At 39.8% G+C, this 143758-nt stretch overlaps 12 protein-coding genes across 12 annotated transcripts; 7 read left to right on the top strand and 5 right to left on the bottom strand.

Moving 5' to 3' along the window:
- Positions 1-5307: 5307 nt before the first annotated feature.
- Positions 5308-23014, top strand: LOC135710718 (protein rotatin homolog). Its single transcript, XM_065233365.1, has 9 exons — positions 5308-5362; positions 5426-5616; positions 5681-7029; positions 7090-7185; positions 7243-7429; positions 18342-21025; positions 21090-21439; positions 21494-22592; positions 22651-23014. Exons 1-9 carry the CDS (start codon positions 5323-5325, stop codon positions 23012-23014), a joined length of 6360 nt encoding a protein of 2119 aa, XP_065089437.1. The 5' UTR covers positions 5308-5322.
- A 10-nt stretch (positions 23015-23024) lies between these two features.
- On the bottom strand, positions 23025-43099 carry LOC135710726 (transferrin-like). The gene is made up of 6 exons (XM_065233386.1): positions 42915-43099; positions 42249-42339; positions 41764-42185; positions 24333-25011; positions 24123-24271; positions 23025-24061 (listed from the first exon to the last, which is right to left on the bottom strand). The coding sequence occupies exons 1-6, from the start codon at positions 42988-42990 to the stop codon at positions 23157-23159; spliced, it is 2322 nt and encodes a 773-aa protein (XP_065089458.1). The 5' UTR covers positions 42991-43099; the 3' UTR covers positions 23025-23156.
- Positions 43100-50121: 7022 nt separating this feature from the next.
- On the bottom strand, positions 50122-52487 carry LOC135710702 (THO complex subunit 5 homolog). The gene is made up of 4 exons (XM_065233348.1): positions 52321-52487; positions 51516-52263; positions 50492-51453; positions 50122-50426 (listed from the first exon to the last, which is right to left on the bottom strand). The coding sequence occupies exons 1-4, from the start codon at positions 52429-52431 to the stop codon at positions 50187-50189; spliced, it is 2061 nt and encodes a 686-aa protein (XP_065089420.1). The 5' UTR covers positions 52432-52487; the 3' UTR covers positions 50122-50186.
- Positions 52488-54411: 1924 nt separating this feature from the next.
- On the top strand, positions 54412-55449 carry LOC135710703 (ribose-5-phosphate isomerase-like). The gene is made up of 2 exons (XM_065233349.1): positions 54412-54903; positions 54965-55449. The coding sequence occupies exons 1-2, from the start codon at positions 54481-54483 to the stop codon at positions 55349-55351; spliced, it is 810 nt and encodes a 269-aa protein (XP_065089421.1). The 5' UTR covers positions 54412-54480; the 3' UTR covers positions 55352-55449.
- Positions 55365-56539, bottom strand: LOC135710704 (protein TEX261-like). The gene is made up of 3 exons (XM_065233350.1): positions 56318-56539; positions 55845-56146; positions 55365-55774 (listed from the first exon to the last, which is right to left on the bottom strand). The coding sequence occupies exons 1-3, from the start codon at positions 56385-56387 to the stop codon at positions 55547-55549; spliced, it is 600 nt and encodes a 199-aa protein (XP_065089422.1). The 5' UTR covers positions 56388-56539; the 3' UTR covers positions 55365-55546.
- An 18116-nt stretch (positions 56540-74655) lies between these two features.
- LOC135710705 (UPF0598 protein CG30010-like) lies at positions 74656-75756 on the top strand. The gene is made up of 3 exons (XM_065233351.1): positions 74656-74855; positions 75184-75391; positions 75458-75756. The coding sequence occupies exons 1-3, from the start codon at positions 74727-74729 to the stop codon at positions 75754-75756; spliced, it is 636 nt and encodes a 211-aa protein (XP_065089423.1). The 5' UTR covers positions 74656-74726.
- Positions 75757-75819: 63 nt separating this feature from the next.
- On the bottom strand, positions 75820-78040 carry LOC135710706 (uncharacterized). The gene is made up of 2 exons (XM_065233352.1): positions 78001-78040; positions 75820-77936 (listed from the first exon to the last, which is right to left on the bottom strand). The coding sequence occupies exons 1-2, from the start codon at positions 78024-78026 to the stop codon at positions 75830-75832; spliced, it is 2133 nt and encodes a 710-aa protein (XP_065089424.1). The 5' UTR covers positions 78027-78040; the 3' UTR covers positions 75820-75829.
- A 224-nt stretch (positions 78041-78264) lies between these two features.
- LOC135710707 (inactive peptidyl-prolyl cis-trans isomerase shutdown-like) lies at positions 78265-79782 on the top strand. The gene is made up of 2 exons (XM_065233353.1): positions 78265-78345; positions 78404-79782. The coding sequence occupies exons 1-2, from the start codon at positions 78308-78310 to the stop codon at positions 79692-79694; spliced, it is 1329 nt and encodes a 442-aa protein (XP_065089425.1). The 5' UTR covers positions 78265-78307; the 3' UTR covers positions 79695-79782.
- Positions 79783-80363: 581 nt separating this feature from the next.
- On the top strand, positions 80364-82754 carry LOC135710708 (probable tyrosyl-DNA phosphodiesterase). The gene is made up of 5 exons (XM_065233354.1): positions 80364-80542; positions 80618-80698; positions 80765-81872; positions 81938-82523; positions 82585-82754. Exons 1-5 carry the CDS (start codon positions 80509-80511, stop codon positions 82717-82719), a joined length of 1944 nt encoding a protein of 647 aa, XP_065089426.1. The 5' UTR covers positions 80364-80508; the 3' UTR covers positions 82720-82754.
- Positions 82755-83069: 315 nt separating this feature from the next.
- On the top strand, positions 83070-109844 carry LOC135710721 (cyclic nucleotide-gated cation channel beta-3-like). Its single transcript, XM_065233380.1, has 7 exons — positions 83070-83144; positions 94568-95400; positions 95464-95636; positions 95701-96083; positions 96142-96291; positions 96439-96523; positions 108566-109844. The coding sequence occupies exons 2-7, from the start codon at positions 94616-94618 to the stop codon at positions 109813-109815; spliced, it is 2826 nt and encodes a 941-aa protein (XP_065089452.1). The 5' UTR covers positions 83070-83144; positions 94568-94615; the 3' UTR covers positions 109816-109844.
- A 6904-nt stretch (positions 109845-116748) lies between these two features.
- Positions 116749-117366, top strand: Cpr51A (Cuticular protein 51A). The gene has a single exon (XM_065233405.1). The coding sequence runs from the start codon at positions 116782-116784 to the stop codon at positions 117325-117327; it is 546 nt and encodes a 181-aa protein (XP_065089477.1). The 5' UTR covers positions 116749-116781; the 3' UTR covers positions 117328-117366.
- Positions 117367-125638: 8272 nt separating this feature from the next.
- On the bottom strand, positions 125639-126386 carry LOC135710710 (waprin-like protein). Its single transcript, XM_065233356.1, has 4 exons — positions 126286-126386; positions 126141-126200; positions 125906-126073; positions 125639-125808 (listed from the first exon to the last, which is right to left on the bottom strand). The coding sequence occupies exons 1-4, from the start codon at positions 126287-126289 to the stop codon at positions 125702-125704; spliced, it is 339 nt and encodes a 112-aa protein (XP_065089428.1). The 5' UTR covers positions 126290-126386; the 3' UTR covers positions 125639-125701.
- Positions 126387-143758: the final 17372 nt, after the last annotated feature.

The following is a 143758-nucleotide window of genomic DNA, read 5'->3' on the forward strand; positions in this document are numbered from 1 at the left end:
CCTGCTAGATTGCTTTTTCTCAGTGGTAAAAATATCAAGCATAACTTTTCAAAGGGACGTATGTAACATTGGATAGGAAATTAGAAACATTGGATAGCATTGTCTATATGAGATTATTAAATGCTATTTAAAAGTTAATGCTATTTTTTAAAATCTGTTTGTGCTATTAGTTGGATAAAGGGATAGCGTTTAAGAGAATTGTGAAAAATGTCGAGTTTTGCAAACACGGACAAGACTTTTGATAAAACAAAATCATACACCTTTTTCTTGTGTACTACTCGCATACACCCTGATTGATTCGTCGGTATCACACCTTGATTGTTACATACACCCTGCATGATTCGTCTATTTGACAGAAGGGTTTTCACATACGTCAAATCAGATACACCGGGTTTTGTTTTGCAGTGAAGATACGTCGGCAGCTCGAAAAACATTGAGGAAATGTCGGTTGGTTGGTTTATTTACATAACTACCCAGAGTTGTGAAATAATCGATGTTAAAAGCGGAGATGAGAGGGTCACCGCATTATCTGCTGTCAGATGTTATACGTTTTGTGTGTTTTTTTTTTGTATTAGAAAGCGCTTGTCAGATTGGTATGTAAAGTTCAATATTAAAGTCAAGATTAAAGTGCAATTTTATTAGAATACTTTTGAGATAATAAACATGTTGCTCCAGTAAATACAAAAACAAACATACAAACTTGACGCATTTGCTGATTGATAGTGGTTGCTTTGTTTTTTCACATACGACGCTTCACTGTGAGCGTATCTGCAGTTTTTGTGCTATCATCAAATTTTAACAGTTAAGTCATGTTGACAATAAAAGGGTGTATCAACACCATTTTAAAAACAATGAAAGAAGGTCACATAGGGCGTTCATTAAATATATTTTCCATAATGCATTACAATTTCAAACCTTGTTTTTCATTAACTCGTAGGAAAAGCATGTATTTTATATTCGGTTAGATGCAAAATATCGATTTGTTTATTTTTGCGACTTACGTCCTTTTGAAAAGTTATGCTTGATATAGTCAAATTGATGCTGAAAGCATAAAGAATCGTTTGCATGCATTCAGCGAAGTGTTTTCGTAAGAAAATCCAGTGAAAATAGTGTTTCAATGTGTGTTGCCGAAAATAGTCTGTCATGCCGAAGCCGTCATTTCCCCTATGAATTTCCATCAAAGTAACACTTATTTTTTAATGACCGGTTGCTAGTGCATGTGTTTGTTGTTAACTTGTTGTTGCCGGTCGTCTTGTATTTATAAAAATAGGAGTGTTAAGTATTTTTATTATGAGTATAAATTAGTATTATTTAATTTATATGTTTCAGCGATTCAGCATGTAAAAAAGCTTCAAGGGCTGGTTACAAAGAATGATGTTTTCAGTACAAGTTTAACGGTGTTTACCGATCGACTGAACTCAAAGTGTGTATTGGCTCACATATACCCTCTCCACAGACAAACAGACATAACTCTAGCAAGTTGTTCATCGAACAAGCATTTAACGGTCAATTTAAAAGTATCGTAGTTGGTAGTACCGCCACCTGTGGCGCGCATAGTCAGTTCCCTTGCGTTTGACGTTTATACACTATCGCCATCTGATCAGCGTACTACCCACCACAGTGTACTCAACAGATGGCGGTAATGTTTTAGGGACGATGTTTTACAGTGAGAAATATACAATGTGTTATGTCTGTTTGTCTGTGCCCTCTCGGTGCACAAAGATCCTGCGATGATGAGTATTGGTATATTCAGATATGAGCGTGCATTAGCTGACTGGAGCAAAATTTGCGATGGCATGAGAGAGACAACTAGTACTTTTATCTCTCTCTCTCTCTCTCTTTCTTTCTTCGCAAAATCTCGCCTTGTGCGTGAAACATCGCTCAGGACGGAATTCACCTTATTTCTAAATATTTTAATTACCGTTGACCTACCTAGCAGCGAATCATCTGACTACGATTTTGTTTTTGCAGTATCGAGGATCTGAAGCCGTGAAAAAGTGTTGCACACCTGAGCAAATGCAGGAAGAAAAGTTTGTCGATCTACCGGGTGTTGAATGGGAATGATCGTGATTCGTTTCTGACCGCAAGCTTTTGGCCCTTTTGACTCTCTTTTTGAATAAACTACTATATTGATTATTTTGAAAAATTTATGGTATTATTATATCACATTGAACACAACGTTTTACTTGTTAAATTATACGTAGGAAAATAAAAATAAATAAATCCGTTAACCTAAATAATTCTGACTATGTTGCTTATACACGGAACCAAATTTTGTTCATTTAAGTTAAAAATATATATGTTTATTAAATAAAAATATGAATAGTTCAAAGTAAATTACAAACATGTTTTCAACAAAAATATGTATGTTTAAAATAAATTCAAAAGCATGTTTATTTCAACAATACATAATCTGGGTAGTCAATTTTTAGCGTGTCCTTTTTTCCTTTTTTTACATTCGGCAAACTTAACCGAAAACGGCCTGCAAGCGGCGAAACCGAAATAGAGGGTCCGGAAACCCACGCAAGCAATTGTTCCAAGCTCGACAAAACCGGTGGAACATCACAATATTAACGTCAATCCGTCGTTTCTGATACCGATCCCCATATCATCCTCACCCCCTACCCGACGTCGAATAAAAAACAGATCATCCCCGAACACTAAACTTAGAAAGAGGCCGGTATGAGGACCAGCGTCAGAAACGACAAAATGACGCTAATATCACAAAGTTTCACCGGTTTTACTGAACTGGATCGGATCGGGCACCCACCCCGACGGCCTCCCGTATCCAAACATCCACAGACTTTCCATAATCACAGGAATTTCCATTAATTTGCTATCCATTTTATTTTGATTTTTTCAGTATTCAAATGATAAAATAATTTCAAAATATGTTTGTTTATTTTAAACATGAAAAGCATGTTTAAAATAAAAATATTAATTTTTGATTGCATATAGTTTTCAAATAAATCAAAAATATTCACGTTTATTTTCTTACGAATATTTTTAAAATAAACGTAACATTATTTTTGTTTTAAACATTATTATCAATGGATTCAAACGTAGAATACGTTTGAAATCAACCTAGTTTATGTTTGTGGCCAGAACAAACTGAGTTTACGTTTAAATTTACCTAAAATATTTTTGTTTCGATGGTAAATTTTTCTGCGTGTACTGTGTCCAATGGCCTTTATGGTTTATTATCTACTGAAATAAGCATGTTTTGCGTTTAGAAGGTGGAAAGCTAAGAGATCTGCGTTTCCGTTAGAGATGAACTAGCCTAAGGCTAAAAATCTCTTAAATAAAGAATTAAAAAAAAAAAAAAAATCTGCGTTTCCGCAATACCCCCATATTTTCGTTTAAAATACTATCCGGACGTGAACGAGAATATGGGTGATAGTATGGTCACAGACAAACAGACGTAACACTTCATTGTGTATCTTCGTTCATGCATTTAACGGTTGATTTGAATATTATCAGTTCCGCGAACTACTCGCCGCAGCGCTGGCATCGGATCAATTTGACGTTTCTATACATTCTATAGAACTTTTATGCAATATTGTTTACGAGTTAGCGAGCAAGCTTGTTTTCCGCGAGAAGTCAGAGAGATGTCGCTACTGAGGTTATATGTTTTGAGATACTATGTTTTCAAGAACAAGTTTTTCAAAGAGTTACGTCTGTTTGTCTGTGCTAATTGCTTAACAAATTAACCAATATCCACACAAAACGCATGACATTGGATAAACAAGCAAATCAAATTGACATAGCAACCGAGCAAATAAACTAACGCTAGATATTTCTTAAGTATTTTTAAGTATTTTTGGGTATCTTAGATATCACTAAGATTTTTATATGTATATTAGGAAAAATACAAAGTTTAGAGTGGGATGCCCCTAGGTTTAAACCTTATGTATTATGGTTTTTAGGAAGCGGACCTTACAAATAATGGGTTGTTAAGAACCATTACCATTTAAAATTCTTGTTTTCTCCATACATTTTCGGAAAGAGAACTATATTAGAACGATTTTACTTATGGGTTTGAGAACATTAATGGTTATGGTTATGGTCAGTAAGGCCCATGAATGGTTTTGTAACATCCATCAACTTTAAGTGGAATATATCGCGAATTGGTTGCCTGTAAATTAATAATTATCAGTTCGCGATATATTCCACGTAAAGTTGAGCGATAATACAAAACGATTAATGGACCTTACTGACTACCATAACCATACTCATTAATGTTATCAAACCATAAGTAAAAACGTTCTAATATAGTTCTCTTTCCGAAAATGTATGGAGAAAACAAGAATTTGAAATGGTAATGGTTCTTAACGACCCATTATTTGTAAGGTCCGCTTCCTAAAAACCATAATACATAAGGTTAAAACTTTATCACACAAACGTTCATGAAAGGTTCCAAAACCATTTCAGTTAAAGTTTAGGAGGGATTATAAACAATTTATAACCATTATCGGTAAGGTCAAGTGATGGTTTGCGTTTATGCGGGTTATCTTGCAACCCTTGCTAAAACTTAGCATTTCACCTCGCATTTCACATGACTTTTACTTTTGATTCGATTTACGTGTGAATTAATAATTGATTGCATCGCAATATTTTGCTCATTTTTTGGTGCCATTAATTAACCAACGAAGATCAATTAATCAATAGAGCTAGAATATTGCTTTTGATTCCAAAAACTAGTTGAATTTGAGAAGCACACGAAACATAAAGATGATTGAATTTCTGTTCGATTGCAATACTCTCAAATTTAATCTAGTACGAATAAGAAATCCTCGGAAAAAAAAATCTTATTGACGAGTGCACGGATGGATTTGAGTTCACTCACTCGACAAAAAGTGACACAACAGCGGGGCCCTGTTTACTAAAAATGAACACATATGTGTTCATTTTTAGTAAACAGAGCCCCGTTGTTGTGTCACTTTTTGTCGAGTGAGTGAACTCAAATCCATCCGTGCACTCGTCAATGGGAATGTTCGTTTGGCTCAGATTTTAACAATTCATTTGGCTCAAAACATTCTCTCCGCCCATCTGTCCCTCTGAGTATTTCTAGATTTAACGTACCTTTTAAACTATTTAGATTTGAAAATCTTTAGAGTGTACTTTACTTCAAAATAGGCATTTTTTACCCATTAATGGTTTCTTTCCAGTTACAGTGTCGATCACCAGTAGCGAGAAACGTCAAAGTAAAAAGCCGGTTTTTATTTTGTTTGCATCTTTTCCAACGGCCGTTTACGATTATGTTTACAACTTGCGAATTTGTGAATTTATTACTGTAATATTTCCATGAAATAGACCAACAAAATGACACTTGTAATTAGCAGTGATATGTTGGCAAAGTTATGTAAGTACTCGTTAGTAAATATTGTTTCTTAGAACCTACATTTAAGAACACATCCCATCTCAGCTCACGAAATCCTGGAAATACGAGTCCGAACGCTGCATGACATCGAAAACAAAGTCAAACGGGCCCTGTGGGAACATGAGGACATCAAATTCAACCCCACTTCGCTGGTGAAAAATCTGATCCGTTGGTTCGGAAACGTTCCCATCTGCGAGGAGGCTGCAGTACTAGAATTGATGTCGTTGCTTCTTGCGGTGAGAATTTCCAATCGAAAATTTATTCCGAATATGTCCATGAAAGGTCTACTGGATTTTTCAGAGTCACCATGGTTCGAGCATTGTTAACTATTTCACCGGCAAACGATTAATAACCGAGATGGGAAAGGTAAAATACCTGGTTGGTTCAAAGTCAGAACTTATGGAACTAGTGGACAACATCATTCAGTTGGTAAACGACTTTAAAGAAACGGAACGATCTAGAAATCCTGAAAGCATTGCCGAGAGCCTTGCAAGTTTGAAAATCGAATGCGTCGATCTGACGGATTCGCCCCGACAAAGTCTGAGCGTCAATCAAGCAAAAGGTCCAAACTATTACACGAAATGTTGGGAAGTTCCTCCGCCTCCTGACGCTAAAGTATTTAAAGATCTCAACGAGTCGTTGCATCCTCAAGGGGATGAGAAAGTTATCAAACACGCCTTCAGCTATCTGGTACGTTCCATCAACGACTACCCTCCGGAGTTCTTTCTACAACCTCCGTACGTTTTACATTCTCTAATTCGCCTACTGGATGCGAAACGGGCAAGTTTGAGGACTACGATCGAGATGTTCCACCGACTAACCATTTCGATTCAGAAGCGTTTGAAATCACTACAGTTGACTAGTATGTACATCTACCAGGATACAAAAAAACAATGCCTAGAAGAAACCAGTAAAGTCCAAATCTCAGTATCTGCTTTCGCGCATGAATTGTTCCTTTTGGGAATCAACAGCCTGAAAGAAGTGTCTGATGACATCGACGTACAGGTATCAAATAAAATTGTGAACCTGCTACATGAACTCCTAGAACTGACAGTCATCCAACCACTGGAAGAGTTTCAATTCCGCGAGATACGCCACGAACTGGGTTATCTGGCGAAGCATTTCCGCCAGAGTTGGGAATCCAACAGCAAGAGCTTTGCCATCAGGACAAAGTACCTGGTCACGATCAACATCCTTTCTCGTCTTCTTCAAATTTACAGCGACACACAATCGCACGAATCCGCAGATCAGCATGCGCCCTTGAATGACACCTGCTTCCCACACAAACCTCGTTACAACCCGACAGAATTCGAAACCATGAACTCGACCAACCAACGGCGGATAATCGAATACGAGGACCAAATTTGGCTCCATGAACTGCAGATAGCGGCTCTAGATTATCCCATGAAGCACATCTATCCATCAATTCATGGACCAGTGCTGGAGCTGGCGCTAAAGTCGGATAGCAATCGAAAAATGCAAATTCTTCTCGGGGCTGATGAGATACTCGCTCCAGCTATTGCAATTCTTCGGCAACCGACTGCCCTGACGGATGAGGAACTAGTCATGAACGGGCTAAATGCGATCGATTCGCTGTATCTGCATCGTTCGATAGGGTTGGTGAAGCTATTGATCCGAGCGGTGGGAAAGTGAGTTCCCGAAAGAAAAATGTCTTGTTTAAACAATTAAAATACTATTCTCCTTTACAGCTGCCACGGGTACTTCGAAGGCAATTACAAGCTCAGAGATGCTGCTGAAAAACTCATTCTCCGCTTACTATCACATTCGGATGAGCGCATCAAAAGGTAACATTATCTACAGGAATTCGAAAAAAAAGGAAACTTCATTTTGAACCATTTCAGCGCTGCTTACGATCAGTGCAATGTCGTTATGAAGGACTTCATTAGTTCGCTGGACGAGGGAGCCATACTGACGCATCGCAAAGGAATGCCCAAGGCGGAGGGTAAGCTTGCGTCCCTTGGCATACCCTTGTCGGTGGAAATTCTCATCGAAGTCATCTGCTTCGGGTACTGCAGTGCGAATAGGAAGGTAGGTGACTTATTGTCTAAATAATTCTGACTTGGAAAACCGATACTATTGGCCTGACCTGACGCAATTTTCGATAGATTTTGATACCACCGAAGTTCTTTACACCACTCTAAAGCCTTCTTGACAATCTTAACAGCTTTGAATTTCGCAGACCCTCTCCGAAGTTCATTGAACCTATCTGTAGTTGACCGAAGCGCTCAAAAGTTCTTCTAATTTTCAAGCTTCTTCCCCGATCCTCGCCGAAGTCCTCTGAGATAGTTTAGAAGTTAATAATCGCAGATTTTCTCTCTTTCAACCTTGAGCGGTTAACCTTTCGTCTGTGCCAGAAAAAATACTTTGGCTGTACCTTAGGGCCCCTGACCCCAAATTCAAATTATCATATCGCAGCTTTGATCAACTTTTCATTAATTGAACTTAGTGCTACAAATTCAATTTCTTCGGTTAAATTTTCAGCGTACCATACACCAATCTTGGTAAAGACAATTGGTAATTGAAAAAATGGGCGTAATTTTGATTTTTTTTTTTTTTTGATAATTGCGCCTCTTTGGCCTTCATAATCTGCAAAACCAAGAACTTTAGCAGGGATTCCATCTATCATAACACAATCATCTTTGCCGTTTACGCTAATTACTTTTCTATTATTAAAATAGCTGTGCGGTATGCAAATGAACAGCCATATAGACGCTTTTTCATTTGAAATTTTTCTGCAAATTGGTTTTGATAACCAAGCTTTTCAGCGATTTCTGTTTGTTCAACTGTTCGATTATAAAGTTGCTGCAGAAGTTGATGCTTTTTAGTTAAAGTTCTTTTTATCTCTTGCATAAAGTTTTCATACCTGAAAGTGCTGATTGAGGGCAGATTTCCATACAATTCAACATAGTCTGCTAAATGCAATAACATATGCACGTTGTGCGTAAGACCAGTTGCACCATAGAATCTATGAAACATATGAACAAAATCTCTAAGAAATCGTCTTGCTAACTCTATGTCATTGTTTGATGGATTTCTCATAGAAAGCAGACGAAGAGCACAATAGTACAACATAAAATGCTCGTGTTGTTCTTTTTCAAAGAACTTCACGGTGACAAGCAAACCAATGTAAGAATCAAACAAACGAAATTCGGTTGCTTTAAAGTTAGACAATTCTTCGAATGGACGCCTTGCAAATTCCTTTGGAATGAACTTCCCTAATTCAAAGTAAAATGAACCTTTAAAGAAAAAAGTGAAAAATTAGACAAACATTTCATCTTTATCAAATCCAGCAGAACAAACCTGCTTTAATTCGATCAGTTTTACGCAATCTCCTCCCATTGTATCCGGCTTTTTTCAACTTCCCGAACATGCTTTCAAGTATCTTTTTTGTTACACCAAGGTGACAAGCGTGCATAGGATCTACTCCTAGTTGTAGAATCATATCCAATCCATTGATGCGCTCAACTCCGTAAACGAACTGGACACGGTGATGTTCAGGATCCACTCGCTGACGAAAAGATTCGTTAGTTCGTGCGCAGCTCTCTTCCTTCGAATAAACAATGACACAATTTACGCGGCTACCAACTTGCTCGCAATTCGGACAACCGTGCTTGCTGACGTGTGACATCGTTCCGCTTATTTTACACGTTGCTGGGCGGTCACATATGAACAGGCGAATTTTAAAATTTAGTCTGACCGTTCCAGATTCACGAGTTATTTCAATACCGTTTGCTATCAAATCGTTGACTTCCGCTACAAAGTCAGCCAGAAAGTCATCAAAATTAGATGGTTCTTTCTGACCTGCATAGCACCCAACAACAAACGGAGAGATTTCGAACACGTTTGGGAATGCAGCTAGAATAGGCCATAAGCATCTTCCATTTTTTTAAACGGAGAGACCATCGATATTGATGTCTAAATTTATCTCGCTCATTGTTGACACAATTGGATCACCAACCAAATTAGAAAACGTGTTTTTAATTCCAAAATGGACGTATTCACCAGGGTGAACTTTTTTAGGCAGTAAAGAACTTTGAGGAGTTTCCAACAAGGTCATACGACTTATCGGAACATCGAGACCTTCATCACGAAGTATTTCTAATAATGTTTTGGTAGCTTCAACACTCAGGTGGTAACGTGACACGAAATATGCAAGCCGATATTTCAGTGGAACGTTAGATTTGAGATCTTTAAAGTTTTCTGCCTCGAATTCATCGTCTCGCTCTTTTTCATGCACGGTGTCACTGCTGCTAGGAGAAACAGAAAAAAACACTGCTTTAGTACATTGTGGCTTTGATAGTTTGTATATAAATTAAAACATATTCTAGCACTCAGAATCATGAGGACCTAACTAATATGACAGATTTTCTTCATTGATTTTACCTTTGGGGGTAAGTTGTAATTTTTTGTAATTTTAATAATTTTTCCTTGCATGTTCCTGAACATTTTCCAATACAGTATCGTAAAAGGCTGTATTGGCTAACAAAAGCAACAGCAAATGCACCGAGAATTGTTCCAACGCAAGGAAGACCGCCCCCTTCCTGCATCCACTTATTAGATATTTGCATCCATTTTCTGGTCTTATATGTGGATAGGAATGGGCGTCTTATATCATGTACAGATCCAAAATTCAGCAAATCTGTAAGTCAGTGGGTCCTTTCACTTATAAGACCAGAAACAGCTTCATTTATAAGACCTGTAGTTGGTGGATGGAAATAGGTGGGCTTCACTTTTAAGATTGATGCCAACCGATTATCGCAGTTAGGCCCTTATGATTCTGAACGCTAGATATGTTTATTATCTGACCACTGTCTACATTACTAGGATACCTCATAGAATCATTATGATGTATTCCATCCTTTTGCAGTGTCTCAATCAAGGGCTCTCAATTTCCTTAAAAACTGCTTTCAATTCCGTCGTTCATGCTCCATTGTTCATGCTCCATTGAGGGCTGCAGATCATCATCGGAATCACTTTTCATATCTGATTCTTCCAGGTATTGGCGATATAACTTGTCGTATTCTTTGTCAGAGTTGGTTGGAAATGCTAACATGAAGCTTTAGTGTGATGATTTATTAGCTAGAGAATGATCTTTAGAAGAATGTAGGTGGATAGTTCCGTTAGAGTACGGCAGTATGAAAATTGAATAGAAGTTGAAAATGAGCGAAGGGCCATTAAAGCGACAGTTTTCAAGATAGACGCACATTTTTGCCTAGCCCGTACGATGTACGCGGGGACTTGAAGTATGTCTCCAAGTCCACAGGCAAAAATGTGCGTCCCTCTTGTTGCTCATAAACTGACTGCGGCTGTGGAATCAGGCTTCCGGAAATCTCACGCGTACACAAATGCGACAACGAGCTGTGAGACAGAGCGTCGCATGACTCTCAAATCCATGGTGTGCTACATTAATTGTACAAAAGAGAGACCAGAACGATGCGCGCGACAAGCTACACGCTCTCAACAAATTCAAGCGTTTCAATTTTTTTTTGTCTCATCGCATTGCTCTCTCAATGCGACGCATGTATTCAATCACATGCGACTGTTTCATTGCAACATCTCTATGCGCTCTCTCAGGGCGCCATCGCCGTGCGCTGTTTCGCATGCCTTGACTCTCGTGGTCCCATCATATGTGATGTTGTCGGGTGACGAGAGAAGGGACTGGAAGCGTTTGTTCACAGAAGACTTGTGTGCCCTTTTCAAATGGGGTGAAGTTTTTAAATGGTTCCAGAAATATCTTCTAGTATAGATTCAAGCAGACTCAACCCATGGTTCCAGAGTTATACTGGAATCATCGTAAGATCACCACTCATGAACCTAGGAAGACGCAATTGCTTGTCGAAAGGATGCTAAAGGAAGGTAAAGGAAGTCTACGTGAGCGGTGGATGGCAACCTTACGGTAGTTGGGATCAGGGATGGAAAATCATTTACATTCATTTCGTGCATTCATTTACATTCATTTGTCTGTAACTTTGTAAAATGATGTATGAAGCTTTTGTAGCTTTTGATATTAGCTACAACTTTTGTAAATAATTAAAATCTGAATCTCTTATGCATGACGAACTAGAGCTGCCAGAACATGTTATTGTTTTTCAGTGAATGCAATTTACATTCACTGAAAAACAATGGTGGGTTCTTATCGCTCTGATTCATCATGCATAAGAGATACCGATTTGAGTCATTTACAAAAGATGTAGGGGAAATGTTGGCTTCGGCAATACCTTAACCTATTATCGTCATGGGGGTAAACAAAGTCCTAGAGCACTCAAATTTGGCCAATAGTTGCTCTGAAAAACAATGTATCCACATGCCAAAATTGAGCTCTCAATGACGTTGTTTACCCCCCTGACGATAATAGGTTAAGGTATTGCCGAAGCCAACTTTTCCCCTAGCTAATATCAAAACCTTCAAAAGCTTCAAACACCATTTTACGGAATTCTGTTAATGAAAAAAGTTAGAGGCAAATAAATGTAAATGAATGCACGAAATGAATGAAAATGATTTCCCATCCCTGGTTGGGATACCGTTAGCATATTAGCACCCCAAATAATACCGGAAGATCTGAGGAACTATGTGTCCTTCAACAAGTCCTTATGCGGAAATCTTCTAAAATACATTTTTGGAAGCCTCTGAAGCTTTCAGCCCATTTGGTGGAAAAATAAACAAGTTATTGCGCATTTGCACCAATTTAGTCTCAGAATCCCTCAGAATACTTTTACTCAGACCAGTAAAAATATAAATGGACGATTTTGAATGTAAAATAGCACTACATTTTACTATACAAGATCTATCGTTAAGTCAGAAGCGACTAAGTAGCAAAATAAAAACAAAAAATGAGTTAATGATATCATAAGATCAAGAATTCCCTCAGCTATATTTCACTTTTTCAGCTAGATTTGAAAAATTAGAGTAGCAAGAGAAAACGCTCAAACGATTGGTCCCATTACATAAGACACAATATTGAACAGCCAACTTTAAATTCGTTTTTCTCGAAATCAAAAAAAAAAAAATTCACAGTTCGGTCTGACTTGACCGATCATATCAACACGCTAGTAATGATAGAACCATAGAGGTAACTCTAAGACTAGAAGGTCCCGAAATAACGTGTTCAACTTTTTGGATCAGCTCTGGTACTCTCTTCGGTCCCAAGCTAATCGATTCACCCCTCGAAACATAGGAAAAACCCCTCACTTTATCTGTCAAACTTTCATAGCGAATCAAAACAAACATTGCGTAGTACTAGAATTTTGACTAGAATGGGGTGCGTTAATCGTTTGCTTGGGACCAATAGGCTAGTCAAGTAGTGAGCCAATTTAAAATCGTTAGTTTCGTATTGATTGTTGAGTGTACTTTGCTGCAAAAACGTTGGTGGTGGCTTCTTATTATATACACACAAGTCTACACTTAAAAATTAACCAAGTTTAACATGTTATAAATTTGTTCTGTTATGATCAATTGAGTTGAAATTTTGACTCAAAACTTGCTTTCCCATTGACCTTTGTCCGATCAGCTATGCACAAATTTTAATTTTATTGTCACCTTCCAGCAGGTGCTTAAAAAAATTTGGTATTTCTTACACGTGAAGCTCAAAATATTTGTGTTAAACTTGGCTAGTTTGTATGAAAACGACCTTTGTCCGATCAACTTAGCACCCCAGTGTACGTAGGTACGAAATGCTGGATTAAGGTTAATGTAATAAACCCACCCCCCGAGCATCTAGACAGAAAACCTTAGTTTCACGTACCCACTTGCAAATTGTAGATGTCTCCACCGTACGTAAACAATGGGGTCAGCCATCGTTGGTGGCACAACTTTTTTCACATCAGAAAACATGTTTTTGTTTCACTTCATGTGGACGTCGAAAGCAAACCAAGAATAAATTTTGAGTGAGACGTATTACTGGTGTTGTATTGTATCTTGGAATTCAATCGATTTAATTATATCAAAATTCATCATCATCGCTTTCGTGTGTGTGTGTGAGAAATAAAGAGAGAGAGAGAGAGAGATAGAGAGAGAGAGAGAGAGAGAAAGAGAAAGAGAAAGCACCACCCTAATACAAATGTTCCATACACGAACCATAACCCAAATGGTTGAACCATATGACACATAGTTCGGAACCTGCACAGGTTTTTAAGCACATTTTATGGTTATTTCCTATGTGGGCACTGGGCAGTAACCCGATTAAAGGGTTTCGTTTATTTCGGTGATGTGGTTGCCGACAAACATCACTTAGTTCCCGGATTTTAGGGTCTTGTTCCGTCCATATATCCGGAACCAGTTAATCGATTGAAAGTCTATTAATTAACATTCTATAGAATCATGGTCAGTGCTGTAAATTCTCAAAATCATTTGAACATTTTTGATGAAAATGAGAAAAGTAGCTATTCGCTATCAAAGGGGACCTCCTCCGAATGGGTGATATCAGTTGCTTAGTCATTTGACGAAGGCATGGATCATTCTCATTTGAGAAACGCTATATATCATTCGATTGAGTGTAACCTACACACAAACGGAGCTCTGGTCGACATTCCGGCGAAAAAGCTAAGCCAACCCGACACCAACCTGACTTCTATCAAACCCCAACCCGATGTTGACCCGACATTGACCCGACATAAACCCAAAATTGACCCGACATTAACACGACATTGGGTCGACATCGACCTTAAATTAGCCTTACATTGATCCGACATCGGGTCGACTTGTCTGTTCGGGACCATTTTCCTGGATTTCTTCCATACTCCACTGTCGTATATCAAATGATACTGAGTGACTCAATTGACAGTGACAATGAGCTTCGAATGAGAAAGGGGCTCTTCAAATTATGGTCATGTGAGAATTCGTTTACACAGAATTGTTTGAATGGCTGTAGTGGTTCATCTTCAATCGAATGATATGAAAATTTACAGCACGGTAGCTTTCATTTGGTTGTTGTTGCGTTCAATTCGGTAGAGTGGTTGCCGAGAAATACATATAAGAAAATTGTCATACGCGCTCTCTCACACACATAAATAGACAGACATTTTCCGATCCTGTCATGCTGAGTCGATTGGAAGACTATTAGAATAAAATATCAATGTTTTTATAAAAAGTTAAAAAAAAAAAACAAAAAACTTAAAAACGGGGGAAAAAAAAGTTGATAAAAAAATAAGACCAATTGTAAATTTACTCCACCATTATTCGATTTGACAGAACCAGAGTACCAGAATTTTCGGGGTACACGGTAAGAAAAAAGTACCCAAAATTGAGTTCCTTTCACTCATCACGTGGCTTCCGTGGGGCTAGGTAAAATTAAGTTAAATAAGAAAACTCAATTTTGAGTAATCCTGAAGTTGACAAAAAAATAATAAAACGGAGCAGGCTGGAACCGAACCATGGACGTTGAGATTACGGGGCCCGTGTGTTGACCACTCGTCTATCAACGCTTATGAAAATGAAATGGTTAAAGTCGCATAAGAGCAACCTCAATTAAAATAAACTTATATTTGAGTTTATTTATTATTACTCAATAGTTGAGTAAATTTTAACCAACGCCGCTTTTCTGATTTACTCAACGGCGGACCTCAAATGATAGAACCCAACGTTGAGTTTTTTTTAATTTAATTTTGAGTATTTTTTTCTTGCCGTGTACATTAGCATTACACTGGAGCTGTAAACCTGTCAATCAACAAACTTACTATGGCAGCAACTGAATTCTTCAGATGTATTAGTGCTCACAGGATAGTTCACATCCCATGATGCTGAATTGAAACAATTTTTCAAGTTAATCCTTTAATCAACGGAAATTGCCGTTAGGAAAACTTTGTTGGTCATAACCATCCGACATCTCTTCTCCATGTGCGATAAGAGTGTAGTAGCTAGGTACCTTTCCATCGTTTTCAAAACAAAACAACACTTTTCCCACATAAAGAACACGAGTTGGTAAACGTCGCTTAGCGACGTCTCATTGCGAAAAGCGCATGAGCTTCGGCTCACGCGACGTCGCATGATACTCGTTCTCATGAAACGCATACATCCGGAAATGTGCTGTGCTTACAGTGCGACACACAGACATTATGAGAATGTGAGATGCGACAAAACTGAAAAGAGAGAAACAGAGTGCTACAAATCTCTTGCGCATGAGATTGCTATGACTATGAGACTATTCGTATTGCGTCTCGCATACGGTAGTGCACGCACTGGAAGCCTGTGTGGAATAGTTCTAGCGACGTTTTCATCACTACCTAAAGCCCCACGTCGCGAGAGCATTTCCAGTCGATGGTGTGTTATAATGCAGTTCTTCTTTACCCAACTATTGTGTATTGAGATGATCACGTTGGTCATGACGAGAGGAGCAACACAATAGTTGGGTAAAGAAGAACTGCATTATAACACACCATCGACTGGAAATGCTCTCGCAAACGTGGGGCTTTAGGTAGTGATGAAAACGTCGCTAGAACTATTCCACAGCCGCAGTCAGTTTATGAGCAACAAGAGGGACGCACATTTTTGCCTGTGGACTTGGAGACATACTTCAAGTCCCCGCGTACATCGTACGGGCTAGGCAAAAATGTGCGTCTATCTTGAAAACTGTCGCTTTAATGGCCCTTCGCTCATTTTCAACTTCTATTCAATTTTCATACTGCCGTACTCTAACGGAACTATCCACCTACATTCTTCTAAAGATCATTCTCTAGCTAATAAATCATCACACTAAAGCTTCATGTTAGCATTTCCAACCAACTCTGAAAATCGTTAACTTCGCGTATGAAGTAACATAAAAAAACACTTTGAATGTATTCTTTGTGTTTAGCAGCTTTTTTTTACTACGCCAAGTACTCCACCTGCTTGCCATTGTATGCTTTCCTAAAAAACAAAAATATTAATACCAACTTACCAGGTTGTAATGAAATTTGATAATAAAGCTGCACTCACTTAGTCTCACTGTCACTATTTTATAATCACTACGTAAACCGACTTCGTCTGTATATTAATACGTACAATAAAATAATCACCGATCAAAAAACAACATACAATTTCCAGATTTTACACAAGATAAAATCTATGGCCGCCCGCATAAACAATAACCATAAGAAGCGTCTAACCACCAATTCGGGATATCATCCCAACTTTATGTGGGATGCTCGCACCATCTATGATATCGTTAGTGTATGGTACCCGTTTATTAGGGCGACGGTCCCGGCGGAATCCGATTAAATACACTAACGAATTTGTCAACATAACTAGTGTACTAATCCCGACGTTGTCGGTTTATTAATAGGCCTTTTTTGTATACAACCGATTTCGTCGGTCGACAGGGAAATTCCCCATCTGTCAATTTTTTTATGGGGAAATGATTTACTTAGTTTGACAGTTGCACCATGACGAAGTGGCAGCGAATTCGTGATTTGTCCAATTGTCGCAAAAAGACATATCAATCGCCGTGAGAGTGTTCCGGTGGACCGTCAAAAAAATTTTAGACCGAGAAAAGAAAGGACAACTATCAAAAGGAAGATTCGGGTGAATCCAGTGCGTTCAATAAGGAAAATGGCAAAGGAACACGGGACCAGTGACTTTACGGCACGGAAGATCGTAACGGAAGATTGCGGGGTGAAGTCGAGGGCCCGAAAAAAAAACTCACATGATTACCAACCGCATCCGGGAGCTACGAGTAGAACGATACAAGAAAATCTTGAACTTTCTTAAGCGAAAAAATCCGGTAATCCTACACACTTAGATTTTTTTCGCCGAGATGGGCACCACCGAGCAGCTCGGCATTTTATTTTGCTGGATCTCAGTGAAAAACTTGCCGAGATTCAGCTAACAAACGGGAATTTTGCCGAGATCTCAGCTAACAAACATATGTTTTGCTGAATTTCCAGCAAAATAAAATGCCGAGCTGCTCGGTGGTGCCCATCTCGGCAAAAAAATTTAAGTGTGTATTCACCGACGAGAACATTTTTTAACGTCGATCCCGTATCAAATTCCAGAACCGACCAGTATATTAGTTCTCTTCCGGTAAAAGACGTGGCCGACGAGCACAAGAATGTTTATCTGACCAAGCATCCTGCTAGCGTTATGGTGTTTGGATTGGTGGCTTCCGATGGCAAAAAAATGGACCCGGTGTTAATTCCAGAAGGCGACAAGGTCAACACGGAAGTCTACATCGGGATTTTAATTAAGTATGTTCTTCCGTGGATCAAAGACCGTACTGTTCGAAGCGCACTCAGAAGTGGTTGCAGGAACATCTTCCGTTCTGGGCGAAGGATATGTGGCCGCCATCCAGCCCCGATCTTAATCCACTGGATTACTCAATATGGCGCGTCATGAAGGTCAAGCCCTGTTCTAAACGCCACCCGAGTACAGCAAGTCTCAGACAAACATTGACGCGTATCTGGAGAGAAATGGATGCAGACTACATTATTAGAACCTGCCGTGCATTCCAGAAGCGTGTGGAGGCCGTAATTGCAGCAAGTGTAAACTCGATCGATGATTAACATAGTTTAAGACTCTGAGAAACATCACCCCTTTGAATAAATAAAAAACTCAAAAACGAAATTTTTGAGAATTTTTTTAATGTTGACATTGCTCAATGGTGCAAACATTATCACACATACGGTAGGTGCGTTTGCTGTTGCTTTTGATAGCCAATACAACCTGCTACAACTCTGCATTAAACAAATTCTAGAAAATTGTTTCCTTTAGCTGTAGGAATGCAAAGAGTAATCGTTGACGAGAATCGATCATCGCGTATACGCCCTTATGCATGCTCACTGTCGTTCTTTTGCCTCAGTGAGTCTCCGTGCAAATCAAATGAAGAGTCGCCTCACACGCCTCTCCGGAATAAGCCTAAGTGTGGCACCTACAATATCAATTTTGCACCAGTGATGTCTGAATAATCTTAAATATCGGTAAAATCGGAAAAAAATAATAATCAATCTTATCATGCATTAAATGTCCATTTCAGATTCAACAGCAAGCGGAAACCATTCTCCTGTTCGTACTGAATTCCCGCGCCTTCCTGTTGGACCGATGGACCGATCTTCTGGACATAATCGCTCCGGTCCTTCCGCTGCTCCAAACGATCGGCATCATCAAAATACAATCGACTCTCTCACGAGCCATCTTCGTCCTGTTGCACCCCGACTCCCGCCTCTCGCCGGTCGATTTACTCCGAGGAAATCTGCGCTACCTCTTCCAGGATGATCCAGAAGTTCGCGAGGAAGCCCTAACCAGGGTGATGTTCCTAATGAGCATCGCACCCAACGCGCACCAGTACTCGCCCAACATCGAACACATCCGAGATACCTTATCCAATGGAATCTGTTTGACGAAATCCAGGTACGATGTGGCCAAGCACCTGTCGACGGATGTGTTTGAAGTGAGTGCGGTGAAGCCTCTGTTGGATACGCTGGAGCAGAACAACTGCGATCCCGGGATCCGCCGAAGTGCACTCGTTCAGCTGAATGCCATGGCTGAAGATCCGATTCTCTGCGAGATCATCCACAAGGCGAACGGGTGGGCGTTTGTGCTACAAGTGCTGGATAATGCCTTGCGGGAGCAGCATTTTCTCGACTACCCGGATAGTGCCGTGCCGGCAATAGGCATTCTTACGAAACTGTGTTTTACCATTCCGGAGTTTAGGCGCTTCCTTGCGGATGATGTGAATGTGTACTACCTGATCGTGCGAGCCTTGTTGAGCTTTCATCATTTTCCGATCTTCAAGCCGGATTGCTGTTCGCTTCTGTTCCTGTTGCTGTTCAGTGAGTATACCTTGGGAAGCGGGAAAGCATTGTCGCTTCCGGTGATTTGTCAGAACTACAGGATTCCATTTGTCTGTGAGTACCACTGGAAATGTAGTCCGTTTAACGAGTTGAGTTATCTGGAGGAGATTTTCGTTGATGTTGAAGGAGAAGATCGTTCTGGGATGGGAGCAGTTGAGGGAAATAGCATCCTACGACTGAGTGGGCCGTGTGGAATCGAATGTGCGACTTCGCGGATGCGAAGACTGGAGACGAGCGGTGGCGAAAGTATGAATCAAACGACAGAGAGCTCCGTTTATTTGCACAGCTATCGTCAGGTTGCTTGGCAGTATCTTCGGCTAGCGTTTGCGTGTCAGTGGTTCGATGCTTTCGAAAATGTTCTGATCAACGCTAAGCGATCCCGGCAATCGCTAGGGAAAGAAGGTGCCCTCATTGTGGACTACAATCTGCTTCCACCTCATCTGATCTCTCCGAAGCGAACTGACGAGGACGAAGAGGTGATCGTTTTAGATGACAGCTCGCTGGAATTCGATCGAGCGTTACACCTCGCCAAGCAGGACCTGAACATGATCCGAACATCTCAAACGGATGAAATCTTCCGTAACAGTTTGAAAGCAATCGCTGCAGCTGCTTCCCATGCCGAGGTATCCATTGGGCTAGCGGGACTGGAAAGTAACTTGATATTGCCTATGAAGGAGCAAATTTTACATAACTCAATCGTGAAGCATCTGAAAAAGTTCGTTCTAACACCTCCGAATACTCCAGCCGATGAGCAGTTGTTGATCGACGTGTTCAATCTGCTGGGAGATTTGATTCAAATTGGATACGAAAATGTGTTAGTTTGGATCGTGTCTTTGCTGTTCGAACAAACGAGCATATTCATCCAGTTGCTCAAATCGGAAACCTGTTCAGAGGAGCTGTTCATGAAGAATGTCGATTTCATACAGATAGTACTGCAGGGGGCTCTGGCTTGTGAAAATCCAAATGTTACGAGTCTGCTAATCAATGCAGAAGGCTTTCAAATAAAGGTCAAACGGGAGCACAACTTCAATTTGTTGAACAGACTTTTCGAAATCATTACAAGCCGCTTGGACAGTGATCTGCAGAAATGCAACATTGGCAAAATGATTTCACTGATCAGTTTGGCCAGGGTGATCGTTCATAGCGCTTTGATCGAATTCGAGAGTAAATTCCTCAATCACGTGATCAACAAACTGTGTTCGTATATCACCCGGATCGGAATGATCACCTACTCGGGTTCGACGATCATCAAGAATTGCTTGATCATCATATCGCTGCTGTTGGACCAAATGCGAGAAGTTCATCTGAAAACAAAGCACTTCAAGGTGATAGCCATGCAATGCAGCCATACCAGTATTCTGATCCGATCATGTGCTTGGAACGTGCTAGCAAAGGTGGCCAAATTTCTGTCTGGGGCTCACTCGATCATCAAAGAATGCGCGTACTTACCCGGCGGAATCCATGCGTGCTGCATCAACACGATCCTCGATCCGGAGGAAGCCAGTTTGGTTAAGGAATCTGCAGCTGGTCTGCTAATAAATTTGCTGTCCCATAAGGGCGATAAGGATGGTCCCCTGCATAAGTACGTGATTCCTTGTGATAAAGTTAGCAACCATCTAAGCGATGCGGATGCCCTGGAAACGGTGTTTACTGTGCTGAGGAAACATCGATTCTTCGAACAGGCGTTGGAGTCACTTCAGAACTTTACCACCCGAGATGAAATGGCAGTTGGAGAGTTCGACGGTATCCAGATGGTCAACTGTGATGTGGTCAAAAGCTACAGTATGATTTTCTCCTGTCTGGTGGACCTAGTACCGGAACTGATTGATCACTTAACTGAAAAATGCTGTCTGCAGCGATTGATGAAGTAAGTTGTTTTTTCTTTTTCTTGAACTGTTACGATCACGCCTAACGATTCGTTTGATCTTCAGCTGCGTCTCAAACGTTCCTTTGCATCCGGAAAGATCCGCTCTGCTGATGGTGTCGGAAGTGTGCAATCTAATGATGCGCTGCCTAAAGCATAAAAAGGAAGAAATCTGCGAACTCATTTCCCCCTATCAGGCGGTAATTGGTGGTGTGATTTATCTACTGAATGCCGACCTATATCAAAATTACGATGAAAAAGTGTTCCGCGAAGTCACCGGGAACATTATGCAGCTTCTGAATGCAATGGTCGTCCAAAAGGTTGGCAATCAGCTCATTACTGGTGTACTATCGGAGCTGAAATTGGAACCTTTAATACGGCTGCTCATTCGAGGGATTTCCAATCACAAACAGAAAGGTAATTAATGATCTGCTCGGTGTTTGCAAAAGAAACTGACCCAATTCCTTTCAGACTACCAAATAGCATGCCTCCGCTTTCTGACATTGCTAGTTGTGACTTCAAACTCCAGTGCCGCCTCGGTCTGCGAATTCCAATCGTTCCTAGGTTTACTGGAAACTGTCCTGGTCGCGAATGCCGCAAACCATTCCCAACAATCCACTGCTGCAGCGGATACCCTACCTGTGAAATCAATCCAACGGTTGCGCCACCTATCCGACGGTTTCTCCTCGGATGAAGATCAAGAAAACCACGACCCCAATCGAGTAAGAAAACGTCTCACAGCCCCTGTGAAACCGGACGATTCGCACACTCCCCAAACCGGCAGCGAATGTATCTTTGCTGCCCTGATGGAACAATTTCAAATTTCATGCTTGAAGGATAAACCCGAAAATGGTGCCTTGCTTTCCACGTTCCAAAAGAGAACGCTCTTTTCCGCGATTCAAGTGATGTTGCATCAATCGGAAAAGGCACGAAAAGTAGCCAGAACGAGAAAGTTTCTGGAAATGCTGCTCGATCGCTTGGAAGCTATCTACAGTGGCATCGGGATCAACTATCAAGACTTTGTTAAAAAGTTCGGGGAAGGTCGAAAGGCCCCGGTCGTGGAGGAACTGTCGTTCATAGCCGGCATCCTTTCGGCGTGGTTCGTTCAGGACATTCTGGTGCACCAAGCTAATATCAACTACATCTGCCGATTGTTCCTGCAGTTTTGGCCGTGGATCAAGAGCAATCGTGAGTTGGAAGCTGCCTTCATGAAGGCATTGGTTTGCCTCACAGAAAATTCGATCGTGGTTTGCAAGAGCCTATGCATTCCCTATGCAGGACATCCGCATTCGATTCTGAAACTTACGATTGCAGCGGTAACAGCCGAAACAGGAAAGGTGAAGGGGCCGAACAGCGAAATCACTCTGTTGGGTCTCTGTTTGAGGGTGCTGATGAATTGTTGTTCCTGTCACGAGGGTCGAGTGATGATCACCAAGTTCAATGTGCTGGACAACATGAGCAAATTGCACCCGGCGGTTACGAAGTTGCAGAAACCGTGGGTCACGGTGACCAAACTATGGTTGCAGTTTTGGGAGATCTACACGAGGCACAGTGATGTCACCGAAGTCAAGTAAGTTTAAACCCTTCTATTCACATGAGTTGGACACTCATTAATTTTCCACCATCAGACATCTAACAGTGCTGGGAGCGTTCATTCGGAAGTCAACTCCCGAACTCCGTCGTCTATCACTGGAGATCATGCGCAACATGTCGTTCGTCAACAACAATCGGTCGGCGCTGCTTGCCTCCCAGGATTACATGTACGCTCTAAAATCCGCCCTGGACGAAACGGATCCGGCCGAGCAGCTGCTTGTGGTAAGTTCCATTTGGAAGATAATTGCCAACAACAACAAAGGCAAAAGTGCCATTAAGAGTAGCCCCATCCCGAGAAGACTGAACGCTTTGCTCAAACAGCGTTCCTTGCTGGAGCGCTGCGAAGATGATGATCTCTTCAACGTACTTAACATAACGGTCAATCTCTTGAATTCATAACAAACAGTGGTTTGAGGATTGTATTAAGTTTATTCACGCTCTTCTCTTTAAAAATAATACAATTGTGTACAGTTAGATGAATTTTGAAAAAAAAAATGCTGTGTGATCATTCGTGAAAGAACTACCTACCCTGATGCGTGACTTATCCTCGAATGATGTTATACAGTGTGAACAGGATTGCCATAAAAATATTGATGGTAAAAATGGCACCATTATTAGGATCTACGGTCGTAGTGCTGATGCCTGCACTGGTGCAGTCTTCAATGTTCTCGAACAGACGAATGTAGTTTTGAACAGCATGACCGAGTTCGGCGTGTTGTGGAGAGACCAGTCCCAAGGCCGAATCTTCAAACAGTAGATTCTTCATACCTCCGAAGATGTTGTACATGCGGAAGTCCGGATCGTTTTGCAAATAAACATCCAACGAGCTTAGGGCGTTAATAATGCCGGCTGTCTTGGACGATTGACGCCTGACGACAATTTCACCGTCGACGATCGTGGTAAGGTAGCAGTCTTCATCTACCTGGAATCCGGTATAGGCAGCCAAAGATCCGTTTCTGCAAAGAATTCGATATTCGTTTGGATTGATGTTCAAAGCTCGAGCATGCTCTGCCAGGTTCTGAATTTCTACAATGGCCACTTCTCCCTGAGTGGCAAGGCAGTTCAAAGCCCCACGGGTTCCGTAGAAGGGATTATTAACATTAGCCGCGCAGTTTACGTTCCTATCAACCGTCACTACAATTTCATTCTTGCCCTGAATTCCTGTTGGTTGATCTTCCACATCATCCGGTACATCGGTCGAATCTTCTTCTCCTTCCTCGTCACCGCCATCTCTGGCGGCCAGTGGCACTGGATCTTGTGGCCTGGCGGGAGTATGGCACAACGAACAAAGCGATTCCGGATTTTCCCCTCGAGGATCATGCAGGCTATCACGAGAACCTGGAGCACACGAGTCACTGAAGAAGTTTCCCAACAAACGTCCGTAGTCACATTCATGCGGATCAAAGATGCCACGAGTTTTACCCACGTTGATGAATGCAATAGATGCTGCAATACAAATAGAAATTGAAAGTGGCCGAATATCTTTAGAACCTATGATCCTGCCTACCAATTCCTCCAAACTCTGGAATACATGCCCTCGCACTACGTAGGTTTTCAAAACGGGTAAACCGACTTTCGGCGCGAACCAGCACCACCACCGAAGAGTACTTTTCCTTTTCCGTTTCCTGGAACATCGCCGCCGTTAGGTTGAATGGACTGAAAATAAACCCACCAGTTACTATACAATTTCCGCCATCCATACCCATCCGATACTCACTGCCTTGCAAGATATCCATAGTTCGAATCGATTCCGGTGAAATCGGCTCGGTTGTTGGCAATTTCATTCAAACAGGTCATCCGACTAGTGGTGGGATCAATACACTCTATCGTGGGGAAAATTCCACTCGTGAGGGCAGCCGTCCTCAGGACGTCGCACTTGTCCTTCTCCTCCGGTGACGTCGTACACCAACGGGACGTAGTTTGGCACAGATCCGACGGAATCGGCAGTTGACGATACGGACGAAGGTAGTCAACCGGGGCTTGAATCGATCCAACCGAAATGGCTGTGCGACTGTCATGATTGATGATTTCCTGGATAGCCTGTTCCCATGCCGAACCGGTTACACCTCTCAACCAACGGTCAATTCGAGAGGAGATTTCAACCGCCCGGTTAGCAGTAGATATCACCACCGGCCAAGGCTGGGTGAGCCAAGAGCATGGGCTGTTGTTTCCGGCTATTGGCTCAATGGTTCCATTGGGACACAGGAAACCATAATCGTTGACAATGTCATTGTTGGCATCGAAGAACTCGATCGCGTCCTGTTGGGATACGTAGGTGACGTCTCCACCGGACCGGAGGCAATTCAGCGCTGCACGGTGGTTCGATGTGGTCGATGTGTCGTACGTACACTGGTTTGAATTTTGGCACAGGTCGCAGAGATTCGGGTATTTCGATTCTGTGAAAGAGATGTGATAGTGTTGAAAATATAGTGTGAGTAGGGTGAGCCGCCCCGCGAAAATTTCCCACGCACATCCCCTCGAAGCAAGGCTGGAAAGCGCCTCAGAGTGGAAGGCTCATCGCAGGAGATTTACTGGACTATAATTTGCCCTTTTCGATCTTAAAATAAGCATTCGCAAGCGTTATTAAGTTTTTTGTCCTTTAGCATTGGCAAAACCTTGAGGAACTTGAAACTAGCTTATCAGCTCAGAGCTTATCTGGAACTTTACCCAAACGGGAAAGATACACACCAGTGTTGCCAGAGGTGACATGGACCAAATGTGCATTTGAATCTTCTAGTAATAGCATATTAAATTTTAATTCGTAAGCAATCTCGTATTTATACACTCCCGAGGATAAGTTTAAGAAAACCCCCAAAAAACATGACAAATTTGTTATGTTCATATCTCTGTTATGTTACGTCCAATTTTCGTTCTCTTTAGATCATTTGAAAGGTATTGAATGGAACTTTCCTAGGCAAATTGTTCAATTTTTATTTTCAAATTTTGTGTGCTAAAAGTTCACCCTAAGTTAAAATATTTTTCAAAATTTACTCTGAAAAATCGTTACTGATTTTCTCAGAATTGGGTTGGCCAAATTTTGAAATAAAAGTAGTACACTCAAAAAATAAATCACATTTCCGATGGAAAATAACCATTAGAATTTCACATAACTTTCATGTGATCTCATAATTGGGAATCGCACCACGAAATTACATGAACCTTATGTGTCCAATGAAGCTTATGTGATTTAACACATAGATTTCATGCGATCATGTGAATGTTATGTGAATTTCAGATAAAAATCATTAAATTTGTTATTAGAAAAATATCATGTGCGTTCCCAATGGAAACTACATGAAAACTTTTTTCAGTGTAGTAGAACACTCAGGGATCGTCCATTAATTATGTCACACTTTTGGGGGGAGGGGGGTATTGGAAACTGTGACGAGACTTAGGCTGTGTTCCATTTGCAAAATTTTCACTTAAATTTGACACTTCGAAAATAAATTAAGATGTTCGAAAATCCCTCTGTTGTTGATCGACCGATTTTCGAGAAAGCGTCTGTCAAAGTTGATTCCTTGTCTGTCAGAAATAAGTCTGCTGGAATAGCAGGTTTATTTGAAAATTTTCCATCTGTCAAATTTAAGTGAAAATTCACCAAATGGAACACAGCCTTAGAAAAAACAATTAAGGTCCAATATAAAAAATGTAACAAAGGGTGAGGGGAGGGGTTGAAAATGGGCCAAATTTGCGTGACATAATTTATGGACCTTTCCTTATGCTATACCATTCAAATAACCTTTGGAGATCGAAAATTGAACAAAAGATATTTGCATGGTTTTTTGGGGTGTCCTTAAACTTATCATCGGTAGTGTATGTGATCGAAGTGTGCTCTGCTTCACTCAAAAAATAAATCACGTTTCCAATGGAAAATATCCATTATAATTTCACATAACTTTCATGTGATCTCATAATTGCGATTCGCACCAGCAAATCACATGAACCTTATGCGTCCAATGAAGTTTATGTGATTTATCACATAGAATTCATGTGATCATATGAATATTATGTGAATTTCAGATAAAAATCATTAATTTTGTTATTGGAAAAATATCATGTGCGTTCCCAATACAAACTACATGAAAACTTTTTTCAGTGTTCAAAATGGACGCGAAAAAATTCTGCTGTCAAATTGCTCGTATATTATGTTTTCGTCGCGATTTTCCAAATTTTATCTGAAAATGATTCGCCAGTTCGATAAGTTTTTTGAAGAATAGTTTTTCTTTTTATGGTCGAAAGAAGCTTTTTTTCCAAATGCATTTATGACCGGTATTCCGATTACATGTAGATTCGAGAAACAAATTAGAATCCAATTTTGTGCAAGATTAGCTTGTGAGACCACCGAAGTTCCGCTTTATTCAACCAGTTTTACCACTATTTGATCCGGAAAACAACCAGCAAAATGGAGTGGCTGTCCGGTAAGAAAATGTCTCCGGACGAGATGATGCGCAAGAACCAGCGGGCTCTGAATAAAGCGATACGGGATTTGGATCGGGAGAAGATGAAAATAGAACAGCAGGAAAAGAAGATCATCGCCGACATAAAAAAGCTGGCCAAAGAAAATCAGGTGGATGCGGTCAAGATTATGGCTAAGGATCTGGTCCGAACGCGACGGACTAAACATAACCACGAGCAATGACGAGGAGCTGCATCCCAAACCCCATGTTAAACAAGGAGCGGATGCATCCAACGAAACTTTTAAGCACAAAAGAATCATTACCAACATAGGAGAAAATTCGGCAAGATCCTTCCATTGCATTATTTTATGATTCTTCAATATTGTACAAATATTTACACATTGCACACAACTACACAGAGGAACTTGGAGCGTTTGGTACGGTATGTCCACGCATCCTTCCACCCCTGTAGATTCAAGAAATGTTCCCATTCATTCCCAAGAATCATCTTTGCGGCAAATACAACGCAGTAGGCCTGGCCGTGTTGATGTTTATATCATATCTCAGATATGCTGTAAACATCAATTAGACAAGAAAAATTATTAGACCTCATCTCCAGAACAACATGTGAAAAGGGCATACAAGCTTTTTGTAAACAAACCTTCTTATGCCCTTTTCTCGCCACCCATATGACACCAACGCAAACCTTTAACATCACCGGGTAGGGGGCACTTTACCCTTTCCGATGATATTGCTGGTTTGCGTGGGCGACCCTCGGTTGGTGAGAAAAGGGCTTACAAAGGTTTCTCGTACTGGCTGCGTTTGTATTAGATTAGATTATATTAGATTAGATTACATTAGATTAGTAAGCAATCTCGTATTTATATGTTAATTTTATTGTCCTGTAATGCACGTTACATATTTAATTACATTTGCATATTTTCAATTATAAAGTTGGTGTTGTAATTAGTATTAAATAATCGTCTCTTTATTTCAATCCCTTTTTATTATATATGCGTTATTATGATGGGTCTGCAATCTTTTGGAAAGCATCACAGGGTGTCGACTACCTGGAAAAACCTGGAGAGTCAGGGAATATCAGGGAATTCCTTTTTGGACCTGGAAAATCAGGGATTGTCAGGGAATTTCATTCAAAGTCAGGGAAGTATTTCTTTATAACAGAAACATATTAATAAGTATGGCTGACTACGCTAGTTTCAAACAACTTAATTACTCGTTGTAGTTTGAGGTTGGTTTTAAATTTCAAATTTTAAATAGAGTTGCGAAGTTGTGGTTGTTTAATGCTTGCTGTTGCATTTTTGCAAGTGAAGCAAAAGTAACGCAAATAAGAGGGTATTCCGATGATTTTGAGCCTATTATAAATTCAGCTCCCACTGGGTGTTGTCACATTCCTGAGTTGAATCGAGATAAAAATTCAGTTCCGTAGAGAGGCTAGACGTTGTTAGATGTTGCAAAATTAAGCTGCTTATGGAAATGTGCGTTCCTTAATAGATGTTATACCCAATTTCGTCTGACAAAATTTAACTTTCAAGTAGATTCTGCGTCTGCTCTAACAAAAATCAATCCCTTGAGTGCATTGGAGCACTTTTGAGTAAATGCAAGAATGATTAAGAGTTAAGCTGGGCTTAGACAAGGCAAGTCATTGATTAACTCAGTTGAATTCAATTGGCTTGAAAAGTTGAGCCTGGTTCAACTTTTTTCAATTCAAGTCAGTTAAATGGCATAGTTTACACGTTCAAGTCAGTTGAATTCAACTGAGTTGATCAATTGACTTGCCTTGTTGAAACCCAGTTTTAAGAGAAGATAATGATTTTTTTTTTCTAAATACTTCTAGTTCTTGTTCCTTATTGTGTTCCTAACAGCTTGATTAGCTCAGAGAAATAAATAAATGATAATTTAGGATAATGGTCTTGCTTGGAGTAGCACTTTTATGATTGAATAATGATTCAAAGATACGTAGACAAGAATTGCTTTGACAGCATAGAGTGGCTGTGTTAAGTATTCTATGTCTTCATTGAAAACCTGGTTAGCTCTTAAAATTAGCTTCACAGTAAAGTTTTAGTATGGTAATGTTGCTGCTATTGCAATTTAGATGGAATTAACTCAAAGAATTTTGGAGATGAAAGCGTCATTTTTACTTTTTCCCACCGGAGGAGACCGCCGGTACACTAGCTTTTGGTTAAACATATTATCCGGTATAATTTTCTTTTGAAGCTGAGTCTCAAAATGTGCTCAAGGCAAAACAAATATAATGGGATTAAAAACAAGTGTTTCAGATGTGAAATGCAGAAATGCAAATCTGGAAAAATATACCTCGTTCTTTCTTCGAAAACAATATGATTTCAAGGCCCTTGGACTGGTCTAGATTTTCAGGATAGCTACAGTCACTTTAAGGAGATAACACCAAGATATTTCTGAGAATATTTTCTAGGGAGCTTTAGGAAAACCTCTACCAGGGTTTTTACTAGATCTCCCAAGAGTAAAGAGTATTCCAGGATTCTTGAAAAAATACCAAGGAACGCGAATTTCGATGGTACAATTCCAAGATAATTATGCGAAGATCTATAAGGATAGTACAAGTATAATTCAAAGCACATTCCGAAAAAAAAAATTCTAGAGAATGTTAATGGGAATTCCATGCAATTTTCAGAATAATGTAGAGGAGAACTCCAAGATAATTCTGAGCAAAATTTGGAGACAACTCTCGGCGTGAGAATTTCGCCTGCCAGATGGTGTTGGTGGGGAAGGGGGATTACAAGTTTTGCTCAAAAACGCTAATAGGCTCTTTTGAATTGATGGTCTGAGGTGAATTCTACGGAGAATTTCATTCAAATATAACAAAATTTAAGCTCCAGCGAATTCTTAGAAAGAGTCTAAAATTCGTAGAAAGGATGAAATTAAAATTTTTTTTTTGAGTGTTCTACAGAGAATTTCTGTACTATTATAAAAAAAATCAAGGGCTTTCCAGAGAGAATTTCAAATTTATTTTAGAAGAATTCTGGAATGATCTATGTGAAAGGAAATTAATCTAAAGGAATCCAATGAAATAAAAGCCTGTCAAGTTTTGAGCGAAATTTTCATACACAAATTGTGAAGACTTCAAACCTGTCGCAGATCCAAATTCAAGATCCAACAAAGGTGTTGCTGTCTTAGAAATTACCCATTTAACCTTAGGTTTAATCGCATTCAGATTTGGGCTTAATTAAAATACCAAAACCGCGATAATTTCCAAAATTCCGGGAGAAAAACGGGAAAATTGCTAATCGAGATTTGCTGGACCACTCTTCATGGGTTAGAGGTCCTTGCGGTATTACATGAAAAAAAATGTCCATAAAGCACTAATATATTCTGAGGAAAGTTATAGCTGAGGCGTTTTGTTGCCAAAACCGGGTAGGTACTGTACCTGGATTTTTTTGGAAAATTACTGGAAAATCAGGGAATATCAGGGAATTCTGTTTTCTTAGTTGAGTCGACACCCTGCATCACCACACAGATTCTACACTTGTTTTGAGTTTTTTGGGACCGATTGGCGATTCTGCGATTGGCGAAATAAACAACAAAATGTACATGGAACAGTATCAGACGATAGCAGCAGCGATGACCTTTACCTATCGATATTCGAGGGATTTTCTGATTAGGAGATAAACGCCATGCTGGGATTTTCTTCGGACTCATCGTCAGGCCTAGATAGGGTGGCGTCCTCAAGTGCGCCAACAAAAACAACACGGTAAAGTCAGGCATCATAGGCAGTCAGGTAATTTCTTACTAATTTTACCTATATTCGAATTAATTATTTTAAGTTTCAGCTATCTATGAATCCACACAAACTCCCCTCCCTTGTCTCTTCCCTTACGGCAGCTAACTCACTAATATTGAGATGGGGTCTTGCCGATACGTTACCCTATAGCTGGGTTTAGACTAGGCAAGTCAAATAATCTGAGTTGAATTCAATTGGCTTGTAAAGTTGAGCCTGGTTCAACTTTTTTTCAATTCAAGTGAGTTGATCAAGTCAGTTGAATGGCACGGTCAATTCGCGTTCAAGTCAGTTTAATGGAGTTTCGAACGCCTTTGGATACGGTTGTGTTTTAAGTTTGTTCTCTGTTTTGTGCGTGCATTCGCTTTCATAGTTTTCGGCTGCATTTGCCGGATTAGCGCTGGCACTCTGACTCCCGGACGGTTAGTGGTGTGTGAGTGGTGGTTTTCTCGCTTTCCGAGAAGTTTTAGAATCGAGAAAGAAAACATGATTCATCATGTTTGCAAGCAACAGAAGATTTGACGCTATCTGCGTTGTTTGATTTTTTCTCCCGGTCCAGAAATTTGTGGCATCGCGAGCGATAATTTTAATTTTAGTTGTTGGTTGGTTTACTCGCAACTATTTTTGAAAAAAAATTTAGTGTTGAACGAAAGTGTACCAAAAGTGCTTCTGAACGTGTTTCGCAGTTTGGTGTGGTGAAATTCGTGCATTCCCGGTTGAGTTTGGAAATCCGTATCACAAAATATCCCACCGATTCCTCTTTTTTTGCCGTTCGACGACGACGGGTGTGCTTTCGCGAGAGTGACGTTTATTTGATCCGTTTCTTTGCTCGGGTGTTTTTTTGTAACTAGCCTAAGTGTGCCAGCGAGACGCCCAAGACTGGACGGGCGGTAGCTGGTGGCCGTGAACGGTTCCTGGGGAAAGCACTAGATGCGACCCGGTGGAGGCGAACCAGCCCCAGGCTGAAAGCCTCCCTAATAAAGATAAATAAATTAATTAATTAGTTGCGACACTCCTCCTAGACGACCATGGCAAAGGTGTTTATCCTAGATGGATACTAGACAAATGGTAAGTTACAAATTCGCTGTCGTCGTTGTCGTAGGCGTCGTCGTAATCGCCGTCGTAGTCGTAGGCAGTACCGTTAGTATATTTAAAATTAACCATCAACCGCTGAAAATATGAATTATCGCGTATTCCTGTTGTTCATTACATGCCAAGTGACATTCGAGAACGTCATTTCATTTGAATAGCTTGTTTAACCTTGTTTACCTGAACCATGCGTAAAGAGAAAATCGAAACATTTAACGTCGCGTTAAAGTGGATCTTAATGGAGGCCTCTTTCGTAGCTTTTAGTTTAAGAATTTCAAAGATCGTCGGTTGCAGTGGCTTGCTTACTGAGCAGAAAAACGCGGTCCCAGGTCCTTTCATTTTAAAAATGTATGTTAAGATCACTTGTTTATCGTGTATTTTGTAAAACTTTTCGTTGTCGTCAGTGCCGGGTTTGAATAGTTATAAAAACATGAGTAACGCTATAATGTGATATGAGGGATTCTGGTGACCTTAGAACAACCGGTTTTGATTACTGAGCAGAACATCATGAGTCTAATCTCAAGCCCATCCATATTCAAGATTCTTCAATCGTTTTATTTGTTAACATGACTACATGGTAATAACAGCAACTCGATGATTAAAAAGGAGCTCGTCTGCCTAGTGGTAGACGTTTTTGCTTACTGAGCAGAAGACCGTGGGTTCAATCCCAAGCTCCTTCGCGTTATATGATTGTTAGGACATCAATTCAGCTTATCGTTTACAAAAACGAACCCTGCTGCAAACCCAACCCTATTACCCAATATCCCAGTGATTCCTCGTGGAAGTGCAGAGGTCAACACGTCAACACATTCCTACCCCTTCCTTTCTTGACCTGTGTTCGGGTGCGGCCGGCGCTGGTATTGCCTAGTTTGAGATCACAAGTTTTTACACATTGAGGATGATTGCTAGTCCCAAGCATCGTTTATTGGTTATCTGTGTAATTACAGCTGGTCTGGCAATAATAGAGTAGCAACCGTGGGCGGTCAATCATGCTCATGCTCATGCTCAATTCGCGTTCAAGTCAGTTTAATTCAACTGGCATCACAGCATCCCCTTGTCTACTGGTATAGCATGTACGAAGCCTAAAAGCATCGGAGACATGGCCCTTGACTGCCTTCTAAACTACACAATCACAATCATAATCGTAAGCGTTGTAAAGTTGTCTTGTAATTCGATAAAATCTCTATACTACGATCTTCTATAGAGTCGTACTCATATCAAGCTGAACATTGCATTAGGTTCTAAATAACAATGAAAGATTCTCTTCGTTGACTTTCTCTTTGTATTCCCACGGCCATTTAAAGACAGTCCCAGATATTTTCAGCACACAGATCGATAAAAGAAGCTTTTATCTACACGGTAAGAAAAAAGTACCCAACGGAAAGTTCACTTTTACCTACTTTTGACTAGTTTGTCTCCTTTTCTCCTTCTAATGTTGTCAAAAACGGAGGAGCAAAACCACCCAACAAGGGTAGTAAAGTGTGGGAACCCAACGTTGAGTATAATCATATTTACCTAATTTTGGGGATCAACTAACTTACTTTTGGTTAAAAAGCCAGTGGAAATTCCATACGAATTGCACACAAGTAAATGAAATTTACTTTGACCCGCTTTACCTACTTTTGGGTTCCTGCACTATAGTGCCGAGATGAGTGAAAGAACTTAATTTTGGGTACTTTTTTCTAACCGTGTAGCATCTAATACGACAAACACAACAAGAAACGAGCTCAGGTTATTAACGATGTCGGCGAAGAGAATCGATCAATGTTACTTAGGACCTAATGCAATGTTCAGTTTGATATGACCGAGGATATGACGTAGCATATTTTTAGTAATTTTAGGAGACCCTCCCCCTAGTGTTTTTGCTAGCTTTCTTTTTCTGTTGAAGTCGAACAGCTTCGCGGTTTTCTAGAACGTCAGTCGCCCTCTATACAAACAAATTTTCTTTCAAGCTTCGATGAAGCGGACGAGTGAAAGAGCGCTTGACTTTGATAGTTTCGTCTTTCATTGAACACATCAACAGAGGTTTCATCACCATCGGTGGTTTCATGGCGTCGAGAAATCGGCGATAGACGTGTTTGTTTACAAAAGCTATTACGCCCAAATCTCAAAGCTCTCCGGATTTATCAGTTTTATCTTGTTGAACGCGTCATTGGGACGGTACTAATGGATATTTCTGGTCGCTATTGAAAATTTACTCGATTGCTGAATTTATGTATGGGCCCAATTTAGGGGCATTTAGGCCGACATTAAATCCATTCTCCTATATATTTAAAGCATTTCTCACGTGAAAACTCTTGAAATTCCACACGCCATCATCATGTGTCTCACACTTAATTTTGCGCTTATTGTGAAACACATCCATTTCATGTGTGAATCTTATACTATGAATCATGCCTGAACTGAACACTATGGATTTGAATTGTGACACACTTGGATTCTATGTGCATAATTTGGTGATATCAATAGCTTTGCACATCATAGTTCAATATTCTACAAGATGCCGGAGTCTTCGTTCGATCTCACTGTTGCACGGTTTTTCTCATGTATCAGGCGGGTTGATAGGAAAAAGTCCACAAGTCTTGTTTTCTATGTTTAGCTTTCTGAGCAAGCAATTCACATCGCATTGAAATGCAAAACACTTTAAATCCATCTGTTTGAACAGTAGTGTGATTCAATGTGCTATACACTTGAATAAAAAGTGAAAGATTTTCAACATTTCAAAGTTTGAAACACTATAAATTAACGTGTATAACACATTGAACTAAGGTGAAATACACTTAAAGTAAATGTGATTGTGCATTTAAAAAATCAAGTGTTTAAACACTTCGATTAAACGTGTGGAATTTTTTGAGTGTACCCCGAATTTGTCAGCCTGCAGATTTCACTAAATTTTTCAATTTTTAAACATGAATTCGGTCATAATGATTTGTGATTGTTAGGGAAAGTGGGCGTAAAATTAACATATAATCAGTAGTAAAATGAACAATTGGCGATTTTAAGTGCTTATTCGATCAAATATCAATCAATTCAGCGCACGGGTGTTTCAACCAATGGATCTATTACATTTTAATTCATTTACATTCATACAATTTGAATGATTGTTCATTTTACTCCCTGTTCTCCTACTAGTAATTATTACTTTTGAATTGCTGTTTGCTGGAAAAATCATTTTTACCACGAAAAATCTTGTTTTTTTTTGCAATCAAATAAAAAAAACATTGCTTACTATCAACAACATTTATTCTTAGAAAATAAAAAAAAGTAAGCATTATATATTTAAAAATATGCATAATACATGAAAGTTTTCATTGAATTTCAATTTTCAAGAGATTTCGTTCATGGCTTAGATAAACGTTTTCCATGAACACGGAGACAGAAGTCAGTAGTGTGCCTTGAGCCGAAATTTCGTGGTAATTTCTGTGGTCATTCATGTCGGTTTGTCGGTGGCTTCAGCCCAATCAGTCCACGCAACTTCCACGATAACTTCTCCCTAGTCCTAGAGTTTGTTTACGTGGGCTGCTTTCGGTTTGCGGTTAAAGGACTAATACAGTTTTGCTCACAAAAGCTGATAGGTCTTTTTCAATTGTTGGTCAATAATTGTCTCGAGGTTACTTTTGCAATACAGCGGCGCCGGTGGTGTAGTGGTAAGCGTGATTACCTCTCATCCCAGCAGGCCTGGGTTCAATCCCAGTCGGCGCCGCCGGGATGTTCTGAGGCATAACATCTCTGATCACGCCTTCCTTCGGATGGGAAGTAAAGCCGTTGGTCCCCGGTTCATGAGTTGATGGGTCGATAGGTAGGGTCCAGGTGTGGGAGCTGCCTTCCTGGCACGTCGGTAGCATTGGTGCTCAGCACGGAAAACAAGATCGACGAAAAACAAACCAAGGAAAAAAAAATACTTTTGCAATACAACTAATACTAATTTAAACAAACTATTCCAACTGCTAGAAGAATCACTCCACTACCCGATTGTGTTGTTAGTTTTTGAGATAGAGCTTTTATTCGCAAGAAATCGGTGATTGAAGTAATTACTTACAAAAACAGTTACGCCCAAATCTCAAATCAGTCCGGACATAAGGGTTCTGAAGCAACTATGTTCGCCGTGATTTATTTTGAGGCTCAAAGGAATCAATCTACTTAATTTTAGTGCATTATTCCCAATCGCCACGGGCGGCTCCAGGAGTTGTCAGGGGGGACACGTGTCCCCTTCATTTGTCGGCAGTTTTGTCACTTTAACCACAAATGTAGCAAGCAACTTTTGCCTGTTATTATAACTTGACTACATTTAACAGCTTATACCCCTGGAGCCGTTAATGTCAATCTCTAACAAAAAATCGCCTAGACCTAAGAACACTCGCGCCATCTTTCGATTTTGTTTAGAGTCCCACATTTCTATGGAAAAAAATAATTTTATTGGATTTTTATATCTTTTTGCAGTTGTTTTAGAAAAATCAAAACGAACCCGAATTTTGTTTATTTTTTTTTTGCTCTAAGCTTCCCCTTAAAGAATATTGTTTAAAATGATGAGATTTTTGAGTCACATTGATTAAAAATAAATTTAAAACTTTAATAAAGTTTAAAAATAAATTTTAGAACAATAAGATAAAGGTAAAACTATGTTCCGCCTCCTGTACAAGGCATTCAAGGCTACCCCGACCAGAGGTGGTAAATGTCATGCAAATGTTATAAGGAAAATATTTCATGACATTAATTTCCTCCATACACGAGGCAATTGGGTTCTTCAATTATGAAAAATGTATCAGTTTTTATACATCATTTGGAAGAGCTTCGATTTCTAAATCAAGATTTAAAGCAAAATAATAACTTCACTGTTTGACACTAAACTAACAAACTGACAGCTTGCTCCCATACAAAGTGACACCGAGGGGCACTAATAAGGTGATTTTTGCAAACATAATCATACTTATTTAAAAAAGTTCAAGTGTTCGAAAATTGATGAAATTTTGGGTTTGGGTTCCATTTTTAATGCAGATTACGAATATGCATTTACCTCAATACCCTTAAAGAACCCAATTGCATTGATTTCAGGTTTTCAAGTTGAAAATTTCTGTCAACGCATAATGTGCGGTGAATACAGGGTTAACTAACCCATTCACGGCCTATTTTAGCATGCAGCGTAGTTTAGCATCAGACGGAATGTTATAATTAAAGATGGCTTCCAAATTTATTTACCTTTCCATATGTACCGTTAGTTCTAATAAGGGGTCGCAAAATATTCGTTTATCGTTGGCCTATTAGCCATTGAAACGCCATTGGGATTCTCTTTGGCCTATCCAACGGAAAGAAAAGTGAATTCTCGTGCGCCTTCTGTTTCCGCGATTTTATTTTGCGTTCTTCAACACTTCGTCTTGCAGCTATTGAATAGAAGCATCGTACCAAACGTTTGTTTGACATGTTTACGCCGAAATCATAGATATATTTGATGTTTTGTGTTCGATAGTCCGGGAATCAGGGTGGCTACATTATTTTTTTCATTGTCGGTAGCTTCTCAAAACTTTTATCGGTAGTTATCGGTAAGCCGTCTTAAGAAGGCTTCCCGAAACTTAAAACCTTTGTGAGCGGGGGAAGGATGAAAACTAATCACAAGCAATTTTGAACTTTCGAACCGAGTCATCAGTCCTTCAACCTCACACCTTTAATCTAATCTAGAGTCGGTGTATAATGAGTCACGCCAAGAGTGAAGTCAAGTCTACCTAAGATAAGAGGTGACAATACGGGGGCGAAAATGAACCACTTTTCTGTCAAACGTGAACCAGCTCCTGATTGGCCGATTTCATGTGCGTAAGATAGAGGTGGAGATAGATAAAGATAGAGATAGAACTAAAAGAGGAAGAAGCAAATTGTCACCTCTTCCTCTTAGAAGTCTACCTATTAAACTGTCAAACCGGCTACCTAGCGTTACATGAATTACATGAGATTTTCGACATGATTGAAGTGCATCCTCTTGGATGTAATATTAAAATTTATTTTTTGCTGTGAAGGTATTGCAATAAAATATGAAAACATGATCATAAACACGCAGTGAGCATTAAATTCTCATGGGATACGTTTACTATTTTTTGTTAAGATAATTTGACAAAATCCAAGGGGTAAGTCACTCAGCACATTGTGCCAAAATTAGATTCGGCACAGCTTGGGCACAATCTCGTAGGCATTGGATTGTTGTAAATAAAATCGGAGCACTGCTGGACAACTATCATTGAAGTTGTTCACAACATTACGTGCTGTTTGACTGTATATTCAGGAACATCCTCTAATTGAATATATCAGAGGAACTCAGACCAGCAGTTCACTTATAGATCTAAATACGAAATGTAGGTTCTAGAGTGAGCTCAAGAGGAAGATAACTGCCTCTTCCTCTTGAGCTCACTCTAGAACCTACATTTCACTTTCACAGACCCCATTAGTACCCTTAATTAAAAAAATGCTGCAACTCACAAAAAAACAATCTACAAAAGTCAATTCATCATCCTTTATTGATGGTCTCCAACAATGTTTGCCACTTGTTCCGGCCGCTGATAGACCGTTGCTTTTCACATCACGAAAGGCTAGGTTTCTGGTCTACCTTTGAGGACATTATAATACCCTTAAACACAGGACTTTTATTATTCTATGAACACAACACAAACAAATTTTGCACACCCGCCACTTCCCGCGTCATCCTCAATCTGATTTATCCTTGCGATTTCAAACCAAAACATTCCAGGTGTCATGACCGGCACAATTAGCACACATGCGGCACACTGTCAAAGAAGATGACCCAATATTGGTGTGCGGAGTGACCTACCTCCACTATTTTTTTTTCTCGCTAGAAGTCATTTGAAGTTGATGTAGAAGTCCTCTGATTCCAAGTGAAAAGAAAGGGAATCTTTCGAAAACCGTGATGCGAGTTCAACTTATTTTTCTCTTTGCGTGACTCTTTATACACCGAATCTAGTCTAATCATAACAAGTAAGTGCGAGTAGGACGAACGGAATACGGAACCAAAAAAGGAACAGAAAATAGCATCTCCGCTAGGAAATAGACACCAGACAGAGACGTTGAAAAAAAACTCATCCGTTTGGATTGAAGTTGCAGGACGCATCGCGTTCGATCAAATTGACAGACTACACGGAAAATAAAACATATAGTAGGTATTTAACATTTTTCAAGATTTTAATGTGATTCTCGGTAGGAAAAGTGAAATATCGGTAGTTTTGAACCTTTCGTCTGTGAATCGGTAGGCATCCTGAAAATCGGTAGGACTACCGATAATTCGGTAGGTATGGCCACCCTGCCGGGAATGGGCGACTAGGCCGAAGTAGATTTTTCCACTACAAAGATTCAAGAAACACACACACATTTTCTCTGCTTTGAAAGTTGAAACCGTAAAACGGGGTAACATTGATAATTTTTTAAAGTATATTCTAAATATTTTTTGCAGCAATGAATATTTTTTAATTTTATATTTTTAAAACAAGTACTGAGGATCCAGGAGTTAATTAGTTAGTTATTTATTTAACGAAAATTAAAGCATTTGCATTATTTTTTAAGTTATGTGACCGAACATCAGTATTTTGATTTGGGGTTACTTTGATAATGCTCGATGAATAGAGAAAAAAAAAATCGTGAAACTCAAACTTTTCAGTTCTTTAAATATGAAACTTTGAACGAAAACAGCATAGGCAATAAAAATACAACATTGAATTTGTGATGGCTATATCGGATAAAGATTTCATAAATGATGGTTTGAGTGCTTTTTCAAACAGGCGAAAAATACAAAAATGGTTTTTTAATATGTTTGTAAAATATGTAACACATACTATATAAAGACTATAGACGATATCAACGGAAATGTCCTAAGCTACAATATGGAACAAATATTTCTAATTTAGAAAAAGCGCAGCGAGTAAATTTAATCTTTATATTATACTATCAAAGTTACCCGCATTATCAAAGATACCCCGTTTTACGGTACTTATTTCTTTATCATCAAAATTGATTCAATAATTCAGAAATTATTTGATAATTTAGGAGAGTTTTTACAAATAATATACATAGCATAGGTAAAACTCGTCCCGCGGTAATATGACCAACAGCATTTTTTTCTCGTACTATTCACAGACTAATTGATATAACCAGTTAGATGATAGTTCAGCAGCAGTAGTAATTCTGGGTGAAAACCGAGGGAGACGACTCTATCTACGATGCAGGAAAGATTTTGTTTTTGTGTGGTTAGCTGTGCGCACGTTTAAATAAAAAGAAGAATGATGACGGTTCTGAAGATTTCCTGCAAAAAATGAAGCGCGATGCAAGTAGATGCGCGAAATGAAAGAAAATTTTTCGTAGATTGATTCGCTAAGTTGAGATTTTTCGAGCATCTAGAATTGAGATTTAGATGTGACGCCCCCCTCGGTGAAAACCTATTAAATTTGTTTTGAAAAACACGTAAACATGCGCTGTTGGTCATATTACGCGTATTACTGCACCTTACACTATAACAATTTAACTCTCTTGTAAAATTTGAAAAGGGCCTATGTCCAAAATGTGAACAAACCAGAAAATGCTTTTTAAATCTTTCCGCCACTATTCAATTCATATATAAGGAAATTGAAGTATTTTAGGCATTTATATTATTCACAATAACAATAGTAACTGTATCTCAGTATACAACATCCAAAATATGCGAAAAGTTTTCAAAAATATATGAAAATCGATAACATAAATTAATATTCCTTTTTTTGTGAATCTTGGATAGGCCCTTTTTGTTAAGCCTTTTCGCTACGTCAAATAAATTCAAAACGGCCCTGCCTCAAGCAGTAGGGCCTAGCTTTGAAAAAATTCAATCATCGGCCCTTGTACGTCAATAGGCTTATCAATGAAATGAAAACAAACTAATGGCTGGCCGTTTTAGCGTGCGGGCCTATAGAGCTTTTTGACGTTTAATTGGCGCACACTACTGCACCATTTAAATCGAACGAGTGCGAGCAAGAGGGAAACAGATTAGTGGGAAAACAAACCGTTCATTCATCCATGTGTGCTAGATAGAGAAAGACGATTAAACGTCAAAAAGGTCTATTAATGAATCGAAAAATTTCTTTGATTGGCCTGAAATTTGTGAAGGGGCTGACAAAATCGGAAAAGCACTGCATGTATATTTTATCCTCCAACCACATATTTAGCTAACAAAAAGTAACGAAAATGGGACATAACGCATATTTAACAAATTGAAAGTGTCGGTGAAAGGGATTGTAAGCCATAAGGAGGTTTCGTTTCATTGGAAAAGATGAGCAAAGCAACGACGAGAAAATCCACAGCCAACCTTTCGTTCTAAGCGTGCTTCTTTTTCATTTTCGTTTCGTGTTGATAGTCTTGCTAGGTGTTATAGAAATGATGCGTTGAACACGTTGTATGGAAGAGACAAACCTCGAGTTCATTTTTGAGCTTCGAAAATGTAGAGCCCTGTACTTTATACATGACCGATCATAACTAGAGAGGGCCTACGATTAGGGACCAAACGAACTGTCCTAGACCCTATCTAAACACAACCATTGCAAGCTCCCCTTTCTCTCCTCCCTCAAATACTGTAGCAATGCTAGATGAAAACCCTTTAAGTTGATTTTGAGAAACCAATAATTTGATTTTGATTTTACAGTCAACTCTCCATATGTCGATGATATTCACCAACTCGATGTTGAACTATCAACCACAGTAAAGCACACCTTTTTTAACTTCTAAGACGAAACCATCAAGTGATTTCCATGAAAAGAATTGCTGTTCTATAATCCCAAAGTTCTGACAATCGTGTTGTAGAAAGTAGTTGACTGCATTTGAAACAATCAAAGTGCACTGTGCTGTAATGATGGAAACATTCTGATACTCACTCAATTCCGCATCCTCCTGGGGTACATTGGACCACTTGCCCGGCCGACAGGCAGACTGGAAGTACTTGGACAGCGCTGCCGTTTCGATCTCCGCTGCATTAAAAAGATCCGTACAGTCGGCAGGAACGACCATCCGTTCAAAGTGCTTCAGGAACAGTTCACTCCACCGTTGCTGTCGACCGTAGTGCAATCCCGGATGGCAGAACTTTTTATCACGCAGTCCATCGACTCCTCCCTGATGCCGAGAGGACACCACCACCACCGAACGGAAGTCAACCGTCTCGCGCGTTCTCTCCTGGTGTCGGAGCTCCTTCACAACGGTGATTTCACCCCAAGCGAGCGTGGCCAACTGCAGCATGCTTTCCGCGCTGAAGATTCCCATATCGGCGGTGCCATTACGAATCCGTTGGGCGCACTCGATACTGTTTCAATGATTTAGTAGGAAATTAGTCACACTGTTTACAAGTACTTATTAAGGCCCATACCTGTCCTGAACGGTGACGCATACCACTTCCGAATTGCCCCGTTGAAGCTGAAGGCATTGTTCGGAAAACTTGGAGCTCGCGCATATCCTATCTACAACGTAAGCATACATTGGTAAAACGAAACAGAATATTTAGGTGTGGGGTCAAATAATAAATAACAGGTAAGTATCTACGGTTCTTATCTTATCGCGTTGTGAACGTAACTCGAAATAAATAACGGTGCAGTAACGATGGTTCGACGCAACAGTTATTTATTCTTTCATGTTTTCGTGAGAACTGATTAAGCCACGACAAATTTCAACGGCAATTGGACGTTATCATGATGAATTTAATTCAGCACTTGCCCGTTCTGTTACCGGCTTTATCGAGACCCGTATCAAATTGCTTGGACTGTAATCTACCTTGTTTTTTTTTTTGTTAAAGAATAACCAATTTAAATGAATGAATCAACCGTTGATTCATATAAAACTAGCCTGCACTGCACTTATATAAGATTCGATTCCTTCATTATTATTTTTTTAATTCAATATCAGACAGAAGCTGACATTATGCAATCACCATATCACATGGCCTGACTTAGTTTTGGCATTCAATCGTCGTTGCATCGTATCATTCGATTGAACCGCACCCATTTTCCATGATATCATTCGTCCAGCTGCTACTTACCAACCAATTGACCGTTAGTAGTACCCAAAATGCACAGTACAAGCACTATCACTCCCGCACTGATTGTCCTTGCCATTTTTGGATAAAGGAATAAACTTCCGTTTCACACTGATAATCAATCAAACCGTATCCACCTATAAAAAGCTATGTTTCACTTATCTCATAACCAATAATGCCATAAAATGACGGCAGCGATGAGAAGTGATCCTTTCGAAACGCGACGACCAACTAAACTGGCAGTTTCGATCGAAATGCAGAATTTTGTAAGTACTCCACACTCATAATCGGTGGCCGCGGCTATCGTTATCTGATAAAACACTGCCGCCATACGGCAAGCGAGATTAGATAGCAACGCTGTAAATGTATTGGCCGTTAGGGTATCTATGGGCAAGTGTGCCACCCTAACGATTTTTGCGTTCTTTCTATGTATTCCATAACGTGGATTTTACAAGAGTTCGTACACCTCACTGCGAGTTTATGGCATCATCTTGATGTATCATCAATACAATTCAAATTAAAACACATCGAAAGGTGTTTCGAATTTTTCAAAACTTCATATCAAATCTGCCTGCTTAAAATGCTATGGGCCAATAGTGGGCACTCTATAATCATATTGTTTAGGATCTTCGTGTTGTGTCTGCAGAACTTCAAGATCAGATATCCGGGATGATTTGGATAATCCAACAATGTTATTTTTAAGAACAATTAATAATTTTAAATGATGGTATGAGCCTCCTTGAAGTACAAAATCTCACAATCTTCAATTGGGTTTTTTTTATTTTGAAAAATATATCGGTTACTATAAAGTCCGATCCAAAGTAAATTTGGTGATCATAACTCAAGAATTAAACAGCATACACGGTTGATCAAAACGTCAAACAAAAGGGTATTTATTCAGCTTTCAAACGATATATAACAAGTTGTTACATTTCACCGTTTCGAACGAACTGTCGGCACTTTACTTGTGATCGATGCCATCATGATCTGCACAGTCGCTGGTGACACTGTACCGGCGAACTTATTCCACTTTAAACGCATTTGTTGTGCATTTGTCACTTCTTTACCGCATCCTCGATGTTTTCGCTTGACAATTGCCCAATATTTTTCGATCGGTCTGAACTCAGGGCAATTCGGAGGATTAATCTCTTTGGCGACGAAATTAACATTGTTTGCAGCATATCATTCTAGTACCTCCTTAGAGTAGTGGCAACAATCAATACGAAACTAACGATTTTAAATACAGATAACTGTATATATACAGCCATCAAATTTCGTCTAAACTCGTTCGTATAGTAATCGTGCTCGCTTTTTGGCCACTAAATTTTGTTTCAGGTAGCGATTCGGATGTTTACTGGCACAAAAAGACTTATATCTTTCTCTTGAAAGGATGTTACGCACGGTGGAAAAGTTGGAATCGTATTTTTTGCCAAATCACGTATGGAGCCACCTGGGTTGCTTTTCACGTACCTCAACACCTTTCTCCTCAGCTCTTTGTCCCTAGTGCCACTTTTTTGATAGATGCGCTGTGCTCTATCCACACTCAGGGTATCCTTGTAACTCGCCGTTGACTTTTAACACTTTCTCTAGATGTTTGTACACAATTAATTTTCGATTAATTAACGACAAGATTGTTCACTGAAATAGTGGAATCAGAATACGAAGACTCGGATGATACTCTCAGTGATTCAAGTAGCGGTGATCAAGTGAACATCCAGGATTTCAGAGGTTTCTCTAACAACGAGGATGATGCTTTACCAGGATTCGTATAATCAGCATCATAATAATATACCATCGCGCTATTGGCAAACTCTTTGATGGTAAAATCAACTAACAACTTTCCTTACATAGTTGAAGATGCTAATTTCAAATAACAGAATAAAGTGGTAATTTTTATACGATAGATGAGGAGATGAAAGTATAGGATTGATAGTTCCGTTAGAGTACGGCAGTGTGAAAATTGCATATAGAGAGTAGAAAGCGAGCTAGGACAACTTTAGGAAGGTACATCGGTTTTATCATCTCTCTTTACCAAACTCCCCCGTTGGAGAGGGATGGTGAGGGGTGGTTAATATTATTCATCTTCTCTTGTATCTTTCGAGCAGCACGGTTCCCGATAATTGGCGTTCAGAAAATGTCGGAAAGGGCCGATTGCTTGACCCCCAAGGAGTCCGGATTTGACTCCCATGGACTTCTTTTTATGGGGGTGCATAAAGAAAGAGGTGTATTCGGTGACAATCAACACGCGCGAACAGCTAGTTGACCGAATTTCTCTCGCAGCTCGAAAGATACAAGAGAAGATGAATAATATTAACCTTGTGGAAGAGATCGGAAGGAGGTTCAGGCACTGCATCCAAGAAAATGGAAAACACATAGAGCAACTATTAAAATAAATGTATGAGATAAACGAAGATCAGTGTTTCAATTTGATTAATCATTGGAAAATGCCCAATCAGTTCAATGAACTGATCTACATTGGACTCGAGAAAAAAAAACAGAAAATTTTCAATTTTCATCATGCGTTCAATTGTTTTTCTTGTCACACTTTTCATACCGTCACTCCGCGTGGCGATCAAGTGTGCTATGCGCGCTGCAAACAGACGTCAACAGCAACGCACGGTGGGGTTGATTTTTTTGTTTAGTACGAAATTGCGACAAAACTAAACAAGATAGAAAATTGGTGTCAAACAGAGAGTTGTAGAGCGCATTGAGAGGCATCTTTTGGTTAGACAAAACAATATACTTATTACGTATTTATGAAATAATAAGGAAAAACCGAGGGGGGCGACACATTTAAATCTCAATTTGAGATGCTCAAAACATCTCACACTAGCGAATCAATCTTCGAAAAATCTTCCTGCATTTCTCGCATCTACTTGCATCGAGCATCATCTTTTTGCAGGAAATCTTCAGAATCGTCATCAATCTTCTTTCTATCTACTCAGCGTGTGAGCAGCTAGCCACAGCAGAACACAATCTTTCCTGCAGCGTAGATAGAGTCGTCCCCCTCGGGAAAAACACAAGTTTTAGACTCGTTTACCCTAAAGAGCCTGAATTTATAAAGAGGCGACATCTTATCTATTTGACAGGTCTTCTGTTCGATTGGAATGACTTTTCCTATGACTTTGACAGACAATCGATTGTTCCAATTTTGACATGTCGTCTCTTTATAAATTCAGGCTCTTTAGTTTACCCCTAAAATGTGTTTAAATGCAGCCTACTTAAAGTAGAAATGACACTTTTAAGTAGAAAATTTACCAAGCTATCCAATGGAGACAAGAGTTTTGAACAGAAAAAGTTCAAGAACTTAGTAATCTTTGAGATTTGATCATATGCGTAGAACAATTTTGACGTACACACTAAGATTTTTTTACAGGAGTCAGTATTTTTTTACTGGGTTTTTGAATTGCTGAAAAAGTCGGTAAAAATTCAAATGACCGTTATCCGTAAGGAATCAATGAAATCGACCAATTTTATTTTCTATCATTAAATGGGGTTAACAGAACTAAGTATGTACAAGTTCAGTGCAAATTTTCTCATTAATAAATTTTCCACAGATTTTTAAACTTACCGAACAGTTCTCGCGTAACATTTGAAAAGGGCCTATGATCAAAATGTAAACAAACCGATTTTTGATACCATTCTGTAGCACTGGTAATTAGCTACCAGTCGTATAGGAATGTTCCGTATTATCGATAAAAATCATTAAAAATAACTTGATTTTAAAAACGGCCGATCCACGAAATTTTTCCAATCATTCATGCTAAAACGGCCTAACCTCGGGCCTAACATATATTTTTTTCGTTCGATGAGGTTCCATTCATAAGCCTAGCGACGTAGAAGGGACGATGATTGAAAAATTTCAAATCAAAGCTAGGCCCTACTGCTTGATTTATGATGACAAGCACAACGGCTTAACAAAAAGGGCCTAACCATTTAAGGATTCACAAAAAGGCTTATTACTGTGATATTAAATTTTTATCGATTTTCATGTATTTTTGAAAACGTTTCGCATGTTTTGGATGTTGTGTACTGAGATATAGTTACTATTGTTATTGTGAACAATATAAATGCCTAAAATACTTCAATTTATTTATATAGGAATTAAATACTGGCGGAAAAATTTACAATTCATTTTCTGGATTGTTTACATTTTGGACATAGGCCCTTTTCAAATGTTACGCGAGAGTTACGCAATTCAAAAACTCGGTAAACCCGTACTGACTCGATTAGTGTGTAGGACAACGTCTTTGATTTCTATATGGGGGTTCACTATGTGAAAACCGAAAATGGAACATGTACCAAATTAAGAAAGATTTTGAACGTTAATAACTCAGCTGCCCCTGGTCCAATTTCAATAATTTTATTACCAATCGATCAGAAATATGGCTACGCATCGATAACAATGCTTTCGAATGTTGATTTTCAACAAGAAACTATTGAAAAACTGGTAAATTGCCAGCATTGTCCAACTAACTAACTATTAACTAACAAATCCACCAATTACCTATGTACATGCATACCCGCATAAACGCGAACCATAAATTGACCTTACCTAAAATGGTTAAAAATTGTTTATAATCCCTGCTAAACTTTAACTGAAATGGTTATGGAACTTTACATGAACGTTTAATGATAAAGTTTCAACCTTATGTATTATGGTTTTTTGGAAGCGGACCTTACAAATAATGGGTTGTTAAGAACCATTACCATTCCAAATTCTTGTTTTCTCCATACATTTTCGGAAAGAGAACTATATTAGAACCTTTTAACTTATGGTTTGAGAACTTTAATGGTAATGGTTATGGTAGTCAGTAAGGTCCACGAATGGTTTTGTAACATCGATCAACTTTATGTGGAATATATCGCGAATTGGTTGCCTGTAATTTACTGATTACCAATTCACGATATATTCCACGTAAAGTTGAGCGATAATACAAAACCATTAATGGACCTTACTGACTACCATAACCATTACCATTAATGTTTTCAAATCATAAGTAAAAACCGGTAAAAACGTTCTTATATAGTTCTCTTTCTGAAAATGTATGGAGAAAACAAAAATTTGGAATCGTAATGGTTCTTAACAACCCATTATTTGTAAGGTCCAGTTCCAAAAAACCATAATACATAAGGTTGAAACTTTATCATTAAACGTTCATGTAAAGTTCCATAACCATTTCAGTTAAAGTTTAGCAGGGATTATAAACAATTTTTAACCATTTTAGGTAAGGTCAATTTATGGTTCGCGTTTATGCGGGTATGCTGCTTCCCCAGCACAGTCGTCAGAGAATAGTAAGTAGACGAAACAAGTCGAAGTAGCCTCCGATCCTCGGGCGCGTGCGAATAGGAAGGATGGAATCATAGAGGTAACTCTAAAACCACTGGGTCCTGAAGAAAATCATTATTATTTTTGGCTCACTCAGTACCAGAACAACGGTCCCGAGCAGTCCAAAGCTATTTCACTCACCCCTGCATGTTCTGCATGAATCCACACACCCCTGATGTTATCTGTCAAACTTTCATAGCGAATCAAAACAAACATAGTGTAGTAATAGAATTTCAACTAGAATAGGGTACGTTAATCGTTTGCTTGGGACCAATAGGCTACTAAAGTGGTGAGCCAATTTAAAATCGTTAGTTTCGTATTGATTGTTGATGGAATTGCGTAATATTTTGCACACTCATCGCCATATTCAGAACCAAACGCAAATTCTTCGATATAACCACCATCCGTCGTCTGGCTCGTCGTGGCGATGTCTGACGTATCTCCGGTCTGATTTGAGAGGTGTGCTGAAGATGTTCCTGAAAAATGAGATCCGTGATGCTGATGTCCTCTACAATAAAACGGCCCTTTTCAGAGCCATCAAGCTTATAACTGTAAAGAGTTGGAATAAAATTTATCTGTGCTTGTTTGTCCTAGAGTCGGTGTATAATGAGTCACGCCAAGAGTGAAGCCAAGTCTACCTATTGAACTGTCAAACCGGCTACCTATCGTGCAAAGTAAACAAGCATTACGATGCTATGAAAGGTCCACGAAAGGTATTGCAATTAAATGTAAATATAATCGAACAAATGATCATAAACACGCAGTGAGCATTACATTTGTCATGCGATACGTTTTGTAATGGTCGTTAGTGAGAATTTCTACTATTTTTCGTTAAGATAAATTGACAAAATCACTAATTTAATTATTTACTACAGCCGATACTTTTTTTCCTCGCTAGAAGTCATTTGAAGTTAATGCAGAAGTCCTCTGTTGCCAAGTGAAAAGAAAGGGAATCTTTCGAAAACCGTGATGCGAGTTCAACTGTTTTTCTCTTGGCGTGACTCATTATACACCGACTCTAGTTTGTCCATATTCAGAACCACAAGCCCCCAACGACCACACAAAATGCTCTCCAGAGTTGTAATCTTGTAACCAAACATGGAAGCAGGGGTGCAGTGATTTTGATTGATTCTCTTAATCAACTTTTTCTTTGAAAAAAAATTACTACAAATTTAGTACGCCTACAATTCAAAAACGGAAAGAGTTGAGATAATAGATAATTGATCAATTAAAAGAACTAAATGCTCTTCACATTTATTCCTTCCACTAGCGGTCCTACGTCAAGCTTCCGTTCGTGCCCCTAGGCACAGACCCTTCTACTTTTTTTACTTCAAATATGATCTTATATCGCCCCTTAAATTATTTCCACTAAGGAACCGAACACCCTATATATAAGGGAGGAAGTTGTGCGAATTTCTGCGACCCATGGATTGAGAAATGCTGCTTTACAGTCATTATTGAGTATTTTGCGGTTACCGTGTGTGGAATGTGTTACCTGCTCACTATAGAGGTTGCTGACGTTTATCGTACGCACACTACGTTACGTATACGTATACGCAAAATGTTTTCATCGGGAAAAAAAATTTCATAGCCGAAAATTTTCCCGATGAAAACAAATCACTGACACAATCACACTTTAGCAATCTCTATGGGTGCTTGTTTGCTTATGAATAACCGCCGGCTATTGCCTTTATTGCCTATTACTCACTCTGACTAATAGTATATTATAGTATGTATACTACTATGTGTAAGCTTGATCCGATTTTTTTTCGTGGAATTCGTTATCAGTGGCGTCAGCGTCATCATACGAACCTATCTCTGAACGGAAGGTGTGGTTTCATGGCAAACAACTAAACAACAATAAAATCATATTTTGAAGAAAATGGCATAACTTCCCTTTATTACATGTTAATCTATCTCGAAAGTTTTGACTTACATCATAACACTTAAATTTGTGTGAAAACGGAGCTACTTCCGTTCGAAGCAATGCGGAATGGTCGGGAACGGGCCCGTCCACGGAACGGCTTGAGATAGGTTTTGTCCTGGGTAAACTCAGCCGGTGTGTAAAACGGCCCTTCGGTTTCCAGGTAGATATCCAAGCAGGACATAGCACGCTTCAGTTGCAATGAGAGAATCGTTTTCGGGTGCTTCGGTGCCTGCAGGCTGTTGATCCAGTACTCCATGTCCTGTGGAAAGTCGTAAATAAAAAAAATAATTAAAAAGCACAGGGAAACGATGGCTCAAAGCTCACCCTAACAGCAGCATTATCAGAGGCCGAGTGCTTTCCATTCCAATTCAGCGAAAGCGACCACAGTGATGTACTTTCCGGGAAATCACACGGAACGCAAATGTAGCACTCCAGCTTTGCTGATCCACGAGTGATGATCGCCCTAAAGTACAGGTCATTTCCAGTGGAATCGCTGTGATCGATAAACTTTCCTGTTACGTTCGAAGCCACGTATTCCGAGTCCGAAAGTGCGGTCCACTGAACCAAGGTACTCGAGATGCGAATCGGATTGTTATGTTCCATGTTGATCGTGGTATCCACGTTGCCCGTTTCCAGTTCGTGAACCTGCTGATACAGTCTGAGCCTTGCTTCCCATCTGGTACGAATCGCTTTGATTATAGTCGGAATAGTCTTCTGCCATTTATCGCTAGCAGCGAGGAACTTTTCGCCAGAATCCACGAACTCGATTCCACACAGTTCCTGGGCCCATTTGTAGGGCTTGCCCAGATTTTTCTCCTTCATCATCGATATGAATTTCTCCATTCCGATGCTGACCTCCTGAATTTGGAACTTGGTCTTCGGGTTCGGACTGCCTTCACCATTATCATCCGGGAACAGTTCATTGAGAATGTTCTCCTGAGACATTACGTCTCCCGCTGCAACTCCGCTTACTTCAAATTCAACCAGCGCACACTTGACCGTAACAAATCCTGCGTTCGGGACGTACTGGAAAGTCAGAGCCAGCGATTCCTTCCCGTCTCTGCTTTTGATGGTAATCGTAACGCTCAACGGATGAGGCCTAACCAAAGCCTTACGTTTCTGCCTCATCGGGTCCTGTTGCTTGGTAGACTTGCGACGGTTGTAGCTTCCTCTGGTCTCTCGCTCGTTATCCCCTTCGTCATCAGACTCACAGTCAATGTTACCGGTTATTTCTATTTGACGAGCTTCTTCCTCATCACCCTGAACGGATGTCAATAACATTGGATCTACAAAAACAAAACACAATCTTGATATAATGTTCAAAACCAACCTACAAAACCTATCTTACCGCAAGCTTCCCCGTAGGCAGTAACATTAGCATACAGCATATATAGCGGCTGCACCAATAGTCGAACGGTTTTCTGAATCTCCCATCCCTTCTCAATCGGCATATCGAGTGCCTCCTGCAGGGGCCGTGTAGCCACCAGCAAATCCTTCAACCTCGGAGCCAACGAATCCAGCCGTTCTGTTTTCGATACGATCTCCTGTGCAATCTTTGCCTTCGATGATTGTAACTCTTTGCAATGAGCATCCAGTTCCTTTCGCTGTTGCAATTCCCACTCCAGCCTAGCGATTCGTCGGGCATGTTCATCGCTCTTGGTCTTCTCGGGACGTGAAATCGTGTCTGGCGCTTTATCGTAAAACTCCTCCACCGGTACCAGTTCAATTTCCTCATCCTGGCTTTTGAACAAATAGCACCGCTGAACCTCCTTCTTCAGGTGATCAGCTTCATAGAGCAGATTTTGCAACTGCAGTCGGTTACTGTCCACCCGTAGCTTTTCCTTGTGCAGAGCCTCCCTTCCATCGCGAATACGTACCTTATCCAATCGATTCAATTTCTTCAATGCCACGAATGCCAACGAGCCATCAACTCGCTTTTCGGCGATTTTAGCCTTCGCCTCATCGGAATTATCCTTCTTCAAAGTGGCGATTTCATCGAAAAGCTTTCGCAACTCGTCGCACGTACTGTAGAACACCTGAGCATCTTTCTCCGGTGGCCGCTTGGCGGCTTCCTGTTCCTCGAAAGCGATGGTGTTCTGCCGGAGAAACAAACGTAAACAAAAATGGTTACGGTAATGCTCATCTGAGCTTACCGCATACAGGTCCTCCTTGGATAGCTTCGTTGGGGATGTTTCATTTACGGACGTTTTCCTCCGCTTTTTGTCACTTCCTTCGCGATCGTTTGTCTCGGTTTTATTGACCATTTTCTCGTTAATATTCCCGAAAAATAGTGTGGAAAATCTGACGCATAAAAGTGAAACTCCAAACCAATATTTTTTTTTGCGATTCTACACGGTAATCGCAAAAAACTCTTTTATGACTATAAAGTACACATTTTTGAATGAAAACGGGACTACCCACAAAATGAGTAAAATTTTACACATTTATGAGTAATTACTAGTACAAAAATGAATAAATTTTATGCATTTATGAGTAACAGATACTCATAAAAGGTGTAAAAAATACACACATTTTAGGTGTAGTCCCGTTTTAGCCGAATATGCATACTTTATAGTCAAAATTGAGTCCTTTATAGTCATTTTTGCGTATTTTTCGGTTTCCGTGTATGAGGCACTGTCAAAGTAATGTAGGATTGGGCGATCTTGGGTCGTTCTTTGGAAGATCGATTTTTCCATCCAGTTTCCGATTTTCCACACTGTACCAAACCACCGTCCTCTGTTCGAATGAAACCTCAGACCATTCAAATCGAAACATCGAAATCGCCTTTTCGAATGAAAGCTGCAACCGGATGACGGTTGTTTTGAAATCAGATGATTTTCCTCTCGAATACAGGATGAACATTGTTATGAAAAGGCATAGGGCCTTCAGTTGGAATGCGTAATGCTCTCTGCAGAATGGTAATCATCTTAAATTGAAATTAATTTGGTATTGGCTCAGCCTCTTAACACAAATCATTCAAAACGATGATGTAAATAATTCTATCGAACGTCATTTTTTGCTCTGAGCAGACAAACGAGGTGGAAGCATAGCCATCGCTATCAGAAGTGGTACGAGCATTGGTAAAGAGTGGAAACCGTAAATTTTCTATTTCGTGGTGGAGGAAGTTTCCTCTACCAACCAATAAGGATTTTTTGTATCCATAATGTTCATGGCTAATCAATATGACAATGTAAACAATCGAATTAATAATCTAATTTAAAGCATTTTCAAGTCATCCTATTCTTAAATTGTTGTCCTCTGAGCCTGAGTTTTACAGCCAATTTTCAAATAAATATCATACTTTATTTGGAGGACAGTCATATGGATGCTCATCAGTTGATGACGAATTCAACCATTAGGAAATCATCCGACATTCGACAGCATATTGTTAAAGGTCTCGAGCAATACAATAATCAGTTGAAGTATTACGGATGTGTTCGTTCAGTGCAGCCCAGTGGCAGGCGCGTAGGCAACATGTTATTGTCGCGCTTATGTTAAATTCTCATTTGGTGACGGTCGAAACGCGCCGCTCATAAGCGCGATGCAACTCCACCCATAAGGATTATACACAGGTGTGTAAATTAGATAGTATTTTATGGCAGCGGCTTGAGGAGTGAATCCTGGATAAATAGCCGCCGTGTGTTAAATAAATGGGCACAGTCGTGCGGCCATAAACAGAAAGCAGATGGTATAATCCCATTTGAGAAATTATCCTGCAACACACAATATACATGTTATGAGATCAATTTAATCAGTCGATCGATTCTAGAGCCAAATATAAGATCGATCCTTCTCTGAAGATCGCCCAATCCTAAAATAATGACCCGACCAACCATAAGCACATGAACCCCTCGTTATCAACCGTGCTGCCAAAAAATGATGTGTGTTTTGTTTTACTTCCGAGTTACATTCATGCTAACACACACTAATGCAATGCGATTGTTTAGTCGATAAGCGTGATTAATTCACCTAAATTAGTTAGATTGCAAACCTTTAACTAAACAGGTTGATGATATTTTCATATATTATTAAGCATTATTAAATAATAAAGAATGTATTAATATCTAGCAAATAACTACAATTTCAATGGGATGCTACTATCTGCCTTTGAGCGGCTTGTAATATTGATACCTATAATCATATTTCCCAAAACCGGTAAATACAAAACATAGAACAATAAGTACACAACAACACATCTTACGCACATGGTTATAGAAAAACATCAAGTTGATATCCTTCATATCACGATTACTTTTCTTATCATTTTTGCGCTGGTAAACAGAAAAGTACAGTAGTTCTACAGCAAACCTTCCATGTTTCAACGGCTACTCCGAACCGGATTGGTTACTGCTTACATAAATTCCGCCGCGTTCACTTGTATCAATCGTACGTTTACCATCGGAGAAAGTGTCGCAAAAATGAGTCTGGATCAGGCCAAGAAGATCGCCGCTTTCAAAGCCGTGGATGAGTATGTAAAAAATGATACAGTGGTAGGAGTCGGCAGTGGCTCGACCGTAGTCTACGCCGTGCAGCGACTGGCCGAACGGGTGAAAACCGAAGGACTGAAATTAGTATGCATTCCGACGAGCTTCCAGGCGCGTCAGTTGATTATAGATAATGGTCTGGTGCTAGGGGATTTGGAGCAGAATCCTAAGATTGACTGTGCCATCGATGGTGCCGATGAGGTTGACGCCGATATGGTCCTAATCAAAGGCGGTGGCGGATGTTTGCTGCAGGTTAGTTTTGGGGGTTGATTTTACAATTGAGCATTGCTCTAATGGTGTTCATGCTTTACAGGAAAAAATAGTGGCTTCCTGTGCTGATCAGCTGATTGTAATTGCCGATTATACTAAGAATTCCAAGAAGCTCGGAGAACAGTACAAAAAGGGTATCCCGATCGAAGTTGTTCCAATGGCGTATGTTCCGATAAGGAATAGGGTGGCTGCCAAATACGGGGGTAAATTGAATCTTCGAATGGCCGTTGCAAAGGCTGGTCCGGTCGTAACGGACAATGGAAATTTCATTCTCGATTGGCACTTCCCGGAAGGCGACTTCGACTGGGATGCCGTCAATCGGGACATCATGATGATTCCTGGTGTGGTCGAGACTGGGTTGTTTGTAAAAATGGCATCGAAAGCCTATTTCGGTCTTGCCGATGGATCTGTCACCGAAAGAACTGCCTAACAACAACGTACAATAATTTCTCACTCAAAGTTTATTGGTGTTTGATGCAGCTATCATAATATGTTCAATAAATAAATAACAAAAGAGCAAAAAACGGAGATGTATCTATCGATGGTCAATAATGTTGATGATGGCAGAACGTTTCACATTTTGTTCTTCAGTTGGATTGATTACGGTGGTACGGAGATCGTTTGCTTAAAATGCTTTCTTATTTCGCTCCGGTAGAAGCGATTCCTTGGCAAAGTTAAATAGCGACAGCAAGCCTATCTTCTTCCGACTGGAGAAGTAGTTTGTCACCACGTCGTTATCACCTAAAAGATGCGTTCTTTCGTTGCTGGTTGGCAGAACATTGTCATTGGCCGATAGTGACACAAACAGCGCAAACGGCACCAACCATAGGCACAACGTAAAGTATGCCATTACCTATAACAGAACGATGCAAAAAAGAAAATAGATTAAAATCGTTTCCCTCAAGTTTGCGTAATCCAATTACCTCCGTGAATGGATGGAACTGCTGTTGGAAATAGATGAAAGCCAAGTAGTGATTCAATAAAAGTAATATCACAGCACCCAGAAAGCTGGGCGAAAGGAACTTCACGTATGGGAAGTTCTTCAGTATGGCTGCATGTAAGCCCTGGGCTCCAACACCGCAGAGTATCAACGTCCAGGTGAAACGTTCCGTAAATATGAACACCGCGTAAAGTAGAACCGACCCGACGATCATCCAAGTAATGACCTTCTTAGCCATGACCGTGTATTCCTCTACCAGTTCGGCTAGATAGTAAAGGCCAGCAGCTGCAAGTAAACAGAACATTGATCATCATTTGGACCGAAGCCAAAAACACCCCGTGCCAATGGGAAACTCCTGCTTTTTTGTGCAGTAGGGTTTGCGTATTCACAACAGATTTTTTTTTTTCTTCTGGGAGCTGCCCATTGGCCACCTTGATGGCGGGAACCAAAACAAACCTATCGATACGGTTACGAAGCAGATCTGCACCAACAGTGAGACATAGCTCAGCAAACTGAGGAAAGTCATTCTGTGCTCGAGTTACTTCACTTTTTTTTTAATTTGATGCACTTTGAAGGATAAATTGTCACGAAACTTACAGCTAATCAAACTATCTACAATTTATGAGTTCATTTTCACCGAGGAAAATTTTGTTTTTCACGATCTTCAGCCGCAGACGACACCGTCGTCGGCACAGAGAGAGAAAATGCGATGTGGAACAAGATCGAAGTGATCATCAAACGCAAAAAAAAAACCTCGAACCACCGTTTCGGTGAGAGCGATGAGTCAAAAACGGAATGACATCGAGAAACGTCACATTGTGGCCCTTTGGAAACGCGTTATCAGCAAGCGAGTTAGACCCAATGAGCGTGAACTCGGTGTAAACAGGTGAGGCAATAGTTTCTCCCGCGCCGGTGGTTGAGTGCTCGGTTTAGTGGGATGCACAGCAAAAAAAGTTGTTGAATATTACATCGAAACTGCTGCAACCAGGTCAATCAATCGGTTGTGTAATATCACATTGTACGATGTACATCGATTTTGCGAACAAAATTACATCCATTGATGTAATATTGTATCTGCTTTTTGCTATTACATCATTATTTCATACATCAGCTTGAATTACGTTGATTGATATTACATTTTTTTTTTGCTGTGTGGACGGCAGTGCTGAGATTTGTCATTGTCATTGACAGACTTTTGCGCGATATCGACAAAATTGTTTTTCACATATAGCGAATTCGTTTATTATCGGGGTTGGAACCAGTTCCAACCCAGTGCGAAACCGAACTTTTTGTCAGTATGAACCTCAACCTGAGCTAGGTTTTAAAAACAAACGAGCAAACTGACGTTTGTCAGAAAACAAGCAGACCCAATCTTGATACCCGATCCAGGTTGGAACTGAATAATAAACGAATTAGCTAATAGTCAATGATAGACTTGATCCTCAAAAAAATCTTTGTCAAAATCTCATTCATTTTTTCGTCAATGACAAAGATTCACCTGGTAACAGAAAGGGTAATTTCTTGCATTCTGAGACACATTATTGTTATCCAAGCTGTTCAGGCCGTAGATGCTTGTTCACTTTAATGGCTCCATGTAATTGTTTTCCTCAAGCCATTTAATTTCATTTTCAATTTAGCTAATAAACAAATCAGCACATGTTCGTCACTGACAAAAATGCCACTGACAATTGACATGGTTTGCCTTGACGATGACTGTTAGCTCAAACGAGTGACCAAAGCAGAATTTTGAGTATCACCGTGTGTTGTCGAAATTGTGCAGCACTGATGGACGGTGCCGGTGGTTGAGTGGTAAGCGTGACTGCTTTCTCACCCCAATGGGTCTAGGTTCAATCCGAGCCGAGGTCGGTGGGTTTCTTCTGAAGCATAAAAATGTCTGGTCACGTCTTCCTTCGCAAGGGAAGTAAAGCCGTTGGTCATGTGTGTGTTGTGAATGGCTGCACGGAGAAAAAATACTAAACAAAATTTGAGTTCTTTCTACTTAATATTGAGTTCAGCCTCTCACTTGCACTCTTTATTGTTGTCAAAAAAGGAACGAGAGATTCGACCCAACGATATAGTTCAACCCAATTAGTTACTTTTGAGTAAATTGTATATTCTCCAATTTACGCGAATTAAACTTAATTTTGGGTAGAATATATTTAAGAGTAGGCGTTTTTTTTTTGCTGGTGTTAAATGGAAACTACTATACATATCTGATTTACTCATATTTGGGTTATTGGGCTGAACCCCAAAATTGAGGGAAAAGTACTTGATTTTGGGGAGTTTTTCATCTCCGTGTGCGATATCCTACGCAGGTGTGGAAGAGGCCTTTCTGCACATTCGATTGCCGTCAGTGGATGGCAATCGATGTCCGTGGGTGATTGGCTCTAGATTGCGGAACAGAGACCGACGTTAGATAAAGGAAAGAAGAAGAAGAAGACAGGTTCTCCAGCTATTAGGTTTTGCACCGTCGGGGTTAACCTCAATCTGATGGCAGTTCAGTGGTACTGTTTACTTGGACTTAGTCGATTTTTTCTTGGGTAGATTTTCTGGATTATTTTTCAGATTGCAGTGAGATGTAAACCACACTTTTGCAATGTACACGAGCAACATCCTTTCATCACGCATTTCCTCGACAAATTTCAAGTTATAATTCGGAAATCTTAGAATATTTTTTTCCGAAAAAACTTGTGCTTGTAAACAGTACCACTGAGCTGTCAAAAGGGTTTAGCCGATTAACATTGAGTTCATTTGTGACGTCACGCTACAGTACCTGATTAGGTTCTGAAGCGTGACGTCACAAATGAACTCAGTGTTAATAGGCAGAACCTTTTTGACATTTCAGTGTTACTGTTTACCTCTGTTTACAAGTAATTAGTCGTTTTTTCAAAAAAAAAAAATATTTTAAAATCTTCGAATTGTAACTTGAAAATTGTCGAGGAACAGCACGGTGAAAGGATGTTGCTCGTGGATAATGCAGAAGTGTTGTTTACATCTCACTGCAGTCTGAAAAATTATCGAGAAACCCGCATAAACGCGAACCATAAATTGACCTTACCGATAATGGTTATAAATTGTTTATAATCCCTCCTTAACTTTAACTGAAATGGTTTTGGAACCTTACATGAACGTTTGTGTGATAAAGTTTTAACCTTATGTATTATGGTTTTTAGGAAGCGGACCTTACAAATAATGGGTCGTTAAGAACCATTACCATTCCAAATTCTTGTTTTCTCCATACATTTTCGGAAAGAGAACTATATTAGAACGTTTTTACTTATGGTTTGAGAACATTAATGCAAGAGCAAATTTTCATTACGTCGAATGTAACAAAGGTAAACAAAGTCGAGCTATCAGTGTCAATCGATTCTCCTGCTATTACACTATATACTGTCCGAATATAGGATCAAATCCCATTTTTAAATTTATTTACCAGTCAAATTGCTTTTTGACGTAATCACCTTCCGATCAAAATAGTTTTCGATGTTACTTAAGTCACCCAATTTCTATGGAGATGCCGTTTGACTTAAGTAACAGCGCTGAGAAACCCGTGAAAAGTGTACGTTCGTCGTTTCGCTTTCTCATTATTAAAGTGAATAAATCGAACTGTTTGTTGCTAAGATGATTTCGGTGGTCCTAAAATGATGAATGGGCTGCACGTGAGGAGACGTAATTGATAATTCTCCCGAATATCCTGGTAAATACACTTTGACTTAAGTAACAATAGGGGCCACCAAACGACGTATAATAACTTTTGACTCAAAAACCAGTATTTTTTACCATGTGTCGCCGCCAAAAGCTACTTTCTTCTCCGGTTAGGGAGAGTCTTTCGCTTTCAAGTCAGACACTGTTTCTCGATTCTAGGAGCTACTTTTTTCCCCGGTTAAGGAGAGAAGTTTTCACTTCTAGGCCGAAAGTTCTTTCGGATTCAAAAAAAGAGAAGAATCTGGAGTAACCTATGAAACTTCATTTTATTCAACAAAATTGTACAAAGTGATCTTACAGCTACGTGTTGCATTAGCAACTTATAATTATGTAAAACTTTTACTTGGTTCGTCCAGGGTTTTACATATCCCTTTCAATACCGGACTTTTGACCTAATTTTGCCTATTCTATTAGCTAGGATTTCGATCGCCCTTGAAAGGGTAAATTTGTGTTATTTGGATCTTATATACTATGCCCTCTCAGATCTGGGATTTCTCAGGTTATCTTGTAAGTTTATTTCTTTTTGTAACTCAGATCTGATATGGCTCTACAAATAAGAATGAGACATTTGTAACGTTTAAACATTATAATTATATCCTTCGTTAAGGATAAACAGAGAGGGAAAGCTAAACGTAACCTAGATGCGCAAGCATGCCATGCGTGGGCGTGTTTATCCTACTTGAACGCAGAAACGTTCCTAAGTAAATACTGCAGTTAGATTATGTAAAACGAGCTCTCGCTCCTTTTGCCCTACTTTTCATTTCATATTCTTGGCCTTGGTATCAACGTCAGCTAGGGCTATGCAAACGGGATGCAACTATGTGGTTATCTTATGGTTTTGGTTTTAAATTAATTGCCTCGCGGTAACATTCCGGAGCCCGTAAATCCTTCTAGGTTTACTTATATATGATCGTTATTCCGCGAGTGTAAGATTGGGTATATTGTTGGTGCACTAGGCTCACCCATGTCTACATGTGCGGTTGCTTCATCCTGATTAATGAATTCTATATTGTTTTCTCGTTGGGACGTTCTCTTCATTGCATTTCGATGAGAAAGGAAGCTTGTTAGGGAGTCCCAAAATGAAGCTAGCAATTGCCAACCTAAACCGTAAATATCGTACAATATGCGCCCATGCATTATTGTATCAATGACGAATTTAATTATCCGACTGATCATGTATATTCCTATAAACGTGGATGTTATGTTACCAAGCATATTAGACCATGACATCAACTTCTCCCAAAATTTTCCAATTATATTTTCGACAAACTTGTCTGAGACGAGCGCCTCAAAACGAAATCCTTGATACTCTGGGTGCTCACCGATCAAGATTTTGTGTAATACGTTAGACGCAACTCGTCTATCTCCTTGCTCATATATCAAGTTTCTCATCTTTATTACGCTTTCTGCGTCGTATACTCCGCTTTGCATTAAATTTGGGAGTTGTGTGTACGACCAAGTATTTAGTATATCCGTAGTAAGTTTTAAAGGAGCAGTGGTTTCCCTGATGCGACTGTCGGTCGTATACCATCTTCCACCTATTTGAAACTTAGCTGGTAACAGGGGTGTACAATCTATTTGAGTGCCTCTGTTTTGTAATGTTCGTGTTACTGGGGCGATGAACATCGTTTGATTATTATAAGCTACGGGTATTTCTTGATAACAATTGTCATCAGATCTGGGTGTTACATATACGGGTTTGCATTCAAGAATATGTAAAACTTCACCAGCTACAACTGCAGTATAGCCAGATCTTTTGATGATACTGTTTACAAACTCTGTTGGGTTAAGGCGTGCTAGAGTTAATTTAGTCTCCATTAGTGTTTTATCAATTTTGCATATTTCAGTCATAACTGTGTTATATAGTTCAACCATGCTTTGTCCAATATAATTTTCAACCAATGTTATCTTGGAATTGAAATAAGTAAACAAATCAAAATTCTTTCCTGTCCCTGATTTTTTGCTGAAGGGAGACTTAAAACCTAAAACCTCAACGATGATAATTCGTGGGTGATCGGTCATAAAACCCAAGTGGCCACAGACCTTTGTGTGTTCTCTAGCTCGTATTGAAAACAGATGTGTTTTAGAGACGGTGCTATAAACAACATTAGAATTACTGCCCTGGTTTCGAGTGTTTTTGTTTTCGGTTTTGTTCACCAGGCCCTCATAAATTATTTCAAATTCGGTTTCTTCACATTTCTTGTTGAGTGCTATGTCCCATGTGATGTAGCCATCCTCTGAATCTAAACATTTTCCTTGAGAGTATGTGCAGGCCAAACTATTTTTTAAGTAAATAGCGTCGTTTTCGTAATCTACGGTAGCAACATAATCACGTAGCGTTATTTCATACTCATAATATACCAAGGCATCGACCCAGGTATAGACAGGCGTTCTGTACGTTCCGCCTTTGCAATTACTTCCCCACACAGATCCTGTTATGAGGACTTCTCCACGTGTAGTTGCGTTCCGCTTTAATTCACGTAATCGATAGTCATGCGTTAGTCTGACAATTCCTAATTGATGTGAGAGTTGACATTCTTCAGATGAAAACTCCTTTACAATGTATTCGTAACCTCTCTCATAATCAGAAGTATGAGAATGCATTCCACAATGTTTTATGCTTCGTTTAATTATAACCTTGCATTGGAACACTCTTATTTCACTTTTAACATTTCTTTGTAATACTTGTATTTGTACCTCCACAGTTGATAAGTTATTCGATGGTGGAATGCATGAAGCTACATCCAATAACGAATAACTTGTTAAATTAACTTCTGGGTTGCCGCAGTCATATGCAATTAATCCGGATCCTTCAAAGGATAATACACTTCCGAAAATTGCAAATGCTAAGTACAAAACCACCATAAAATTTGCCCATGTGACAGGCCTTATGATTTTCTTTGGTTTGGGTTTTGGTGTTGCAATTTCCGCAGCTATTTGCTTTACTTTGTCAATATCGACACGCCTTCGTTTTCCACATTCGTATCCCTGCGAGGTTTCGTCATTTACTTTGCGTATCATTCCCACAAAGCAATCTTTCTTAATGGTAGTTTCAACATCTTGGTGTTTCAACACCCGTTTTGATGCTACTTGTTCTTTTTTATTGTCTTCATTTGAAGAAGCTTCGCCTGGCGGCTCAACATCCATAATAGCCAATTTGACTACTGGTCGAGTGTATTCTCCAGAGGCTGTTTTCACAACAGCCGATCTTACCTGACCATCCTTGCCTACATGTGTTTTCAAAACAACTCCCTTTTTCCACTTTGCCTTTTGATCATCTTCAGCAATCATAACGATGTCTCCTTCCTTTACATTTTTCACAGCTTCCGACCATTTTGATCTTTTGGCTAATGAAGGAAGGTATTCGTGTAACCACCTATCCCAGTAAGTTTTAGCCATAGACTGCACTTTCTTCCATTGTTGTCTAGTGGCCTCTGCCTTCGACACATCATTCAATGATGGTTCGGCACCGCCGGCACAACCAATTAGGAAGTGGTTTGGAGTGAGTGGTTCGTCATCCGTGGCATCTAAAGATATTTTCGTCAAAGGTCTACTATTTATTATATTTTCGATTTCTGTTAATAACGCACGGAATGTGTGTTCTGGCATAGTTTGATTTGGTAAAAGACTTTTAACTTCTTGAACCAACCTTTCCCATGCTCCACCAAAGTGTGGAGATGATGGAGGGTTGAAATGCCATTCAATTCCTCTTGACGCAAGTCTGTGCTGAATCTTTTTTAGTTCATTGTCAGCTCCTACAAAATTAGTACCGTTGTCGCTATAAAGGAATTTTATTCTGCCTCGTCTGTTCTGCACTGAGTTCAAGCATAATAAAAATGCATCTGCAGACAGATCATGGGCTATTTCAAGATATACTGCCCTTGTTGTCATACATGTAAACAATGCTCCCCATCGTTTTTCTGTTCTCCGTCCGATGGACACATTGTACGGCCCAAAGTAATCTACTCCGGTATGGGTGAATGGTTTCACGAACGGTTGCAATCGACACTCAGGTAGAGGTGCCATTTTAGGGGTATTTATCTTCGCATTTTCATTTTTACAATGTTGACATTTTTTTATTGTCCTCTTCATTCCAGCATCTATTTGGATAACATGATATTTTTGTTGCACTGCTGCTATCGTAGCCTTCATTTTTTTATGTTTAAACTGTTCATGTTGATTTTTCAATATTAAATCAACTACATGATGCTTTGCTGGAAGTATGTAAGGATATCGAGCCGCATAAGGAACGCACTCTGCATCCTTATATCGTGTTTCTGATTTTATTGTACCATTTTGATCTAGGAATGGTGTTAGCGTTCGTATTTTGCTAGATTTGTCAACCGTCTGTTTAACATTGAGTTCCGTTAACTCATCTGGAAATGCATCCCATTGAGTTTTCAGAATCAGCAAAATTTCTGCCCTTTCCATATCAACAGCACTGATGGTCTTATCGAATCTCAATTCTTTGTTTGTTTTAGACCTAAGCCACTCTATATATTTTATTGTAATGCATACAGACCTCTTTAAACGGTCCCAATCCGAACACCATTTAACGTTCAGCCAATCTAAATTTGGTTTGCTTATGCCCTTTATCGAATGTACGGGACGTAATTCTTCATGACTTAAGTCTGAACTATGATTGTCCCCATTCACGGATGGCCAATGTTTCTCGTCCAGCTTCAAAAACGCGGGTCCTTCAATCCAAGACGATTTCGATTGCCTTACTTTAGTTCCTTCATCAGCCGGGTTTGCTGCTGAACTAATATATTTCCATTGTGATTCAACGGTGCTTTCGAGGATTTCACTAACACGGTATTGAACGAATTGTTTGAACTTTCTTAATTCAGATTTGATCCAACTTATGACTGTTTTTGAATCGGACCAGTATATAACCTGGTCTATTTGTAGTCTTAATGCTCTCTGTACTGTATTAGATAATCTTGTCCCTAATACAGCAGCTTGTAGTTCTAAACGAGGTATTGACATTATTTTCGTGGGAGCAACCTTTGATTTGGCAGCAACAATCGTTACATCAATGCCGTCTTTGCTTACTGTTCTCATATATATAACAGTAGCGAAAGCGTTCAGTGAGGCGTCGCAAAAAACATGAAGTTCTCGACGTATCACGCCTTTAAAATAAGAGTAACATCTTGGGATTTTTATCTTAGATAGGGAAGACAATCTATTAATCCAGGTTTGCCAAGTCTTATTTATGTCATCGGGAATTTTATCATCCCAGTCTATACCACGTCGCCATAAATCTTGCATTATTATTTTAGATTCGATTGTTATATGTGCGATTAACCCAAGAGGATCATACACACTCATAATAAAAGACAACACTTGTCTTTTTGTCGGTTCCAACATTACTAAATTGGGAATGTTGATTTTAAATGTAAGTTTATCGTTTTGCGTGTCCCAATACATACCCAGGACCTTTTCATATACATTTTCGTTATCATCCAGTTTCACTTCCTTTATTGGAGAGATTCTATCATTTGGTAATTGCTTCAAGCAGGACTTCGAATTTGATATAAAATTCCTTATTCGGAAGTTAGCTTTATCATGTATCTGAATGATGTCTGATACAGTTTTTACAGCTTCTTTTACTTCGTTGAAGCTGTCTAAATAATCATCTACATAGTGATTTTTAATTATAGCCTCAACTGCTTTAGGTCTTTCATTCATTCATTCTTGACAAATTGCATACAAGCTGGTGAGCAAGTAGCTCCAAAGGTCATTACTTGCATTTCATAGATGTCCAATCTTGTATTAGGTTGCTTTCGAGATACCATTCTTTGTGATTCTCGATCTTCTTTTCTGATTTTCACCTGATGGAAGGCCTCCTGAATATCCCCGGTTATTGCTATTGGACCTTCTCTAAATCTCATCTTTATATCAAGAGCTGACTCTGTCATGTCAGGTCCTGCTAATAATTGTGAATTTAAAGAAACTCCATCAATCTTAGTTGCCGCATCAAATACCATTCTTGGTTTAGGCGGTTGTTTACTTTGGTTGATAGTTATAAAATGAGGTATGTAAAAGGTTCTCGCAGTATCAATCATATACTCATCAGGACTTAACTTTTTAAGATATCCTTTCCTTACATACTCATCAATTTGTATACTATACCATTCTTTTAAAGAAGAATCCTTCTCTAATTTCTTTTCTAATAACAGAAAGCGATTCAGAGCCGTAGAAAAACTATTTGGAAATTCGACCTTATCATTTTTCCACAAGAGGCCGATTTCGTAACCCTTATCAGTTGGTTTCCATGTTTCTTGCATAATTTTTAGAGCGCGTTCGTCTAATTTTGATATTAATTCGCTCTGAGGTACCTTTACGCCAAAGGCTTCTGTAGAGAAGTAATCTGCCATTATCTCCTTCATTGTTTTTTCTTCTTCATTCACCTCATTCATTACAAACACATGATTTTTGTTTTCGGTGTTATTTCGGCTGGTACCGAATATAACCCATCCCAACTTTGTTTTCTTGGCAATAGGTTCAGAAAATCCACCCGATCTTTCTTCAATACCCTTAAAGAGATATGCATGTGGTAATCCTAATAATATCGTTGGGACTGCCTTATCGTAAGATTGCAGTTCTATTCCCTTTAGATATGGGAACTGTTCTTGTATTTGTTTTGAATCAATAGATTGCATGGGTAAAGCCAGTTCATTAATTGTACGTAAATCCTTAAGCAAAAACGATTTCCCGTTTTCACCTTTTATATGTACTTGAACGGTCATACTCTTAGTTTCTTCTTGGACCTCTCCGTTTGTCCAAGCTATAGTCATAGGCTTATTAAATCCTGAAATATTCAATCGTTCAACTACGCTATTATGAATTAAGCTTACCGATGAACCTGAATCGAAAAATACGTGAGTTTTTAAACTGTCTTTTCCGTTGTTCAAAGTAACAGGCAAAATTTGATAATACACCATGTTGTGTTTTTGTACGTGACAGTTTACTTTGTCAGACGCAATAGTGGTTTCAGAACTTTTCCTTAATTTTTCTTTTTTATCAGTTCTTGGATGTAGCAATCGATTATGTTTACTGGTACATCCGTCAATATTGCATGGTCGTGCTACTCTACAATTCTTTAATAGATGATTTGGATTGCAACATGAAAAACAAAGTTTCTTCTTCATTATAAACTGTCTTCTTTCTTCGGAAGACAATCCTCTAAATTCATTGCATCCTGTTAATCGGTGATTTTGTCCACACTTAAGGCACTTAGGATACCCTGTACTGTGGTAGTTCACTCTATCGGGTCTTTCCAATCTGGAAAACTTTTCATTTTTAATCCCCTTATCAGCTATCAACATTGTAGCCAGTTTTTCTTGGGGCTTTAACCATTCATAGAAATCACATAGTGTTGGAGCGATAAATGGATTTAATATAGTTGACAATGTCTTATTTTCATTTACATGCATCAACCATTGTTGATGCAGCCCATTGGGTAATTTTCCCGCCAGATCTCTAATTAATCTTTGATCATTTAGATATTCCTTATGATCAAGACACGTCATATTAATTACCAAATTCCCAATTGCAGAGATGAAATCCACCATTGTTTTTGGGGTTTCAAAACGAGGATTTCTAGTTGCAAGAACCTCTTGCAATAATCCAGAATAAACCAATTCTACACTTCCAAATTGGTCCTCTAATTTTCGTATTATCAAATCCACATTATCGGAGTCGAGAAGAAGTGCGCTAACCGCGCGCAATGCATCTCCTTTTAGACTTTTCTGTATACGGTGTAAATTTTCAAGGTCCGAAAAATTTCCCCGCTGTGTGGTTTCGAGGTATGTTTTTTTAAATCTTGGCCAAGCTTTGAAGTTTCCATCAAAATATGGCAACTCCAGTAATGACTGTCTTAAAATGTATTTTTCCGTTGTGTTTTGTCCGCTAGCATTGATACCATTAATTTTTTTAATGATCGCTTCGAAAGCTTCTACTTGGCTATCTGCATTAGTCTTGTATTCTTTCCTGTTTTGAAGAGTTTGTATTTGCTCTTCCTGTGTAGCCAAATAGACTCTAATCTTAGTACATTTTGTACATGTCCAAGGCTCTTTTTTCTTCGGTATGTGATCTAATCCTACACAGGTCAGGTGGAACCAGCGATCGCAATCGTCGCAGGCCACCATGTTATCACTGTCGTCTTTCTCAAAACAAAGACGACAGTGTCCGTTTTTATTAACAACAAATTTTTCACTCATCTTGTTTTTTTTTTTTTTTTAATTTATAAATTTCTACCTGATAATATAATAGCGTCAACTCTGATTTTACTCACACTTTAATTTGAACTTTGTTGATATTAATGGCCTAACAGCTCGCCATTGGTCTGCTCCTTGCCACTGGACGTCCTTCTAGGATTTCGGTTGGCCTATAGCTTTTGTGATATTTTCGGCCTTCAGCCGTGGGAGTCCGGATTTGATGAACTTGTAGCCTTGTTGCTTGTGGTCTGCTTCTGGCCTTCAGCCGTGGGAAAGTGCGGCGTTTTATTACTCTGGCTTGAGCTACTTCTTTGTGGCGTGGTGTAAAGTGAATTTGCTAATATGTTGCCGGAACACTTTTTCTTTATCGGTACCGCGCCACAAGGTCACTGGAAACGCCTTGCTTACACAATACACTCCCTTTGGAAGGGGTTCATTTAGCCACTTTTTATATTTCTTTACTTTTTTTAATTTTGCAACCTGAATGTCGATTTCGTTGAAATACTCGACCAATTCATCAATTTCTTTTTGCAAATCGTTCATGTCCACTTCCACCGATGTCCGGATTTTCTGAAACTTTTCAGATCACTTGGCTATAAGCCTACTTGGCTTTGACGAGCCCAAATGTTCGCACTATCTGACCTTTGTCAGATTTGCACTTTGGCTCAACGGCCCACTTAAAACGCCAACTTTGCGGTTCTTTGCAGTCAGATTTCGACTGACTGCTATTTGGCTTAACGCCACACTATTTGGCACAAAGGCCCACTGGAACTGCCAACTTGCGGTTCTTTACAGTCAGATTTCGACTGACTGCTATTTGGCTTAACGCCACACTATTTGGCACAAAGGCCCACTGGAACTGCCAACTTGCGGTTCTTTACAGTCAGATTTCGACTGACTGCTATTTGGCTTAACGCCACACTATTTGGCACAAAGGCCCACTGGAACTGCCAACTTGCGGTTCTTTACAGTCAGATTTCGACTGACTGCTATTTGGCTTAACGCCACACTATTTGGCACAAAGGCCCACTGGAACTGCCAACTTGCGGTTCTTTACAGTCAGATTTCGACTGACTGCTATTTGGCTTAACGCCACACTATTTGGCACAAAGGCCCACTGGAACTGCCAACTTGCGGTTCTTTACAGTCAGATTTCGACTGACTGCTATTTGGCTTAACGCCACACTATTTGGCACAAAGGCCCACTGGAACTGCCAACTTGCGGTTCTTTACAGTCAGATTTCGACTGACTGCTATTTGGCTTAACGCCACACTATTTGGCACAAAGGCCCACTGGAACTGCCAACTTGCGGTTCTTTACAGTCAGATTTCGACTGACTGCTATTTGGCTTAACGCCACACTTTGTCAGATTGACACTTTGGCTCAACGGCCCACTTAAACCGCCAACTTTGCGGTTCTTTGCAGTCAGATTTCGACTGACTGCTATTTGGCTTAACGCCACACTTTGTCAGATTGACACTTTGGCTCAACGGCCCACTTAAACCGCCAACTTTGCGGTTCTTTGCAGTCAGATTTCGACTGACTGCTATTTGGCTTAACGCCACACTTTGTCAGATTGACACTTTGGCTCAACGGCCCACTTAAACCGCCAACTTTGCGGTTCTTTGCAGTCAGATTTCGACTGACTGGAAGTTCGCGGGCTCAAAACGTCGGAAAACGTCCTCCAAGATTCCTCTCTGGAGCCACCATGAAATGTCGCCGCCAAAAGCTACTTTCTTCTCCGGTTAGGGAGAGTCTTTCGCTTTCAGGTCAGACACTGTTTCTCGATTCTAGGAGCTACTTTTTTCCCCGGTTAAGGAGAGAAGTTTTCACTTCTAGGCCGAAAGTTCTTTCGGATTCAAAAAAGAGAAGAATCTGGAGTAACCTATGAAACTTCATTTTATTCAACAAAATTGTACAAAGTGATCTTACAGCTACGTGTTGCATTAGCAACTTATAATTATGTAAAACTTTTACTTGGTTCGTCCAGGGTTTTACATATCCCTTTCAATACCGGACTTTTGACCTAATTTTGCCTATTCTATTAGCTAGGATTTCGATCGCCCTTGAAAGGGTAAATTTGTGTTATTTGGATCTTATATACTATGCCCTCTCAGATCTGGGATTTCTCAGGTTATCTTGTAAGTTTATTTCTTTTTGTAACTCAGATATGATATGGCTCTACAAATAAGAATGAGACATTTGTAACGTTTAAACATTATAATTATATCCTTCGTTAAGGATAAACAGAGAGGGAAAGCTAAACGTAACCTAGATGCGCAAGCATGCCATGCGTGGGCGTGTTTATCCTACTTGAACGCAGAAACGTTCCTAAGTAAATACTGCAGTTAGATTATGTAAAACGAGCTCTCGCTCCTTTTGCCCTACTTTTCATTTCATATTCTTGGCCTTGGTATCAACGTCAGCTAGGGCTATGCAAACGGGATGCAACTATGTGGTTATCTTATGGTTTTGGTTTTAAATTAATTGCCTCGCGGTAACACCATGAAAGCTAGCGATTTGCATTTGTATGATTAAAACCCTGCTAAATATGTCAAACATTGCTATCACTATGAGATTATATGTGTTTACTTGGAAATAGGAATAACTTTTCGGTCATCAAAACAAAACTTTATTTTTCTCGGATTGATGCGAATGTTACTTACGACATAATGAAAATTTGCTCTTGAATGATTATGGTTATGGTAGTCAGTAAGGTCCATTAATCGTTTTGTATTATCGCTCAACTTTACGTGGAATATATCGCGAACTGATAATTATTAATTTACAGGCAACCAATTAATTATATGATTTGAGTAGTAGCTATACTGAAGATCCGAGAGATGTCGCCCCTTCAGTGGTAGGAAAATCTTTTTTGCAGTATGGAGAATATCAGAAAATCCACGATTTGTGACTTAACATGCTTTCACAGAAGGAAACAAATAAACGAGTGTTTACCTTATAACCTTAGTAATGTACTCGTGCAATTTTTGTGCATCTAAAACTGCCCATAAAGACGGTAATGAATAAAAACTGAAAATGTTCATGCATTTTCAAATGGTTTCCTAACAATCCCATACATTCGAAAGTGACTGGCCCTCTGGATGTGGATGATATAAAAAACAACAAAACATGATTAATTCGCGATATATTCCACATAAAGTTGATCGATGTTACAAAACCATTCATGGGCCTTACTGACTACCATAACCATAACCATTAATGTTCTCAAACCATAAGTAAAAACGTTCTAATATAGTTCTCGTTCCGAAAATGTATGGAGAAAACAAGAATTTGAAATGGTAATGGTTCTTAACAACCCATTATTTGTAAGGTCCGCTTCCTAAAAACCATAATACATAAGGTTAAAACTTTATCACACAAACGTTCATGTAAGGTTCCAAAACCATTTCAGTTAAAGTTAAGGAGGGATTATAAACAATTTATAACCATTATCGGTAAGGTCAATTTATGGTTCGCGTTTATGCGGGAAATCTACCCAAGAAAAAAACGACTAAGTCCACGTCGAGGTCCACGTAAATAGTTTCAAATTTCTATTCTTACACACTTTAGGAATTTGACTTGGATGTCTGTTCTCTGTCACTGAACTGTCAACAGATTGAGGTTAACCCCGACGGTGCAAAACCTACACGGAACCGTAAAATTACCCAAAATCAAGTTCTTTTCACTCATCTCCCTTGTTCCGTTCAATAAGCTAATTTTCAGTAAACCGCTTATAGTAGTTTACATTTGACTACCAAAAATTAAGTTAAATTGACTCAAATTTGAGAATATCTCATATACTCACTAGTAGCTTATTGAACGATAGTCATGAGAAAGTCGAATCTCTCGTTCCGTTTTTGACAACAACAAGAAGTGAGAGTGGGATGCAAAACTCAAAATTACCCAAAATTAAGTAAAAAGTAGAAGGATCTGTGCCTAGGGGCACGAACGGAAGCTTGACGTAGGACCGCTAGTGGACGGAACAAATGTGAACATTTAGTTCTTTTAATTGATCAATCATCAATTATCTTAACTCTTACCGTTTTTTATTTGTAGGCGTATCAAATTTGTAGTATTTATTTCAAAGAGAAACTTGATGAAGAGAATCCAAGGGACTGTCATCTTGAGTATTTTCAATTCATCTACCCGATTTTAAAAGGTGTATTTTGATTTTTTTGTTATTTATGAATTTTTAAGTTTTGTGCATTTTGGTATTAAAGAGCATTCAATTCACCCCTCACAGGATTTCCTTCCGAATTAAATTAATGGGGCGGGGCGGAAAGTATCGTTTGAGCAGAATATGTAAAAAAAAGGAGGGACTTCGAGAGATTGAACTCGTGAGAGCTAATTTTCTCACAAATTTGATTTTATTGGCTTTCTGGGGACTGAATATACACCCAAAGCGAATTATTCCCACTTCTCTCAAATTCTATATGGATTTTTAACACTTCCTACCAGCGTGTTCTGGAAAATGGTCGGACGATGATTAATCTCACTAATACATACATTCGGGCCTACAATTCCACACCTTCTATAGAGACCAGGTTGAGCCTTGATAGCTAGCTACTTGCGGGAACTGATGACCTTGACAAATGTCCAAATAATACTATTAAAAAAATTATGGTGGTCCTGAAAAGGACCGTTTTGTAATGATGGTTGATCAATTCTGAGCTGGGTGTTCAACACGGATGAGGCTGTCGAGCTGTATGTCGTTTGGAGCGAGGGTGACACGCTTGGCATAGATAACCAACCCGCAGCGACTCACGATCGGAGGCGAATGCCACTTCGACTTGTTTCGTCTACTTACTACTCTCTGACGACTGTGCTGGGGTAGCAGCATATGCATGTAGGTAATTGCAGTGCTAACATTTGAAAACGGCACAAAAGCCATTTGTAAACAAATGGTTTGTGGGCCCTTTACTCACTACTTGAAGTACACCCACGCGACACAACAGCAACATCGGGTAGGGGAAATTTTCCCCTTCCTGACGATGCTGTTGGTTTGCGTGGGCCTTCTTCGGGTAGCGAGTAAAGGGCCCACAAACCATTTGTTTACAAATGGCTTTTGCGCCGTTTTCAAATGTTAGCACTGATTGGTGGATTTGTTAGTTAATTCGACGCTTTTGGACAATGCTGGACATTTACCAGTTTTTCAATAGTTTTCATTCGGAAGCGTTGTTATCTATGCGTAGCCATATTTCTGATCGATTGGTGATAAAATTATTGAAATTGGACCAGGGGCAGCTGAGTTATTAACTTTCAAAATCTTTCTTAATTTGTTACATGTTCCATTTTCGGTTTTCACAAAGTGTACCCCCATGTAGAAATCAAAGACGTAGTCCTAACGTCAAAAGAACTTAAATTTAGGGTAATTTTTTTTCTCTGTGTAATTTAAATGGTTGGCAGAGTGTGACGTCAAACAAATTCACTGGGCCTCACTTGTTTACCTCTCATTGGAAGTCAGTCAGTAAACTGTTTACACTGAAAACAGTCCCATGGTAACCACTACTATTTCGTAGGTTAAAAATGAAAACAAAATACCACTAAATTTCGGTAGAACGAATATTGTATTTGAAATGAATACAACTGTTGTTGATGTTACCATGCTGCGTCAAAAACGTTGGCGTAGTACGGTGAACCATTCTTCTAGTATAAACAAAAACAAAAATGATTGCATCAACTACAACGTAAATTATTGTTGTAGTAAACGAAATTTCAGTTAATTCTACTACCATTGAGAACAGTATTGTTAACCATATTTATGTAGTAATTTCTACTGTAAAAATAAAATTGCATTGATTTGAGACTTTCGACCTCTTTGTAGATTCCAATCAAATAAAAAATTTCATAATTTATTTATTTTGAAATACTCTGCACAACATACACACACTAAATGGTCCTGGTTGAGCAATGGTTGTGATTTGATCCAGAGATTTAGCAGGATTGCAGGAAGGCGGTGCCGGTCAGATCACGACGCTTTTATCAAAGTGCATGTTTGTGTCCGTTATTCCATATGGTTCAAAGCCTGTCAAAAATCTAATGTTAAAAATTATATATTTAATAATAGTTACTGATTACCAATTGACATAAACAGATGAATCAAGCTCCTGATCGAGAAAATTCTGCTGTTCCGGTATTTCGTCTGCTTCCACATAAATAAACCTTCATTAACTTAAAATTGTTTACCTTTAATGAGTTTTACCTCCACAACAACAATGATTCCAGGAATGATCCAATAGTTCAACTTTAGCTGCCACTTTTATCTGCAACCTGAAAAATACCCGCTGATACGCACTTGTCGAATGAGTTTTTTTTTTTAAATGGCGATCATGCAATAATCTGTGATTACCACGGTTAGCAGAGCAGTGAAATAGTAATGGTTTTGTTTTCCAACCAAACAGCATTTCTGTTGATGTTACCATATTCTCAAGGTAACATGATAAATTTGAAGTATTTTTTAACCATGAATGTTATTAATAATACTACATGAAATTCTATGGGGAGCATAGTAAATAAGTTAAAAACATAATAGAATTGAAATAAACATCGGTTGATTTTACTATGAGCTGTCATGGTATAATTAAACACATTTCAATGGTACGTGATACCATACTATTTTTATCAGTGTACGTGACCTTGGAAGTTGGCATACACATATCTGCATTCGCCCTATTCAGATAACACTTCTGAAATTTGTTAGTTTGACAGAACCACCAGCACCAAATTTTCGGAGTACACTGGAAATGTACTGGACTTGTCAAGTTGCCCCCGGGTTGGCATACACCGGCATAGATCCGTCCTCAAATTGGAAATTGGCATACAAAATCATATGATTTTTGTTTTGGTTCAAAAGTGCGGCTACACATCCAATGGTGAAAATTTCTGATCTTCAATCTGGGCAGATTTTTTGTCAATAGTTGATTTAAGGGTGAACATGATTTTTAAACGGCTAATGATATCGGCAGCGAGAAGAAGTTTTTCGTCCGGTGTAAGCTACGTTCAAGGCCAATCGCCAGCACCAAAACTACGCGAATATTTCTACTACATCGATCATGAAGGAATGGTAAGCCACTCGAAATGCATAAACAAGCAGATCGTCTGACAAGTGTGGACCAGACTCGCATTATCCTAATACTGGACCCCAACGTCCTAACGAAACCTTTGATTAATAGATAAAATATCCTCGAGCTAAGAACAGACAGAAAAAAGTAATTCTGTCGGTAAGCATCGAAAAACAATGCCAGTTTTTCAGATACGATAGTATATGATTAGGCAATTCTCGTCACACTTACGAAGACCTGAATATAATTCACTTCTTGTCGTATTCCAGATATACGCCGAATATAGAAAATACGTGTTAAAAATATTTAAAATTCATATTCCACTACCAGCTCTTCTTGGATGATGCCCGAATCAAAAACTTCACATCCTGCTTCAAGGAGAAGAAATTCCTGGAATTTTTCTTCAAGCGACTGCGCCTGAACGATGGCGACCGCTACCGAGAGCACTTTCCCTTCGTATCGCCCTGCGGTCGCGAACGGAACTACATCCGCTGCGATGACGTTCCCGTTGTGTTCACCCACGTTTTTCGGGATGCGGGTAGGTTTTGATAGATTGAGATACTATATCGAATTTATGTAATGATTGCATGTTGAAAATTCGCAGAAGGCATAGAACGGCTGGCATTCGCCCACGCGGGAGATCTACTGAACGTACCATGGGAGCCCAACCGGATCTGTATGTTTCCGCTCAGTGGACGCGTGTACCATCCGGCACCGGAACGGTACGGCTCGGTGGGTTTGATCCGTTCCAAATTGGCCATCGAGCTGAGCAGGCATTTTACCTTCCTCAATGGTGAAGAACAACCGCCAACGCATTTCACGTGGAATTCGATAAAGCACAAACTGGATAGCGAATGGTGGAAAAGTACCTACATCAACCAACGGGGTGAAACGTTAGAGTAACACACAAACAGGGATTATTTGTGATAAATTAGACATTAACTGGTAGGAAGAAAAAAGTTTGTTTCGTTACAGTTTATTGGTCTTCTTTCTTCGCACTTGCTTGTTTCATGTACGCTTGATAATCGAACGGTTCCCGTGCCTTGGCGAAGCTAACCAGGTCCGTCGGGTCCTTCTTCGTTGCATTGGTCATGAAGGCATTACTCCGTGAAGGTCCCTCATAAGGTGCAAATGTGTTCAACGATTGCTGTATCTCATTTACGAAAACCTTCTGATTTTTCTTTTGAAGCTTCTTCTCGTAATCTTTCTGTTTGCGACGTTTGGATTTCTTCTTAGTTTTCACCACCGAAGGTGGTGGTGCAGCAGCAGGACGTTTGTGCTTGAATTTCTCCCTGGAAGTGATGCGTTGGACGCTGTTCCAATGAGGAAAAGTGCACGGTAGAAGCGTGTGTTCGCGATGCAGTTGAGTTATCACAGATGTGTCGATAGGAATCCACTGGTACGATTCCAAGGCTGGTTGTACGTATTCGACGTTAGAATACAGCTCTCCCAGATCGATGGATGAACCCACTGTGCTGGTCATGTTATCGCTGGAGAGGATCATGATGGTTTCTTTGTTTTTGATATCGTGGTGCATTATGTGCTCTCCAGGAGGGAAATTCAACAGGAGCTTCAGTGTTTGCCAGAGGTTTGTAATGAGATTTGCTGGTTCGATGTCGTACGTTCGTTTCAACGCCTCTTCGATGTCCTTCAGTTCCAGATAATGGTGTGAGAGGATGGCATGAGTGACCACGTTGATCCGAAGCCGAAGTGTCCTGGAATTGGGCCTAAGGAATTGACGAACCCATTCTCGAATCAATTCACTCTTGGTCATCTGCTCAGCACCGAACTCTGCTTGATATTCCAGTTTGATCGATATATTTATGTAGAATTTCATCTTACGCAGAGATTCGTAGCAATCCATTCGGGATCTTATCAGGAACCTATACTGATCATCTCCATCCTGTAGTTTCCATAATTGAAGACGGCTGTTTCGATGAGGATGATATTGCGTTTTAGATTTCGCATCGATCAAACGAAGATACTCATCGAACTCTACCACTTTGTAGTCGATTTCTTTGGAGCATTTGGCATCTCGTTCCTCCGTTTTCTTATCCAAACCATGGGTTGCCTCTTTTTTGGTAATCGACATGAAGCTTCTCACTAGATACTTGTGCGCTTTTACGTTTCTCGCGTGCGTGGACATTTTCGTTGCGGGAAACTTCTTCCCAATAAGAATTACATTTCGATGCTCAACCGTCTCAATTCGCAAAGGCACCATCCATTGCTCGTCCATATTGCTTGCACAGTCCAACAGATGACAAAGTGTCCCCGAATCGATTACGAACCTCACGTCTTCGTCTTGCTTCAGTACTGTATCAACCTGAACAGCATCATTCATCGGCATCGAAAAATGTTGATCCTTGAAAAAATTGTCCAAAACTCGTTTGTTTCGCTTCAGAGTTTTACACTGTAGCAAATTCTCGGTGAAAATATTCCTCACAACTCCATGCTCCACCACATTTTCGGACACGGGCTCAAATTGCACATTTTGTTCATGGCTTTTGTAGTTTAGCCACATTACTGCCGTACTCAATATATATGTTCTACTGGAGATCTCGCTCAACATATTGCCGGCCTTTCCCTTCCAGATAGCAACGACTAAATCGTCCAAATCCTTCTCGATCGTGCTTTTCCTACAGACCAAGTGATTGTTGAAGTAATTCTTGACAAAGCTTGCATATAGCAAAGGCTCCTTGCCCAGTTTCTTCTTCAGGGCGTAATACTTGTGTAAAGCTTCCCGATCCTCGGCACTCTCAAACCCGAGTCTCATGTTCTTTCTGTTCAAAACCATCAAGCAGTGCTGGTGTTCGGCCCTCGTCAGCATGGACCCACTGGGAAAGCTATCGTACAATCTCATACCCTTGGTTGTATCGATATCCAGCTGCCTTACTTCCATGCCGGTTCGCGGATCTACTGGGTATTCCAAGGCCACCGCATTGTCATCCCGGAACGTATCGTTCAGTTGGTGCACCGCATCGACTTCGTTAATGTGCAGATTGAAGATGTCCTCTTCGTATTGGGAAAAATCGACGGAAAAGTACTCCAGCAATCGCTGTTCGCTACGCCGGTTCTGTTTGGACCTACGGTTGGGTGAGATTTATTATTAACTGGTGAAATAAGAGTGATAAATGAATGGAAAATTACCATTCTAAATTCCGGTATGCGTCCATGGTGCAGCGCGCACCGTTTGATGTTTTTGTTTCTGTTGCACTTGGCATACAAAGGCAGCAAGCTCGAGAACCTTCAGAAACGTTTCACTCCACAACGAAGTTGGATTCTGCATCGAACAAATCTTTTTCGGCGCACTTGTTTGTCACTTTTTTACGAAGACGAAGTAAATAACAAAAGAGAACCGACCACGCTACCGGACAAAGCTGATTGAACCATTTTTTTTCTGCTTACTCAGCTTTTAAGTGATTTACGCGTTAAATTCCACTAGAACCTGTAAACAATGGACGGATCAGTGTTGAAGGAAGCGCTGAACATCAGGTAATAGTTTTCAACTGTACATCGAAAAACTGTTTCCACCCCTTCCTCCATCTTCCAGCGATTTGCTCGGCGAACATGGTGCCCAGTTTCAGATCAGCACAAAGTACAACGACCACGGGGGGGAGTTCTTCATGGAAGACGACTACGGCAGTGCCGACGAGGACGAGGATGCCCACCGGAAGATAATGAGCCCCTGGGATAGGAGTTTCGATGAGCTGCGTGCGCAAATGTTTATGGTGTCGGAGTTTGTGTACAAACGCATCACCAAGCAGGGTGTTGGTGAAGAGCTGGTTCCGGATCGCGCCCGGGTCACAATCGATTACAATGGGTACTTTGAGAGCGAGACGTACGCGTTCGATTCCACTTCGATGCGTGGCGAATTCAAGACATTCACCATCGGCAAAGACGAAGTGGTCGGAGGTTTGGAGGAAGCGGTCAAGTCCATGAAACCCAGCGAGGAGGCACAATTCGTGATCGGATATCAGGTTCTGTTTGGTGAACTGGGATGCAAACCACGGATCAAACCCAAAGCTGACGCCTTGTTTATCGTGAAGCTGGTTAGCTTTACCGATCCAGGTGATGCAGAGGCCTTGGATAAACTGACCCAAGAGGAGAAAATGACCTACGCTGTGGTGAAGCAGAAAGTTACCGACACCAGGACTCACGCCAAGGACTTCTTCAAGCGGAACATGGTTGCGAATGCAATCAACGATTACCACAAAGCCGTCAACTTCCTGGAACGGTGCAACGTGAAGGACGAGGAAGAACAGAAAGAGCAAACCGAAACACTGATTTCGCTGTACACGAGCCTGGCCGTTTGCTACAACAAAAAGGAAAATCCTCGTCGGGCCTGTTCGATGATCAACGAAATCCGTCGTCTCGGAAATATTGATCGTATGTCACGACCGTTGTTCCACGAGGGACGGGCCCTGATGAACCTGGGAGAATACCAGCGTGCCAAGACCAGTTTGTTGAAAGCTCAGCGACTGGAACCGACCAACAAGGACATCGTAAAGGAGTTGAAAATTTTAAACGAACGCTGGGAAAAGCATCGACAGGAAGAACGAACCATATGTGCGCGTGCTTTCGGTTTGAAAGAACGCAAGGACGAGCGGCAAACCGACGAGCAGATCAAATTTACGGAAACGATGACGAAAACGCTGGAGGCATTTGTGGAAGACGAGAAAAGCAAACAGCTTACCCTCCCGGAAGGGTTGACCAGCAAGGAGATGGATACGATTCAGGATTTGGCCGATGGGTTCGCTCTGAAGCTGAATCTGCACAAGGAGAACAGCAAGGATTTCTACCGACTCGAGAAGAAAACAGTCGGGGGAGAAAATGAGAAGTGAAACGGTTGTTCGGAGCAATGGAGCGTAATTCGAACTTGATTTGTACCTTTTACTTTGAATGATAAATATATGAATTACATGGACTAAAGTAAGATAACATTTAAACACAGACAAACAGACATAACTCTCGCAAGTTTTTCATCGAACAAGCATGTAACGGACAATTTAAAAGTATCGTAGTTGGTAGTACCACAAACGAAGTGACAGACGGAGCAGCTCGAAAACTTTGGTGACGCACCTGCTATTGCAATTTTTCAGTGTACCACATGGCAACACCACTACTACTGGATTGTACCACATGGCAACACTACTAATGGATTGTACTAGAATGTTTTGGTTCTATCTCTTTCACTCTACTCTAAACTGAAATGCATAAAAAAAATGACAAAATTATACACTCTTTGCACACTGTCAAAGATCATATTGCACACAAAACCAACTACGTTCAAATCAAAACAAAAATACTATCCCATCTGGTGGATGATGGCAAAAGCTTCTAAGAAAATTCTATTACAGCGAACCACATTATTTTAATTGATTTCTTTGCCAGTTAGTCGTCTGTCACTTCGTTTGTGCCTCTACTGTGTAAGGCATTTTCTTCCTGTCACATTTTGGCAAATTTTGTTTTGGTTTTCTTATTCTGTCCAATCCACCGATGCTCCGCTCTTTTGCAGATTGAACAGCATCTGATGCTTGCGCGGCTCGAAATTCTCGAAGGAAATAAATAAAAGGTTTCTAGTTTTTAAATTAGTGTGTTCTTATTTGCTATTGTAAAAGTTAATCCCTTTAAAAAATAAGCGACTGATAAAATAAAATGGAAAGTAATAAAAGAAGGACCATTGAGAAAGGTAAGTAGTTTCGAGTAGTTTGATCCATGTCCGTCAGCTTTCTCAGCATTTACCATTCTTGTTCTACACTTCTAGTGCCAGATAAGATTTGCCAGTATGGTTCCGATTGTTACCGCAAGAATCCCGCGCATTTCAAGGAATTTTCCCATCCACATTGTAAGTATCAGTAACTGCTTACACCCGATTCACACCGTTTAACCTTCACGCATTGCTGTTTTGTAGTGGAATCGATTCTAGTGGAAGCTCCAGCTAAGGACAAGTATCGCATACCGGACGAGCTATTCATGAGCCGGGAGGTGGTTGGAGAACAGCTCAAAATTTTAGCCCAAATTTATCCCGACCTGCTAAACAATAATCGTCCTCCGACGAAGCATTCTAAGAACGACACCAAACTCGATTCGCAACCGAGCTCCACCAGTGGATCGTCGCCGAAATTAGCTAGTTCCCAGCCCGGAAGTGTATCCACCGCAAATAGTGATGCCAAATCGACCAGTTCCTCTTCTAGCAAAAAATCTCCACCGAAAGGTAACGCCGTCGCTGATCTGTTTGCCGAGCGTAGGGCGAAAATGGCTAAAATACGTGAAGAGCAAAAGAAAACAGAACCCCAACCGTCGACCAGCAGTTCACAGGCACAGAAGAAACCAGATCCACCCAAAGAGACGGGAATTTCATTGAAAAAGGTTATCCCACGGAATATTCACGACTACTATCCAGTGGTAGCTCCCAAAGGTCAAATGGCCAAGAAGCTTGCGGATGCAGCTCCCTACAACTACTTCCTGACGACTATAACCGATGCCAAAGTGACCCACTCGGAACCGTTGTCGGTAACGTTTCAGGAACTGCTGGACGGTAGCCTGGGGGAGCTGGAATGTTCCGTTCAAATGAACTTTATGGTGGATATCGGGTGGCTTCTGGGGCATTATTTTTTTGCCGGATACGAAGATCGTCCATTATTGATTCTATATGGCGATGAAACTCCCGAGCTGAAGATGGTGTCCTCGAAAAAACCGAACGTAACGGCAGTGAAAGTCAACATTAGCACACCCTTCGGGGTCCACCATACCAAAATGGGGTTGTACGGATATACGGACGGGTCGATGCGAGTTGTAGTGTCGACGGCTAATTTATACGAAGACGATTGGCACAACCGGACACAGGGGCTGTGGGTCAGTCCAAGGTTACCGGCGGTTCCGGAGGATGCGGATACAGGTTTCGGCGAAAGCAAGACAGGTTTCCGGGAAAGTTTGATCACATATTTGAATTCATATAAAATTGGTCACCTGCAACAGTGGGTGACTAGAGTTCAAAAGAGCGATTTCAGTCAGGTGAAGTGAGTATTTTAGACTGATTTCCTATAGATTTAACTAGGATACTTAAATGGTAATTCGTTCTCAGCGTTTTCCTAGTTGCATCAGTTCCTGGTGGCCATCTTAATACTCCTAAGGGACCGCTATGGGGACATCCTCGGTTAGGTTATTTACTGGGAAAGCATTCCGCTCCTGTCGATGATACTTGTCCGCTGGTGGCTCAAAGTTCCAGCATAGGCAGCCTTGGTCCAACTCCACAGTCTTGGGTCCTGTCGGAAATAATGGCCAGTTTTAGGAGGGACTCGGCCCCCATCGGACTGCGAAGAGTTCCTGCTTTCAAGATGATATTCCCAAGTTTCTCCAATGTTAGGAACAGTCATGATCATCTGCTGGGAGGGGGATGCCTACCATATATGAAGGCCACGAACGATAAGCAGCAGTGGTTGAAGGACTATTTGCATCAGTGGAAAAGTGATTCTAGGAATAGGACCAAAGCAGTACCTCACATCAAAACCTACTGTCGGTGGTCTCATCGAGGTCTGTATTGGTTCTTGCTGACGTCGGCGAATCTTTCGAAAGCTGCCTGGGGTGTGTACAATAAATCGGCCAAGTTTGAAGCGCCGCTCAGGATCAACAGCTACGAGGCAGGTGTCTTATTCTTGCCAAAGTTTGTGGTAAGCTAGCATATTGAGGCAAGATTTACGCATATTTTTTCCAACTTGTTTCTTCTTTTAGATTGAGGAAAACTTCTTCCCGATGGAATCGAAGCCTGATCAACAGCATCCCACCTTTCCCATGCCTTATGACGTTCCGATAATTCCTTACGCTCCTGAAGACACTCCGTTTTTCATGGATTATCTTAGGGGCTAGTATTATTATGATTATGATGCCGTATGTCTCGAATAAATTTCTTTTTACCTAATTCTTTTTTATACTAGAAAATCCTCCAGAGTATCTCCGCCGGTATTGTAAAGAGCGCAGGTCATAAATTTCAGATTTTTGTTGGTAAACACGACCACGTGGTGCTGTACCTGTTGCTTACGACGCCTCCGCCACGGTCCACGTGCAATCTGCATCGATAAACAAACACCAAGATTCGCATGCTGTTTCATGACGGCCATCTGTTGGGATGGGATGGGAAAGATATCAAAGGACATGCGCCGATATTCAGACGGCCTCTTTTGCACATTTTCTTCGCACGCAAATTGTCAAAATAGTTTCATTGTTTGGAACGAAAAGCAAAGTTTCAATATTCTTACTCAGTTTTCTTCAATTATCAATGTCCTAAATCGTTGGTAAGTAGTTATGCAGTCTGAGGTACCTATTTGTTCAAAGAAAGAAATCATTCGCGTGAAGAAATTCAAATTTTAAATCCTGGTATCCTGGAATCGATTAGCCATATTGAAAATTGAAACACAGAAAGCATTAGTTTCAGATTTCATACAACGCTCGCAGTTACATTGTAATGTTTTACCCATAATCCCTGCAACATGAGCAAAAATAATATTCAATTTAAGAGAGGAAATGTAAAGTGTCAGAGTGCAGTCCAAATTGCAGGTGTAGGAATGAAATTGATAAAGCACGCGAACGCTGTCTGGTGGTAGAATTAGGCGTCCACCAAGACCGCTGCTGCAGTAATTGTACAAATCGATGTTTCATGTGCAGCGCTAACTAGGGTGATGAACTTCCCTTTGATGGTAGGAGAATGGTATTGGAATAGAATTTTAGGTATCCAGAATTTCAAAAGCTACAATTATAGCCGGGCCTGGATTTAGGCAGTTGGTGGCTTGGTCTCAACATTTGACGTACCTCCACTGTATTTTTCATTAATTTTAAAATTAACTTTTAATAAATTACAATAAGAATATAAATTCGGCATGAATAAAAAAAAACCAATTTCACCATACTACCGTTATACGGGTATTAGCAGTAATGTTCCACGTTCCAGAAGAGTAGCATGGTTAGCGGATCTCAATCTTTAGTCGATTCCCGAGAACATTCGGGATACCAAGAAGGTCATTCTTGTGAAACCGCGTTGAATTGGGTATAAGCGAAGTGGAAAGATATCTTGGAGCGTAACAATTGAAACAATGAAACAATTTGTAGGCACTTATTGTTACGATCAATCAAGCGCTTTGGAATTACGAGTACTGCATCTAAATGGTTTGAAAGCTATTCGTCTGATAGATCTCGTCGGACTGTTTTTAATGATTCTGCTTCTAGTCCCGTGGAGAATAACCTTGGAGTGTCCCAGGGAAGTGTATTAGGGCCCCTTTTATTTATGATGTATATTAAATACAGGGATGTCATGCGAAGTGCTTTTTTTTTACACATACGCTGGTTCAAAAGTACTGATAATTTTTCTCAAACCATCAGCATGGAGTAAGTGTTGACACATTGCGAGTAAGCCGATCATGCTGAAAACCAAAATGTCAGTCAGCTTACAAATTCAGGGGCACCTGAAACTGGCGTGCTGATAAAAATCAGTTGCTGAAAACTGTTTACATCATGCTGATTACCTTTTTTGCTAGCAGCTGGTTTATCAGCCTTAGTGAACCAGTACTATTGTATACCGGGCATTACGGATCTTCCGGAGAACCAGCTAGAATTATTGACAATTTTCAACTTCGGGTACCCCAGAAAACTCCAGTAACTCTGAGGACTGAAGGTACCCAACAAACGATTCAGAGTCACAAATAAGCATATATATTGAATAAATGCTGCATAACATGTACAATGCTGAATAAAACGAGTTGTCAAATTATGTGCTGAAAAAGCTCATTGAGATCGATAGATGCACATTTATTCAATTGTTTGCTCTGATCTGATTAATTTACTTATTAAAAGCTGTAAAAGCGTTAAATGTCTTCCCAATTCAACGCAAGAAGTTTGATCTAATAACAAACTGAATAAGTGTAAATTGTACATACATTGACACTTTAATTCGACTGTTTTCAATTGATTTGATAACATCCCAACTAACAATTTTAGCTGCAGACTAGCTTATACAGCAGAAAATTCCCTTATGCAGCTAATTTTTGTCTGTATAAGCTGATCTGCTGCTAAAATTGTTTGTTGGGATGCTTTATTAGACGTCTAATAAATGTTCTCTAGCTCCATTATTAGATTTCATTGCATTGCTTTACAATATTACTGAATAAAGTTAAATACAGTCAGCTTAATAGCTCTTATGCTACTATGCGTACATGTTGTAAATGCTTTATAAACGACGTTTTTTTTTTCTTTTTTTTTTTTTATTATAGTCACTTTAACGCTCTTGGGTCATTCGTGACTTGTCCGGGGGTGAGATTTGAACTCGTGACTTTGGCGTGAGAGGTATGGATGCTAACCACTACGCCGGGGTCGCCCTATTATAAACGACGTATTAGATTCATTTTTCGACAACACTGGTTCAGTCTAACAACCCAACAAACAATTCAAAGTCACAAATAAGCATACATGTTGAATAAATGCTGTATAACAGTGTACAATGCTGAATAAAAGAGGATGTGCTGAAAAAAGCTCCTTGAGATCGATAGATGAGCCTTTATTTCGCTGTTTGCTCTGATAAGATTAATTTACTTATTAAAAGCTTTATAAACGCTGATCAAATAACAAAATGAATAAGTGTAATTTGCACAAACATTGACTCTTTACATCGGCTGTTTTCAATTGATTTTATAAAATGCTTTATTAGACGTCTTATAAATGTTTTCTAGCTCCATTATTAGATTTTATTGTATTGCTTTACAATATCGCTGTATAAAGGTGAATAAAGTCCCTCCCCTTGGCTAGTTTTTGCACCTTGCTGTTGGTGGGCGGGCTTAATTTCATGCTTTATAGTGGAGTGTTGGAGACGGTAGGTTTATGGTCGGCGTTGCTGGCTCATGCCGCGATAGAATGGCGACATGGGCAGGCGATGGGGATTACTAAGCTTCCCCTCTCTGATAAACCGCTGCATGAGAGAACCAAAGATCTAGTCTAGCAGTGATAGTATCACTCTTGTTACTCCTTTAATTGAGAGCCGCGTCGTAGTACGCTTACGTATAGGCACTGACGTTGGGTGTGATACTGGCGGGTTTTGCCGCAAATCACTCTTATTTTATTTATTTTTTACGCAGATAGATTTATTTGGGTTTGCAAGGGAATTATACTATTGAAATATTTCAGAAAGTGCCCAACAGTGCTCCTTCTACTTGCGTGACAAGCTTTTGTTGTTGTTTTCATTGAAGTATTACTCAGAAAACAATGTTAAACATCATTTTTGTACATGGTATTGTAACTAATCTTATATGTGCTTCATTTTGATTTGGGATAAGTGTTTGAACTATGACTCGGGTTTTCCACTGTGGTGTGCTTTTATTGTGACATACCCATATGTATTTTTGTGGTGCGACATAGTGGAAACGTGAGAGCGTAGTTGGAACATTTACCCTATACAATATACAATTTAAAATTAGCTTGGAAACTAACTTCAAAGTGAAGCATTTTAGTCACTTGAAGGTGTCATCTGGGACGAACAAAGATATAAGATAAGATATGTAAAAGCCAGAAGTACTTGAAACACGTTAAATTGTAGTTTAAAAGCATGGGTTATGATTGTGTAGGTAGATTAGAGATTTCAGTTATTTATTAAATAAACTTCAATTATAGAATTCAGAAAGTTAATTAACATAAGAGATAGGACGCGGGGGGTCCGCTTAGGGAGGCGACTAGCCTATGAAGTTGTATAATAAATCTTCCTATTTAGTGTATTTGTTAATTACAGACAATGTCAATAGCGAAAGTCATATCTTCAACCAGGCGCTTACGAACAAGTGAAATTTTAGGAAAGATGTGTTAAATAAGTTGATAGGTTTGAAATAAGAATTAGGATTGTTGTGCTTTAGTTTTCGGTAAGGTATGATGTGTCAACAAAGCCCTTTTGAGCAAATTTTCAAACATCAAATTGATTGAGTGATTTATTGAAAGACATTGCGTTGCGACAAGTCATACATCTAACATAGTAGTAGTAGCAGTGTCGCATAATCTTATCACAATTGCTGCAAATAGTGCTGGAGGGGCCAGCAGGGCTGAATACGGATCAAAACTAACATAACTACTAACACTAAAATGATCCCGGAACTAACACTTATCCATTGCACTTTTAGTTATTTATTAGTTTTATTTTTCTACTAAGACATCTATGCTTCTTTCTATTGTTTGGATCAAGTACAACTAATACTAATCTACCTTTATGTATGTTTTACTCCCTTTTAACCCATTATCTTTATGAATGGCGAATCATATGACGTGAGACACGTGCAAGCTGGAACTCAAAGAATTACTTCGAACAGGATGTCAAACAAATTCAGGACCAATCCAAATGAGACCAGAAACCAACAAAGCATCGGGGAGTTATATATTCTGGGAGAGGTATTTGATAAATAATCAAAAAGTGGTAAGTTAAAATCAGAGCCAAGGATCATGAGAGGTAATTGTCAATAATTCATTAATTAGTAGAAATCACGATAACTTTTTCAAGGGAGCGTATCGGCTTTTGTAGGCGGTGCGTTTGGTCGTCGATTTGGCGTAACTGGTGGCTTGCCCGCGCGTGCTGGCACTATCATCAGATAGGGGAAATTTTCCTCTACCTGCTGGTGGTGTTGTTAAGCGTGTGCGAGATGCCGGTTGCGCCGGATCGACGATCGGATGCATTGTTTGCAGGAGCTGGTGCTTCCCTTTGAAAAAGCAATCGAGAAATAACCATATTATCCTGTAATTGTTATTACTATTTTTATATATCAATGAAATTAGTCATGACAGAGTAACAGATGGGGAAGGACAATAGACCCAAGTTGACACAATAAACAAGACAAGTGGGGGTTAATACACAAGACAAAATGACAAAATAAGTGACGACAGAAGACAAGACTGGGACGAAAATCAACCTTTTAAAAAAACAAGAATGCGCAATTATATTATCAAAACTATTTGGATCAGCACAAAAACAACAGTGACCAAACGGGTACCAAAGCCTAGGAACGTCTGTGTGTTGATTTAAAATAGAGGCTCATAGAAGCAAAATTTATCAATAAAAGGGGTCCAGTGTAGAGTTTTAGCAAGTTGCTGCCACTGGATCACTACAAAAAAAAAATTAAAAAAAAATAAAGGTGAATAAAGTCAGCAAAATAGCTCATATCACTAAAGAAAAGACAACTCTGTCGGTCTCTACCAGTCTTTATTTTCGGGTTATTTTTCCTGCAGTTTAATAATCGTATAATAAATGTATAATAGTGTCTAATTTAAACGTTGCTTTACATGATAGTCAAGCGTGTACATCATCGCTGTTTAAGGAAACAAAATGTCAAATAAACGCTGAATAATTAAAAATTTGATCGAATAAGCTCTCTGTTTACAACTCATGGAAGTCGAATAAAAGCTTCTCGACATACCTCAACCAACACCATGTTGTGGTTGAATAAATTCTCCAGATTTGTGTGAACAAAGCCTGAACAGAAGTTATTATTAAAAATTGTACAAGTATTATCAAGCATACAGTTGAATAAAATCGTCAAGAAGTCGTTTCTTTAATAGGCGATTGTTTGTTGCCTAGTGTATTACTACAATTTCGACTAGAATGGAGTGCGTTAATCTATTTGCTCGGGACCAATAGGACAGTCAAGTAGTGAGCCAATTTAAAATCGTTACTTTCCACCGGTTGGTGTGGGTCTGTAGAGTGGAAATTTTGAATTTTGATGAAGAGATTAATTGCACAAAACCAGAGTCGAGACCAGAGTTAATAATAGAAGAGTTACGCAGACTGAAACCAAAATCTACCTATCGAACTGTCAAACCGTCTACTTATCGAGCACAAACTGACTCTGTTGCAGTGTTCGGAAAATCATTCTCAAATCTCATTCATTGAGCTTCCCTGCGAGTATAAACTCGCGTGCGAATGTGGCAAACAAAATTCACGCTTGAGATTCTCATGCATATTCACGCACTCACACTCACAACGCCGAAAAATCATTCCAGCTATAAACTCATAAAAACCTCTCAAACGTCAATTGATATCATGCCTACGCATGTTATGTTAGTTTTCGAACCCCTGATGCACAAACAATAGTAATAACAATGAATAACGCAAAAATATAAAGCAATGAATTTTTGAACCTGAAAACTCATCGGTGATTTTTGCGACTTTGAATTTTGCAAGGCAAAACTCATAGGCGCATAAACTCGCATGCATGACATTTAAGTTTTTGAGTTTTTTCGAACACTGCAGTGTTGCGGGGGAAGTTTTGTTATCGAAACTAGGGGAAATTTTCACAACCCAGGTGAAGTCATCCGAGGTGTAAACAAAAACAAAGGTTGCCAAAATAAAACAAATTCCCATTGATCGACATCAGTGTTGCAAGCTTCACTCTGCGTAACCATAGAGGTAACTCTATGAAGGTCCCGAAGAAACGAGCTCAACTTCTTGGCTCAGCTCTGGAACTATCTTCGGTCCCAAGCTAATTGATTCACCCCTCGAAACATAGGAAAACCCACTAACCCCTCATTTTATCTGTCAAACTTTCATAGCGAATCAAAACAAATATAGTATAGTACTGGAATTTACACTAGAATGGGGTACGTTAGTCGATTTGCTTGGGACCAATAGGCTATAGCAACACAAGTTTGATCTAATAACATACTGAATAAGTGTAATTTGCACAAGCTTTGATTCGACTATTTTCAATTGATTTAATAACATGCTTTATTATACGTCTAATAATTGTTTTCTAGCTCCATTATTAGATTCCATTGCATTGCTTAACAATATTGCTGAATAAAGGTGAATACAGTCAGCATAATAGCTCTTATACCACTATACGTCCATGTTTTAATTGCATGCTTTGTAAATGCTTTACAAACGGCGTTTTCATTCATTATTCCACAACACTGTTTCAGGCTAACAACAAAACAAAATTGGTAGCATAGTGGCTATCGTTTCCGCTTTCCAAGTAGAAGGTCGCAAGTTCAATCCCAACCTCTATCCTTTTTTTTTTATTTATTTTCTACGTTTAATTAATTTAAATCGTAATCAACCAATTCATCGATCTATCGAAAAGAATAGCCCAGCATCCTTTCCATCGAAATTAGAGAAATGGAGAGGTAACATTGGTCTCATGTAAAACAACTATGAATGAGTTAATCATTCTCACATCTCCTTGAACTAGCTAAAGTTACGGCTAGGAGTGCTGATAGGTATTCAGATTCAAGCTTTTATTGCTTATTTAGGATGTATTCTAGGATAGCTCAGATGGCAAAGCAAGCGGCTGGTGATCGGAAGGTCATGGTTTTCGAATCCCATCTAACGACATGTGTGTGTATGTATGTATATATGTAATAAATTTTCTAGTATTGTGCTTCGACAGAAATAATGACACACCAACAAAATCACACTAACGAGAATAAACCCTGCTCTGTCCCGTTCTTATTTTCGTATTAATTATCTCGTAGTTGAATAATCGTTAAATAAATGAATAATAGTGTCTAATTAAACATTATTTCACATGAGAATCAAGCATCATTTATACCATCGCTGTTTAAGGAAGTAATGATGTCTAATAAACGCTGAATAATCAAACATTTGATCGAATAGGCTCTGTTACAACTCTTGTAAGTCGAATATAAGCTTCTCGACATACCTTATACCATACATTATTCAAAATAGTACAAGTATTATTAAGCATGCAGTTGAATAAAATCGTCATGGAGCCGTTTCTACAATAGGCAATTGTTTGTTGGGATATCAGTTTTAAAATGTTTAATTAGAACCTCAACTTTGAGTCTTCAAATTTTACATTTCCTTAAATTCAACCAAATTCTCGAACGATTTCCTCCTGATTAAAAAATGTTCGAATTTTAAGCTATGCTCACAGCACAGTTCGAAAGATGATGATATTAGCTTATACCTGAATTGACAGATTTAATGAAAGATGCATTTGCAGTTGCATTAATTTTCTAATGTTACGCGTGAATTCTTCGATTTTTTCAATATTTTTCTCAAACTAAATATTATAATATAAATAATAATGTAAAGATTTAAGGGAAAGTTCACTGCTAAAAAAATATATTACGATTTGATTTTTCTGAAAATTTTGGAAAAAGATATCAAGAATCTTTTTTTTTCTTATTATTTTCTAAAGAAAATTCACGTACAAAAACATTTTTTGTAAGGCATCATGGCATAAAGTTAGACTATAGAGATTTTCACGGCCGGTTGTATTGGTGCGATATGTGAGAGCGTGTTAGTGAATATCCGAGGAAAATACATAACAAATCGATGTCAAACTCATTTTACAGATCTACTTTCATACATTTTTGTAGGTTAGCCAGAGGAAAATAATAAACAACTTTACACGGCGTTGCTCCCGCTAGTATGCGAGCGTTAAACGTCACTAATCTCTATAAGAACCCCAAAAAATCAAACTTTCGGCTTTGCTGAGGGTCCAAATTTTTGTCATGATAACACGCAGAAAAAACTATCATCGAAATAAAAATATTTGAGGTAAATATAAATGTAAACTCAGTTTGTTCTGACCACAAAAATAAACTAGGTTGATTCAAACGTATTTTAAAAGAAAAGTTATGTGATATCGTATAAAAGTATTCATGTCGAAAATAAACGTGGATATTCTTGTTTGATTTGACAGCTTGTAACCAGTTGGTTGCAATCCGTGGATTTTCGTCTGTATGAGTTTTTGTTGGTTGGGAAAATTCACGTTTTGTTAAACCTAAAACAGGAGACACACACAAGAGCGAGAGGGCTTGTGCCGCTGCCAAAACACTCAAAGGATACTGAAGGGAGGAAAATCGTAAGGTGATATTCTAAGGAAGCCTTAGCGTGAAACTATAAAGGCACAAATGTCAGCTTCCACAAAACATACAAATTTTAAATTGCTACTCCTTGTTTGCTGTGCTACTAAAATGGATGCGCATCATGCGCATATGATGAAAAGAGGCAAAATTGATTGAAGAGAGCCATCTTAGATATGGAAAATTAGGCAAAAGTAAACAGGCCATCGTATGATCCGGAAACAATCACATCCGTATTCAAAATTGACGCGAGAGCACTTATGAAATTCGCCTCCCCATTGTTCATATTTCCATGGGTAAACTAAACAATACTATGGGCAGAACTCCAAACCGATAGGAAACGATGAGGACCATGTGCACAGGACACGAAATAATCGTTACCGATCAACTTGACACACTCAAGTTATCCGTGCTGGGAAGTCAATTGCATATTAGCTCTGATTTTATTGCGCTATTTCCCGGAAATAGCACAGCGTGTCGCAGAATGTCCAAAGTATACACCAGCTTCAGTTTCCGTTCGGCCCTTGCTCTTATCGGCCTAAAAAAAAAAAAATCTGATCCTGCGAAATGGCCAGCGAAAGAACTACCATAGAGGTAACTCTAAGACCACTGGGTTCCGAAGAAAATCATTATTATTATTGGCTCACTCAGTACCAGAACAACGGTCCCAAGCAGTCCCAAGCTATTTCACTCACCCCTGCATGTTCTGCATGAATCCACACACCCCTGATGTTATCTGTCAAACTTTCATAGCGAATCAAAACAAACATAGTGTTGTAATAGAATTTCAACTAGAATAGGGTACGTTAATCGTTTGCTTGGGACCAATAGGCTACTAAAGTGGTGAGCCAATTTAAAATCGTTAGTTTCGTATTGATTGTTGGAACTACCGCCTTCTGCGCCTTTGTCACCGTTCCCGCTTGACCAGGTACATCAAGTACGGAAGGGTCTAACGGTACGCTGGGGTGTAATTAAAGTACATTTCTCGCTGTACTTAATGAATGAATATATTGGAGTTAATGTAATTAATTTATGTTACTTGTAATTAAAGCTTCGGGACCTACTAGTCTTAGAGTTACCACTATGCACGTACCCCATTCTAGTCGAAATTCTAGTTCTACACAATGTTTGTTTTGATTAGCTATGAAAGTTTGACAGATAAAATGAGGGGTTAGTCGATTTTCCTATGTTTCGAGGGGTGCATCGATTAGCTTGGGACCGAAGAGAGTACCAGAGCTGAGCCAAAAAGTTGAGAACGTTTCTTCGGGACCTTCTAGTCTTAGAGTTACCTCTATGGTTGTACCATAGTGGCAACTCTAAGACTAGTAGGTCCCGAAGAAACGAGCTCAACTTTTAGGCTCAGCTATGGTATTATCTTCGGTCCCAAGCTAATCGATGCACCCCTTGAAACATAGAAAAATCCACGAATCCCTCATTTTATCTGTCAAACTTTCATAGCGAATCTAAACAAACAATGAGTAGTACTAGAATTTCGACTAGAATGGGGTACGTTATTCGATTTGCTTGGGACCATTAGGCTAGTCAAGTAGTGAACCAATTTAAAATCATCCGTTTCCACTGGTTGATTGTACCATTCGTTGTTGATCTAAGTAAATCATTTGATCTGAGCTGTAAAATTTAGATCATGTGATCATGTGATCAGTAAGCGAAGGTTAAAATTCAAAATTTTGTCAATGCTCCAATCAAACTGTATTCAAATGGTCTCGGAATTGAAGGTTCACTTTTTCCTTTTTTGTCAATTTTACAAGTGGAAATAACGTTAGGGTGGTTCATTTTGAAAAAAAGATAGATTTCTTATAGGCCAGCTTCCGGTTTGAATCATAACCCCAAGATATGAGTCAGTGAAAACACGGTAATGATTGATGAAGGCTTAGAAGTAACGCAAATGGTTTGAAATTGTGTATGGGAATTACTAGAGAGGAGCGGACTGGCTGGTTTTGAGCCAAACGAACTGAGCAGTGCCTATCTTGATTGAATTGGCAGTGTTGCTAGTAATCACATAGGCATAGGTTGCCAAGGCAGTTTGTTTTGAATCCGCTCCACTCTTATACTAGACCCTCTATAGGAATTACCGTGGAGGCATTTTAAATTTCACTTATATCCATCTAACTTTGGTTCTGGTTAACCAAATGCTGTATGTGGTTGCTATGACAATGACCAACAATAGAAAAGTGACAACAAAAATTACAAATTAGGGTAAATTGAAAGTTTAATATGCACCTCACAACAACACTAATTTCATCACAACAACAATAACAGGCATTGGTCATTGTCAACGAAACCTCATATTAACGTTTCAACAACTAGAACCAAACTTAGAACGATTTAAGTGAATTTTAATAATCTTCCATTCGCCAATATTTCCATATAAACTTCTATTCTTTGCCATTTTCTTGCACAGCCTCATATTTTGGGGTTATGAATCAAACCCACCCGTCAGACTTTCTACAGAAGAATCATGTATGCAAAAGTGTGTAACTGATGGTGTCAGTAGTGCGCCTGGGAAACAAACTTCTAGTTGAATTAATCCTCCCCGTTATGTTTGTTTTACCAAAGACAAGTTTTTCCCTCCACTAACACGGCCCGGCTCCAAAATACCACCGCCAACGAGCGTTTTGCTGTTCCCGGCGTGCAGTAATATTACAACCATAATTTATGGCCAATCACGCGATTAGTATTCACCATAGCACTCCCCACGAATGTATTTGATGCGGTCCACAACGTTCATACTGATGGTACCGTGCTAAGACTACGATGGTGACCGCTACTTTAGTATCACTACCTAGTATTTGCTTAGAAGCACATCGATTACTTGTAACTTTTAATTTCTCGCTATACTTTTTTCCTCTAGTTGCGAGTTGACTGTTGACTATTGCGCGTCGTCGCGTACCGCGTGAGAATGTCCTCGGCAAGGTTATCGAGCGCCTGGGAGGACAACAAGTCCCGCTCGGAGACGGTTCTCTGCCCGGATAGGTATTCTGCTTCGGCTAAAGGACGTTATTCCGCCAATTCCGGTGGAATGTCCCGAAATGGAAGCAGAGATGAGATCAAGCTGCACAAAAGTTTGGAAGAAATTTCCAAGGACATTAAGGAACTGGAAGATTTCATATCCGTTACGGAGGAAATCCTGAAAAAGGAGCGGGAATTTGACGAACAGCTGTACAAAAGGGAACGCCAACGGAAGGCTTTCGAGAAGAAGATGCAACAGATTAAGAATAAGTGCAGTCCAACGAAAATGTGCTTCGGAAGGCCCGATAGTTCCAGGGTCAAATCGCCGACCTTCAAAGTGAATATTACGCAGAAGAGGCGTATCAAATCGTTAAGTCCAAAGGGTTATAAGTCCAAGTTGTACTTTAGAAATGGGAAAATTGGCTGCCTGGATGCGGAAGAAGCGGTGTCCAATCTGAAAAGTACGCATGAAATAGTCAAACGGATTATCAATGATGAGAATAACATGTTGGTCAAATTAGAACATCAGCATTTCACGATGGACCCCAAGTCGGAATCGCCGACCTCGGTTGGAACTCCCCTGGAGAGTTTGCAGATGTGCGTTACGGAATCGGCGACTTCTCTTTGCGATGAACCGTATAAAGAGGCAAGCGACGAACCCGAAGATAATGTCTCCGATCCGAAGGCCGACAGTAGCGATAGTAACGAGAGAATCATCGAAGACATGGAAGTCACGTGAGCATAGTAGTATTGTTTATCAAAAACGATCGAATGCATGTGATTTAAATTGTATTTCAGGAGTCCTCCACCGGAAGACAACGATTTCGTAACAGGTCGTCTGAGACATCTCGCGAATCGATTCTCGGAAAGAACGAAGCGCATGAGAAGTAAACTGGAGATTCCACCCACACCCTCTAGTAGTGCCAGTGCCCCGTCGACGGCTCCTTCAACTCAGAAGCATAATGCTGAATGTATGTTTAACGTTGTTGACATTCCAATGTTTCAGATTAAATCGACATTACTCTCTTTTTCCAGTACTAGCCATTCAGAATTCTGCGCTAACCTTGCAATCAACCACGGGGGCTCAAACGTGTGATCGTCACTACTTTTGTCCTATCTTCTGCTCCGGAGCGACGAATGCGGTGCTGGATCCGCAGGGAAAATTTTACATTTCTTGGCTGTTCATTGTATCACTGTCTTTCCTGTACAATGCGTGGGTTATCCCACTGCGGACTTCGTTCCCCTACCAAACTCCTGAAAACACAAAATACTGGATCGCTGTTGACATTTGCGCTGATGTTATCTATCTAATTGACATTCTGTTCGTTAAGCACAGAATCATGTACTTGTTTGAAGGTTTTTGGGTCAAGGACACCGATCTGACGCGTAAGAATTATATGAGGAAGTTACAGTTTAAGGTAAGCTTGTTATTCGATTAGCAGTGGGATAGCAAAAGTCAAATTAATCTTCTTGAAGATGGACCTCCTAGCCCTGATGCCATTGGACTTGCTCTATTTGAAATTCGGTACCGAACACGTGGTATTCCGGGCGCCTCGTCTGCTGAAGATTCAAAGCTTCTGGGAGTTTTTCAAACTGATTGATCGGGTTTTATCGTCACCACACATTGTGAGTAAATGCCTACATATAAAACGACGACAACTAAACGACCGATCGACCGACCGACAGAGGCGACCAGTGTGACATTGACGCGTTTCAACCCCAGCAAAGCAAAATCAATCCAACTTTACCTTATTTCATTTGCATTCTCCTTAGATACGAGTCGTCAAGACGCTCACTTATATGCTGTACATGATTCACCTGACCGCCTGCTCGTACTATGCGTACAGCGCCTATCAAGGTAAGTGAGGGTTTATCTGTGTTGTTTATGCATCAGGATTGACTTAATAAACATGAATCAATCTACCTGCGGTGAGATCTGACCGTTCTCAGACATCTGCAGTTGAGAAGAAGATCAATGAGGTATTATGTTTTCAATTTGAATACTGATGATCTCATTATTTAATAGTAGACAAATGCAAACTTTGAAATTTTTTGCTCCACAGTGTTCAAACGGTTCCAAATGGGATCCAAAATTTGATCTCATCGACTAAAAACTGGTTTGACACAAACCATATCAAGAACAACATGTGAAAAGGGCATACAAGTTTTTTGTAAACAAACCTTCTTATGCCCTTTTTTCGCCACCCATAACGCAAACCATCAACATCACCCGGTAGGGGAAACTTTCCCCTTCCCGATGATGTTGTTGGTTTGCGTCCCGCATAAATGCGAACCATTATTTGACCTTACCAGAAATGGTTAAAAATTGTATATAATTCCTGCTAAACTTTAAATGAAATGGTTATGGAACACGAACGTTTTGGTGATAAAGTTTTAACCTTATGTATTATGGTTTTTTGGAAGTGAACGTTACAAACAACGGGTTTTAAAGAACCACTACCATTCCAAATACATGTTTTCTCAATATATTTTTGGAAAAGGAATTTTATTGCAACCTTGTTATTTATGATTAGAGAAATATAATAGTAATTGTTATGGTTTTGTAACATCGCTCAACTTCATGTGAAATATATTGCAAATTGGTTGCGTGTAAATTAATGATTACCAATTCGCGATATATTCCTCGAACCGGATAAATTTCCAAAATTACGGGCAAGCATCAAGATAAAACCGGAATTCACCGGTCACCATGAGATCTAGAAGCTTTTCAATGTTCCAAAATCCCAGAATTAGCAGAATGAAGTCTCAGCTATTTGATTAATTTCAAGTTCACAACCTTAAATTTCAATGTTCGGTGTTTCAAATATTTTTGCTAGTCCCCCTCCATGTCCGAAATATTTCATTTTTAATAAAACATCTTGAACCATGAAGATTTCTCTAAATCCAGGATCATATAATTTTCGAAGCATGAAATCTCTAAAAATCTAAGCCTCAGGATTTCCAAAATTTGAATAAATCTTGACCTTTTTCTGTGTTCAGTTGTGGAAAAATTGAATTCTTTTTCAATTTCCTCCATAATACGCTTAAAAATCTTCTGCTGAACACTCTCTCAATTCACTCTACAATGCTCCTCATATTGATATTGACATATTGACTAATGAATAATTCTAGCAATTCCCTGAAAAAATCACGTTCTTCTCAAGTATTCTCCTGAAATTCCCATGGAATTACCACCGACAAACCGACATGAATGACCATAACAGATACAATAAAATTTCTAACCAAAGCACACTACTGACATCTGGCTCCGTGTTCGCGGGAAATATTTCGCTAAGCCATGAGACCCTCCTGCAAAAGTTATGAATTGGTTCGTGTCTGATCTATTTTGGACAAATTATTTGTATCTAGATCAAAAACAGTTCGGATCACTGCACATTTAAATCGGCCGTTTGCGATTATCGGGCATACGTTAGATTTAATTGTCATGTCGGTTTGGCGGTGGAATTACCATAGGAATTCCTTTTTAGTTCTTCTCAGAATTCGCATTAATTCTTTGATGGTTAATGTTCCTCATAATTTCTTTGGAAATGTCTTTTAAATTTTCTAAAAATTATCACCGGAATATCCTTGGAATACTCTTCAGAATTCCTTAGAAATTTTCCTCAAAATTTTGTGAGAACTATCCTCGGAATTCAGTTCAATTTTCTTTGAATTTTCGTAGGAATTACCTTAAAGGTTTATTTAAAACTCCTTTGAAATACTCCTAAGAAGAATTATTTTTGGTTTTATTTTTCTTAAAAATGGTAATTCGTGCTATGCACCAACTTTTTTTTTGGAATTTGGATGTTAATCATTTTCAAGTTAATTTGCATTTCAAATGAAAATTCATAAATGTTTTAAAGAATGTTTCAGAAAAGTTATTCAGTAGAGTCTCATAATGTGTTTTTTTTTATGTTCACTAGTTGTCGACTTCCTTGGGTTTTCGTTTTTTTTTTTCGAAAGTTTTTCGAAGATTTCTGTAAAGTTTTACCGAAATCACAACAGCTGAACGTTCGGTAAACAATTTTACAGTTTTCCTGTAATTATTTACAGATATCTGTAAAAAATTCACAGATATTTGTGAAAAATTACAGGAAATCTGCGAAACTGTTTACCAAACGTTCAGCTGTTGAGATTTCGGTAAAATTTTACAGATTTCTGTAAAAAATTCTAAGTGTGTAGGTTTGTACAGGCGTAGAAAGCACTCAATTAAAATGTGGAGACGCTTCTAAAACACTAATAGCGAATTTGTGTATTATCCAGGTTGGAACCAGTTCCAACCCGTGCGAACTCGAGCTTATTGTCAGTGCAAACCTCAACCCGAGCCAGGTTACAAAAACAAACGTTTACAGTGACATTTGACAAACAACAAGCCGACCCAATCTTGATACCCGATTCAGGTTGGAACTGAATAAAAACAAAAATCGCTATTGCACAATTCACACCAAACTGGACTTATAAGCGCATTTTCAATTACTAAAAAGTGTGATAAAAGTGCACGTTTCCGTCTAATCGTCTTGGTGTCTTCGGTGCACTTATTCCTTGACAAGTAAGCAATAAGTGCACCGACAACACCAAAACAATTTGACGGAAACGTGCACTTTTATCACACATTTTAGATTATTTAAGCTGTCCAGTTTCAGTCAGCAATATAAGTTAAGAGCAAGCAAATAGCTAATATGCTATAAGCAGCGAATCCAAACACATAAAGCAACCAACGATACAGACAAAACGGTTGCTACGACTACCATGACAAACTCGCTCTGTAACATAGCTCGATCAGAGTGGTAGAAGAATAATGATATATTCACGGCGAATGAGAACGACCCAAATTTGAGTTTAGTTCACTCATAATCGCCAAAAGTGCAGGAACTCAGCGATGAGTAAATTTGCCTAATATTTTCCCAGGTTTTTCCAGGATTTTCCAGGGAAAAATTCCCGAATTTGAGAAAAGTAAAGATTGGATTCACTCAGTCTATTGGTACTACTCCGAGACTGAATAAAATTTTCGAAATTTCCTTATTTTCCGGCAGATTTTTTAGGTTTTCTACAGGAAACCATGAGACAAATTTTACTCATGAGTGAACTAAACTCAAATTTGGGTCATTCTCATTCGCCGTGTTGCTTGCCTGCTTTGTTGCAATAGAGCTTTTTGATGTTTAATCGGCGCACACTACTGCACCATTTAAATCGAACGAGTGCGAGCAAGAGGGAAACAGATTAGTGGGAAAACAAACTGTTCATTCATCCATGTGTGCTAGATAGAGAAAGACGATTAAACGTCAAAAAGGTCTATATACACGGATGAAGATATATAGCTTGATCTGAATCGAGAAAGACATAACAAAAAAAAAATCCCATTAACACACGTGTAAAGGGCGAACACGAAATTATTGCGACACATTCAACAGGGCATAACTTTTTTACCATTGGGTAAAAATCAACCAAATTTTGCACACTTTCTCATTGATGTGTATTGTGTACATGCTGTCAAACTCGAAGTCGTGTTTTTCGATTCAACGAAAATGGAGGTGAACCAACGCGAGTTGAGAGAACAAATTCTTTCCAAACACCTGGAATTTCCTGACCTGTCGCACCGGCAGTTGGGAAAAATGTTGAACATTCACCATTCAACCGTCTCCAGAGTGTTGAAGCGGTTCCAGGAGCGGTTGACGTTGGACCACGGCAAAGGAGCTGGAAGAAAACCGGGACCGGAGAACAAAAAGACGGAGGGAAAGGTGAAGCGGATGATTAAAGCAAATCCCAACGTCTCAAGCCGTGATTTGGCTAAAAAGATCGGCATGTCGCAGAGCTACGTCCAGAATGCAAAGAAGAGAGCTGGACTACATACATACAAGGTACAGAACTTCCCAAACCGCGATAAGCGGCAGCAATCGACGGCTAAAACTCGGGCACGGAAGCTCTACGAGAAGATGCTGACAAAATATGGCTGCTGTGTGATGGACGACGAAACGTATATAAAAGCCGATTTTAAGCAAATTCCGGGGTTGGAGTTTTTCACCGGCAAGAGCAAGTTCGATGTGGACGACAAATTTAAGAAGAAGAAAATGTCGAAGTTCGCCTCCAAATATCTCATTTGGCAGGCCATCGCTCTTGCGGACTGAGGAGTGAGCCTTTCGTGACAAAGGGCACAGTAAATGGCGAATCTGAGTGCCTCGAGAAGCGCCTTTTGCGGTTCTTGCAGCAGCACGACGAAGCTCCGCTATTTTGGCCAGATTTGGCATCATGCCACTATTCTAAAAGTGTCCTGGAGTGGTATGAGGCCAATTCTGTCCATTTTGTTCCAAAGGACATGAATCCGCCAAACTGTCCGGAGCTGCGCCCGGTGGAGCAGTACTGGGAAATAATGAAGCGGGAACTTCGGAAGAGCAAGAAGACAGTCAAAGACGAGAAGGACATGTTAGGAAAAAAAAAACTGAGAAACTGGTACCGGATGACACTGTAAAGACTTTGATGGAGGGCATCAAGCGAAAATGCGTTCAATTTTACACTCAAGGCTCCATCGATTAACTTTTCTTTTGATTTTTGAAGTAAATATATGTATAAAACTACCCTAAAATTTTGGTTTGATTCTAAACATTATAAGAAAATTGGCATGACATTTTCGGTGTCGCAATAATTTCGTGTTCGCCCTTTATCATCTTCGGCTTTACTTCGTGAACCAGCTTGCCAACAATTTGCTCATTTCCTTCTACCGCCCCGAGGAAGAAGATTATATCAGTGCGCAAAAGCCATTTGTAAACAAATGGTTTGTGGGCCCTTTACTCGCTACCCGAAGAACGCCCACGCAAACCAACAGCATCGTCAGGAAGGGGAAAATTTCTCCTACCCGATGTTGCTGTTGTGTCGCGTGGGTGTACTTCAAGTAGTGAGTAAAGGGCCCACAAACCATTTGTTTACAAATGGCTTTTGTGCCGTTTTCAAATGTTAGCACTGATATCATTATTGCTCTCCACTTCTGACATAGCGTTATCATTCGGTTCGTTGATCGCTTGTCATTTTGTCATTTGGAGATATTTTTGAATCCTTGGCTATAAGCAATAATCTTGAAATGCCATGTATTAGAAATACAAATGGTATTTTAAAGCAATGAAAACGTTTTTTTTTTTTTTATCTGGCGTGGATTAGCATTTGAAGTCGCGAATTTCTTTTAAGAAATCGCGGATTTCGTGGATCAAATTTTTGAAGGAAAATAGTTAAAAATATTTACGCCTACATGTTGTTTTCAAATAAAATAGTTTTTATAATATGAAATCGTTCATTTTAACAAAATTGGATTTCAAATTCGGATTCAGGGACCCAAAATTAAGTTAAATAAGTAATTTTACCGAACACAGCACCAGAATACATGCTTGATAGGATGTTTAGGAACTGTTAACGGCGCCGGTGGTGTAGTGGTAAGCGTGATTACCTCTCACCCCAGCAGGCCTGGGTTCAATACCAGTCGGCGCCGCCGGGATGTTCTGAGGCATAACATCTCTGATCACGCCTTCCTTCGGATGGGAAGTAAAGCCGTATTTTATTACTTCCACAAAATTGTACGTTTAGAGTGGTAGAATGCATCGTGTGTTACGGTTCAAACTCACTGGAGGTTTTAAAACACTCTTGTCCTGCGAGTTTAGCACCTCGAGTGAGTGGCGGCAGGAATATGCACGGCAAGAAAAAAATACTCAAAATTAAGTTAAAAAAAAACTCAACGTTGGGTTCTATCATTTGAGGTCCGCCGTTGAGTAAATCAGAAAAGCGGCGTTGGTTAAAATTTACTCAACTATTGAGTAAAAATAAATAAACTCAAATATAAGTTTATTTTAATTGAGGTTGCTCTTATGCGACTTTAACCATTTCATTTTCACAAGCGTTGATAGACGAGTGGTCAACACACGGGCCCTGTGATCTCAACGTCCATGGTTCGGTTCCACTCTGCTCCGTTTTATTAGTTTTTTGTCAACTTCAGGATTACTCAAAATTGAGTTTTCTTATTTAACTTAATTTTACCTAGCCCCACGGAAGCCACGTGATGAGTGAAAGGAACTCAATTTTGGGTACTTTTTTCTTACCGTGTGGAAGAAGTAAACAAACACTCCTCGAGAGAGAAGGAGAGTGAACTTCAGGGAGAGGATGATTTGACGTGAGGTGCGCTTTTTGAGACTCCGGATGGCTTTTTTGTTCAAGGCAAGAAGTTCAGAGTTCACCCAGAGTGAGAGTAAGAGCTAAGAGCGTGTGATAGAAAACATTAAAGCTGGGTTTAGACAGGGCAAGTCAATTGATCAAGTCAACTGAATTCAACTGACTTGAACGCGAATTGAACGTGTAAACCATGCCACTCAACTGACTTGATCAACTCACTTGAATTGAAAAAAAGTTGAACCAGGCTCAACCTTTCAAGCCAATGGAATTCAACTGAGTTGATCATTTGACTTGCCTTATCTAAACCCAGCTTAACATGAATGGCAGCAAACCTCACTCTCATTTTATCCCCCTTCGCTCACAACCTCTGAAGCTCAGTGGAATGATTTGGCAGTAGGCATTGGCGTTGACGAGAGCTCTTTAACTCTTTATTGTTTATTCCTATGGAGAAATCTCATATGTAACAGTCAGTCTATGTGTGAAACATGGCGGACTTTTTCTTATTCTCTCACTCCAACGCAAAACCCCATAAGGAACTGTCAAAATGTGTGTGAAGAAACGTCACTTCGGGACTGGTGTCAAGGCGAATTCTACTCCTCAGAAAAATGCTACGCTCAGCTCATTTCAAACTCGCGAATGAGGCATCAAGCCTGGTTAAGGGAAACGTTTCAAAAGTACTTGATGAAATACTAAACAAATTATGTTATTACAATATCATGAAAATGGATTGTTGAGAAACGGAAATTGAAGGGTATAGCGATCAACTTTCACCTCAATGATCAACATCACCCCATTTTATGGTAATCAAAATTATTATTGCCTACCCGTGCTCAAATTTCTGAGAAAACTATTGTGGATCTCTTTAGATGTAAGGCTCTAAAAATTTGAGATATTCAAAAAGATAAAAGTCTCTCACAATGCAAACAAAGTTATGAATCTTTAATATTATTTTATGCTTGATATTCTTTCGATCAGTGACATTTTTTCGCCGTTTTCGACTACCCAGAAATCGAGAAACAGCGGATGGCTTAACCCGGTTAATCCAGGGAATCGGAAAATACTTTTATCTATTATATAACCAAAAAGGTCCATCAGAATGTTCATTTTTTAACTTACTTACCTTACCTAAGGCCTTGATGTCCTCTGCTGTCCGAAAAAGTCATCTCCACTCTACTCGATCGATGGCCACACGTCGCCAGGCTCGTAGTCTGCGAAGGGTCCGTAGGTCGCCTTCTACTTGATCGATCCACCTTGCCCGCTGCACGCGTCTTCTTCTTGTTCCTGTTGGGTCGCTTTCGAAAACCTTTTTCACTGGTTCGTTGTCCGGCATTCTTACGGCGTGCTCAGCCCACCGAAGTCGCCCAATTTTTGCAGTGTGGACTAACTATATCTACTACATGGACTGTGGAGAGAGCGGACGACCAGCAAAGGACCACCAGCAGAAGGGGTAGCTTCACTAGCGGACCAACAGAGGGAGCAGCAGTGGAACCGTGACTGAGGCTGGAAACCTCGGTCCAGTTACTACATCAGACCACCAGCTGAGCGGCAGATTCGTGGAACCGTGACCGGTCCAGTCACGACAGGATGGTTCACCTAACAGCAGCAATTCGTGGTTCATTCGCATCCACTACGTTCGGTCATCCATCTGCACTCCTCCGTAACGCCTTCCGTTCGAAAACACAAAGGGTTGGTCCTCCATGAGCATAGTTCAGGTCTCGTGGCCATAGAGGGCCACCGGTCTAATCAGCGTCTTGTACATAGTCAACTTTGTGCGGTGGCTAATTTTATTCGACCGGATCGTCCTCCGGAGCAAGGAACTATACAGGTCCAAATACACGAACTCGTCGACCACCTCGATTTTATCACCGTCAATCTAAACTCGGGGTGGGAGGCAAACATTCCTCTCATGTATTTCGTCTTCGATGCGTTGATGGCAAGTTCAATTCGCCTAGCTTTCAGCTTTCAGTCTGATGTACGTCTCTGGCATCTGTGGAAGTTTTTTCATAAGCTTCCTCCGCAGATTTATTTTGACTTCTATTGGAAGGTTTTTCCGAATTTCCTCTGGCTTCCCCTGGAAATTGCTGCACATCAAATTGCATCACGGAAAAAACTCTGTAGAAAATTACCCATTGGGTATTTTCTCTTGAAAATTTGGGTAGAAGTAGTTTAAAGTGTATTGTTTACACTGTATTTTTATCGCTGTCAGTTTTTCGAAAGTTGGAAAAAATGGCGTCATTGATTTTGCGCAAGTACCTGGAGAATCCTCAACTCTCTCATCGGGACATCAGAAACAACTCGGAATTGTACAGTCAACGGTGAGTCGTGTGATTAAACGTTACTACAAAACTCTGAGCATCGAACGGAAGGAAAAATGCGGTCAGAATGAATGTTCTATTAGTGATCAGGATCACAAGCGTATCGTGAAAGCTTTTCAGTGGAATCCCAATGCTTCGGTCAGGGATGTGATCAAAAAGTTGAATCTGTCCTAGTCGTTCAGAGAGCCAAGGACCGGAAGGGACTGCATACGTACAAAGTGCAAAAGGCTCCAAATCGTGACGAACGGCAAAATACGGTGGGAAAGTCACGGGCTCGGAAACTGTACACCCAGATGCTGACGAAGCCTCATTGTCTCATCATGGATGATGAGATTTACGTCAAGGCGGACTTCCGGCAGCATCCGAGCCTACTGTTCTTCACCGCTCAGGACAAGTTTGATGTTCCGGAGGAAGTAAGGAAGCAGAAACTTTCAAAGTTTGCCAAGAAATACATTATTTGGCAAGCGATCTGCTGATGTGGCAAACGGAGTGCACGTGGAGATCTACCTCAAGGAGTGTCTACAGAAGCGACTGCTTCCTATGTTGAAACAACACGAGGGCCCTACGATCTTCTGGCCGGATCTAGCTTCGTGCCACTATTCAAATGTTGTCCTGGAGTGGTACGAAGCCAACGGGGTCACTTTCGTACCCAAGGACATGAACCCCCCAACGCACCGTAACTAAAGCCCATCGAAAAATACTGGGCTATTATGAAGCAGGCACTACGGAAGCATCCCAAGGAGGTCAAATCTGAGGAAGACATGAAGAAAAAGTGGGTTTCCGTACAGATGAAGCTGCATCCAGATGTTGTACAGAACCTAATGAGTGGAGTTATGCGTAAGGTGCGGTACGGTTATGGTATTGAAGTTGAATGAAATAAATATGTCAAAAGCTTACTGATGGGTTATATTTTATTGTTTGAAAGTTTGAAAAGGATTGGTCAACTAGGTAATTTTTCACAGCGTTTTTTTTCCGTGATGCAATTCGATGTGGGACACCCTTTAGAATTTTCTTCCGATTTTCGAAACCTTACTCGCTTCCTCTGGATTTTATTTCGTCTAATGTGCATTAATGACAAGTCCAATCAGCTTGAATTCAGCTTCCAGTGTGAAGAACGTTTTCACCATCGCCTCAAAGTTCCGTGTGATATTGATATCATGTACGGCTTCATCTCCGCTCTTCTTTAGCACCCAGTTGGTCCAAAGGATATCCGGAATTGATTCAAGAGATTTCTGGAGTTAATTTTGGATAGAGTCCTCTAACTATATAAAGTCTGGTCCACTTATAATCCGGACACATAAATCCATGTGTTTTTCCGTATTGATGTGACGTAAGAAAAATGTAATTTTGTCAAAATTAAGATATTTGATAGTCCTTTCATAAAAATAAATGCAAGATTACTCATCTGCCGCACACTGGACTGGTCAACTTCAGCGGCCATGTTTTTCCAACATCGAGCCATCCTTCTTCTTCTTCTTCGCATTTTGCATATCGCATATTAAGCTTATTGCGTGCTCTCAACTTAGTGTTCTAGATGCACTTCCACAGTTATTAATTGAGAGGTTTCGATGCCTGCACCATTTTTGCATTGGTATAATTGTGTGGCAAGTTCAATCATACTTCTATGCCCAGGGAAGTCGAGAAATTTTCCAACCCGAAAATTTCTATACCGGACCGGGAATCGAACTAAGCCACCTCCAGCATGGTCTTGCTTTGTAGCTGCGCTTTTACCGACTGAGCTAAGGGAGGCCTCATCGAGCCATCCATTTTCATTTAACTTCCGCTTGATAATTGGCGATTTTTGTTTGTTTGATTGGGCGGATTTGCGGGCGAAATCCACCTTTTATCGTGGTACCACTATAGCACCTCCCGGCTGTAGCGGCAGCTTTCCAAATCTGACCAGAACTTCACTGGACCTTTTTAATGAAAGGTAGTATACATGTCTCCAGGCACTCTTGCTTATACAGCTTCGAGTCCACCGTTTTGTTGGTGATGAAAAGCTTGGTTTTGAGTCCGCAGAAAGCCCTTGCCAGATCATCAGTTTCTGGGCAAATTTCTCGGTGAAAACAAACTTGAGTTGGCTGGGGACATCACCCTGTGCTGTGGCCAGATAAAACTCCCACGTTAGAAACGGCCATTTTCAACTTTTTCGCGATATTTCGGATTGATCACGTCGAGTTTTTGACGTAAGTGTGCAGGTTCAATTTTCTTTTCTCGTCTTCCATCTAGTACATTTTTTTTCAATACTGCACGAATTGCTACTGAAACACGTGTACTTTCAAAACAAGTCACTGTCAAAACATTCCAAATCCGTCCACTGGAGGCACTGCTATGGAATAAATAATGTGTCCGGATTCTAAGTGGACCAGACTTTTGATACACACTACGAAAAAGTCATGTAAACTTCGGTGCCCTGAGACCGACACACACGGATAGAAATCTCCTTATACTCTTTGGCAAATTTCCATTGCTGATTATTCATAAAATGTATAAGTCAACTAATAAGCAGACCCTAATAAAAATAACCATAAAAGATGTAGTTGAAGATGCTAATTTCAAATAACAGACTGTAGTGGTAATTTTTATACGATAGATGGAGTAGATGAAAGCATAGAGTTGATAGTTCCGTTAGAGTACGGCAGTGTGAAGATTGTATATAGATATTAGAATAGCGAACTAGGACAACTTTTAAGGAAGGTACAAATCGGTTTTTTCATCTCTCTTTACCAAACTCCCCCTTTGGAGAGGGATTTGCCAAAAACCGATTTGTACCTTCCTTAAAAGTTGTCCTAGTTCGCTATTCTAATATCTATATACAATCTTCACACTGCCGTACTCTAACGGAACTATCAACTCTATGCTTTCATCTACTCCATCTATCGTATAAAAATTACCACTACAGTCTGTTATTTGAAATTAGCATCTTCAACTATGTAAATCGTTGACTTCACGTAGAAGTAATACTAAAAACATATAGTCAAAGTACATAAAAGATGGCTTAACGACGTGTTCGGGGTATCATCCAAACCATTTGTGGGATAGTTTACTCATTCGGGATACAGTTCGTTTATGGTATTTGTTTATTAGGGGACGCCTTGCAAAAAGTTAATAAAGATCATGTGTCAAATGAATTGTATAAGCGGTCACACATACCTTTTATGCATTCTAATAGGACCTATGTTGTTTGTCTTATGGAATGTATAAGGCTGATGCTTTGGCAAAAATGTATAAGTGAAAAACATGAATTAAATAATTGATTTTCGTTTCGTGCATGCAAGTGGCCCTTTTGACAGAAGAATCAGTTAAATGAGACGAGAAATTCAATTCAATCAAACACACTTTTCGTTGATTTGCTAATGCGGGACACCTGCAAAACAATTTTAATCTGAATTTAGAAACACAAACATCCTAATCAATGCTATTTGTTTGTCCCGTAGGTCTCGGTTCGAACCGGTGGGTGTTCAACGACAAAGGCCACGCGTACGTCCGGTGCTTTGCCTTTGCCACGAAAACAGCAACCTCCATCGGCAAGAATCCCAAACCGGAAAAGGAAGGTGAGCTCCTATTCATGACGGCTGCCTGGTTGATGGGTGTATTCGTATTTGCGTTGCTGATCGGTCAGATTCGGGACATCATTGCAACTGCGACCAGATCAAAATCCGAATACAAACAACTGGTGGACGAAACGTTGGAGTACATGCGACAGCTTAACCTGCCGACCGATCTCCAGCGGAGGGTTAAGATGTGGTTCACGTTCACCTGGGAACAGCAACGTAGTTTGGATGAGACGCACATTATGGATGCTCTGCCGGCTAATTTGAAGACCGATATTGCGATATCGGTTCACATTCAGACTCTGTCCAAGGTACAGCTGTTCGCCGATTGTGAGGAAGCATTGCTTCGGGAGCTGGTGCTCAAGCTGAGATCGGTAACCTTCCTACCAGGAGATCATGTTTGCCGTAAGGGGGAGGTTGGGAAGGAGATGTACATCGTGAAAACTGGACAAGTTCAGGTTATGGGTGGTCCTAGAAATGATGTCGTGTTAGCTACGCTGTATGAAGGATCGGTGTTTGGGGAGATCAGTTTACTGGCGATCAATGGAGCCGAAGGCAATCGTCGAACGGCTGATGTCCGATCGAAAGGATTCTCGAATTTGTTTGTTCTGTCAAAATCGGACCTAAATGAAGCAATTGTATACTACCCGAATGCGCAAGCCATTCTGAAGAAACGTGCCAAGAGTTTGATGCGGAAGAATGCAGCTCGTGAGAAAGCGGAATCTCAGCAGAGTATTGACGCCACCGATGGTGATACGGATGTGGTCATAAATAATCCTAATCATGAAAAGTCTCCTAAACTGCTGAAAACGGTGATTCAAGCACTGCCGAGGGAGTCGGCTGCAGTGCAACTGTTGACGCAAGGTTTCAAAGGTGATCACACCAAGGTGGAAATCGATGAGCCGTCCAAAACGAATGACGATACTGCTTCGATTCGTAGTTTAGAAGTGCACACCACTCAGGTGCAGATAGAGAACGAAAAGAATGTTGAGCTACCCTGTGATTTGGTTTACAGTATTAAGAAAGAGCTGATGGATAATAACAGCTATATCAATCTGACCGATACGGAGAAGTACAAACTGTTGAACGAACTGTCCAAAGATGAATATGAACGTCAAAAGTCTCCTGTCTGAATCGTGCTACGCTAGTACTAGTCTACAATTTTTAACGCTTCTAATTCATATGATATTTGTATACTTTATTGATCGTTTCTTGATGTGAATAGATTTATCTGATTGCTGTAAGCAAAACTGATATCACTTTTCTAAGCTGGCAATTATACTGCCGGTTAGAGCAGCGTGTGGCAGATTGTTCCTGGATATCTATAAATTACCTGCGCGGCATGCAGTGTGTATACTTGCAAATTGGATTTGCATTTAAATGAACGTTAGTAACTGTGGCCTCGTAAAAACAAGAGTCAATGTCGATAATAGTATACTGTGAAGATTTATTGAACAATGAATAGGTAATAAATTATACTAACAAATGTATAGGTGTTATCTATATCTCGGATTATTGACTGTCCTGTGTTTTGAAGAACCTTGTCCACGTAAAGCTGATGTGAATTTTATTGAACCCTTTTACAACCCAAGTAACTGCCGTAGCTAACTTATAAGCTAACTTGAAAGCATTCTGGAAAGTTTGATTAGGGTTTCGGGATATAATTTAGGAATACATCGTATGAAAAATACGTGTACATTTCTGCGATGTATAGCGCACAGATTTGGCGAAATTTTACACGATTTTCAAGTAAATGTATGTACAATATCGCATAAAGCTACAATATTTCATACAAGCTTGTTAGAAATTTCGATGTTTATCCAAACTATAACTCAAAATTTTACGTGACAGTTAAAATTCAGAATGTTGTACTGTGTATTTTTCTATTGTAGTATCGCTCAAATCGGCAGCTTTGATTGAAGTAGCGTTCACTGATTTTCCTGTGTCATGAAATTTTATTCTGTTTCATTGAACGTATGAAGAAGAACCCAAAAATAATACATTACTTCTAACCGGAATTTAAACGATTGGTTGAACAATGGAATTTAATATTCAAAATCGCTTTTCCGCAAAAAAAAATACGTCACATCAATTTTCAAAGTCCAGGCGAAACAATAACAACGTTGGTGAGTTCTCTTAAATTATTCAATTCAAAATTGCTCGTTAAACGGTTCGTTCGTTCGTTAAATACGTTAGGTATGAGGACTGCGTGCCCTTGACACTTGAAAATAAGCTGTTGAAATTGTGTACTTGATTGCTTGGCATCAGCGCACCTAGGTACCATCACAGACAAACAGACGTAACACTTCATTGTGTATCTTCGTTCACGAATTTAACGGTTGATTCAATGGGCCGTATGAATAAAAAGAGTTTACTTTACTTTCCCGTGCTTTTCTTACGGGAAAAGTAAAGTAAACGCTTTTATGCATACGACCTAATAAGCTCCGCGAACTACTCGCCGCAGCGCAGGTATCGGATGACTTTGACGTTTCTATGCAATATTGTTTGCAAGTTAGCGAGCAAGCTTGTTTTCCGCGCGAAGCCCGAGAGATGTCGTTTCTAAGGTCCTATGTTTTGAGATACTATGTTTTCAAGAAAAACTTTTTCAAAGAGTTACGTCTGTTTGTCTGTGGTACCATCAACAACATGCACCCGTATTTTTGCTTTATTTTTTGTCGTTATTTCTGTTGTTGATATCGTTGTGGCACATGTCTAAACATGAATTCTTGAACGATATCAATTCACGTGTTTACAGTAGAGCCATCTAAATTAGCAGTATACACCATCGAAGGGATGGAAACATTATGGTTAAAGTTTCGTTCGGGTATCGATTTTGATATTGCACTGAAACAAAACAAGTTCCGTGCAATCACTTGCTCTGCAGAAAGTCAGAACTAGCTCGTCAAAAGAAAGCAATTTTCTCTATCGATTAACGTGCATGAAGGGCACCCTTGATGGCGGGTGAACGTCGTCGCGGAAGCGGGTTACAATAATGAAAAACCATAAACTTCCCACAATTCATCGCTTTTCGACCGATTAAGCTAGTCGGTTGAGTCGTTGCCGGTGCTGGTGCCGGTGGTGTGGCCCTTCCGCGTGCCTCGTCACCATTCACCAACTTCTTCAGGTCGTCTAGGTCATCTATTCAGTAGGTACGCAATGGGAAAGCCAAATCTACGATATACAGCTACTAAAAAGCGGTGTGGTTTCGAGTGGTGCGGCGGTGATGATTGGGAGGAAAGTTTCACTGTTCAGAATTTTGTGTATAGCTCTACCTAATAGACCTAGTAGTGGTTATGGGGTGGTGGGGGTGGTATTATTATCCTTTCGATTCGAGGCCTGGGTACATTTTCACTTCTGCTTGAACTGAGTTGTTTTCGTGCCTTTTGGCAAAGATGAAGTTCAGCGTGTTATTGCTATTATCGGCTCCCGCTAAAATTATGTTTGTCTAATCAATACTGTACTGAAAGAAATTTGTTCTACTAGAAACATGGAACGCTCAACGCGGGCATTGATGAGTTGTCTTTTCACTAAAACTTCTATAATTGCCATCTTTAAGCAGCAATTTACTTTGGCTTCTTCTTCATCTAGGTTTTCTACGCTTCTTTTGCGAGCGATTTTCCGGCTCTCAACGTAGTGTCATAGATGTACTTCCACAATTTTTAATTGCGAGCTTTCTATGCCAACCAATGTATGAATTTGTATATTTTGTGGCAAGCGCAATGATACTCTATGTCCAGGAAAGTCGAGAAAATTTCTAACGTGAAAAATTTCCTCGACCGGACGGGGAATCAATCGCTCCGGCTTGGTAATACCATAAAGGTAACTCAAACTTTCATAGCGAATCAAAACAAACATAGTGTAGTACTAGAATTGCGAGTAGAATGGGGAACGTTAATCGATTTGCTTGGGACCAATAGGCTAGTCAAGTAGTGAGCCAGTTTAAAATCGTTAGTTGTCACTGGTTGGTAATACCGTGCTTTTACCAACTAGGTTTACTGAGGCTCCACGACCTGAGGTACATGCAACTTGCAAAATAAGTGCTTTTAGCCATAGCGTGCAGTGCCCACGAACTAACGTATCCGCAGTGCCTAACGAATGTAGTACAGACGTTGGGGTGGTCCGGATTTGATTGTTTGACTCCCGATGTAGTTGCTCAACCACGCCGTAGATCAAGAGGGAGGACGGCTTTAATGCGAGTGTCTCTTTAGCTGAGAGTTACTCTGAGTAACTAACAATCAATACGAAACTAACGATTTTAAATTGGCTCACTACTTGACTAGCCTATTGACCCCAAGCAAATCGACTAACGTACCCCATTCTAGAATAAATTCCAGTACTACACTATGTTTGTTTTGATTCGCTATGAAAGTTTGACAGATAAAATGAGGGGCTAGTGGATTTTCCTATGTTTCGAGGGGTGAATCGATTAGCTTGGGACCGAAGATAGTACCAGAGCTGAGCCAAAAAGTTGAGCTCGTTTCTTCGGGACCTTTTGGTCTTAGAGTTACCTCTATGGAGTAACTCTGATTTGCTCTGATCTGCATCGGAAAAATAAAGATCAAGGCATATCTCGCGTAACATGTGAAAGGGGCCTATAATCAAAATGTAAACAAATCGGTTTTTTGATACCATCCTATAGCACCGCTTGATAGCTACCAATTGTGTAGGAATATTTCGCATAACCAGTAAAAATCATTATAAATAACTCGATTTTCAAAATGGCAGATCGAAGAGATTTTTCAAATCATATATTGGCCCGAACGCTAAAACAGCCAACTATGTATTATTTGAGTATTGTGTGCTGAGATACAGATATTATTGTCATACTGAACTATAGAAAAGCTAACTAAAAAAATTAGATTTTCTTATATAGGAATAGAAAAACGCAGATTATTTACAATCCATTTTCTGGTTTGTTTATATTTTGGTTGTTGGCCCTTTTAAAATGTTACGAGAGATAGGAATTAAAATGATTAAAAAGGCCAAGAAAAAGGCAAACATTATTTACAACCCACTTTCTGGTTTGTTTAAATTTTAGTTGTAAGCCCTTTTCAAATGTGAACTGCTCAGGGTCTTAATCGAAACTGCCGTAAAATTCTGACATTTTCAGGAATCCATCTGAGTTTTGGACCAGTCTGGAAATTCTTGTGGAAGCACATCACATTTGCTATTCAATACTCTTGCATTGAATTGTAATCAGCTCTTGGAAGTTAATGATGTTTTGAAGATGCCGAGCTATATTCTTGATGGAAATGTTTTTAGTATCAATAGCTTTGGGTGCTTGGAGCTGCAACCTGAGTGTGACTCCAATCATGAGGAAACATAATTCTGCATCTCGATGCTTGATTCGAATTTTAGTATTCAAGGCAGTTAAAATCAACAACCGTGAAATATAAGTCTTCTCTTAAACTCGAATTATTATCAAGAAATAAATAAAACCTTTTGCAAAAATCCACTAGAAATGAGAGGAAGATTCGCTCAGAGAGCAAAAGAGTTTCTCAGAGTAACTTTTTTTTTTTATTTTTTTTATACAAGGAGGAATCTGCTCCCAGACACCTGAGAAGATAACTCAGGGTGTGGGGATGGGAGAAGTAGCGCTCCCGACCCACTAAAACCTTACCCTGTGCTCTTGGCTCTTGCCCTCCCCGGAAACGCCCGAAAGCATTACATCATGGGAGGGGGCCGGTTGCGCTATGGCGCGTCACACTAGTGGTGTGTCACAGAAGTGACACTCGCTACTGCACAGTGAGCAGCTGTGCAGGGCCTTCCTCTTATTGTTCGCTGTTAATTGTTCGCCTGAGTTCTAGAGCAGACGTGATAGCCAGCCAACTGTCCACGGCAGGACAGGACAGATGTGACCGCTTACCAGCTGCGTGTGCTGCGACTTGGTCAGAGTCGTCTACACTCTAAGAATCCGGTGTCACTCCTGCCTTTGCACAACGAGGGTTTGTGCAGGGCTTATCGACCTCCTGGGACGAGCTGGATGGGGCTCCAGCGTCCTTACTCTACTGTAGTTCGAAAATTAACATTACCAGGGCACACCACGAGGAGGCGAACTACTTCATGCCCCAAGTAACTCTAGATTGCTATAAATGATTCACTGCCCCCCCCCCCTCGCCGTAGATAAAAACGACGAATATTACGCGGACTGCCAACTCTGTAGATGTCTACGCGTAAACTAAGGGTTCCTGTGGGTGGGCATTAAATAATTTTAATTAATTAAAAATAATTTATCACATTTCTGGTTTTATGGGGGATTTGTTGATCATGATTAAGACTTGTAGAATGCTTTAAGACCTTGATAAAACTTGTAATGTTACTTGGGATGTGTTGGTGTTAAGAAAGAATGCGACAAACGAATCTTGAATGTGAAGGGGTCTGAGATTTAACCCATGATGATCTGCTGAGTTTGAAAAACGGTCATTCAAAGGCCACCGAGCCCCTTATATCACATCACACCATCGAGTAGTAATTGTAACCATTCTGATCCGGCATTGACGACGAAGACGACAAGTTTCACAAAACTCACGATAAGCAAGCAATGTGACTCTAAAACTCTTCTATATGAAAACGGCTGTCTAAGGCAACTGAGCCCATAATAGAACAACACTCCCTCAGGCGTAACCAAGGGGGCAGAGAGGGGCACAGTTTTCCCTGTATTCATAGATTTATTTAATCTATATATAGAGAAAATGGCTCTAATGTTGGCCTTTGGATCGAAGATTGGGCCCATCGTTAAAAATCTGCTATTTATCAATTTTATCTAGATGAACGTTACTAATGGGACGGTACTAATGGCTATTTTTGGTCGCTATTGAAAATTTAGTCGATTGCTGATGTATGGGCCCAGATTAAGGGCATTTAGGCCGGCATTACATCCATTTCCCCTATATATATATATATATGATATCAAGAGCAAATTTTCATTATGTTGTGAGTAACGATCGCACCAATCCGAGAAAAATAAAGTTTTGTTTTGATGACCGAAAAGTTATTCCTATTTCCAATTAAACTCTTATAATCTCATAGTGATAGCAATGTTTAACATATTTAGCAGGGTTTTAATCATACAAATGCAAATCGCTAGCTTTCATGCTAAAAAATACTGGTTTTTGAGTCAAAAGTTATTATACGTCGTTTGGTGGCCCCTATTGTTACTTAAGTCAACGTGTATTTACCAGGATATTCGGGAGAATTATCAATTACGTCTCCTTACGTGCAGCCCATTCATCATTTTAGGACAACCAAAATCATCTTAGCAACAAACAGTTCGATTTATTCACTTAAGCTATTACTTAAGACAAACGGCATCTCCATAGAAATCGGGTGACTTAAGTAACATCGAAAACTATTTTGATCGGAAGGTGATTACATCAAAAAGCAATTTGACTGGTAAATAAATTTAAAAAGGGATGTGATCCTATATTCGGACAGTATAATATAAAGTACCGATCGTTAAATGCACAAATTGATAAACCACGTGGGACCATTTTACCCTAGGGGTGCATTTCGGACTGTCCTACCCTACTTAGTCTTAATGTATTCAAATATAAATCATAAATGCGCAACCGTCAATGGACGGGCCCAGTTTATAGAATCGATTATATACGTTCATTAACCTGTATGCTACTTATTATTGAATATGACATCTTACCATTTCCGCAACAGGTCAACATATATAGGTACTTATTAAGATCACACCCAATGGCATTGAAGCGCATCCTCCTTGTCAACATTCGTTATCAAGCAATGCAGTTTATCGAACTTTCAGTTTTTCCTACGCCGATGGACGGTGCAAGATCATCGCAATCGATTGGCGTCTGTGCGAGGAAGAAAGTGAAACTTGTTCTCCCATTATAGGTATACAATTGTAAACAGCAAGCGCCGACGGCATCATACACGTTCCGAAGCAGAAGCGGTAAATAATTTAAAGTACGACAACTTATTAAGACGACAGAAGAAGAAGTTTGCCGCTCCTTCGCGCGCCGTCGATTCGTTGCGTGAAGTCTTCGGTTTCGACCTTGAACGGAAAATTCAATATATAGATCACGCTGGCAAGGAAACGACTTAGTATTGTTTCTAGAGTAGGAATAAGAGTAATGTTGTCGTTCAGGTGCGTGGTTGTAGTTCTAGCAAGCTTTGCTGTAGTGAGCTTAGCTGCACCTCAGAATAATTTATCAAGTGCAGTAAAATCTGAATCGCTTCCTGTGAAAAATGATCGTGACCGATATGAAGTCGTTTCCAGTGGAGCACAGGGACCTGCGAGAAACAATGAGAGGAATTTGCGAAAGGATGACGAAGAATCCTTAGCAAAATTTCAAGCCAAATCTGCACACTACTCGTACGATTCTTCCATCACCGATACGATCAGTGATCAGACCATCCAAAGGCAGGAAACACGTGAAGGACTAGCCCTTAAGGGAATGTACGCGTATAGTGATGGGTTCTACAAGCGGGAAGTGCACTACGTTGCCGATGAAAAGGGATACCGGGTGGTGAAGGAGATCACGATACCGATCGGAGATGGCCCTCAGGAAGATCCAAATGGGAAAGCCGACGTGTCTTCATCCCTTTCCGGATCGTACTCAATCACAGCCGACGATATTGCTAGGCCGCTGTATAAGAAGCTAGCGAAAAAGGTGTAAACGATTGTTAAGTGGAGTCCGTTTATTATTTAAATGTTGTAAAAAAATGAACAAATAAAAGCTTAGATCATACACACTTTTGACGCTTTCTGTGGACTTATTCAATTTGCACTTTTCAGGGGAGATGCACTTTGCTTTTTTCACTACCAAACTCGCATTTTTTTCCACCAATACATTCTTCGCTGCCGGGACCATAACTAGAAAAGATCTGATCGTGTCTAAAAGAGGTTGAACCTACAAGCTGTGCGATTTTTTTTTTACCATAAGTGGTTTCGAAAAGTTTGTCTGAACAATCCGGATAAAGATAACCATACAATACTCATAAATTATAATACAAATAATTACTTTATTTGAGCTGTTAAAATGATGTTTACTACCACGATCTTCCAAATAAAATATTGATTTTGAGAGTTTTTTCTGAACCACGAAAAAAGTGGGCAAAATGTGTGCGTTTCATAAAAAAAATGTAATTTATTGGTCCAGTTTTGTGAAATGGTAGAATGTCACGCCAAAACTACTTGACACAGTGGCCCATTACAACAAAATTTATTGGCAATAGTCGATCTTATTGCTCGTATATCATACAAGTAAATTTTGAATATTGTTATTACAGTAGATCAACAATACGTTCCGCATAGTATGAATTTGCAGCAATATCATGGTAAATGGCTCATGTTTGTTTGGGGAAAAGCGACTTTGTCTATGGTTAAGTTGCATAAAAACCCCGAGTTCCGTTGTAAACGGCCTCATGTACTATAAATTCTATTGTTGAAACAATAAATTCTATGGTTATTGTATCGAAGTGGAAAATACGATTTATTGAAATACTAGTAATCCTGTATATTTGCAAAAGCGGCCATCTTGAGCCAATCGAGCAGAGAGAACTGAGAAAATGTGAGCCAAACGAGCATTCGCATTAGAACTATTCAGAGAATTTCTTATTGAGTTGAAAAGTATTGTAATCGGGGTGAAATAATTTCAATCAAAAAGTTTATAAATCAAAAAAATAATAAAAAATATTATAGCAGTTGAATGCATATAAGAGAGTTTTAAGCATAATTAACAATAACAATTATATAAAAAAAAACGTTTTGCTGCGTCATTTTTGTTCTAGCAAAAATTAAAATAATTACAATTTTGATCTAGAAAAAGTTAAATTTAATGCACAGAAGTGGTATTAAAAAGTGTATCAAGTGATAATTATCAAATCCCACGTGTCCCTAGTGTTTGTCGCTGTGATAAGTGATATGAACTGAATTTAGAATCAAATCCTTCCTGTTCCGTGGTATAAGGTGCAGTTTATTTTAACTAACGCTTTGGAACGCTCAGCTAAGTTTATTTACCATCCATATAATTATTTATGTTTATCCATATACATTTCAATTATAACTTAATAACTAAATACGTGCCAGTATCAAATTAGATTTTTTTTTTATTCTGGAAGTGTGAATACACTTCAGATATCCATTTGATATGTGAATGTGCTCATGCGGGGCTTATTGTACATGAAGATGACCTCAGAATGTACGTGTATGAACAGGAGACTAATGCAAAATTTGAAATTTTTGCTCCACAGTGTTCAAACGGTTCCAATTTGGTTCCTGATTAGCCTTCCAAAATTTGAAGTCATTTAGTAATAAACTGACTTGGCACAAACCATTTGAAATTTATATGGAAATTACTGTGGGAAAACCAAATTTTGTATTCATATCTATTGTTATAATCTGTTGTAAAAATGTAATGCTGTACTTGTAGTAAATTTTCACAGCTACAACTTTGTTGGAAACCATTTTTCGATAACATTTAAGCATCAAAAGTTATTAATGATTCAAGTCACTATTGTCTTATGATTATGCTCAATCAACTGCTCAGCAGGCAACATTGGTGTTTCTGGCGCGTAGAATAGAGCTAAAACATCATGGCTACTATGTCACACTGCAGAATACAGTGTTGCCCACAAAACAGTTGCTTGATCATGCCATATCAATCTCTTAAACAATTAATAACTATTTTATTTGATGTTTGGCTGAAAAACAATATTCCGCAAAGTTGTAGCTGAGAAAATTTTCCAAAAGAATACCTATAGAATTTTTTAACGGTGCAATATGGAAGAAGGATAGAAGACTACGAAGAATAAGTTTGGTTTCTCCATAGTAATTTCCATATAAACTTCAAATGGTTTGTGCCCAGTCATTTTCTTACCAAATCAGTTCAAACCTTGGGAGGCTAATCTAGACCCAATTTGGAACCACTTGAGCACTGTGGAGCGAAAATGTCAAATTTTGCATCAGTTTAATGAACAAGCATTCTTGAAATGGTTCATTGGATTTACAATAGAGTTATCACCTTTCATCTCCAGGGCTAAAAATGTATGCATCTATCGGTTAAAAATGTTCTAACAACACCAGGCACCACACACTAATCGAGTCAGTACGGTTTTACCAACAATCAATACGAAACTAACGATTTTAAATTGGCTCACCACTTTAGTAGCCTATTGGTCCCAAGCAAACGATTAACGTACCCTATTCTAGTTGAAATTCTATTACTACACTATGTTTGTTTTGATTCGCTATGAAAGTTTGACAGATAACATCAGGGGTGTGTGGATTCATGCAGAACATGCAGGGGTGAGTGAAATAGCTTGGGACTGCTTGGGACCGTTGTTCTGGTACTGAGTGAGCCAAAAATAATAATGATTTTCTTCGGGACCCAGTGGTCTTAGAGTTACACACTTAGATTTTTTTGCCGAGATGGGCACCACCGAGCAGCTCGGCATTTTATTTTGCTGGAAATTCAGCAAAAAATATGTTTGTAAGCTGAGATCTCGGCAAAATTCCCGTTTGTTAGCTGAATCTCGGCAAGTTTTTCACTGAGATCCAGCGAAATAAAATGCCGAGCTGCTCGGTGGTGCCCATCTCGGCGAAAAAATCTAAGTGTGTACCTCTATGGTTTTACTGAGTTTTTGAATTGCGGAACTGTTCGGTAAAAGTTTAAAAATCTGTGGAAAATTTATTAATGAGAAAATTTGTTCTGAACTTGTACATACTTAGTTCTGTTAACCCCATTTAATGATAGAAATAAAGTTGGTCGTTTTCATTGATTCCTTACGGAAAACGGTCATTTGAATTTTTACCGACTTTTTCAGCAATTCAAAAACCCAGTAAAAAAATACTGACTCCTGTAAAAAATCTTAGTGTGCAGGCAGGTTTCTTCCATAAATGCACTGTCGGTCAGAGTGGGAGATGGATTGTATCCACATACACACACCACACACAATTATATAAAACATTGTGAATGGATTATTTTTAAAGATTTTTCAGATCAGTTTGGTGTGAAATGCGCAATAAAACTATTCGCAATATTTCTGTTTGTTTTCAGGAATATTTCTTGGTTCTTAAACAAAATAAAAATGCATGCGCTCGAAATGGTACTGGAAAAAGCATTAAATTTTAACTAGATACTACCAAATAATTATCATTGTAACATACACTACACACACACACATAGAATCAACTAGGGAAAAATCCGACGGTAGTTCGCAAAACTGCGGCCATTTTTTGCAAAGTTCAGCGTTTTTCGGAAACTGGAAAAGAAACTCACATTGTTATACCACAGACAAACAGACATAACTCATTGAATATTTCTCATTGTAAAACATCGTCACTAAAACTTTACCACCATCTGTTGAGTACACTGTGGTGGGTAGTAAGCTGAACAGATGGTGGTAGTGTGTAAACGTCAAATGCAAGGGAATTTACTATGCGCGCCACAGGTGGCAGTACTACCAACAATCAATACGATACTAACGATACTAACGATTTTAAATTGGCTCACTACTTGACTAGCCTATTGGTCCCAAGCAAACGATTAACGTACCCCATTCTAGTCGAAATTCTAGTACTACACAATGTTTGTTTTGATTCGCTATGAAAATTTGACAGATAAAATGAGGGGTTATTGGTTTTTCATATGTTTCGAGGGGTGAATTTATTAGCTTGGGACCGAAGAGAGTACCAGAGCTGAGCCAAAAAGTTGAGCACGTTATTTCGGGACGTTCTAGTCTTAGAGTTACCTCTATGGTACTACCAACTGATATACTTTCAAATAGACCGTTAAATGTCTGTTCGATGAACAACTTATGAGTGTTATATCTGTTTGTCTGTGATTATACTTTGTTGCACTTCCACGAGCCTAAGGGCAAAACTTGACAGTAAATGTTATTCGGAATTTAAGGAAAAAATAGTTCACCAGTTCACTGAGAGTTCAAACAACGTAAACAAACCAACTCGTAGCGTAGACAACGATAAAGTCACACACAAAGCTGGAACATTTTCCTCGGTGGCAAGTGTTGGCAACTTTTGTAAACAAAACAAATCACGTTGCCAAATTGTCTGATAATATTTCCGCGAATATGTATCTGTATGTAGGATTACTAGTAAATACAATAAGTTCTATTGCATGGTAACAATACATTTCACTGTACGTCTATGGTTCTTTATTTTAAAGAAACATCGAGTTATGTTATATTGAATTAAAAGAGTTCCTGGGGGTAATGGGTAATTCTTATCCTTCTTCTATTGTGCATCAAGACTATTTTAAGTAATGAATTAATATTGCAACCAACGATACAGACAAACCGCTTGCTACGACTACCATGGCAAACTCTCACTGCAACACAGCTCGATCGGACTTATAAAGGGTGATCGGTCAAAATTTGGTCAATATCAACTTGACGTATTTCTTTCAATTTTGCATTTAAAAAACCTGAACACCCCTCATTTTGAAGGTGTGTGTGTGTAGAATGTTGCTCCCATTTTGATTTTGGAATTCACTCTTCAGTTGTCAAAATGCCGTCCAAGCAAGAAGAGCAGCGTATCAAAATTTGACTGCGTGGTAATGGACGACGAAACCTACGTCAAAGCCGACTACAAGCAGCTTCCGGGACAGGCGTTTTATACGGCAAAAGGAAGGGGAAAGGTAGCAGATGTTTTCAAGCACATGAAACTGTCAAAGTTCGCAAAGAAATATCTGGTTTGGCAAGCCATCTGTACCTGTGGCTTGAAAAGCAGCATTTTCATAGCTTCCGGGACTGTCAACCAAGAAATTTACGTGAAAGAGTGTTTGAATAAACGTCTGCTGCCTTTCCTGAAGAAACACGGTTGTTCCGTACTGTTTTGGCCGGATTTGGCATCTTGCCATTACGGTAAAAAGGCCATGGAGTGGTACGCCGCCAACAACGTGCAGGTGGTTCCCAAGGACAAGAACCCTCCCAACACGCCAGAGCTCCGCCCAATTGAGAAATACTGGGCTATTGTCAAGCGGAACCTAAAGAAGACCAAAAAAACTGCTAAGGGCGAGCAGCAGTTCAAGGCAAACTGGCTTTCTGCGGCGAAGAAGGTGGACAAGGTGGCTGTACAAAATCTGATGGCAGGGGTCAAGCGTAAGGCCCGGCAATTCGGATTTGGAAAAGCGGAAGCCTAACTGAATATTTTTCCTGAATTTTATACTAATTGAACTTGAAAAAGAAATTTAATTTGATTTTTTAAATAAACGATTTCACCGATTTACACGCGTTTTCCCTTGACCAAATTTTGACCGTAGAAGGATAATGATATATTGCTTGCCCGATTTATTGAGAAATCCAACTTAAACTCCTGCGCACCTGGTGGCAGGAATAAGCACTAGCCGACTGTGATAAGTCTGTGACAACCCTTGACCATTTAATCGATTGTTTGCAAAATTGTTTAATTTCAATGTAATTTTATGCAAGTTTCTTGTCAGCATGGATGAATCTTGAACAAAATGCATAGTGTAATGCATTGTTCCTAAATGAAAAAGCTACTTAAAGACTTGCAAATTAAAGAAAACATGTTAAGGTTTGAAATCATCTGCCGATGTCACTTCTGGAGTTCCTCAAGGCTCCCATTTAGGACCGCTTTTATTTATTCTCTTCGTCAATGACATATCTTCCATTATTAAGAAATTGAAAGTTTTAATCTATGCTGACGACATTAAACTTTTTCTGGAAATAAAGGATGCCAAAGACATCATCACATTCAAAGAGGAAATACAGATATTCCATACTTGGTGCCAAAAAAGCCTGTTACAATTAAATATAAAAAAATGTAACTCAATTACCATTAGTAGAAAACGAATCCTACCCGATATAACAATCACTTTAGGAAACCATATCGTAGAAAAGTGTGATAGAGTCAGGGATATAGGTGTTATTTTGAACTCAAAACTTACTTTCACCGATCATTATAACACAATTATTAACAGAGCTAACAACATGCATAAAACGTTTCTGCTATAACTTTCACGATCCGTATACGATAAAAACATTGTACATTGCTTATGTAAGATCGATATTAGAATATTGCAGCATAGTTTGGTCTCCTTTTTTAATCACACACTAAGAAAGTATAGAGTCCGTTCAAAAGCAGTTTCTATTGTATGCACTCCGCAAGTTAGGTTGGACTGTATTTCCTCTGCCATCTTACACAGCTCGGTGTATGCTCATAAATATCCAAACATTAAAAGAGCGTCGTGAATTTGCTATGATTTCTTTCGTAAACGATATCGTATCACATCGTATTGATTCTATAGAACTATTGTCATCCTTAAATTTATATACACCATCTAGGCATTTACGAAATAGAAATATATTTGCTACAAATCGTCATCGTACGAATTATGCCAAATTTGGACCTTTGAACCAAATGATGGATACATATAATAAGCATTGCGATAACATTGACTTTACAATGACAAAAACCAAATTAGAGCAATATTTAATTCCTCGCATAACGTCAGCTAGAAGTAATGTTTTAACTTGTTCTGAAGACAAATTATAAAAAAATATATAAACAAAGAGAAAATTGTAAAAATAGCTCTTAAGACAACAATTGTAAAACGGTCTACACTGATTGACGACAAATAAATAAATAAATAAATTAAACAGCAGACAAAGGTGGCCGACAAAATCCATCGACGAAAAACAATTAAATAGGCCGATTTCTCGGTGTAGCACCAGATGAAATATGATTTAATTTGCTGATTTGATTAATACTCCGACTGAAATTAATTTTCAAGTAGCAATAGATTTAGTCGGTGGACGAATCGGGTGATTTGGATGATGTTTGTTTATTTGGAAGATATTTTCGAAACAAAGCACGATTAAATTCAGCATTATATGCCATTATTACGAGTACTACTTTTTTGCTCGGATCATGTTTTGACTTCCACAGAAACTCGCTAGAATAAATAGAAAATAATAGTTTTTAGGTTGAAATTTCAAAAATGTATTCAGTTTGACACATTATTTCGGACTTATCACCACTGCGATTGCAAACTTGTATTTGTCAATTGCAATATACAATGGTTGCAATGGTTGAGGACATAGCTTGATCGCAATCGAGAAAAGACATAACAAAAAAATCCCATCAACACACGTGTATCACCTTCGACTTTACTTCGTGAAGAAGCTTACCAGTAATTTGGTCGTTTTCTACTACCAACCCGAGTGAGCTATGTTACAAAGGTCGTTTGTCATGAAAAAGAAAGAAGAAGATTATACTACTAAGATACTTCTGACATAGCTTTATCGTTCGGCTCGTTGATCGCTTGTCATTTTGTCATTTGGAGAAATTTTTGATTCCTTGAGCATGGCTGATTTTTGAACAGATGTTGCTTGTAAAAGCAGCTTGTAAAAAGATACAGCAATTTATTTTGTATGCAGAAAACCGGAAAATATTGATTGTAACGAAATAAGGAACTTTCCTGATAAAATATTTGGTCAGGTAACTCATGAACTCATGAACCGGGGACCAACGGCTTTACTTCCCTTCCGAAGGAAGGCGTGGTCAGAGATGTTATGCCTCAGAACATCCCAGCGGCGCCGACTGGGATTGAACCCAGGCCTGCTGGGGTGAGAGGTAATCGCGCTTACCTAAATTCATATCTCCTTATATATTTTTTAAAACTTTTTGCCAATATGGCGCCATGCTGTCAGTAGTGGTGAGATTAAAACTGAAAGCTTACATCTCGTCTCCAATCAAAGAAGAACCCAAGAAACCAACAAGCCCGCTAATTCGCCTTTTTGCAATATAAGGCTAATACACGGCTAACATAGGGCATGCTAAGCTTTATATTAGCCACATATTGGCCTTATATTGCAAAAAGGCGAATTTGCGGGCTTGTTGGTTACTTGGTTACTTCAGAGAAATCTAAATGGAAAATCTGACGTGTCATCATCGCTTTTCGGATCTAACTCGAACACTGCCGAAGAATCTTGAATCAAGGCGTGAATGCATAATAGATGACTGTTTATTACTTCCACGATGTTGAATTATTTTTGAGCAAATCAAATTTAAGACCGAACACACTTCTGACGTTTAGTGGTCTTGTCCAAATCACACTTCTCGTAAGCGCTGCACTTTACATTTCCGCAATATGTACCGGCTCCTCCTGATTGATCTGCAATAGAAAAGAAATAACACGCAATCACAAACTGGTTCGCTAAAAACTGGTAATTTACGGGGTACGCATCAGGCAAAACCCAACAGATACTCACACTTGTTTCCACTTGATCCACTCTGCGATAGCTGGTTGGGACTCACACAAGATTTATAGTTGCAAGTGTTTGGGCAGCACTTTCCTCCGCTAGTGCTGCATTCTACGTCGCTCAAGCATTTCGGGGTGCAAGTTTGCACCTTGGAAGCCACTGGACACTGACCAAAAGCTGCAAAAACAAAACGTATTTGACCTTTACTGCATCCTTGGACTCGCAAAAAAAAAAAAAAACTTACAGGCCGCATCGATTGCTGCAATCGCTGCCAGAATCACCAGACCCAAAACCAGAAATTTCGCTGTAAGATGTTAAAATTAAACAAAACTGTGAACAATGAAAGTAAACACTCATCGTAGGTAGTGAACTTTAATCTTTAATCGTACCCATTTTGATAACGCTGAACCACTTTTTTTTCCTTGCACTGAAATCAGCGAACTACTTGTGCAACGACGCGACGGATTTAAGTTGTGGTTTGCTCGAGGGTTTAACTGAGAATGACGGCGAAAAGATCAGTTCAAAGAGGAACGGACCTGTTTAGAAGCGATCAAGTATTAAAATACTAGCAGAAAAATATAGCCAGTCTTGAACCTAGAGGTTCGGTTCATTTGAATATGTAAATAGGTATAACTGAGCCAATAAAGTAGACTTAATTCTGCCTAGCTGTTCGTTACTGTTTACCTGTTCGATTGATAGCCTTAGGCAAGGTAAAACAGTATGATGGGATGCAACTGACCGACGACGGTCGGTGACAGTAAAATACTTCCTGCATGCATCCGTTTTTTTTGTATGTATATATCGGCTGGTATAAATGAAGGTAATAAGATCTTCGAGAAGGAGGTTTCATGGAAGAAACGTTTAAAAAATATACAACCATTCTATAGCATAACGATATAGTGGTTCTCAGAATTTCGTATAAATTGGTAGTTTTGTTCCTTATCACAAAATATTAGACCCATATTTTTTTTTATTTTATCATTAGGTATAGCCTCTATCAACAAACCATAAAAAAACAAATACAATCAATGTTTTTCAATACAAAACTTCAACTTTTTAATATCATTATATTGTTTATGGCTTTCTCAGTCTAGGGTAATCCAAACAGTTAGTTGTGCATTGCCCGACGTTCGGCCGTTTATTGTGGCCTTTTTCAAGGGTAAAACCCCGTCAATTTTTTTGTTTGTTGCCACGATAAGCGTGTTTAGCTTCTTCAAAATAACCGTTATATAGTGTAGTGTCATATAGTGTCCTATGTTAATTAATATTGAACTCAATGCACCATACAGGAAGCTCCTCCAAGCTAAACACGCTTATCGTGGCAACAAACAAAAAAAAAATGACGACAAACGGTAGACTGTTTTACCCTTGAAAAAGGCCACAATAAAAGGCCGAAACGTCGGGCAATGCACAACTAACTGTTTGGATTACCCTAGACTGAGAAAGCCATAAAAACGAAATCTCCATACAACCAGTCGAACAACCAAATCAATTATATTTTTTCTATATAGGGGAAAATACCTTTCATTTTATATTTTTAACTTTGAATCGGCTCAGTGGTTCAAAAGTTACTAAATTTTGAAAAAGGTCATTTAAAAAAATTGATTTTTTAGACACCCCTATAATGGAAATGGTCACCCTAATCAAATAAAATAAAAATAAGGGTCTAATATTGTGAGATACGGAACAAAACTACCAATTTTTACGAAATTCTGGGAGCCACTATATCGTTTTGCTATGGAATGGCAGTATTTTGTTTTATTTCGCAATGAGATGGGTTCTCTCTAAATTATTATCTTAATCTTCATCTTATACCCAAGAGATTCCGTTTTCTTTATGGTATGCTATAGCTTGCTTGCGTTCAGTCTTTAAAATTGCATGAGTCATCGCAAATCTACATTCCCAAATTCATAACCCCCTGAAAATACGAATGACATAATTCCTTGTTTCATCGCACTGGCAAAATGATTCAATCCCCCTGTTAAACTATCCCATTTACCTTCATTTACATAATTCTACGTTACTCTAGATTGACACGATCACCATCATCGGAAATTGCCTACACAACGTAGAACCTTACTACCGGTCACACACTTGTTTGGTTACTGGTTCTGTTGCTATTCTTAGCAAGGTAACTAGTTCAGACGGTATAGTTTATAAACGGGTACAGGTTTTCTTGGATTTGTTTATCTACGCCAATCGTTACATCTGTATTTTCGTATCACGTAGGTAACCTACCGAAAATCTATCGTTGCGATAGGACTCAATTGTGAGTTCCTAGTATCCGTAAGGTTGTGATTAATTGATTAATGTTACATTTGAATTTAAGTTTTACAATTATTCTTAGGCTTACGGAACGGAACACGTAAATTGAATGGGATCTATAATCCTAAATTCTCGAATCCAAGTTAGGTCCTTTTGATTCATTGCCCAATATACGGCTGCCCGTATAAATTTTATAGTAAAACCACAGACAAACAGAAGTAGATATTTAAATTATTTTCCCATAAAAATATCGCCAAGGAGCTCACTAACGATATCTCGCGGGCTATTCACAGAAAAAAGCAATGTTGTATACAAGGGATAGTCACTCTTCACACTAGACTGATGAAAAATTTGAAATTTTCGCTAGACAGTGCTCAAAAGGTTCCAAATTGGGCCCTGATTAGCCTCCCAAAATTTGAACTCATTTAGTGAAAAACTGACTTGGCACAAACCATTTCCAGAACAACATGTGAAAAGGGCATACAAGTTTTTTGTAAACAAACCTTTGAAGGCCCTTTTCTCACCAACCGAGGGTCGACCACGCAAACCAGCAATATCATCGGGAAGAGGAAAGTTTCCCCTACCCGGTGATGTTAAAGGTTTGTGTTGGTGTCATATGGGTGGCGAGAAAAGGGCATAAGAAGGTTTGTTTACAAAAAGCTTGTATGCCCTTTTCACATGTTGTTCTGGATTTGAAGTTTATATGGGAATTACTATAGAGAAACCATAATTTCGGTTCATATCGATCTCAAAATTCACCAGTTCACTCTTCTTTAGAAAATGATAGCTGAGCTTGTTAATTTTTTTTTTCAGTTACAACTTTGTTTAAGACCACTTTTCTATCAAATGCAAGGAACAAAAAAATATTAATTATTCAAGTCACTGATGTCTTATGATTATGCTCAATCAACTGTTCAGCAGGCAACATTGGTGTTTCTGGCGCGTAGAATAGAGGACAAAAATCATGGCTTCTATGTCACACTGCAGAATACAGTGTTGCCGACAATACAGTTGCTTAATCTTGCCATAAGATTATCAATCTCTTAAACAATTAATAACTATTTAATTTGACGTTTGGCTGAAAAACGATTTTTTTGTAAAGTTGTAACTGATAAAAATTCCCATAAAAATAGCAATAGAATTTGTTAACAGTACAATATGTAAAAAGGCTAGAAGACAATGAACAAAAAGTTTTGATTTTCCATAGTAATTTCCATATAAACTTCAAATGGTTTGTTCCAAGTCAGTTTCTTATCAAATGAGTTTAAACTTTTGGAGAATCGGGACCCGATTTGAAACCGTTTGAACACTGTGGAGCGAAAATTTCAAATTTTGCATCAGTCTATTACACACATATTTTGCGTCAACTTTTGTGCCGCAGCTATACCGGCAGTGCCGATTGTGCCAGTCATTGAACTGACTTTGTTTGGTTGTGAATATCGGCATGCTTGGCAACCCGGTTAATTTGACAGGTCAATTCAAGACTTCTTTTTTTGTTGTGTTGAAACAACCAACACAACAAGTAGTGAAATTCTAAGAATCCGAACCAAGACGACGATACTTTTGGCGAGATTGACCGTGAGTGGTCTCAGTCATCCGAAAACGATACACTCCTGCTGGACAAGTTGGTACCGGACAAACTAGCCTGACCGAAGGATCCACTCGAGAAGGCGGTCGAGTTCATTCAATCGCTTGACGAAGACCACATTGAAACGGATCTGATTGTATTCAAAATTTACAAACGCTGGGACAAACTGCTGCTTATGTTACCTGCTATTGCTGGAATGGGCTCACGCTATCGATGCCAGAGGGAGAAGCTCTTCCGGGGATCGAAATTGGCTTTGGAGATTGACGATGGCTATCTGCCAGCCAAGTAGGACAAGGCGGAGCAGCAACGGAGAACAGGTAGACGCATTCAAAAAGTGATGGAGTTATGTCCACCGATTATTGCTGCATTGACCACCACTCAGTCGTCGTCGCTGGCGTCTTTAGCGACCGTCACTATCAAGCCGAAACAGAACACATAGTATAGGTAATGGAGAGCACGGTTCTGTCCATTTCTCTTTCTTGGGCTTCGTGGTCATGCGGTTAGCGGCGTCACCCGTCGTTCAGGTGAATTGTGAGTAACACAAAGTGAGGGTACGATTCCCGCTCCAGCCGGTGGAACTATTTGCAACCCGAAAATTTCTCTTCTGGGTGTTGACCGTTGTCTATTGTTATGTGTTCAATCTGTGCAACTTCTGGTTGAATGAAGAAGGCGTCAATTAACTTTTGTCTTTTATTTCGTCATCTTCCACACGAAACTTTGGACGGACGGAGCGGAGCATACAACAGAGTGACATTTTTTTTAAATATTTTCCGAGGATTAATATTGCTACCAGGATCAGTGCGCAAAACAGTCAGGTTCATTGAGTCATTTTGATATGAATATGAACTGCCATCTGCCACAGGGATGCCACATGATTTTTTCAAAAGTCTGTATGGTGTCAAAAATATGTCTGTATTTATCTGTACACTAGAAAAAATCGCCGCATTGCTGATTACGTATTTCCCACATGTATTTTGGCTATAAATTGCTCACCACACACTAAACTGAATAAATAAGCATTTTTGTACGTTTGCGTTGTGCGTTGTGCGTTTAGTCCCTTTCCGCTATCGATCTGCTGCCCTCGCTGCTAAGACATCAGGGAACGAAAGGGTCTTTCTCCTCAACGAGGGGAACAGAGCCCTCCACACTGCAGCCAACCATGACCTCCCCCCGGTGGCCAGGGTCCACTGGCATGGAGAGAAGAGTTGGCGATCAAACGTCGTCAAATAGATAAGCGGATTAAGAGTGGATTCCAAGCCGGCGATAACTCTGTTGCTTTGAAACTTTCTGTTGCAGAGCTTCTCGGGTCGATTTATCTGGGGCACGTTCATCGCTTTACGGACGGATCGCGGTTGTGGGCTGGAGCGAGAATTATAACACGTACCATAATCATAACGAGATTCACACACTCGAAAATAATTTTGTTTATTTTATGTTAAATTTCAGGAACCAATTGGTAAAAATCTGTACAACATCATGATTTTTAGCCGTAGGCTAGTTCATCACATGTTTCAAATATCTGTAAAATGTCTGTGGTCTTTATTGGGTCTGCACGAGACTTCAAAAATCTGTATAAATACAGACATATCTGTATATCTGGCACCGCTGCTCATCATTCACTGCCTCGTGAGAGTCTGAATGATTAGGAGGTAAACGAGTCACTGACAACCGAGCACTCAGTCAGTAGCTCAGTCAACACGTTTATTCTGCCGTGATGGTACCCAAATGCTGTGTGAGCGTAGGCAAGCGGTGTGCGTCGCCTGCTCGTGAGTGACTCAATGTTTTTGTTGGCTCTTTCATTGCCTCGTCCTTTACCGTTTGGTACAAATGGTCTGCACAGAGCAATGGATTGATTAGTGCAGTCCTTTCATACTCAGCCTAGGCAGTCAATAACTTTACGCTCTGATCAGGATGAACTTTTCAAGACCATCGATGCAGATGCTGATGAACGATGAACCCGGTACAACAGCAACAGCATCCGCCGTTGAAGGAAGTGATCAGACGGGTGAATAATAACAGCTCGGTTTCATGATGATCACCTCCGGTCGTTCTAGTAGCACATATATTTTGGTTTCACTATTGATTTTCTGAACGGAGCGTGAAATGATGCATTGCTTCGGATAGGTATTAGGATCCCAAGTAACAATTTTGGTTTTATGAGCGTTCTGTAGACCATAATTTAGAGTTGTAGAATGCTTTAAAACTTTGATAAAACTTGCAATGTTATTTGGGATGTATCCTGTTGTTGTCCAACTCGGTTTTTGGGGAAACAGTTGCGAATCCAAAAATTGAATTGCATCAATAACAATGATTTGTCATTTCCGAAGCGCACGCTCAGAGATAGTGCAGTGTTGCCAGTAACTTTAAAGATCATGACTAAGTGGCTAAGTTTATTAACGTCTGTTTAAACTGTTCCCCTGCTAGAGGAGAATTTAGTTCATTCGAGACGCTGTTCCAACCATGGGTGCCAATTAGTGTGCACCCAATTGTGTTTTCGCATTCGCAGGCCGCTTCAATTGAAGATCTTCCATCACTCCGGACAACCAGATCGCTTCCGAAACAGCAGAACTCAGCGACACATATTCCGCTTCACTCGAGGATGTACCAACGGTAACCTGCTTTTTGCTCGACCACGATACAGGATTACCGAATACCGTGAACAGGTAGCCGCTGACTGACTTCCTGTCTTCCGCATCCGATGCCCAGTCGGCGTCAGCATATCCGACCAACGCTTCCGCTGATTCGTCGCGTACAAACTTCAGGTGCTTCGTTTTCGTCCCTTTCAAATACCGTACTATACGCTTGAGGCATTGCCAATGGTTAACTGTTGGGTTCTGTTGGTAACGGCCCAGGAATCCGACGGGGAAACACAAATCAGGCCTGGTGCACAGCATTACGTACATAATTGTGCCCAGCAGCTCACGGTACGGTTCTTGGGTTGACTCACCATCACGGGAAACAACCAGGTTCTTCTCCATAGGCGTCTTGGTCGGGTTACAATCCGTCATCTTAAAGCGTATCAATATTTTTTCAATATTCGTTTCTTGAGAGAGTTTCATGGAATTCGTGGCACGGTCGTATTCTAGTTTCATACCTAGGAAACGACTGATCTCACCGCAGTCCGTCATGTTGAATGTCGAACTCAAGCCTTTCTTCAGATTCACAATCGTTTCAATCTTCCTCCCAGCGATGAGCAAATCGTCCACATACAGAATGATATAAATTTCGTCTCCTGGTACAACCCGCACGTAGAGGCAGTAGTCGTGCAGCGATCGACGAAATCCCAAACTCAGCAACCGATCGTTGAACTTTTCGTTCCAGCACCTAGGAGATTGTTTGAGGCCGTACAAGGACTTGAGTAAGCGGCACACTGTATTAGGGGACGCTGCAACACCGTCGGGAACCGCCATGTACAATTCCTCTTTCAGGTCGCCGTGCAAAAACGCCGTCTTGACGTCCATTTGATGGAAGTTGAAACACTGTTGCACTCCGACCGCGAGAACCGTCCTGATGCTGGCCAGTTTTGCAACAGGAGCGAAAGCCTCCTCGTAATCGACTCCAGCCTTCTGCAGGAATCCTTTCACCACCAGTCTCGCCTTATGTTTGACTGCATTGCCGGCCGAATCGTCCTTCAGCCGAAACACCCATTTCGATTTCAGAGGCTTCACTCCCTTCGGACAGCTCGTAAGACGCCAGACCTTGTTCTCCTCCATGGAACGTAACTCATCTCGTACCGCAGCCATCCATATGGCTCGGTCAGCACGCTGGGACAGTCCGTCAAACGATTCGGGTATATCTGCGGAAATTAATTCGCCAGAAATAGCTCTATAACCGATAAAGTAATCAAATAACTTACCGGGGAGAATGCGCTCCCGTTCGCTATGCCTCGACGACAATTCACTAGGAATTTCGCGTCTTTCTGTGGACGAGGGGAGCGCATTTTCTGGTTCTTCAACCGATTCTTCAAGATCATTGTCGGGTTCTGCTTCAATTCGATTGATTTCAGATTCATTATTGGCTTCACGAATTTCATCTGTGGGGGCCGGCTGGCAACGTTCCCTCTCTTGCTCGAACGGGAAGTGGACGGTCAATGGGACATCGTCTTCTTGCTGCATCACAGCGTACAGGAAGGACGACTCATCAAACTTGACGTCTCGAGCAATCGTAAGCTTTCGAGCCACCGGGTCCCACACGCGGTAGTTGTTCGGAGCGTACCCAACCATGACCATCTCCTTGCTCTTCGCATCCAACTTTCGCCTTTGCTGCTTCAGAATCCACACGAAACTCTTGCAGCCAAACACACGAAGTTTGTATAGATCCGGTCTGATACCGAACCATATCTCAGCCGGGGTAACACCAGAGAGCAACGCACTTGTTGGGCTTCGGTTCATCAAGTAAACGCAGGCGAGGGCTGCTTCGGCACATTGGATTGGATGAGCACGGAACGGATTTTTTTCAACCAAGGTTCGGTTGAACCTCTCCGCTACACCATTCTGCTGGGGCGTGTACGCAACCGTTGTCTCTAGCTGTATCCCTTTTCTCTTGTAGAACTGCATCTGATTTGTAGAACAGTATTCTCGTCTCTGGTCCACCGTCATTCTTGGAATGGACTTTCCCAGCATAGCTGTGACCTTTGCTTCGAATTCCTGAAATTTCTTGAATACCTCTGATTTGTGCTTCAGCAAATATATCATCGAGAAATGAGTATGGTCATCGATGAAACTGACTATGTAACGAGAACCATCCCATGCCGGCGGATCGATCGGTCCACAAACATCAGAATGAATCCGCTCCAGCCCTAGCTCGCGTTTTGTTGAACGGTTCTCGGCATTGCTTGGCTTGCACGCAGGCGTCGCAGAAATCAATTTTGGTTGTTTTTTCATTCATACCTTTCAGCATTCCTTTCCGGGCCATGGTTTTCAATCCGCGTTGGCCGATATGCCCCAGTCGACGATGCCACAGCTTCGCAGTGATTCGCTTCAACTTCCTCCAACGACAGCTCAAGCTCGTACAGGCTGCCTCGAAGGTGTCCAGTGGCCAGTAACTTACCACTTTTCTTCAGAACTGCTACGTTTCCAGAGAACAAGACATCGATCCCAGCATTGGCCATCTTCCTGACGGATATCAGGTTTTCACGTAGTTCTGGAACGTAGAGCACATTCTTCAGATTGAAATGTACACCTTTGTTGCTGGTCACGTTGATTTCGCCAATCTGTTCAGCAAGCATAGCTTATCCTTCCTTGGCTACCTTGATCTCCACGCGACTGGTCATCTTCTTCAGAGCAGCAAAAACGAACTTGTCGCCAACCAGGTGGTCACTGCACCCGGAATCAAGCTTGAAAAAATTGTAGAGAGTAATTGAAACACGTCTTTATCGGTTGACGTTGAACAGTGGAATGAAAATTTTATTCAGAAACTTAGCAACTAATAACAAGTGCATATAGCGACGCTAATTACTGGGTTGCTACGATCACAATACTCCTCCCTAATCCGCGACGCCAGTTAGCTTCCGAAACTTCTGCTGCTTCTGAACGGTCATCGGCTTCGTGAACCCATCGGCTGGCTGTTCCGTTGTCGACGTGTAGCTCAGTTGGACGACACCATGCTGCAGGCTATCATGCACGAAATGGTACCGTATACTGACGTGCTTGGTCCGGGGGTTATACGAACCGTTGTTGGCGATGCTGATTGCCGATTGATTATCGCAGCACACGGAAATCGGTTTGGCCTCGCAAAACTGCGACTGCAGATTACTCCACCACATAGCTTCCTGGATCGTGCGAGACATGGCCATGTATTCCGCTTCACAGGACGAAAGGGCTACGGTAGGCTGCTTCTTGACGTTCCAACGACGAAATCTCCACTGGTCCGCAGAGGTCGGAGTGTACCAACTCCAACAGTTCTTCAGCTCTTGACTCGCTGCTTGGGAATGAACGCCTCGTATGCTTGCCCTCCAGACAGGCAACACATCCTTCTAACGACCCATCTTGGAAATCTATTCCGTTGGCGATTCGCTTGAGCTTCTTCAAACCACCTTCGTGAAGATGCCCCAGACGTCGATGCCAGAGCTCCATGCCGCTTGCCAACTTCTCTGGCCAATTGACTCTGTAGAGGCTACCTTCCTCGACGCCGGTGACAACCAGATCACCGTCTTCGTCCCGAACTTCGCATCTGTCTTTGGTGAAAATAACAGTTTTGCCCTTTTTGCAGATCGTACTTACGGATAACAAGTTGGTGGCTAGGTCGGGAATCTTCAGAACACCGCTGACATCGATTCGACCATCGTTGCTGTCCAACACGACTGAACCCTTCGCTACGACCTTCATAGTGGCATTGTTCGCCGTTCCGACGTTGTGGTCCATCTTGACTTCATCGAGAAATTTCTGATCCGGCCGTGCCATGTGGCAAGTGGCACCCGAATCGAAATACCATTCACTGGTGCTGACGTCTCCCATGGCAAAAATGGAACAGAGACCCTTGTGTTTGCTCGCCTTCGCTTGCTGCTGCTTCTCCGGACACTTGGCAGCAAAATGACCCGGCTTCTTGCAGGTGTAACATAACTTTTCGCCTTTGCTACCGTCCTTGGATTCGCTTGGCTTCTTCCGGTTCGCTTTAATGTACAGGGCACCTTCCGCGCCGCTGCTGACCGGACCACGATCCAGCTTAACGTCCTGTAGAATTTTGGATTTCACTGCATCCGCTGTCAAAGCCGCTCCAGAGGCTTCGAGTCCCATTATCATGGGCTCGTACTGATCAGGAAGACCCATCAGCAACATCACCGCGAGCCAGGAATCGTCCACCTTAAAGCCCACGGATGCAAGCTTGTGGCTTGTGCTCATTAATTCGTCCACGTACGCCTCAACGCTAGCACAGTTGATCAGCCGTACCGACGTAAATTTTCTGAGCAGTCCAATCTTCCTGGTTAGTCCACTGTCCTGGAATGCAGATTGCAGCTTCGTCCAGGCTTCCTTTGCTGTAACCGCATCCTGCACCAGACTGTAATTGTAGCTCTCGAGGCTTAAGCAAATCGTAGCCAGAGCCTGCAACTTCAAATCCTCAGGAACACCTTCTCCGTCTCCGTCGATGGCAGACCAGCTTCCTTCACGGATTAGGATCATCCGCATCGCAAATGCCCACGTCGTGTAGTTCTCCCGGCCTCTTAGCTTGTCAATGACTGGCAGTGCCACGGAACTTCTGGTGACTCGAACGCTTCCAGCTTCAGTCCTGCCGTTTCCGTTGGCGCCTCCATCTCCTTGACCTTGCTGTCCGGATCCTAAACTTCCGCCTGTGGACATACTTCTTCTGGTCTTGAAATGTTAGAGTCTTCCGGTTAGGTATCCTGGGCCCATAACCAATTGTAGAGAGTAATTGAAACACGTCTTTATCGGTTGACGTTGAACAGTGGAATGAAAATTTTATTCAGAAACTTAGCAACTAATAACAAGTGCATATAGCGACGCGAATTACTGGGTTTCTACGATCACAATAGAAAAGGATTCGTCCAGGCCGCTTTTCCGCAATGTTTGCATCGGCCATGAAACTGATGGCATCCTTCTTCGCTGAATTGGCTTCACGCTGGCGACAATCCTTTTTCAGCTCCGCTTCCACGCAGCAACGGGATGTTGCACGAAACGTCCTTCGCGGTGGTGCCCATAACCTCTTGAAGAGACAAACGGGAGACTCCAAACGAAGTAAATGGTTTACCATGAAAAACGGAGAAAAGTTTATTTAAACGTCTGTACTACACAAAGTACGATTGTGGAATGAAACGGGTAACGGGTCGTTGCCAGGGAGGGCTTCCCAACAACGTAACAGGGGAAAGCGACGGCTGATTGCCTACTACGCCAACAAGTCCTAATGGTCAAACAAATTTGGCATAAGGACCATTTTAACCAAACTGGCAGTTATTACGTTTCAACTGCTGTCATTTTATCCGTCACTGTCTCCTCACTCTTTTCACTGTTAGCTATACTGCCGTGATACGCATAACTGTCCCATGTTCTATGCAATCCTTATGGACTCTTATGCGTATAACGGCAGTATAGTTTCCACTATTAATTTCCACTTTCGAAAACTGTTATTCTTGACTTCCAAATGTTGGTTCACTGTCAAAATTTAGCTAAGCTTGCTACGATTAGAGCTGGTGTATAATGACTCAAGCCAAGAGAAAAACAGTTGAACTTGCATCACGGTTTACAAACGATTGTCTTTCTTTTCACTAGGCAACAGAGGACATCTGATGCATCAAATTAAAATGACTTCTAGTGAGAAAAAAAATAGCGGCTGTAGTAAATCATTATCTTAACAAAAAATAGTAGAAATTCTCATTACTGATCATTACCAAACGTATCCCATGAGAATTTTATGCTCACTGCGTGTTTACATTCGCTTATATTGTATATGTTATTGCAATACCTTTCGTGGTGTGACTCATTATACACCGACTCTAGTTATGATCAACAGTTTTAGCTGGTGGTCCTACGATCAGTCATTTTATATTTGGAAGTTGAGTGGATCAATGGGTCACTGCTTCAGGTTGTCGGTCAATTTGTCGTGCCCGTTTTCGTCCATTCAAAATGCCCGTCTGTATCGCAACCCCTCATGGCCTACCAACAGGCAGTTGTTCGTCCATCTGATGGCGGGTTTTGCAAGTTTCGGTGGGGTGGATGGCTACGTTCTACAGTAAGCTATGCTATCTTTGCCTACCAGGGAGTTTTCCAATGGAACACTCACGAACACTAGCTGCCTCTATTTTCCAACAATTTAACGGAAACTAAAAACCCCGATGATTTAAAAAATCTTCGAAACAAAGACGTTAACACTTACACCAAAGCACTGGTATCGGCTCACTTTGACGTTTCTATACATTCTACCCAACTTGGCAACAAGCATGGGAAAAATCGTTCAATTTTGCATTCTCAACTCACTCACACGCATACAACATCAGAAACGAACAGCAGCTTGTGCGAGCCGCACTGATTTCGTTCGTATTCGCATTGCTTCTATTTTCTTCGATGAACGCAGAATTGAGCAAAACAGACAGCTGAGCGCAACATGAATGATTCTGAGTGTAGTAGTGTGGATGATTCCTCTCTTATTATTTTTTCCATGCTGAGCCTTTTACGATTGCATTCTGCTGAGTGAGCTGAATGAGAATTTTGTAGAAAGAATCACTTTTTATTTTATAGCTTTAAACATACATTGACACATTTAAATCACTATTAATATCGAGAAAACTGTAATACTGTAACACATAAACATAAGTGTCACGCAAATAACTTAAAACTGCTGTGGCCAATTCAACTGATTTAAATCAGTGAGCCAAACACTTTCTGACTCGGCTATTTAAATCGTTAGCATTCGGATTTTACGCATTCAATCTAGTTCTCCCTCGCTAAAGAAAATTGTTCGGCTGCCTTTCAGTTTATCCTTATTTCCTTCTACTGCTGTCAGTTCTGAGTCGAGCTGCAGAGTCACTTGGTAGGAAGAATTTACACTCGTTCGGCAATCTGTTTGTAGGCGAGGATGGCTATTTTGATTCTGTGGTGCTCGCGCGAGTGAATGAATTTTCCCATGCTTGCTTGGCAAGCAAGAAAATTTTCGCGAATACAAGATGTCGTTAGTGAGTTCCATGACGATATGTTCGAGGAAAATTTATGTAAAGAGTTACATCTGTTTGTCTGTGTTTCAATTGAACGTTAAATGTGTGTTCGACGATTGAGGAGAAAGAGCTAAGTATGTTTGTCTGTGGTAAAACTTTACCGAAATCACTCCCAAACAGGCAAGAAGGCACACGCTTTTCCCTCCCATGCAAAACTTCGGCAGTTCACAAACAACGCGAATGAGTGACTGACTGATTCTATGTAGGGTTACGGTATGTAATGTGGGTCTAGTCCTTTCATTCGGCCTATCACGCAAATAAATAATTAATTAAGGAATATTACACAAAAAATAAGGAAAATATTGATCACTGATGATTGATAAATGTGTACCACACACAAATCAATTTATATCACAACATTTCAATACATTTTCAGCTCTCGTAAGTAATAAAACTGGTTGAGAATATCACTCTGTTCGGAGTTTTTAGCCGCCATGACTTCTAAGGTTAAGATGGGAAGGTTGCACTGACGATCATCAAATGGCCTGATTATGGCATTTATTGAATGGAATTACCTGATAATACACACTAGACGTAAAACTCACAGTTACTGTTTGAATATTTTATGTTTATTTTAATTGTTTAACAACGTTTTCACAAGTAAATCATGGACCCAACTTTAGGGACACATTTCTTTTCTATGTTCCTAACTTTGGCCCATGAAATTCATTTGACAGCATATAGCAATAAGAGTAACGTCAACAATGTGGTTTGCATTTGGATGATAAGGAACGAACAGGAAGGGAGATTTTTTCTGCCAAATCTGTATAATGAACATCACAATGTTTTGATTTAGATATTCTGCGGTCGAAAGACGATAAGCGAAATTTTTAATTTTTAATTTTTAACTTGAGTGATTTAATGTAGTTTTCGTAAAATTTTCTCTAAGAAATGTTTTGAGGAATGAAGAGTATTAAGTTAACAGTGATAGTGATAAAAAAAAATACATAAGAAAACGTTACCAAGAGCGTTTTTTTTGAGAATCAAACAGGATAGGACGAAGTTGCATCCATAAATAGACCCAATTTGGGGACAATAGACCGATATTACATACATTTCCCTGGTGAGTTTTTGTCTTAAAAAAAGTAAGTTTTTCAACTTTTTGCGGTTCCTGATAGCAAACGACATGATAAGCATATCTAAGCATACCATTTAGCAGTAGAATATCGTTTGCAGGTAAATTAATTGATGAGTTATGATTAAAAACGTAATCTATGGCTGCATATTAGACCGAGGTTAGGGACGTATACCCTACCTACATACATACCTGCCTACATTGCCTGACGACGGTGGATCCTGGTTGGTTTGACTTTCACTAGCACAAAGGCCCTCGTAGGTGGGCGGGAGAATATTCGGGACCTAGAACCGCGCCACGGGCAATCGTCGTTTGTCTGCCGGTCGGTGTACATCAAAGTCAGGACCGATTTAGCGTAGACTTTGCACGGCTTCTGCTGCGATACTTCCTAGTGCTATGATTGCTTCATACCCGCGTTGCGTAAAAAAGGATCCCCCCGCCAAGGGTCGAGCGATATGATTCAATTTTCTGCAATTTCGGAATAAAGTGTGCCCACTAGTGTTAGTTGTCTTTGTTTGGGGTGCGAAATAAAATAAAAGTTTCCTTGTTTTCTGCAGCGCCCCCCACGACCACCCACCCATACGTGTGATTGACGTACGATGAAGTGTACACGTGTGCCGTACGCGGAAACGGAAAGTGACGTGAAAGGGCGTGAATATCGTGAACTTTATTGTGGTTCGAGGAAATTACGCTAACTGATTTGATGATTGAGTGTGATTGTTTTTATTGATATGTGTGCATTATGGAAGACGGTGTTTGCATAAGTGCCTTTGTTGAAGTGTTGCTGGAGATCAGAACCAGCAGGAGAGGATAACAAGAGAGAGTTGCTGTAGGATACCGTTTCGGATTTTTAGTCAGTAGGTATGATGTAATTTTTGACAACTTCTTCTTATTTTATGACAGGAAAGCATCAATCTGTGGTCACTGGCAAGTAATATACAGTTAATTAAAAAAATAAGATTGGAAATTTGCTCGACATTGTATTGATCAATTCAGCTGTCCCGCTGTAATTTGTCGGTAATAGATATCAAGCGAAATCTTGATAGTATTTTCTCAATGGACTCGAATGATTGGTTTGGTTTCTCAACAAAAAAGTACATTTTACTTCATAAATTTCAATTTCATTTCACTTGCGTTTTTTTTTTAAACTTAGTGTCAATGAAGTTGATGTATTTAAAATATTATGAAAACAAAAATTTCAATGTCCAAGAAATTAGAGGATTTTTGCAGAATTTCTAATGATTTTAAACAAAATTGTCTATATTTAGGCGCAATTCTGAATTTTAGGAAATTATCTTCTACATTTTTGCTTAAAATACACTTCGCACAATGATTTGGACGTCTGATTCAGATTCACTGAACCCAAATTCACAAAGCACATTTACTGGAAATGCAACGGGTAACTATTTGAAGGGTTGATCAATTTCACCGCATATCGGCATTTTCGAATACGAGATTTTAAGAAATTCCTAAAAATAAGCAAAACATCCAATATGATAAGGGATGGTCCATTAATTATGTCACGCAAATTTGGCCCATTTTCAACCCCCCCTCCCCCCTTTGTCACATTTTTTGTATGGACCTTAATTTTTTTTTGTATGGCTCGTCACAGTTTTCAAAATACCCCCTCCCCCCTAAATGTGTGACATAATTAATGCCCCTACCCCTAAGTAACCATGTGTAATCAGAGTTCTCATAGCTCTTTTTTTTTTCTTTTTTAGAGTGATCTTCAGCCAGCGGCTGGTTCATCACTTTCATAGCTACTGGTTTTAATACCATTAGATGATCAATGTCCTGTTTTGTAGAATTTAATTTCGATATTTACTTTAAACAGTGATCAATTTGCCTCCCCCCTAAACAATCGTCTATTGAAGAAATGACTTCTTGACGATTTTATTCAACTGCATGCTTAACAATACTTGTATTATTTGTAATTATAACTTCTAGAGAATTTATTCAACCACAACACACATTGAACAACTTGGTGTTGTATAAGGTATGTCGAGGAGCTTTTATTCGCCTTTTTTTATGGCCCACCACTAACCTTCACACCAAACAGCTCTTTTGAGCCCTCTGGTAGTGGACTCATCTAAAATAATACATAAACATAATGATACAATCAAATAAACATATACTTCATTTGTGTGTGCACGAAAGTGATGAACACTAAACAAAAACTAACTGCGGAATAGGATGCCCAGTGGAACAATGTTCCTTTGAAGGAATCCCAAACTTATATTGTAGCAGAGCTTATTCGATAACATTTTTGATTATTCAGTGTTTATTATACATCACTGCTTCCTCCTTAAAACAGTGTTGCTCTGTATACATTTGATTATCATGTGAAGTAACGTTTAATTAGACATTATTAAACATTTATCAAACGATTATTCAACTGTGGGCAAATTAACCCGAAAATAAGAGTGACGGGGGGAGGCAGACAGGGAAGAGTGGTTCTTTAGTGATTGTTTTCATTATTTCTCACGTGTTTTTTATCAAAGGCAAGTGTCACTCGAGCCATTCAAAATGTTCGTTATTTTATAAATTGCTGTTATGGTTCGGGTGACACTAGCCTTTGATAAAAAACACGTCTACTGAGGATTCATATTTATGAAAAAATCATATATCAATGAAACAGTCATCGGTCGTCATTGAAAAGCAATGCAACTATGTTCTGTCAATCTAATTGACTTTTATTGGTTCTGTTGTCTTGTGAATTTTAGCTAAACGGCCTCTTTTCTGATTTTTATCTCTCAATCTATGAAATATACACGAAAGCTATGTTGGAACGAAACTTTTAGAACAATATGAGGAACATTATGCCGTACACTACACATTTTTATATCATATGGGTGGAAAATTCGTAGAACAAATACTTTAAAATTCTTCACTTTTTAAGATATCTTCGAGCATGAAACTAAGTCAAACTTCAATAAAATCACTTCGAATAGTCAACCTTTGGTTACAAAGTTGATACATGACACATTAAACTTTGCTATGAAAGTTGTTACAGCAGCTTTCGTTGTTTCAGTCTCGAGATACAAATATTATAAGCCGTAAATTACCTTGAAAACATAAAATTAACTAGAAGCACCCCTAAATCAACACCGATTTTGCTGAAAATTTGCACAAAAGTTTAAATTAACATGACGAACAGTAATCACGGTTGACCCGTTACATTCCGAACATTTCGTTTAAAATGAACAGGTCTAATACATATACATACCGATGGGATTCGAACCATGTATCTTCCCGATCATCAGCCGCTTGCCT

This window comes from Ochlerotatus camptorhynchus, unplaced genomic scaffold (assembly GCF_037179485.1).
Source record: "Ochlerotatus camptorhynchus isolate MF236.1 unplaced genomic scaffold, CSIRO-AGI_Acam_v1.1 ptg000401l, whole genome shotgun sequence".
Taxonomy (NCBI): domain Eukaryota; kingdom Metazoa; phylum Arthropoda; class Insecta; order Diptera; family Culicidae; genus Ochlerotatus; species Ochlerotatus camptorhynchus.

Excerpts from the sequence above, each read along its gene's own strand:
- LOC135710706 (XM_065233352.1), bottom strand. The coding sequence starts at position 78,026 with ATGGACGCATACCGGAATTTAGAATG. Across the intron at positions 77,937-78,000 it reads GCATACCGGAATTTAGAATG|GTCCAAACAGAACCGGCGTA; the intron begins GTAATTTTCCAT and ends ACCCAACCGTAG.
- LOC135710726 (XM_065233386.1), bottom strand. The coding sequence starts at position 42,990 with ATGGCAAGGACAATCAGTGCGGGAGTGATAGTGCTTGTACTGTGCATT. Across the intron at positions 42,186-42,248 it reads TGCGTCACCGTTCAGGACAG|TATCGAGTGCGCCCAACGGA; the intron begins GTATGGGCCTTA and ends TCATTGAAACAG. Across the intron at positions 25,012-41,763 it reads CCAGGAGGATGCGGAATTGA|AATCGAAATACCCGAATCTC; the intron begins GTGAGTATCAGA and ends TCTCTTTCACAG.
- LOC135710710 (XM_065233356.1), bottom strand. Across the intron at positions 126,074-126,140 it reads TGCAGCAATCGATGCGGCCT|CTTTTGGTCAGTGTCCAGTG; the intron begins GTAAGTTTTTTT and ends TTGTTTTTGCAG. Across the intron at positions 125,809-125,905 it reads TGGATCAAGTGGAAACAAGT|ATCAATCAGGAGGAGCCGGT; the intron begins GTGAGTATCTGT and ends TTTCTATTGCAG.
- LOC135710718 (XM_065233365.1), top strand. The coding sequence starts at position 5,323 with ATGACACTTGTAATTAGCAGTGATATGTTGGCAAAGTTAT. Across the intron at positions 5,617-5,680 it reads TGATGTCGTTGCTTCTTGCG|AGTCACCATGGTTCGAGCAT; the intron begins GTGAGAATTTCC and ends TGGATTTTTCAG. Across the intron at positions 7,430-18,341 it reads ACTGCAGTGCGAATAGGAAG|ATTCAACAGCAAGCGGAAAC; the intron begins GTAGGTGACTTA and ends TGTCCATTTCAG.
- LOC135710703 (XM_065233349.1), top strand. The coding sequence starts at position 54,481 with ATGTTTCAACGGCTACTCCGAACCGGATTGGTTACTGCTTACATAAAT. Across the intron at positions 54,904-54,964 it reads GTGGCGGATGTTTGCTGCAG|GAAAAAATAGTGGCTTCCTG; the intron begins GTTAGTTTTGGG and ends CATGCTTTACAG.
- LOC135710704 (XM_065233350.1), bottom strand. The coding sequence starts at position 56,387 with ATGACTTTCCTCAGTTTGCTGAGCTATGTCTCACTGTTGGTGCAGATC. Across the intron at positions 56,147-56,317 it reads CTTCGTAACCGTATCGATAG|CTGCTGGCCTTTACTATCTA; the intron begins GTTTGTTTTGGT and ends GTTTACTTGCAG. Across the intron at positions 55,775-55,844 it reads AGTTCCATCCATTCACGGAG|GTAATGGCATACTTTACGTT; the intron begins GTAATTGGATTA and ends GTTCTGTTATAG.
- LOC135710702 (XM_065233348.1), bottom strand. The coding sequence starts at position 52,431 with ATGGTCAATAAAACCGAGACAAACGATCGCGAAGGAAGTGACAAAAAG. Across the intron at positions 51,454-51,515 it reads TGCCTACGGGGAAGCTTGCG|ATCCAATGTTATTGACATCC; the intron begins GTAAGATAGGTT and ends TTGTTTTTGTAG. Across the intron at positions 50,427-50,491 it reads CTGATAATGCTGCTGTTAGG|GACATGGAGTACTGGATCAA; the intron begins GTGAGCTTTGAG and ends GACTTTCCACAG.
- Cpr51A (XM_065233405.1), top strand. The coding sequence starts at position 116,782 with ATGTTGTCGTTCAGGTGCGTGGTTGTAGTTCTAGCAAGCTTTGCTGTA.
- LOC135710721 (XM_065233380.1), top strand. The coding sequence starts at position 94,616 with ATGTCCTCGGCAAGGTTATCGAGCGCCTGGGAGGACAACAAGTCCCGC. Across the intron at positions 96,084-96,141 it reads TGAGGAAGTTACAGTTTAAG|ATGGACCTCCTAGCCCTGAT; the intron begins GTAAGCTTGTTA and ends ATCTTCTTGAAG. Across the intron at positions 96,292-96,438 it reads TTTTATCGTCACCACACATT|ATACGAGTCGTCAAGACGCT; the intron begins GTGAGTAAATGC and ends CATTCTCCTTAG.
- LOC135710707 (XM_065233353.1), top strand. The coding sequence starts at position 78,308 with ATGGACGGATCAGTGTTGAAGGAAGCGCTGAACATCAG. Across the intron at positions 78,346-78,403 it reads AAGGAAGCGCTGAACATCAG|CGATTTGCTCGGCGAACATG; the intron begins GTAATAGTTTTC and ends TCCATCTTCCAG.
- LOC135710708 (XM_065233354.1), top strand. The coding sequence starts at position 80,509 with ATGGAAAGTAATAAAAGAAGGACCATTGAGAAAG. Across the intron at positions 80,699-80,764 it reads GGAATTTTCCCATCCACATT|TGGAATCGATTCTAGTGGAA; the intron begins GTAAGTATCAGT and ends GCTGTTTTGTAG. Across the intron at positions 81,873-81,937 it reads AGCGATTTCAGTCAGGTGAA|CGTTTTCCTAGTTGCATCAG; the intron begins GTGAGTATTTTA and ends ATTCGTTCTCAG.
- LOC135710705 (XM_065233351.1), top strand. The coding sequence starts at position 74,727 with ATGATTTTTAAACGGCTAATGATATCGGCAGCGAGAAGAAGTTTTTCG. Across the intron at positions 74,856-75,183 it reads ACATCGATCATGAAGGAATG|CTCTTCTTGGATGATGCCCG; the intron begins GTAAGCCACTCG and ends TTCCACTACCAG. Across the intron at positions 75,392-75,457 it reads CCACGTTTTTCGGGATGCGG|AAGGCATAGAACGGCTGGCA; the intron begins GTAGGTTTTGAT and ends GAAAATTCGCAG.